General features: G+C 37.9%; 3 protein-coding genes across 8 annotated transcripts; 1 reads left to right on the top strand and 2 right to left on the bottom strand.

Moving 5' to 3' along the window:
- Nucleotides 1-34,737: 34,737 nt before the first annotated feature.
- RASA1 (RAS p21 protein activator 1) lies at nt 34,738-87,923 on the top strand. Of its 6 annotated transcripts, none has more exons than XM_053932448.1 (26): nt 43,731-43,748; nt 45,993-46,049; nt 49,631-49,780; nt 51,141-51,276; nt 52,005-52,075; nt 54,649-54,766; nt 56,247-56,278; nt 58,613-58,665; nt 59,287-59,437; nt 62,340-62,418; nt 65,348-65,468; nt 67,554-67,710; nt 69,334-69,421; nt 71,474-71,551; nt 72,725-72,882; nt 73,170-73,246; nt 77,104-77,276; nt 77,483-77,642; nt 77,827-77,969; nt 78,695-78,810; nt 79,943-80,029; nt 82,377-82,444; nt 84,085-84,173; nt 84,980-85,057; nt 86,255-86,389; nt 87,045-87,923. In XM_053932448.1, the coding sequence occupies exons 4-26, from the start codon at nt 51,151-51,153 to the stop codon at nt 87,126-87,128; spliced, it is 2,442 nt and encodes an 813-aa protein (XP_053788423.1). In that variant the 5' UTR covers nt 43,731-43,748; nt 45,993-46,049; nt 49,631-49,780; nt 51,141-51,150; the 3' UTR covers nt 87,129-87,923. The 6 variants fall into 6 exon arrangements, with proteins under 6 accessions (XP_053788420.1, XP_053788423.1, XP_053788424.1 ...); XM_053932449.1 differs by lacking the exon at nt 43,731-43,748 and adding an exon at nt 46,441-46,541; XM_053932447.1 differs by lacking the exon at nt 43,731-43,748 and adding an exon at nt 46,441-46,541 and having other exon boundaries at nt 45,993-46,077.
- A 1,285-nt stretch (nt 87,924-89,208) lies between these two features.
- On the bottom strand, nt 89,209-98,598 carry CCNH (cyclin H). Its single transcript, XM_053932452.1, has 9 exons — nt 98,434-98,598; nt 98,218-98,340; nt 96,954-97,027; nt 96,475-96,685; nt 95,982-96,145; nt 94,193-94,263; nt 91,626-91,737; nt 91,065-91,125; nt 89,209-89,399 (listed from the first exon to the last, which is right to left on the bottom strand). The coding sequence occupies exons 1-9, from the start codon at nt 98,548-98,550 to the stop codon at nt 89,355-89,357; spliced, it is 978 nt and encodes a 325-aa protein (XP_053788427.1). The 5' UTR covers nt 98,551-98,598; the 3' UTR covers nt 89,209-89,354.
- A 12,770-nt stretch (nt 98,599-111,368) lies between these two features.
- Nucleotides 111,369-142,679, bottom strand: ALDH1A1 (aldehyde dehydrogenase 1 family member A1). Its single transcript, XM_053932451.1, has 13 exons — nt 142,529-142,679; nt 135,189-135,293; nt 131,166-131,306; nt 127,910-128,039; nt 126,765-126,826; nt 124,692-124,820; nt 122,062-122,175; nt 120,354-120,456; nt 119,608-119,792; nt 117,966-118,130; nt 116,004-116,161; nt 114,406-114,480; nt 111,369-111,949 (listed from the first exon to the last, which is right to left on the bottom strand). Exons 1-13 carry the CDS (start codon nt 142,616-142,618, stop codon nt 111,877-111,879), a joined length of 1,530 nt encoding a protein of 509 aa, XP_053788426.1. The 5' UTR covers nt 142,619-142,679; the 3' UTR covers nt 111,369-111,876.
- Between the last annotated feature and the right edge of the window lie 1,500 nt (nt 142,680-144,179).

The raw sequence follows: 144,179 nt of genomic DNA, 5'->3' as shown, positions 1-144,179 counted from the left end.
TGCACACAGACAGCTCCTTGGTGACTAACAGACATGATTTGATTCAGCTTCACCCAGAGGAACATTTCCTCTTTTGCTGGAATATGTCATTCCACTGTTCAAGCAATCTCACAAACCCCAAAACATAAAGTCTCAGAGACAAATGATCTGATGAGAAGAAGCATTCACAAATCTTGTATAGTGAGTGGTAGTACTTGAGTGTCAATACATCTATGCACATGGTGAACTCCCTTGATAAAATCTGAAGACAAGATTCAAAGCCTGCTGAAGTCAATGTACATATTTCCTTTTTCTGCATTTTGTTGCAGTTATAAAATCCTAATTCACACTTTGTTAAAAAAAAACGCTTTTTTTCTTTTCCTAACATCAAAACATCTTGGCAATAGGTGGTTTAGTGCTTCTGAATGAAAACAAATGAAGTTCATATTAGGGCAAGCTAGAAGTTGACTTAGTTTACATTACAGTGTAATGTGCCCCATATTGTCACTAGACAATTTCCAAAGGGTGATTCACCCTCTCTGAAGGGGTCCTTATGCGCCTCTATTGATTTTATAAAGAATTCCCCCAACTGCAATGGACAGGATAACAGTCTTCTCTTTTCTGTCATTCAATTACAATACCATCTGTATAGTTAGATTTTAAATACATGTGTGATTACAATCTATGTTCTCTTTCCTTCAGAGAGCATAAGGATTCAAAAGTCATATATATGTGAAAGTTACACATTCTGGTGTGGCATATGGGATGAACAAAACCATGGATGGACACTGCTTACAAGTAGTTTATGGGAATCTTACTCTGGCCACTCTGATGCAAATAGTTCTGCATGTAATCTTGCAAGTTTTAAACTAAAGATATACTTTTAAGCCTTCCAGCATACACTGCATTTGAACTTTGATGATTTAAAATATGTTAATAGAAAGAGCTGAATGAAAGCCACCAGAGAAACATCAATCATGCGAACTCTGCTGCATAAAAAGGAAGTATATGAAGGGCATAGGTTTTTCTACTATAAATGAAATGTTGCTTTGAACAAATAAAAGTAGGCAAGAGTAATTTCAAAGTAATGAATTAAACAGTGGGTTAAAAGTGAAAGTTACATAGCACTACTGTGCATAACACCTTTATACTGGCTGGAAACTAAGAGCATGATTTCAGTTTTGAAAAAAATCATGAATGGTATAGAGCAGTTGGTTCATTCTCACCATAACGAGAGGTGACATCATGCACATACTGCTTCAATCTTCAGATTTTTTTTTTACCAAAAGAATCTAATAATATATTATTGCACTGCTCTAATACCACCTGATTTACTTATAAGTTCTTCTTTTGAATTCATAAGTGATGTGTGGATCATAGTGAGCTCATGCTTACAACTGCTGTTGTTCACAGACATTCTCTCTGACTGCTAATGCCCTTATGAACAGGAAGAAGCAATAAAAATAAATTAATGCATCTTTTTGCAAAACCCAAAAAGGCATAAATAAAAGGAGACTGCCAGCATATGTGGTCTCCCAGAAATGCCTTGGTAGGCAGATGAGAACAGAGACCATCCTTCAGTTACAACTGTCTGAAATGGCTGCTGTATGAGAAATCAGAAGCTGAATGAGATGCTAGTTTGAAGTTTGAATTAAACTGACAGGGGGTAGGTTTACATTAAATATTAGGAAAAAGTTCTCTGTGAGGGTGGCCCTGGCACAGGTTGCCAAGAAAAGCTGTGTCTGCCCCATCCTTTGAAGTGTTGGAGACCAGGCTGGACAGGGCTTAGAGCAACATGGTCTAGTGGAAGGTGTCCCATGGCAGGTGGATGGAACTGGATGATCTGTAAGGACCCTTCAAAACCCAAATCAGTCCATGTATCCTGGTTTGACAAGGAAGTGAGTTTTATCAGGAAGTTGGGGTCAAACCAATCAGTGGTCAGATTTGAATATTGACACCTGGTGTGACCACTGAAGACATGGGCACGCCACTGAGAACACAGTGGGTTAAAAGCAGAGAACTCCCACGGGAACTCTCTTTTGTGGTTCTGGTCAGTTGAAGAGTGCAGAGCTCCCCTGCCCAGCCACAGGCTGGGTGGGGGGAGGGAAGCCATGCGGCCTAGGCTGAGGTAGGCCCAGGGTGTGAAGGGACTGGAACAGGGCTGGATGGAAGGGTGGAGAAAATATGAGATGTCTTTCTTCCCCCCTCCAGAGGAAAAGAGAGTGACAGAGAGCCTGAAGGCAGCTGGAAATTTGATATCATGTGCCGGCAGTACGCTGGCAGAGGAGAAAGTGAAGTGGGGGGAAGGTGCCCAGCCGTGGGAGTTGGAGTTCTGGGCAGTCAAGATTCCAGCTGTCCTGGGAGCCCGAGACTTTTAACCCCTTCTTGGACAATGAAAGCTTTGTGAAACATTAATCCTCCTTAATCTGAAAGAGAAGAGAGATGGTCTGGGACCTGAGATGTTAGAAGAAGAACTGCTAGGTGGGAGGAGATGATGGAGTGGCTTTCGGCTGGACTTTTCTAGTATAGCCATAGACTGAACCAATTTCTCCTGCAACACAGACTGCATTCTTGGGAGGGATATAGTGGTTTGAGCCAAGGGAGTGACCAGCTGCAGTGACTGCCAGGACTGGAGTGAGAGTGACCTGCTGCAGTGATGCCAGGAGAGTGACAGGAGTGGAGTGAACAGAGAAAGATGAGGAGGGTGTGGTAGTGCCCTCAGTCTTCAGGGAGGAAGAAGATGTCTGTTCTCGAGACCCTCAGCCCCAGGGGAGGAGAAAATGGGGGGGGGACTGTTGTCCCAAAATACAAAACTGTTGTTCTTTGGTCCTTGGCAAAGCATCTTTAAAAGGAACCCCATGAGCAGTCTTGGTCCATGCACAATGGTGAGAGCACTGTACATGGAAGGAGGATGTCACACTGGCAGATTTTCTCCAGGTGGTGCCATGTGTGACATGGAAACACAAGGGATTGTAATTGTGTTTCCTGAGGGGGTCTAGGACAAGAGAGACTCTTGATGGACTAAGTATTGATTATCTGAGGGGTGGTAACTTGACTGGGAATCCAGGGTTTTGTCTCACTGTGTTTTGTTGGAAACTGGGTGGGGGGAGGAGGAATGTTTTGGAATGTTTTCATTCTGTTTTCCCGTGTGTCCCTTTTACCATATTGTACGTTAATAAAATTTTTTTCTCTATTTTTAAGCTTGAGCCTGCTCTGCTCTGCTTCTGGTTGCATCTCACAGCACTCATTTGGGGAAGGTGTATTTTCATGGGGGCACTGGCATTGTGCCAGCGTCAAACCATGACACCATGATTTTATGTATACAAAACACTGAAACAGAAGCTCTGACATGAGTCAGATAAAGAACTGCTGAAAGATGCTAACATAGATTCCAAGATTCAAACAAAAGTACTTTCCTTCAAGGTCTGTTAGATATGGTTGTGCTCAAAGATATATCATGATAGATGTACATATACTTGTATACATACACACAAACCCACGAGGTTGGACTCGTCTTATTTAGTTAGCTATTTACAACAGGGCATGGATGTCTTCCAGTAGACCAGGTTGCTCCAAACCTCATCCAACTGGTCTTGAAGACTTCGGGTATAACTCAATACACCACTGATGCAAAATACTATGTCTATAAAACGGAGAAAATGAAAACATGTTCACAAGTTATTTTTTTCACACAGCCTCTGGACGTATCTAAGGGCTTTAATGTTTTTAACTATGCACTCAAAACACACAAACAATAGCCCAGGATATGCTAATGATTACTGCTGTCATGCATTTATAAAAGCTTAAAGGCTTGTTAGTAACATATTTTTGTTTCCTATGACATAGATGAACTGAAGCTCCAAATGAGCTGAGAGTAATTAGAGCTGAAGGTATCTGATGGAAACTCTGGCAGCTGTCCAGCTCACTAGGATTTGAATAAAAGCAGCAAAACTTTCATCTGGAACAAAGAAAGAAATACCATCACCGAAGTATATAAGAGAAAAAGGGGAAAGAGGTGGCACATACAGCACTGGAATAATGAAATACAAAAAAAAAGAGTGGCACTTCAAGAATATTTAATACAAAGAAAAAGGTTAAACTAACTTCATTTCAACACAAGTGGCAGGAAGAAATTATTTCTTTGTTCTGCCTTATCTTCTTCAGAAACCCTAAATAAACTGAGAAAAAGTTATTCAGGCTTCAAGCTCTAACTCATTAGCTGTAACAAAAAATCTCAGATAATAGATAATTAAAAATAAATATATAAATAGGACTAGGTGCATGTTAGTCTTACAGATCTTGACCGGACAGTGGCAAGAAGGGGAACTAATTTTTTAGTTTGTGTGTTATATTTAGTCCCATTATTAAAGTAGATTCATAGGAAAGCACAAATATGAGTGCCATAACTCACATTTATAAAAAAATATCAGACTTTACAGTGCACCATACACATTGATTTGGTATTTAGTAAAATATAAAAACAATATTCCTTCAGCCCCTCCAGAAAAAGAAAAAAGGGAAAGAAAATAAAAGGAAAAAAAGTAAAAATAAGAAAAAAGAAAAGCACTCTATTCATTTCAGGAAGTTATTACTAAGATTATTTTTATTCAATATAATCAAATTCTACGTAAGCTGGGTTTTTTGTTCTCTCTGAATGCCATTAATAGAGTTTGAAATAAGTTTTCATTGTATAGCAGCTGTATAGCTGTATCAGCTCTTTGTGCTTTTTCTTTTGGTGTACTGTTTCTACATTTGAGGATTGCAAGTAAAAGCACAAATGAAGTAAACAGAGTGCAATGTGTCACATTCTGCTTCACAAAGAAATGAGCTGCTGTATTTAACTCTTTGGGATTGTTCCTGGAATTTATTTTAGGAACATATACCTCTGGAAATTGCTTCCACAGATTTTCAGCAGAGGTACAAGTTTAGCTACTTGTGTTAAGGCATACAGTACTATCTGTGGAGAATCATTTACTTATGGAGATCTAACATGTTTGTTTCACAGGGGAACTACCCTTTCACTCTTTCATGCACTGCACCACCCTCTGTTGCCTTCCGAAGTCTATTACATTTCCAGATATTGATTCAAGTTTCTAGGTTTAGCTACAGTTTACCTGTCCTGAATCTGTCCTAAAATGAGTGCATGGTCATGGGATATGTGCCTCAATGGCAAGAGAGTCTATACTTATAACTTAAGGCTAAAACATTTAAGGTAATATTATCACTATTGGGGAGTTATGCTTTCAAAAATATTCTCTTGCAATGCTATCTTGCACAGAAAATATGGCAATGTAATTATAATTACACAAACTGAAATAACAAAGAAAAGGAAACAACTTTAACACCTGTTGACCGGTAGATGGGCAAATGTTTAAGTAAAACATGAGATAAGGTTCAGATCTTAAGCAGCTGAGTTAGGTTAGAAAGTGCAAAACACTTTCCTAGAAGTTGTTATATGCCTAAATGGAAGGTTGGGCAGGAAGTAATATAGAGAGAGGATTCAAAGGCTGCCCTACTTGTTTGTTTATTGTTTTGGGCCTTTGATATAAAAAAGACAGTGAAGACACTGAACACATGATAAGAGAAGGGAGAGGAAGGTTACTGGAGGAAATTAAAAGTAGTTTGGCAGTACGAAAGCACATGTAATTTTTTGCTTCTATTATTACTGTTGTTATTGTAATTATTGATGCTTTATTTTATAGTTAATAATAATGATGATGAGATGATGATTATGATAGTGATGATGATTACGTTGTCAGTAGTAAAGAAGTTTAACTAGTAGTACTAATTAAATCTATTTAAAATGAAATTATGCTAGCTGATTTGCTCAGTAGGTTTCTTGGATTATTTAAGATTACCTTTACTCTTGCTGTAGAGAACAGCCTCATCCTCACAAATCATTGGTGAAAAAGTCAGATAACAATACCGGGGAGTGGAGGCAATGGGGAAGAAAACAAATATCTACAATTATTCATAATATATTATACTGAGTGTGGTCACATCCTAAATATTATGTTCACTTCTGATCTCCAGAGTACAAGAAAGACAAAGAATTACTGGAGAAGGTTCAGATGAGCCACAAAAGATGATGAAGGGTCTGAAGCATCTCTCATGGAGAGAGACTGTAGGACATGATCTTATTTAGTCTAAAGAAGAGAAGACTGAGAGGGAATCTTGTTAATGCACATAAACATCCTGAAGTCAGGTACCCAGAGGAAGGGGCCAGACCCTTTTCAGTGATGCCCAGCAAGAGGATGTGGAATAATGGCCATAAAATAAAACACAAGAAGTCTCATCTCAACAGAAAGAAGAACTTCTTTACAATAGGGGTGGCAGAGCAGGCTGCCCAACAAAGATGTAGAGTCTCTGTCTGGAGGTAATAAAAATCCACCATTGCCTTGCCTTGGCAGGGGGGGATGCATCTGTAGAGATCCCTTCCAACCCTAACTATTCTGTGATTTTACAGTATTTTGTTTCAAAATACTATCTTCTTTTTCCTCTAGAGATGATAAGGGCAGTATTATGTGTATTTTTGAATAATTCATGCATATGAGAAATAGATGTATGAAATATGTTATATTAGAAATATTCCTGTAAGTTCTCTTAAGCACTCATGCCAGGGAGGGGAAGGTTGCTTCACAGTATTTCGAAACCGCAGCTGGCAGCAGGGAGAAAAAGACCTAATTTGCAAGCAAATAAACATGGCTCGCAAGGAGATGGGTGCTTCTCCAAGGTGATCTGAGGAACACCCAGATGATGAATGCTCGATAAATATCTCCGATTGAGATAGCCAGAGCCATCAGGAAGACTATCTCAATGATGAGTTCCAGTAACTCCATGATTGGCATACATCGCTTCCTGACACGTTTTGTTCAGCTCGATGCAGAGAAAAGAGACTATGTGAATATGTGAACCTTTGAAAAGATGAAAAGAAACCCTGCCTTAGGCAGAATAGACAGTATAAGAACTGCTCGGACCGAACAGTCAGGGTGAACATAGGAGACTCTATGCTGTAGAGGTTGAACCTGTGTCTCACCCAGTGCCGATCCCGGGCTCGGCACTGACCTTTTGATTGTTATCTCGGACCGAATCTTGGTCGCGAAATAAAGATCTATTTTATTAATTATTAAATTTGGCTTGACAATTTTTACCTATAACAGGCATGAATATAAAACTAAAGGAAAGCTAGTGTAGATAACTCACATGTTAGGCAAACCACAAAAAGAGCAACATGGTGGAAATAGCACTCTGAGACAGAGCCTTAATGACTCAGGTATTCTGAATTACTTTCTAAAAGGAAGTGTTTATTTCTGTACTGGGGGAAAATATATCAATTGTTGTATGACACTTCACCATACTTGTACTCAGGGCTCTAATGAAATCACCTAGGGTTGCCAAAATATAAGCACAAAGTACTTAACACATTTCTCAATATTGCCATTACAGAAGTGGGAGAAAAAAAACCACTTAATTTTATCTAATCTTAGGTCTTCTGCAACAAATACATTATATCTTTCCTTGTTTCTTTGGCACTGGCCTGCAAAGTCAAAAAGTTCTGGCTTTAAAGAAGTGCCAAACTTTTCTGATGAGAGATAATTCTTCCCCTAACCATATGTTTAGTGAAAACCAGGATCAATGGATACAGCAATGGGTCAGAGTTTAACTTGTCCAGTTGAATCTCCAGCCTGGTGATTCAAATGTTCCAGCCCGTTTCAAATGTTTAAGCTCACAGCTTCAAATTAGATGGAGGACTTGCTAAATTCTCTTTTGCATATAGACTTGCAGAAGAAAAGTCAGGCTTTCACTCTCTATCATTGGACTGTGAAGGAAGACCACAGTAAGGTAACATTATTATACAATTTTGTACATCAGACATTTATAAAATATTTTACTATTTGTAAAATTTGTACATCAACAATTTTATATATAAATATGTTGTCAAACCAGCCATTTGTTATAATTCTTATATGACTGTATTTTTATGCCTGACCTCTTATAAGAACAGGTAGTAACTCATTAATTCACTGCTTTCCTACCCTCAAATCACATGACACGAGTTAAAATATTTGCAAACTGGTTGGTGGTGGAAAGTGTACCCTCAATTTGCTACTGATATGGCACTGTGACCACAGGGAGATACTAGGAAGAGTGGGTAATATGACAGAGGATTGTGCTGTCATCCAGAGGGATGGAGAAATGGGTTGACATAAAGACTGTGTAGTTCAAGAAATGCAAAGTCCTGAAGCTGGGAACAACAATCCCAGGTACCAGTATATACTGGGACCACCCAGCTGGAAAGCAGTTCTGCTAGAAGTCATGTTGGACTAGGAGGTAATTGTCAGTGAGGTTGATAAAGTAAGCACCTGTGGGAGGGGTCCCTACACTCCCTTGGGAGACAACAACAGTGTAGAAGGACCTATCAATCACTCGCCTCAGTTAGTTGTCAATCAAAGTTAATGTATTCCTTAGTTCCAGAAGGTTCTCTGTTTCTGTTACCCCCATTCGTTCCTATTGTAAAACCACTCCTCCTCTGTACCCCCACTGGTTTACGGTATATCACCCAATCCTGTCTCCTCCCTTGTGCCTTTTCCCCATTGGGTAGTTTCTACCCTAACCACTCCTACTCCCTTTCCCTTATATACCCAGTCCCGCCTTCCCTCGGGGCTCTTGGAGCCTGCTCCCTCCTCGAGTACTTGTCTTCCCGTCTCCCTGCCCGTTCCTCTACCTCCCTCACAATAAAGCCTCGAGGATTATAGCAGCACAGGAGTCCTCTTGTCATTACTGGTGGAGCTATCTGGATACCATTGGCCCCTCCCCGCGGACCAGTCAGCCGAGGATTTCCCCAGACTGACTGGGCACCCGGGCAGCCCCGGGGCCAATTATTACAAGCACCCAAGAGTAATAAAATGATAAAATGGCAGAATTTGGAGTAATGGTCCAAACTTTTAAATTTTTTTTGGCGTGGGAGGGTGTGTGCATGTGTATATATGATATGAGGTTGGTATTATTAAATACATTACACATTTTCTTCCCTACCCCTTCTGGGATTTTATACATGAAAACTACATTGTGGCATTTTGCTCAGATTTGTAAAATCTGCTGGTAACATTTGAAGTAAAGAAAAGTTTTTAATGATTACATATAAATACATAGCTCTAATTACAAGAAACTATAGGATTGGTCATATAAGCAGAACAAATATAACCTCTTAAATGCTACAGCATTTGTGCATTTTTTATTCCCTTGACAGCTCTTTCCTTTTCAGGTTAATCTCCCAAAACAGTCAGACAATTGGGTTCTCCCTGTATTTCACTAGAAGCATTAAGTTTTCCCTTACATTTGTTAAAAGCTGGGTATATTTCACTCAAAATGACTTGATTTATTAATTGTAGGAACTGATATTTCAAAATTGCAAAACAAAACTCAAGGTTGAAACATATACTTAGGAAAGTAAATGTTATTCACATAATAACTTCAAGAGAGAAGAGAGGACCTCCTTTTCTGCTTCCTTTTTTGCTTTTCCTTTAAAAAGTAATGAGATAGATCAAATGAAACCCATGAAACACACAGAATTGAAAGAAAATCACTATATGGTTAGATTAGCAATCAAACAGTTATATTCAATAGTATATGCCTGAACAAATCTCTCCCTTTTCTATAGTACTAGATTTTATTGAACAAACAAAATGCTTAAGTAATGACTCAGTACTATAGTAACTATAAAATATAGAGAAACACATAAAAGCTGTGGTCTTTCATGTGCATATGTTAACCCTTTAAAGCTGGCTTTAGAACTAAATGGGAGAGAAAACTGAATACAAAACCCACTAATTCTCTCATCAGTGAGACACAGTGGCATTTTTCTGGAAGATAAGCATAACAAAAAAAAAAAAGTTACTGAGCTTTTCAGTGAAAAATAGTGCCTTTGTTCAATGGCATAATAGCTGATAAATGACAGTTACGTAGAACATCAAGAATACTTGGTGTTTTTACTGAGAATTACAAAGCTAATTTAAGAGTATTCCCAAATAAGGGAATAAGCTAATACATTAACTTCAGTGATGGTTTCCTCTACCGATAGACAGTGTGGGATATGGTTCTGTCAGACAAATGCCAGAGGGTCAGCAGAAAAAAGTCTTTAACACTTTTCTATCAGTCTATTTTTCAGTCCACTTGCCTTCTATGCAAGAAAACTTCATATGCTTCCCCATTTTAACTTCAATGGAGTAGTTATATTGAAGTATAGACAAGTATAAGTATATATGAAACGATACACGGAATAAATAAATAGACTCCATAACCTGGGGTAGTTATGAAGTGGGTATGCATGTCAGCGCCCGGCACAAGTGAGATAGCTCTCCAAAACTTGTGCCCCGAGCCTCAGTCTGACCCACACCTTTATTCTTAAAGACGTTCCATATGCAATACATTGCATAACTTTTACATGCATATTCAACCCCTTGCCCCGCCTGTCCTCGCTTCTCATGCTAAGTAAGTCCACGCCCTTCTGGGCATGCGTGGTTTGCTGTGGTGGTCGCACGGGGGTCTCTCGGTGGTCCTGAGGCTGAAGATTGTAGTCTTCCTCATGATTGAACTTTTGAACTTTTCCTCTCTGCGCATGCGCTTTTGGTCCTTTGGTGCTTATCTGAGTAGGTCTGTCAGTCTTGATAGGCTTGGAGACAGAGGAGCTTCTTTATCTGGGTTCTTTGCTTCTTCTGGTATTGTTCTTTATGCCAGAAGCTTCAGAAATTTGCATTTTCCTATGCCCTTTGTACTAGGCAGAGGTTTCTTAAGTAAAAGGTTGAAAATTCAACACATAACTCTACAAGTTAAATTATAAATGCTTAATTCATTTTGTTAACCTAACTCTAAAAATCTCTGTTTCATATATATGAACTGTGTATATACGTATAGAGATATAAACATAAAATATGTATAGCCAAGAGCTAATGAGAACAAATACAATCCTTTTTGGTGTAATGAGATTTTGCCTGAGTGAGAATGCTTAAAACACAATTCCACGTATCTGTTATCATCTATATTAACTAATTGCAATAACACATTTTAATTTAAAAAAATATTCCCACCTTTAAGCGATTAAACATGCAGTATTGTTCCTCTTATGCAACTAAAATTAAGTATTAACTGCCAAAAGCAGAAAATTAACTTGATGTTAGTCATTCAAGATATATAATGCTGTTGTTGTTCCTCTTCTAATAGCAGCACATAGATTTAAAGCACTTTATCCAGTCTCTTCTTCGTCCTCCTCAGTTATCTCCTTTTTATGTTCATCTCACAGCTATTCAAATTACCATAGTTTTATGTCGCCCTGTTCTTTTAAAATTTTTAAAGTTGCTTTAAAAGTTTTCTGTGCCTTCTGAAGTTTACATATTTCTACTGGAGTATCTCATGCACTGTCATGTAAATAATGTTTGTTTTGCATTCTTCTTTGTGGGAGAAGAGAACTGATGGACTGTTGGTTTGACCAGTGTGGTTGGAGAGGTGGCAATTTCATCCTCCAATCCACTGCCACTTTTGGAATTCTATATACTGCGAGGCCAGAAATAAAAGCGCCTTCCTTTTGCTCTTTTGATCTTAGAGGCGTGTGTTATTTCATGTCGTAGTGCGACATCTGGTGGCCGCCGTGTGTAGGACAGCCCTGGGTGAGGTCTTAATTCTTGAACCCCTCCTCGCCTTTCTGCCTTCCTGCCTGCAGTGCTTGTGGTCAGGGCAACCCCCTGTGATTTCTCAGGACTTCCTGGTCTTGGATGTCTGGAAAGCTTTTCTGGAGTGAAAGAGGGTTTCTGTTCTTTGGGATGGCTTTAAACAACTGTTTTACTGGGCCAAATATCATGGGTTCTTTTCAGCCCCTGAGGAGGAGTTCTTCAAGGAGGCATGGGGTCTCCTGGGAGAACATTTCATGGGCTCTCTCTCTGCTGGTTCTAGTGCAGGCGTGGTGGCAATGCTGTTGAAATGGAGACAAATTTATAAGCTTTGGCAGGACTCCAGTGCCCCAGTCCCTGAACTGGGTGACGCTGAAGTCTTTTCAGAGGCTGAGTTGGATTTTGAGTCTTTGCGCGGATCGGAGCCTTCCCCTTCCCCGCAGGACGCTGTGCTGAGTGACGGTTCCGGCTCCGATCGCGACTCTTGTTCCTCCAGGGTGGACTGGGCTCCCGGCCGGCGGATGGGCGGAGACCTGCGGGCCTCTGGGGTCCTGCAGAGTCGGCGGTGCCGACCCCCTCCCTTTCCGCGCCCGGGTGGCAGTGGAGCGGAGTGGGAACGCCCTCTCTCCCTGTCTTTCCGGCGCCTGGGGGCTACAGGGAGCCCCTGGCTCAGCCTCCGCCTCTGCTGGAGCCTGATTCGGTGACAACATTTTGTCCAAACTGCGGGGTTTCCACAACGTATCCCTTGCTGGCGGTGGGAGAGGAGTCAGCTGCTCCCCCCCGCCGCTCTCCCATTCGGGGTCGACGTCCTTGATTGATTCTGCGTCTGCACAGCGTGCCGGGCATGCGCAGGCGGAGGAAGCCGCCGGAGGCGGGAGGTTGGTCGACTTTCTGTCGGACCTCGCCCTGGTGGGCGGGCGGCCAGGTCCGCTCCTTCTGCATGAGGCGGAGCCTGCTGTGGGCTTCCGTGTCATAGTGGGACTCTTTTGGGTGCGGTGCCTGATGGCCCCGTCCCCGCGCAGCCTGTGCTGGACCCCGTGGCCGGGGCCGCCTGTCCCTCTTGCGGGTACCGGGGCTGCAGCGAGTGCGGGCACTGCGGCGTTTACCTTTGCCGCGAAAGGTGACGCGTCCGACGGGTGACCCGTGCTTCCCTGGGGCCGTATGTCTTCTTCCTCGGCCTTGTGGACACTTCTGCCGTGTCAGGTGTGACTGTACGTCCGAGGGAACACGAGCGGTTTTGGCGAGAAGTCAAAGCTAAGGTCGAGAATATGCTTGATTGTGCCTCTCTGCGTAGCCTCCTGGGGTGCAGAGATGGCTGCTCTGGCCCTGATGATGCTGCAGGGGATGCAATATCGGGCGGTGTTGAGCCAACTCCCAGTCAGGCATCTGCTTCTGTCCCTGTGGAGTCCATGGGACGGGACTTAGCAGGTACTGCTGCCTTACCAGGGGGTCTCCAGGCTTTTCCTGTGCACAGGGGTGTTGCTCATAACATCCATCATCTGTTAACATTGAAAGCTTTGGTGGAACTCTGTGATAAGGTTGGAAAATGGTCTGGGGTCTGTTAAAGTCCCCAAAAATTGGGGTCTGGGGTCTGTTGAAGTCATGCAGATGCCTTGAATGTTTGCTGCTGATTTACTGACGCCTTATGATATTCGAAGCTTGACTCATGTTCTTTTTCAGCCTGTAGAATATGACCTTTTTGAGTCTAAATGGACTCAGCTGGCAACCAGAGCGGTAGAGCGAAATGCTATGTTGGGCCAACAGGATCCCAGACGTGTGATTGGTACTGATGTGCTGCTAGGCACAGGCAATTATGCTGATCCTCATGGGCAGGCTGGCTTTGCTCCCCTGGTGCTGGATCAGTGCCAGACAACAGGTGTGGCAGCGCTGATTCAGACCATAGAAGTGGCTGCTCCAAAGAAGTAATTTGTGACTGTTGTCCAGGGAGCTGATGATGATGAGCTTTCCTATGATTTGCAGACAGGTTATCTGCCTCTGTGGAGAAGCAGGTGGGAAATCCTGAGGCAAGGAAGATTTGCTTAAACACCTTGCGAGAAGTAACTGCAATGCTGATTGTAGGAGAATCATAGAGGCTCTTCCTGGTGATCCTTCTGTCCCTCAGATGGCAGAGGCCTGTACAAAGGTAGGCACCTCAGGTCATAAGATGGCTGCCTTGGCTACTGCTGTGCAGCTGGTCTGGGCACTGCCGCAGGGCAGGCAGCGACAGCAGGGGAATGCTCAGGCCAGCAAGAAATGGGGAAAGAAAGTACAGCAAATCACAACTTCCTTGTTTTTGTGTGGTCAGTGTGGAAGGCCAAACCATACTGCAAATGTTTGTAAGGTGACTGTTCATGCTAATGGCCAGGTTTTGCTGGGCTCGGGAAACAGGAAGCAGAGCGTGAAGGGGAGATGCCCCCAGACACAAGCTTCTCTCCAAGCCCCAGAGCCGATGGAGGTCTGCTTAGCCGGCTTGCAGCCAGCACCCGCTGCTCAGCAGGTGTTGATGTCTGCACAGCAGCAACAGTTGTCATAGATTCTTGCAAAATACATAAGGTTCCCCTGGATGCCTTTGGTCCCTTGGGTGAAGGCATGAGTGCTCTCCTTATGGAGACATGTAGTGCCACCCTTCAGGGCATCATTGTGCACATGGGACTCATTGATGCAGATTTCACGGGACAGATTTGTGCCGTGGTTTCCACACCCATCCCCCCCGTCACTATCCCGAAAGGGACACAAATTGCTCAACTTATGCCATTTAAGTCTTCTGTTTGCAGGACAGTTGATCGGTTGCGAGGTGACAGCAGCTTTGGATCCACTGGGCTGCCTCAAGTTCACTGGTCTACTGTCCTGAGCAAAAAACGTCCTGAGATGCTGTGTACCCTATCCATCCCTGGCACAACGCTGCCGGAGATCCATCTCCGCAGGCTTCTTGACAGCAGCATGGATGTCACAGTTCTCTCCCTTGGACCAGGGTCATCTGGAGCTTTCTAGCAGTCCCTGGAACACTCCTGTCTCCTGCATCAAGAGAAGTCTGGGAAATGGAGGTTGTTACAAGACCTCCGAAAGCTCAATGCCATGATGGAAAGCATGGGAACGTTGCAGATGGGCATGCTGTCGCCTACCATGCTTCCTGCAGATTGGCCAACCCTCACTATGGATTTGAAGGATTGTTTTTTTACAGTTCCTTTGCATCCTGATGACAGACCAAAATTTGCCTTCTTGGTGCCAGCAATCAACAATGCTGAACCTGCACAGCGCTATCAATGGAAGTTGTTGCCTCAGAATGCACGAGGTTTTCCTGCCATATGCCAATGGTATGTGGCCCGTGCCTTGTCTGGAGTTTGCAAGCAGTTTCCTGATGCCCATCTTTATCGCTATATGGATGATATTTTGGTGGCTGTGTCCACCCAGGATGAGCTGCTGAGGATACAGCCTCAGTTGCTCAGTGCTTTGCATTCCCATGGGCTGCAGGTGGTTCCTGGAAAGGTTAAACAACAACCTCCTTGGAAGTATTTGGGGGTCAAAATTCTGGAACGGACAATCCAACACCAGGATGTGCAATTTGTGCATTCAGTGAAGACACTGAATGATGCCCAGAAATTGATAGGTGTCATCTCTTGGTTACGTCTGTACTTGGGACTGACCAACGCACAACTTCTCCTCTCTTTGATTTGTTAAAGGGAGACTCTGACATCAGGTGCTGGAGGAGGTTCAGCAAGCTGTTCCTGCTTGCCAGGTTTATCACATTGATCCTTCCGTTGATGTCACTGTGTTCATTACCACTCCAGATTCACATCCCACAGGCATCATTGGCCAATGGAGTGACAAATGGTCTGATTTTTTGCACATCTTGGAATGGATTTTCCTGCCCTATCAGTTGCAGAAGATGGCATCCACATTGTTTGAGCTAATTGCTCGCTTGATAATCAAATTCTGGCAATGGTGTTTGCAATTGATGGGTGCATATCCCACAAAGATCATACTCCAGCTACAGGGGGAGGATTTTGACTGGAGCTTTGCACACAGTGTGTCCCTGCAAAGTGCTCTGGAAAACTTTTCAGGGTAGATCGCTTATCATCCGCCCAGTCACAAGCTACTGCAGGTGGCAAAATTCACACAAATCTCTTTGGCCCAAAAATAGTCAGGAGCCAGTGCAAGGACCCACTGTCTTCATTGATGGTTTGGGGAAAACAGGGAAGGCCATTGTTGGAGGGATGGATCTGAGTGGCAGGTCCTGGAAGGTCATGAGGATGGGTCAGCCCAATTGGTTGAATTGAGGGCTGCTGTCATGGCATTTGAGAAATTTTCCAGGAACCTTTCAATTTGGTCACAGATCCTGCCTATGTGGCCCACATTGCACAGTGGTTGGGTTATTCAGTTTTGAAGGAGGTCGGTAATCATGCCTTGTTTCACTTACTGAAGACCTTGTAGTGTGCCATTCAGGCCCGGGTTCATCCGTACTGCGTTCTGCATGTAAGGAGTCACACCAATTTGCCAGGGTTTGTGGCAGAAGGTAACGCAAGGGCTGACAAGTTGGCTAACCCATTGTGGGTAGCATCTCAGCCTGACACTCACAGAGGCCAAGGCATTGCATGGGTTTTTCCATCAGAATGCACACACCTTGCAGAAGCAGTTTCAGTTGATGCCAACTGAGGCGCAAAACATTGTCGAGTCGTGTGACCACTGTCACACGCTTGCTGTGCCTTTGCCAGCAGGAGTAAACCCCAGAGGCCTTAGGGCCTTGGAGCTTTGGCTGATGTCACTCAGACTGCCAAGTTTGGCCAGCTCAAGTATGTGCATGTCACTGTGGACACGTTCTCTGCAATGTGGGCTTCTGCTCACACTGGAGAAAAGGTCTGCGATGTCCTTGCCCACTGGGAGCAGGCCTTTGCCATTCTGTGTGTACCTTCTGCTGTGAAAACCAACAATGGTCCTGCTTACACATCGCAGAAGGTGCAGCAGTTCATGCAGCCATGGGGTGTGTCACAAGTTTAGTATCCCTCATTCTCCAACTGGTCAAGCTATTGTAGAATGTGCTCGTGGTACTCTGAAGCGGGTTCTTCAAAAACAAAAACGGGGAATGCAGGGTGAAACCCCACACAGTTGGTTGGCAAAAGTTGGCAATTGTCTTACTGTGCTGCAGAATTCAAATAACCCTGTCATTTTGAATCATCAGCTTTCGTTGCAGGCTTTGGACGAGACACATGAGCCTCGAGTGAAGGTTCAGGTGTGGAATTTAGTCCCCAAACAGTGGGAAGGTCCCTATGACCTTATCGCTTCGGGACGTGGGTATGTGTGCGTATCCACAGATACTGGGGTACACTGGGTACCTTCCTGACCTGCAGCTGCAGAGACAAAATCCGGCTGACAGGCAAAATAGAAACCGTGACCAAACTCAAAGTCATCAAGTGGATGAATCATTGAGTGATGACTCAGATGCAGACAATGTCAATGATGACTCCGATGAGTCCTCCAAGAGCGGACACTGAACATGGTTCAAATTTTTCCCTTTTAACGTTATATATTTTTCTTTTTTCTTTTTTTTTTAAACAGAAAAAGGGTGAGATGTCGCCCTGTTCTTTTAAAATTTTTAAAGTTCCTTTAGAAGTTTTCTGTGCCTTCTAAAGTTTACATATTTCTACTGGAGTTTCTCCTGCACTGTCATGTAAATAATGTTTGTTTTGCATTCTTTGTGGGAGGAGAGAATTGATGGACTGTTGGTTTGACCAGTGTGGTTGGAGAGGTGGCAATTTCATCCTCCAATCCACTGCTACTTTTGTAATTCTATATACTGCGAGGTCAGAAATAAAAGTTTCTTCCTTTTGCTCTTTTGATCTTAGAGGTGTGCGTGAATTATTTCATGTTGCAGTGTGACAGTTTTACATATTGGTTTTAGGGAATCTAGCCTGCTCTTAGAGGAACATTTCAATAGACTTTAGTGCCATGTTTCACTGCAGAGGATTTGAATGTTTTCACATAAATTAGTTGGGGTTTTTGTTTATTTGTTTGTTTTTTTAAATAGATACTTGCACTCAAATAATTCAGTTTTTTAAAGGAAAGACTGCAATATGGTAGTTCAGATGGAGCATTTGTAAAATTTTTCTTCCAGGCAGTATTTAGGATTATTTCAATATCTGCTCCCACAACTATCTCCTCTTTTGTTTCTATGTAAATACCAGGTGATATGACATGTGGGGAGACATATTCATGGCATACTACCAAGCAGTTTGCATACTCTGAATAAGAGATACACTGATCTTAACAGTGTATGGAAAGAAAATCCAACCAAAAGCAAAAAGCATAATTATACATTCAGAGTGTATTAGAAACACATCCTCTCTGTAAGTCAAATTGCATGTCGTTTTCACTACAGAGAGCCTGTAGTGAATCAGATCCTGTTTGAAAACAAAGTTGTGAAAACAGTGTATATCAGGGTGAGACTATAATGTCATTTTTCTGTGTATTGAATGGAAATCTGAAAAGGTTGAAATGTTTCTTAAAATACTGTCCTAGATTGCAAGGCAAGATGTGTTCTATTTGCCATCTGTTAGACGCGTGGCAGTTACCTTCTGTTAATTGGGCAGTTTTGTTTATCTCTTCCACAAACCAATCCTTCCCCGGGGGAGACATCTGCTGTTAATGGCCTATTGAATGTCACTGCATGACTGATAAAAGTTATAGCATCCCATTGTGAGATGCTCCACCCAGAGGGAGGAGCCAAGCATTCCTAATTAGATGTAATCTGAGTTTTTGGGGCACCAGACTCAGCCTTTCCACTGGATTCCCAGAGGAACAGCTGGGTTTTTCCACTGGCTCTTCAGAGGAAGACTACACCCTTCTACAGGATCACTGCTCCAACAGAACCATATCTGCCACTCCAGGAGAACTGCAGCCACTCCAATTTGGACTGCTACCAACACCCTGACCAAAAGGGTGTCAGGTTGTATTCTGATTCTGTCAGTGGTTTTTCTTTTGTATTATTGCATAGGTTTTTTGTTTTTTTTTTTTTTTTTATTTTTCCTGACTTGGAGTCTCTCACTGGTTTTGCTTTCAAACCAGAACAAATACATAGAGGCATTGGCATACGGCTTTGATCTGTGTTACCCTCTCAAAATATCTGAAAAAGAAAATTCAAGGGACAGGATTAATCTTTTTAATTATGACAACATACTATACTTAATATGCAACATAAAAATCAGAACAGAACTAAACTCTTTCAAATTAACACAAACATTTCTTTCCAAAAGCAAGAGAATCTTAAGCAATCAAAACAAGGGTGAGTTGATATTCCTCCTTTGAGATCTTGAAAATGTGATACTCCCACAAGTTTTTAAAATAGTTCAGTATTGACTTCTTTGCATTACTCTGATGTTTCATTGAAATGACTCTTCTAAATTGAGTGGGTCTGTACAGAAACACTGTTAGCAGGCTTTGTTCCTTATCTTACCTAAATAGGTTTTAAGGAATGACACATCCCATCTGGATTTCTTAGGTCTCTTTCACCCTTCATCCTCCATTTCTATGAGCAGAGGGAATCAGTTCTTGAAAAATGAGATTACTTAGAATAGGTAAAAAAAATTTATTTTCCCCCTTTGCTCTGCTCTGGTGAGACCCTGCCTTATAGTACTGTGTTCAGCTCTAGGGTCCTTATTATAAGAAGGATATGGATCTGTTGGAGCAAGTCCAGAGGGGGCCACAGTGAGGTCTCAATGAGAATCAGAGGGCTAGAGCTCCTCTGCTATGGAAACGGGCTGAGAGAGTTGAGGGTGTTCAGCCTGGAAAAGAGGAGGCTCCGGGGAAACCTTCCAGCATCTAAAGGGGCTCCCAGGAGCTGGAGAGGAACTATTGGCAGGGGCATAGAGTGAAAGGACAAGGGGGAATGGCTTTAAATTTTCAGAAGGCAGGGTTAGATCAAATATTAGGAAAATATTCTTCAGTGCAAGGGTGGTGAGGCCCTGGCACAGGTTGCCCAGGGAAGCTGTGATTGCCCCATCCCTGGCAATGTTCAAGGCCAGGTTGAACAGGCCTTGGAGCAAGCTAGGATAGTGGAAGATGTCCTTGACCATGGCAGAGGGGTGGAATTAGATGATCTTTGAGTTCCCTTTTAACCTAAACCATTTCGTGGTTCTATGATTCCATGAACTGCTGAGTTAACTTTCCATGTTCTTAACAATTTTCAGTATTTCTATTAGCCTTTTCTTTCATGCTGTTGCTTTTTAGAAACAAAATAAAGTAGTGAGCTGCAGTTAACATCAGTGACTTCTGTATTTGGAGAACAGTCTGCAGTATTAAATTTCCATAACACTAAAGATTCTAGAGAACGTTAGTACAACTTCTGTCTTCCCAGAATGCCATTTGTGTTGTTCAGTTTGTTTGTTTTTAAATATTTGAGGTGCATCCCTTTCTATCTCTCTGTGTACTTTAAAACCTCCTGTGGAACCACCCATCTCAGAGATACCTCCAGTGGCAGAGTACAGCATATGTGCCATATTGGATACACTTGATTATAGATGAGTTGTTCTTCATTTAAAATAAGAATACAGAAAGATGGCATACGTCTCTTAGTGCTATCTTTCAATTAAAAAATAATTATAGCATGGTATTGAGTTAAGAGGAGTTTTCCTTTTGAGGCTTGTTTAATTCATAATTATACATGATTCTTAATATCGAAAGATATTTTGCTAATCTGTGTGATAAAATAGCAAAGGAAAATGTAACTCTTCATGAAAGCAGAGGAAGACATGAAAAAAAATACAACAGAAGGTACAAGATATACAAGCAAAGGTACAAAAATAAAACTAAGAGAACAATGTTTCCCACCTCCCTTCTTCCCCCTCCCCTGGAAGAAAGTGTAATAATGGGTTTCATGACACATCTGAGCAACCCTCCTTCCAGGTATGGGCATGTCTTAGCCCTTCATACAAATTGCTAACACCCTGGAAGGTATTTGAGAAAGCAAGACAGAGATAGGCAGTTCCTACTGCTTTAATATAGCAATTTTTACATCTGAAATATGGTATCTTGTACCCTGTGGCTGGATTAAAGTCTATGTTAACAGGATTGCTATTTTTCAATGAGTCTCAGCTATTTAAGATCTTAAGCAGCTGGCAATATGTAAAACTCTTGATGTGACACTGATAATAAAGTTTTCATATTGTTGCTTATGGAATTGTTGGTACAGTACTCTCACTATAGCACTGCAGAGCAATTAATCTGAGACCTTGCTTCTCCACTGACATGGCACTACTCTCAAATATGCCATATTTTCTGTACCTAATAGGTAGGATTTACTTTAATTTCTTCCTAGAGTCTGATATCCATGATCTTAAGTTAGGTGATGAGGCATGGTAAAGCTCTAACAAAAATAGTGTATATTCTTTTTATGCTGGCATCCAAACTGAGGGACAGAAAAAGGCAGAATATGGCCAAACACTGGTATGCACACAAGGAGGTAATGTCAGGCATTCCTGTTGTCCAGGTACTCTATTCCCTGGGAAACAGAGGTGCTGCCAATAGGTAGATTGGCTGATTAGGACAGTAGAGTTGAAGGGTGAAAAATCAAAGGAGGAAGGCAAATGCAGAATTACTAGATAGTTTGGCACAGATGTAACTAAACAAATTTACGTCAATGCAAATTTTCATTCCCACAAGAATACATTATCCAGAAGAAATCTGAGTTACAGATATGTGAGTTCAGTTGTAGACTGGAACAGTATCATGTGCACTGCTGTAAATCACATACACAAGCCGATAACTTTTTCAATTATTATCTGCTTTAATTGAGGCATGGAATGGCCAGGCTTTCAAAGGCAAGCTCAATTAAGATTCGTACCATAGGAGGTGATCTGTCAGTCCTCCACTCTCCTGCTAATACACAAAACCTAAGAAGAACCAGTACTAAGAAGCATCCTTTATGGGTGAGAAGGGACACTGTCTTCTCTTGTGCAGATGTACTATGAGCTAATCTGCTGCTATAGAGAGATCTCTCCCTGCCGTGAAAACCAGATTTAAAAGACAGAGCAGTAGGCTCAAATACCTACATAGTGAAGACCAGTGAAGACCACTGCCAGCTCTAAATACATTAGAAGGGGACTGTAACTTTGTCTGAAATCTGCCAGTCTGGCTTTGTTCCTCTGGGAATTGCTGACCACCATCTGGCATGAATTTAAGCAGAAGTCAGAACCCTTTATTCCCATCACTGTGCCCCTATGCTCGCCTGCTGCAGGGACTAGATGTGCCTGTTCCTTGTGTATGCCAAGGCAGCTCTTTGTTTCCTTTTTACCATTTACACTGCAATTTCTCATTAATTAGAAGGATACTAGTATTTAGCCTTCGCTAATTTTCTATTCACTGTGCTAAAACCTTGCTACTGTTATAAGCACATATACTGCTGTTTACACAATACAAATTCCAAAATACAAAGCCTCGTGTGTTCATATTATATACTCTGTGATTGATATACTTCTCCAAACAGCTCATCTTTCACTGTTTTACAGAAATAAAGTTAGAAAAATCAATGTGTCATTCTCATTATGAGGAAATGGATATCCCTGCAAATTGTGCAACATCAGTGAAGGCTGCAAAGCTATTCACAGGTGCTGAAAAAGCAGCAAATGAACAGCTATATACCAGCACATCTTGGAAAATCTTAGATCAAATTTCATCAGTGTTAATGAGTTACCATTTAAATATCAAATGAAACTGGTATTATTTGTAGCTAACTGTTGCTACAATAATTGCCCCTATATAGCAGATGCTATATATCAGATGCAATGTTTGAACTTCCCCTTTTTCCTAATCATCATGAATGTCATGTTGAAGCATATATATATAAGACTTCTATACCTTTCAAAGTATTATCACCATTAAATCTCTAGGTACCTCTGATTTAAATAGAACAGTGAAATGACAGCCAGTTTAATTGTTTAATACCTTTTAGAATTCAATCCACAGTAAGTTAAAATTGAATAACGTACTGTGTGAGTATGTTTAGGTTATTCTAGAATGAGTTACATCACTCCTCAAATATTACACTACATTGTATTACAGCTACATCTAGAGTTTTGATCTTTAATTGTTCTATTAAGCAGGACATCAATTTCTACCATTGAGGCAGAATAGGATTAATACATGCATTAAAGAATTTTGTTGATTTTTATGCATTAAAAATATAGCTATGCCTGACAGATATATCGTTTATTTAAATACAAAATATAGGTAGACATTTTATATTAAGCCATTGGATCTAATAACCACAAACTGAGAAATTATTTTATTGAAATGAGTGAGAATGATGCATTCCTCAACGGTGTTATTAACTGTTTATTTAAAAAGTTCAGAGTAAACAGCACAAAAAATTAGCCAAATTTGAAACTAAAGACAATGTGGGTTTATCCTGTGCAGGTTACATCATTCAGAGGAAGTTCTGTAGGTATTAAGAGTATGTTATATTTTCCTGTTTGTTCGTTCTTATCATGTTTTTTTCCTTTCCCTAGCTGCTGTAAAAGCACCATCCAAAGGATACTAAGCAGCTGCAAAAATATGAAGATGCTTGTCAACATGTAACTTTTGTCCATTAACAGCCAGAGGTATACTGCAGAAACCTAAGCTCCATCATTACTGAGAACCCTTATGGAAGTTAGATGTAATTAACTAAGCACGGAAATTATTACATGCAAATATTTTAATACTTAAAATTAAAAAAAAAAAAAAAGCTGTCCTTTGCAACTCAGTTTTTCATTTCTTCTCATGGAAAAAAATCAATAACTAACAAATCAGCTTCCAAAGATGAGGATAATTTTAGTGTTGCTTAAAACATAACATAATTTTTCAGTGTATCTATATTTGGAGTCAGTATATACAGGCTCATGGGAGAATGCAAACATGCTTTTAATGAAGGCATAAATTATACATATACGTAAATATAAATAGTAATGTTCAGAAAAAAGTTCCCTCCACCCACCATACCACCAGTACTACATGGAGCAAGTAGATTGCTCTTATCACACAGTGCGCCCAGATTAGAAAACTGAATCGCCCTGAGATTTTAGAGATAATTACAAATTGGCCGAAATGTAAAAACTTTAGTCTTGCTCATAAAAATGAACAAGAAGTGACAGGTGCTGAAAAAGCGCTACCATATAACCAACTGCCAGCAGAAGAAACACGTTACACTCTTTTCACTAATAGTTCTTACCGTATTGTGAGAATGAAATGAAAGTAGAAAGCAGCCATATGAAACCCCAAACAGCATGTTGCAGAAGAAAGAAAGTAGAAAGAAGAAAGAAAGAAAAGAAAGAAAGAAGGAAGAAAGAAAAAAGATCAAATAAACTTACTGAACTCAAAACTGTTCAACTGGCCCTAGACATTACAAAAAGAGAGAAGTGACCAAAGCTCTGCCTCTACACTGATTCATAGATAGTGGTCAATAGCTCTATAGAGATAACTAGAAAAGTAGAACTAATTAACAGTATTTAAAAAAACCCAATTTAAGCTGCTGATAAGTAGAAAAACATTGCTACCAAGGTAGAGAAACTACCTGTAAAAATTCACCATGTAAATGCCCATGTCCCCAAAGCAGAGCCAGTGAGGAGCACCAAAACAATCAGCAGGCAGATCAAGCTGCAAAAATAAGAGTGCCAAAAATAGACTTAAATTAGCAACATAAAAGAGAGTTGTTCCTAACACGATGAGCCCATGATGCCTCAGTCATCAGGGTAGAAATGCCACTTTTAAGTAGGCACGAGACTGAGGAGTAGATTTAACCAAAGACAGTATTTCTCAAGTTATCCATAACTGTGAGACGTGTGCTGCCATCAAACAAGCCAAGCGAGTGAAGCCCCTATAGTATAGGAAGCAGTAGTCCAAATACAGGTATGGGGAGGCCTGGCAGATTGACTACATCACACTGCCCCACACACGCCAAGGCAAGTGCTACGTACTCACAATAGTAAAAGCCACCACAGAATAGTTAAAAACCTACCCTGTACCTCATGCTATGGCACGTAACCATTCTGAGCCTTAAAAAACAAGTCCTTTAGAAGCATAGTACCCCTGAAAAGATTGAGTCAAACAATGAGACTCATTTCAAGAACAGCCTTATCAACACCTAAGCTAGAGAACAAAACATTGAGTAAGTGTACCATATTCCCTACCATGCACCAACTGCCAGCAAAGTAAAGAAGTACAATAGACTGTTAAAAACCACCTTAAAAACATTAAATAGAGGATCTTTCAAAAATTAGGAACAGCATCTAACAAAAGCCACCTAGTTAGTTAACACCCAAGGCTCTACTAATCGAGTAGGCCCTACCCAATCTGAACCTTTACAAATAGTAGATAAAGTCCCAGTAGTACATGTCAAAAGTTTGTTAAAGAAAACAGTGTAGATCAATTCTACCTCAAGTACAGACAAACCCATTCATGGGGTTGTCTTTACTCAAGAACCAGGTTACACATAGTAAATAATGCAGAAAGATAAAAGAACATGATGTGTACCTCAAGGAGATTTAATTGTTAAATGAGAACTATGTGTAAATATCACTGTTTACTAAATGTTACTACCATTATCTTTATATAACTGTATATTAGATGTGTTTGTAGAGTTAAAATAGATATATTGGTTTTAGTAGTAAACTAACAATATAAGGATAAGGGGTGGAATGTCCTAAGTTGACTATATAATACTTTTATCCCAAATCATCTGTTCTGTTTATACAAAATAATACGTTTTGCACCTTTAAGACTTGTTCCAGGAGTGAAGAGCGAGAAAAGAAGCGCAGAGTTTGTTTTCAGAAACTGCACTCACTCCTCCACATTCTTGCTCCTGGACTGTGTTGTCTGCAGACAGACAGACAAGACAGAGCTCTCCTTTGCTTTTTAGTTAGTTTTAACTAGCTGAGGCAAAAAAGTTCCTTGGACTGTGGCTTTTCCTTTTCTTTAGACCTGCTCAAACCTGCTCTAGACTGAACACCAAAAAAAGCACCAGTAGCGCACACCTATGGCCCAGCAGGCTGGGCCTGGGCTGCAGCATTTCCAGCACCAAAAAGACTAATAAGACACTGAGTGAGTCGAGCTGCAGCCTGGGGGGGGGGGGGGGGGATTTTTCTAAGTTCGTCCCTCTTTTACAGCAGCAAAAAGTTTCATTCTTTAATATTGTTTAAGTTTGCTTGTTTAATAAACAATTTTTTCCACTTTTCTCCAAAGAAGTATTTTTTCCCGAGCCAGTTGAAAAGAGGGGCCAATTAAATCCGCCTTATAGAAGAACTCCTTTGGGGGTTCTCTCCCAAATTTGCCCTAAACCAGGACATAAGGTTTCTCTTTCATTTAAACACAGACAATAATATGGAATTTTAATAAAAGGATCACAGACACTAAGAAAGACTGACAGAGCAATCATGTAGCACTTTTTTGTATGCTACTGCAGTTAAAGAGGTGTTGGATTGACAGGGTGTCATGGTTTAAAAGCCCAGCCAGAAGCCAAGGCCCAGAGAGCTGCTTGCTTACTGCCCCACCAGTAGGACTAGGGAGAGGATTGAAATGGTAAAAGTCAGAAAACTCATGGGCTGAGATACAGACAGTTTAAGAGGGAAAGCAAAACCCATGCCCACAAGCAAAACAAAGAATCAATCCACTGCTTCCCAAGGGAACACAGTTGTTCAGCCGTCTCCAGGAGAGAGGGCCCCATCACATGTAGTGGTGACTTGGGAAAAAAAATGTCATCATTCCACATGTTCTCACTCCTCCTCTTTCTTATCTCTATATATTGAGCATGATGTCACATGGTCTGGAATACCCCTTTAGTCAGTTGGGGTCACCTGTCCTAGTTGTGTCTCCTCCCAGCCCCCATGCACCTACAACTTCCTTGATAGCATGGCAAGTGTATGAAAAGCAGAAAAGCAATATATGTAGCATGACAGCTATGCAAGTAGGAAGAAGCAACACTCTCTGTAACTGTTTATTTTCTACCTGTGGGAGTACAAGGGGAAGAACTGGAATAGTTGGAGCATTCCAGGTTCTTCATTACAGGAAAGCTGCTTTCTTAACACTACGTCTTCTGACAGAAAGACTGAAAATTCCTCTGATGCTCTTAATTTCTGAAATGGGATAAAACTTTAGAAAGGTAGAAATAAACTGTACTCAGGCAGAAGAAAGAGTCAGGAAATAAGGAGTGAAAGGGAATGTTTTGTGGTATTTGTATGTACTATAAAAATAATACTTTGCCTTTAAATAACTGAAATACAGTGTCATACTTTATGTGGCTTGTCACCCTAATAATTAGGGTGTTTAGCAGCTTTCAAATTTTTTAAAAAACCCTAATTGATTCTCTGACATATGTGTGAAATAGCTTGTTACTTCACTGATGGAGAAAGAATAACTTTGCTTAAATTACTTGCCCAATGCCATACAAATCAGTGACAAACCCAGCCTGAATACCTGAGCTCGTAATCAGGCATACATCTGCCTGGAACACCTCCCCCCTGCCACTGTTCTCACAATATGTACTGTTATATTAGCTCAAACTAAGGAACATGCAAATGTACTTTTCAAGGAATCTGGCCTGACACCACTCTGACACAGGAGGGATGAAGGAGTGGCTATCCTAGTGTCATTTATATCAGGGATTTCAGAATAAGATGTATTTGCAGAAGCTCAAGTGTTGCATCCTGGGATTGGGTTTAGATTAGGGGTTCTTATTTGTGTTAGCTAGCCGAGTCCTGTGTACCCCCGTGCACCCCTCGTGTTGTCGTCCCCCCCCACGATGTCTGGCCCCATGCTGCCTGCCGTTGGGCTTTCCCCCCGCCACTCCTATGACCACTCCCCAGTCTGGCCCCGGGAACCCCGTGTCTGCCGCCCCATCCCCATGATCCCACTCAGCCCAAGGCTCAGTGTCTGCCCCTGCAGTGTCCCGGTTGGTCGCTGTCCTATGTCATCTCCGCGGCACCCGCACGGATTGGGGGGCGGCGTCTGCCCTCCCTATCACATCCCCTATATCATCCCGCTCCTTCCTGGGTCCTGGCGCCACTTCCCCCATGTGGAGTGGGAAGCGTGGGTCGCTACCCCCCCACTGCAGCTCTCTGTGACAATAAAGCCTTCCTGCTTTCCTTCGTGGGTGATTTGGATATTCCTTCCCTCTTCGCCTCAGACTCTTGCGCAGGTGACAGAACCTGGCAGACCCTGACCGGCATGCCAGCAGCAGCGGCATGCGGGAGAGAAGCGGCAGACCCAGGCGTCTGGGGGGAGGCGGTACCGAAGGGCGCCGGAGCTGCTCCAGACCTGGGAGAAAGAGTGCAAGGCTGCACTCAAGAAGTATCAAGAAAAATATTGTTACACTTGCCCCTTCATCCAAATACATCAATTTATAAAAAAGTCCCATGAAGGCTTGTAGCTTTACTTTTGAGTAGTCTTGAGAGGAGTGAAGCAATATGTGGAATAAACAGACTCCACAACCTGATGTAGTTATGAAGTGGGTATGTATGTCAGCGCCCGGCACAAGTGAGATATCTCTCATAAAAACTTGTGCCCCGAGCCTCAGTCTGACCCACATCTTTATTCACAAAGGTGTTCCATATGCAAGCCATTACACAACTTTTTCATGCATATTCAACCCCTGGCTCCGCCTGTCCTCGCCTCTCATGCTAAATAGGTCCACGCCCTTCTGGGCATGCGTGTTTTGCTGTGGTGGTCACAGTGGTCTCTGAGGCTGAAGATTGTGGTCTTCCTTATGATTGAACTTTTGAACTTTTCTCCTTTGCGCGTGCACTTTTGGTCCTGATTACGTTTGTCAGTCTTGATAGGCTTGGAGACAAAGGAGCCCCTTTATCTGGGCTCTTTGCATCTCCTGGTCTCCTCCGGTATTGTTCTTTATGCCAGAAGCTTCAGAAATTTGCATTTTCCTGGGCCTTTTATACCATGGCAGTGGTTTCTTAAGTAAAAGGTTAAAATTCAACACATAATTCTACAAGCTAAAATTTAAATGCTTAATTCATTTTGTTAACCCAAGTGAACTCCAAAAATCTCTATTTCAGGAGCAGGGAGTTGGACTCAGTGATCCATATAGATCACTTCCAATCTAAGGTATTTCATGATTCTAAAGAGGCAGTCAAATTCCAAGGCTTAAGAAGTGACACAAGTTGATGTGTAGAACCTCCAGCACCAAGTAACGCAGGATGGCAACTTTGCCTGCAAAGTGAACAGAAAAGGCGTGTTGGGTGAACACAGAGGTAACAGCTCAGCTGATGTTACTAGGAGCTCTTTCTCTGCAGAATCCTTTTCAAATTTAAAACTGGTCTCACCAAAATAAACCTCTTGAAAGAGCGTTGTAGACGTATTAGCCGCCGAGTGAAATTCTTAGCACAGCTGTCCTTCTAATCCCTACGCCCCCACACACATGCTCCTGCCCTGGAAGGCACTTAGAAAAGCTTGCCTAATAAAGGGAATCTTTTAAATATTTACACTGCATTTCTATATTTAGGCTTATTGTACTACTACAGTAACAAGGTTAAAATTATTTTGTTCAGAAATATGAAAAATGCATATTTTATGATTGGCTTTTCACAAATAATAAACTGAATACTATATATACTATATTGATCAGAAGTGCTGTATTAACATTTTAATAGTATGGTGAATGTAGATTTGTGTCACAGTGCGCTGTTGTATCGTGCTGGGCAGCAACAGCAGGGGCGCAACCTTCCCCCCATAGCTCTGCTATGCCCAGTTATTGCTTGGTCCGGCGCAGGAACAGATAACGACGACACGGGACATGGGGTAAAACTGGATGGATTTATTAGGTCCACAACCTGGGACCCCAAGACAAAGCCCAGGGCGGTCTGCAGAGGTTTTTATAGAGGGAGTGGTATAGGGCAACTAACCAATGAGGGCATGGCAGGGAGGAATCTAGGGCAGGACTAACATTCTATAAACCTATCAGGGAGAGCAGGGGAGGGGAATAATACAAAGCAACAAATGGGGTATCAAATACTATAAGATAGACAAGGAACACTCTGGAAAAAGGGGTAGGTATAGGGAGGATTGACAACTTGGGAGGGAGGAAGTTAGGGAAGGGCTTCGGGAGATGGGTAACTCGGGAAGGGAAGAAGATTAGGGAGGAGAATAGTGGGCAAACACAAACTTAAAGCAAAAACCACACCACAGCAGCTCCTCCTTTTCTTTTAAAATAAAGAGGGGGAGAGCCCTGGTGTTTAAACAAATTGATGAACGGTATGGGTGTATGACAATACAAGAGTCATATAACAGATACAACAAATTTTACATAACAGATACTATACTTTCACAACATGTAACAATTTAATAAAACAACAGAGGAGATTCAGAAACTATCAGGAAAAGGATAAACTTATCATTGCTATAACATATAGGATAAAAATCTTCTTCACGAAATATAAAATGCACAAAGTCCTCATGAAGTGCAGGTGGATCCGAGGTATGAAGCACAGTGAAATTTGGGGTATTGGAATTTCTGGGGCTTGACAAGTGACTGAAGAAAACTGATTTTAAATTCTGCGTAACACAAAGTACTTCAGGGGGGCTAATCGTTTTGCAAGACACAATCATGGAAGGGTGATGTAATTTTACTAATTTTATTTTTTCTCTGACAGCTGTGTGGAAACGTTGGGCATTAACTTGATTGGGTGGCTCTTCCTTCTATAATATATAACTCAAGAAATAAATTATTTCAAAATTCTCTAGAACATAAAGGACAATTGCATAATACAGAAAACCTGGTTTGAGATGTGGGGAGTTGATTAATAAATCAATATTTAATTTCTACTTTTAATACTAAATGGTAGTAATATGGAAATCAAAAGGAATAACAGGTAGGGTACACTTAGGGAAATGGATAGGGGACTTGAGCAATCACCTCTGCAATTTCAAGAAGTAATTTTATTTTGACTGTTCCTTTTTATTTTCTTTTTGTTTTTTTTTTTACTTGATTGTCTATTTCAACTGCTGCAGCTTCCAAGTCTATGATCCAGAAGGGTTTTTGGAGAGGCCTCGAAGGATCAAGGCCTTTCAGAAGATCCTTCCAAAAACTGAATGCCAATTGAATCCGAATTTGATTTAATTCACAGGAAAAACCATGATTGCATTGGTGACTGCTGCAAGTAGTATGGGGTGAGATGACTGACCTGGGAGCAGCCATCCTTGGGGGGAAACAAAACAGCGACGTCCTGGTCTGGGTTTCTGGCTCCACCTTCCTCCGAAGGAGTCCCCCCAGACAGGGGAGGGACCTCCCAAAGATGGGACCTCCCATCAGAGGAGGAGTTGGAGGAAGGAGTAGGGGGTGGTCCAGCTCCGCCTTCCGACAAAGGGGACTGGCCTCCTACACGCAATTCGTGTAGCGGCCTCTGCGGAAAAGGCAGGGCTGGCGGTAAGTTTGGGGCCGGAGAAGAAGAGCTATGGTGGGAAAGTGGGCTCCAAGTGGTGTGGCCATCGCCGTCTTGGAAAGGGTGGGGCCAGGCATACTGCAGTTCCCTCATATGGCCTGAACAGTGTCCGGCAGGGCACTAGGGATGGCGCAGCCAATGCCATCTCCAAGGGAGGATAGGGAAGGGTATTGGGGAGTCTGAGGGACAGAGGGTACAGGGGGCTTCACAGAAACCACAGGGGAACTTACAGGGGAGGGGCCCACTGCAACAAGATCTCAATGGTGTGTGTGGATGTCGGGGGCCTCTTTAATATTAAATTCTCCCCTATACTTATGAACGTGCTGTCGTTTCATGGGAAATTTCTGCCCCATTCTTGTTTTTTCTACTCTCTCAGCCCTCATGGGATGCCCCAGCTTTTTGGGGGAGAGCCCAGCTTTGAGTAAGAGAGAATAGAACAAACACTCTCCTGATAAGTGAAGGGTACCCTCAGGGAATGTTTCAACCTTTTGGGGGAAGAGCCCCGATGTTGGAGAAAGCGGAGGGTACGTGTGATCTCCACAAGTTTGGCCACCAGATCTTGGAGACTAAAACCCACCCGCCGGGGATATGCCCTGCTTTGGCTCACTTACCCTCGGAGCGCAGGTGGAGGCATGTTTCTGGCCACTCGCCTTGAGGATCCAAGGGAGTGACGGTGGAAATCCCCTCAGATCAGCTTCTTATCAGGCAGCGTCGGCCCTGGAGTCGTTCTCCTTAGCCAGCTCAGGAGCTGGCTTCCGTGGTGGAATTGCGATTAGCTGGGAACATTTTCTTTCTCAGCTTGTTGCCTCCAGGGACTTAGGTGTTCCTGGTGCTTCAAGGCCCGTCCCTGGGGCCTTGGGCGCTGCCACTATCAGCCCCTGGTGTGCTCGTCCCAATGCGAACATCTTGCCCTGCAGAGATTCTGGGATCTTCCCTCTCACTGCTGAGGGCCCTGACTCAGCTTACTGTGAGCTGTCCAACAAGCCTTCTCTCTTCGTCCTTTGGGTAAGTCTGCCCCCTCGAGGCACCTATGGCAAGAAGAAAGTCGGGGCAGAGAGCACGTTGGCAAGGACAAGAGAGTCCCGGAGCCTCAAATTTGCCGCTCAGCTCCTCTTAGAGTCCAAAGCAGAGCTCGCTGATCATCGTCGCTGGTGTTCCTTTCCCTTCTTCTTCTTCAGTGAGGCAGGCGCCCCCACAGATTTGCCCGTTTGTTTTAAAAGACAAAAGAGGGAACCATCCTCTGCTACCATCTGTCACAGTGCGCTGTCGTATCGTGCTGGGCAGCAACAGCAGGGGCGTGACCTTCCCCCCACAGCTCTGCTATGCCCTATTATTGCTTGGTCCAGTGCAGGAGCAGATAGCGACAACACGGGACATGGGGTAAAACTGGATGGATTTATTAGGTCCACAACCTGGGACCCCAAGACAAAGCCTGGGGGTGGTCTACAGAGGTTTTTATAGGGCAGTAGTATAGGGCAACTAACCAATGAGGGCATGGCCGGGGAGGAATCTAGGGCAGGATTAACATTCTATAAACCTATCAGGGAGAGCAGGGGAGGGGAATAATACAAAGCAACAAATGGGGTATCGAATACTACAAGATAGACAAGGAACACTCTGGAAAAAGGGGTAGGGATAGGGAGGATTGACAACTTGGGAGGGAGGAAGTTAGGGAAGGGCTTCAGGAGATGGGTAATTCAGGAGGGGAGGAGATCAGGGAGGAGAATAGTGGGCAAACACAAACTTAAAGCAAAAACCACACCACAGCAGTTTTGTAGTTAAAATAGAAGCTATGTATGTGGGTTTTTTTAAAAAGAGTTATTTGCTTTGAGAGAACAATCCCAAAACACCTAAATCTTCCAGAGAAGAAGAATTTATGGTTCTCTTATCAGAAGAAGCTAATTTCTTCAGGCCTTGCTCAGACTTGAAGACGCCGTGGGGATTAGAAGGAGTTGACATATTCCAGACAGAGTTTCTTATTTTAAATAGAATGTACGCATAACCATGAAGTATGCATGAATATGCAACAGTGTATGGTTTTTAAGGGTTATTCCTTTGTTCACAAAACATGCTTGTCATGGCTTAAGTGCCTGAGAGCATCCGGACATCCGTAATTCTTTGCTTTTTATTGTCATGTAATTGTCCTAACTCTAAATTTTTATTACTCTAATTGTATTACTATTTTTATAACTATTTTATTATTATTAAACTTTTAAAATTTTAAAAACCAAGTGATTGGTATTTTTCACAAGAAATCTCTGAGGGAAGGAAGAAGCAGTAAGGGGAAAGCCACAGACAGAGCAGCCTACAATATTCCTTGAAATTACAATTTCTTAAAGCAGAAGAACAGCAGTATATGGGTATATTACAATGGTATAGACTGTGGGCTAGAGCCAGCTTCTCTTTTCACTGTGACCCTGGGCAAAAAAACCAGCATAATTCCACATGTCTTAGTAGTGTAAGTTGGAAGCAGAGTTTGCCCTCAGAAAGAAAGATATGAAAAAATTTCAGCAGATAAAAAGAGCTTGAGAGCTGTGAAAGTGGGAGCAGTAGTTTGTTTATTGGCCTCAGGAAAAATTCACTTAATACTTTTGGGTAACACAAATCTTTGAAAACTTGAATGTTTAGATGCCTTTTGAGAACCGTAGAGAAGCATGCAAGTGTAAACGTGCTGCTATTTGTCAGCTCTTTAACACTGGGAGGAAAAAACAAACAAACAAACAAAAAAAAAGTAAAGATATCTACATACCTGGTAATGGCAATCACATGATGTCTTCTTGATCCCAGAGGTATTTAGGTGTGAAGTGAAGCTGATGTACCAAATAAACCCACTTTAGGGAGAAAAATGGTTGATGGCGAAGGTAGGTATAGATTTGCATAAGGTGAACTGAGAGCTTGCAAGCTGGAGTAACATGACAAAAATACAGTTTCAGGGAAGAACAGAGTAAAGCAGACACTGAGTTCTTACAAGGTAAACAGTACCACCAAGATGTATTTTTAAAATTTATTGCTAGAACTGAATCAGAATCATTAAGGTTGGAAAATACCACCAAGATCAAGTCTAACCATCAACTTAACACTGACAGGTGTTGCCCAGAAGCCTGTTCCAGTGCTTGTCCATCCTTTCAGTGAAATATTTTTTCCTAATATCCAGTCTAATGCTCCCTTGACAAAACCGTTTCCACTTGTTCTAGCAATACTTGGAAGGGAGGGCATAGTGATGTGGGGACTGGTCTCTTCTACTGTGTCTGCAGTGTCAGGACCAGGGGAAATGGCTTCAAACCGAGACGGAGGAGATTCAGATTATACAGAATCATACAGACTAAACTGAGCTGGAAGACACCAAATGGCTTTTCTTCACTGTTAGGGTGGTCAGGCATTGGAACACGTTGCCTAGGGAGGTAATGAAGTCATCATCCTTGGAGGTGTTCAAAAGGCACCCGGATCTGACGCTGGATCATATGGCTTCAGAGTTACAGTGCTCATGTTGGGTTGAACTAGTGAATCCGACTCTACTCCCGCGCGTTCCCAGCCCCTCGACCGCGGAACGAGCCCTTTGTCTCCCTGGCCTGCACAACAGCAGCCATCCGCGCTCGCCATACCGTACAGCACGGCCGGGGCTGTGCCGCCCGCGCAGGCGCAGAGGTGCCGCGCAAGCGCGGAGCTCCCCGGGCGGGCGGCGCTTCCCTGGGGCGACCGCGGGCCGAGGCAGCCGTGCCGGGCCCTGTGGAGCGGTCCAGCCCCCGCCCAGCCAGGCATTGTTCCCGGCCCGTCTCCGCCGGGAAATTTCAGCCGCGTCCCGGGTCCGCTGCCTGCCGGGTCGGGGCGGGGCACGGTGGGGGCAGGGGCCCAGAGCCCCTTTGTCGCCTCCTCCCCGGCGTGAGGCCGCCGGCGAGGCTCAACATGATGGCGGCCGAGGCCACGGGTGAGGAGGGCGGCTCGGGCGCTGTAGCCGGGACGGCGGGAGCCGCCGCGGCCGGAGAGCTGGGGCACTGCCCCGCCTTGTGCCGTGGCCGGGCGCCGGAGCCGCAAAACCCGTTTTTGGTTGGCGGCGGCCCCCCAGGCGGGCCGGATTTGTGCTCGGTTCTGGGGCTGCTGGAGCTGGGCGCGGGGCCAGCCTCTCCAGCGACCGCTGGGGCTGCCGATCCTGGCTTCCCCCCGCTGCCGCCGCCCCCGCCCCCCCCTGTCTTGACTGGGGGGCTGGGGACAGTGGACGAGGGAGACTCACTGGACGGACCGGAGTACGAGGAAGAGGAGGTGGCCATTCCGCTCAACGCGCCCCCCACCAATCAGTGAGTACCCACCGCCCCGCCTCAATCCTTGTTGGGAGTGGGTACCATGCTGCCGGACCCCCACCGCTAGCCGAGGAGAGCGTGTGTCACGCTCGGCTGGAAGTTTCGCAGAAGTTTTGCGTCCCACCTCTTCACCTTCCCTCCCTCCTCTGGTTCCGTTCCAGCAGGAAGTTTGCTTCACGGGGACACTGCCGGGAGTCTGCGGAGCGCAGCCCACCCGCAAGTCGGGAGAGTGAGCGGCGGCAGCCGGGAGGTCAGACTCCTTCCCCTTCACGGGGAGCTGGTCCTCCGGTACTGAGTGGGATCAGTTTACGGGAAAAAGGCTGAGTTAGTTTTTTGCAAGTTTTCATAGCAGTACTGCAGAGGTTGCCAGGAAGAGTGAGCTATTCTGCTTATGGTTTAAACTACCTGTTGGGGAGACTTTTCCAGTCAAGGTAGCCCCTTCTCAGTAGAGTGAAAAACTTAATTTCTGTTAATAGATCTGAAGAAAAAAACTATCCATGGCATAAAAGACTTTTATTTACCATGTCATCATTTTGTATTGCGTTGCTTTCTGCTAAAAAAAAAAAAAAAAAGATAACTTATCTTTTCGATTTTTATAGAATCAACCAAAGTAATGCCCACATGTTGGATCTTTTTAAAAATTCAGGTAGTCTTGAATAATGGATTTAAAAGGAATTAAAATAATTTCTAATTTTAAAAGCGTTAACGGTGATATTTTTATAAATGTTTTAACTGCCTTGCTGCTCAACCAATTTAGGGTTGTTTTCATATAGGTTATGCTTGGAGAGAGGAGACATCTGGAATAAACTGTAAACTTATATTTAGGTTTTATTGTATTTATCCGTACATCAGGTTAATTTGGATTCCTTTAGTGCTGGTAATAGAAAGAATCTTCCACTAGAGGCAGACTAGTTTTTTGTTGAAGTTGTGTGAAATACAAGATCAGATAATGTTATGGAGAGTCCATGTAATTAGTAAGTACTCTAAACACAGCCTTTGGATTTCACTGTAGAAGATCGACAGGTTTACTCAAACACTTCCAAGGTGTGTATTAGAATAGAAAATAAACCTTTTCTTCCATATCCTTATCATATTCTCCCCAAAATGAAATGGTTCAGAGGCTTACATTTTTTCATTAGTATAATTTCTATAAATATATTGTTCTTGTAGTTCTTGCAAGTATAGTGGATAATTTAGGGAGTAACATACACTTGTATTTAAAGAGATATATATATAGATAGGTCAGAAAGTTAACCTAAAAATCTGTGTGAAATTCTGGGTTCGTTCTTTATATTCTGTCATAACTTGACTGATAGAGTTAAGTTTGGAATTATGTTACATACTCTTAGGATTTCAGGAGCCATTGTCATTTTTAAGTAGGACATAAAATTATAATAGCTTCTGTAACAAGCTTCTCCAAGCTTGTTTTGCGAATTAAAAAACAAGCCCAAAGCAAACAAAAAAGCTCAAACACAAACCAGATACAACATTAATTCCTCGTCTTCCAATTTTTAGGCTATAAAGATGTTACAAATGCTTTTTTAAACATGAGTATGCTTTTAAATAGTGTAAAGTTGGCGTTCTGGCTTTCATAGAGATGGGAAATAAAGCACTTGCAGGTTCTGCACTTCCCATAAGGATGTTGTAATATAGTTTGCTCAGGGAGGTCTGGGGAATATGTCTTCTTGTAGTGTGTATTCTTTAATATTCAAGCAGTGGGAGGATATTAACATATAAGACCTCTTTATTCACAAACTCAGAATCCCCCAGTAGGGTTCATTTTTTAAATCTTTGATCTGGAGTGAAACTAACATGTCTGTTCAGTGTGTGTGTGTGTTTTCATTTTTATGGAGCATAGCAGTGGTGTGTTTGTGTTGCAGCTTAATGCTAGGTGGGACGCACAGGATGCTAGGGAATAGAGTGGGCAACTCTATTTAGGTCATTTTTTCCCTTGCTTTCTGCCTCATTTGCGGAGCTCAGTGACAGAGGCTCAAATGGCATAAGAAAATGCCTTTGGATTTAATGAGTGCTGATGAATGCTGATGATGCTTTAATGAATGCTGATTCTCTTATGTATTTGATTTGAAATCTTAGTTGACAAAATCATTGTCCGTCCTAATGTTGCATTAATGTGGCAGGAGCTGTTCTAGTATTGCAGCAAAACTGGCATTTTCATACAGTGTTTTTGAGCAGTGCTTATCAGTTTGAAATGGAAATCAGTTGAAATCTGAAAGTGATCAACCACACAAAATGAAATAGGCTGTCAAAATACTGTCTGGTTAAAACAAATCTTGCCCAAAGCAGATATATTCTTACAGTCACTCTTGGAGCTTGTTCAGGCAACATAATAAGAAAAAGTACTGAAGATGAAGACAGGGAGAGGAATACTAAATAAGAATGGATTGCATTAAAGTAGACAATTTTTCCACCTGATCATAGAGTGAAGTTCTGGTATCTTCACATGAATGTTCAAGGTGGCAAGCTGAGATAGAATATTATCTTTTTTAGATAATGAATTTCTTCATCAGTTCCTGTTGCGTGTGGAAGACAACACCTTATTTTTCGAAAGTTGGTGGGTAGTGTACTCGGGGCTACTTTCTGGCTGGATGTGTGGTGTTAGAAGCACTGTCTTACATTAGTGGTTAAACACAGCAAAACAACATTGTACCTAACTTGCTACAGGAAATGAAGCAGTAAGTAAACTGAAGGTGTTAGTTCATAGGTAAATGAAAACTTCAGATAAATAAAACCAGAAGTAGGACAGCATTTGGAGCCGGAAGTTTGAGGATGATTTTTCTTTAGGTTAGGCATTGTTTATAGTTAACATTAGATAATGTAGTTTTGTTTAAACAGTTACTAGAGTCTCTTGACCTACTCTTTATTTAGTTTTTATGTTATGTCATTGATTGAGTCCCATAATGCCAGTGTGGGACTTTGGCAGTTCATCTACTAGCCTACTCATTGAAAAGTGTAATACTGTGCAGTGTTTTTTCCAGCTTTTTTGTCTGTATGTTCCGTGATTGTGAAGGGAAGATGAACACAAATTTTCTAGTGAGGGCTTAGGTTTCTTCAGAATAGGACTCCATATTTTGGTTCAAGCATAAATTTGTAAAATTCCCATGCTGGTTTTCCAGTTTCTTTCATATCTTTCTCCCCCCAAAAATAAACGTCTTCCAATATGTCTTGCTGGTAGGCATAGTAGAAGGGAGGAGAAGGCATCTTGTTTTAATACTTTGTGCCACACGTAAGTATTCCAGGGTTGATTCCTCAGTGTCCCTCCAGAGTATGGTCAGTACTAGTAAAATATTACAGTGCTTTACAGAGTTTAAACACTTGACCTGCTTTATTTACTTTCATATGCTATTTAAAGACTGAAGGTGGTCTCTAAGAGTTTTTATATAAAATACCTGCTCTATCAGTCTTGTTAGTAATAGAGCAGAAAAAAGGTTTCTGTTATTAAATTAGTTTAAATCATATTTAGTGCTGAAGGTGGTGAGGAGTAATCAGCATGGATTTATAATGGGAAAATTGTGCTTAACCAGCCTAAGAGCCTTCTGTGATGTAGTCATTGACTTGGGGAAGAAAGGGAGAGAGTTAAACCTAACTTAGGTAAGGCTTTTGACACTGTCTTCCATAGTCTTCTTATGGACAGACTGAAAAAGTATAGGTTAGGTAAAAGGACATGAGGTGCATAGAAAACTGGTTGAATGATTTGGAACAGAGCATGATGATCAGTAGCTCAAAGTCCAGATAGAGCCAAATTACTGGCGGCATTCCCTAGGGTGCCTTCTGGGGCCAATACTGTGTCCTGCTTGGACAGAGTGCACACACCCTTATCAACTTCACAGATAATGCAAAACTGAAAGAGGAGCAGCTGAAACACCAAATAGTTGTGCTGACATCCTGAGTGATGTGGGCAGGCTGGAGAGTTGGGCTGCAGGAGATCTTGCGTAGTTAAACTAAGGAAACACAAAGCTCTGGTACTAGGGAGTAGTAACCCTAAGCAGGTGGTGAGCAGCTGGAAAGCTGCAGAGAAGCATGTGGGTGTGAGGATGTGAACAAAGCCAGCAGTGTGACTGTGTGGCAAAGAAGGCTGATGGTTTCTTGGGTGTCATTGGGAGGACTGTTGTCAGCAGCTTGAGAGGGATGATCCGTTCTGCTCTGCTCAGCACTGGTGAGACACATCCTAGGGTATTCAGTGCTGGGCTCACCAGTACAAGATAGACATGGAGTTAGTCAAGTTATTTCTCACCTGGAGAAGAGGGGGTAGGTCTTAAACATGAGTATAAAAATCATGTGGGAAGGGTTAAGATGAGAGTACCAGACAGGCCTCAGTGGTGTGAGGTGACAGGGCAAGAGGTAATGGAGACAAATGGAAAAACTTGAATTGCCCTTTAAATACAACAGGATGCTTTTCTTTGTTATTTTGTTTGGATTTTTTTTTATGGTGAAGGTGATCAAACAGTGATAAAGATTGCTCAGTGGTCATGAACTCTCCATCATTGAAGATGTTCATGACCCAATGGAAGACAGCCCTGAGCAACCAGATGTAGTTCATGCTACCTGAGCTGGGGTTGTAAGGGGGGGCAGGGTTGAACTAGATGATCCCCAGTGGTCATCTCAACTCAAGTGATTCTATCTATATTTATAAAGATACTGTTTAGAGGTGGAGATCCATGTTATAGGACCTATTTGCTGAAAACTCTTTCTGTAATTAGTCAGGGATAAAGTCAGGACAGTTGCTAATAGGGGAGATCTGTAATGAAAGTACAAGAAATACTTAAGATGGCAAAAATAATATTTCATTACTTTCTGTATAGACACATCTTAATTTCTCTGGTAAAAGCTCAGGAATCTGCCTTTAAAAAGGTTTTTCTAAAGCAGCTAACAGGGCCTCTTAAATATTTAATAATTTTCTTTAAATACATAGCTTTTCTGTATAGGGTATGTTTTTATTATAATTATTCACATGTACAAATTAATGTACCCAGTGATGCTATATTAATTTCAAAGCTCCAGTCATATTTCAGGAATTGAGTATTGAGGTTTCCAGGACACTTGGTGCACACAGTGTGTTATGGCAAGTTACAGTCTGATTCTTATGAAGATCAGACCCAGAAAAATAATTTTTGTGTTCACATTTCAGTATTTTCAGCTACTTTTCAGGCCAACTTCACACCATACCAATTTTTTTTGTTGGTGTTCCGTTTTTTGCTAAACTGAAATAGCAATAGTTGTTCATCTTCAAGTGCTAATAGTTTGTAGGTTTTTTGTGAGTATAAAATTTTATGAGGGTTGGAATGTATAGAATCATAGAACCATGAATCAGTCCAGATTGGGATGGACCTTGAAAGTTCTTACATCCCAACCTTTTGTGGGACAGGGAGTATAACTGAGATTATCTTGCAACCTGTCCGGTCACAGCTTGAAAACTTCCAGTGACGTTTTTCTTCTTACTGAGGGAGATTGTTTCAGTGAGCGATTTTAACTACTGGAATATTCTGATGAGATGCCCCTGAGCCTTTTCTTCTTCAGAGAGATGAGGCCTAGCTCATTCATTCCTCATGGAACTGGTTATCCAGCCCTGTTCATCTTAGTGTCCCTCCTTTGGATAGTCTCCAGCCTGTTCACATCTTCCTTGAATTATGTGGACCAGACCTGGACACAGTACTCCAGCTGGGTGGAGTGGGATGATCGCCATCTAGGTTTAGCTAATTTTTGATAATCAACTCAGGAATTGTATGGTAATTATGTGTAGATTTATGTAGGAAAATTTTTATCTTCTTTTTTATTGTTACTATTTTGAGTCTACCTCCTGCTTTTCATAGAATTATGCATCTGTATGCATCTGTTTAGCCACATAACGGAAATTGTGTTTATGGCTCATGAGGCTATGTATGGTTATTTTATTGATAAATTACATTATATTTTCTATTTATAAAATTTAGGAATGATCAGAATTCAGTTCATTTCTTATCAGTATTGCCATCTGTTAGTAGAGTTAGCACTAGAGATGTTACAAGATTCAAGGTTGAATACTTGCCTAATACTGAACATGAGGGAATTGCTTGTGTTACTTAGTCAAACCACAGTTTTCCCCATAGTTTTTTTTCTTGCATGGATTTTTGTGCTTTCTAAGCGTCTGTGGATTTTTTTGTCATTTCCATACCTTAAAATAAAAAAAAAAGATGCTAGAGAAATGTCTTTGTTCCTCTAAAAGCAGCATGTTACCAAGCCTCTGTAGTAATCATCTCAACCTATATTCCAGTCTAGAAACAGGTGGGTTTTTTCTTTTTCTCATTTTACACAGAAATTTTTTTACGTTACACAGTGAGATTTGTTCGGTAGGGGTTGTACTCTAGATTATATTCCCCTCTGTTGTTCCTAGTGCATGCTGGAAGATTTGAACATGTATTCACAATTCAGGTGGGGGTTTAATTTGTAGTGTAAAAATAACTGTCAGGGTTTTCTCATTGTAGAAGCAGTTAATCCACCTGTGCATTTGACACATCTCTTTCTCAAAACAATCTAGTTTGCAGGAGGAGACGAGAAGGGAGCACAAAACCAAAATCTGTGTTTGATTAAAGAGGGTGAGGGGCAAGGAAGAGGAGGAAGGTGAAAGAGCCTCTGGTACATTTAATGAGGGTAATGGCAGACAAATTGAACAGCATCTTAGAAATTCCTTCATTATTGTCAAGGATATCTGCTCACTTATATAGCTTTATTAACATTGTTTCAGAACTAATGACTCAAAAAAGGTGTATTTTTCACCTGAGGGCACAGATACCTAGCATGTAAAAGTGGAAAGTTTTTTGCTAAGGCCTTTAATGAGTTCCAGAATTAATTTCCTAATCTGATTCTTCAGTAAGAAAAATGCCAGCTATTTCAAGAGCTATTTTTCTTGAAGTTTAGCTGTATTTCACTTGCTTATTGGTGGTTCTTGCAAAAATGAGATAGGCAGTCGGATTTCTTCTCAGTGTTGAACGGTATGCTGTTGTCACACCTCTGTCTCTTCTAAAGTTATGGCATTGTTTGCTTCAGCAGTTGAAACTTTTAGAAGTTTTCTGCCCTTTGTGAAATTATTTAAATAGGATTGTTTATTATTCTCTTTACTGTGTACTTACCTTGCTATTTCATGTTTTCATAGTCTCTTTGTTAAGACATACTGAGGTTTTCACTTGGTCCATTTAGTTCTAGCTCAGAGGTGGCATAAACTCTGCTGAGTTTTAATGGCTTTTTTTGTGTAGGTGTGTGCAAGGCAGAGGTGTGTGTAAGTTGTACAGTTAACAGGTTGACGCAGCTAGTGTGCCAAAGAGTGCCTGTGGTGGTGATTTTCCATGTTAGCTGGCTGGTTCCTAGTCTTATAGCACAGCACAGTTCAGTTTTCTCTGTTCTCTTTTTGAGGGATTTTGGAACAGTCAAATGAGAAAAGCAGAGTGAGACTTTGTTAAGCTTACATGGGTATGCTTAAGTGTCTCTTAGAAAAATGCATAGGAAAGCAAAAGGGATTAAAATCTCTCCCTCATGTTCCTAGAACTGTATGTAACAGTCATGCACATTGGACAAAGAACACTTACTTAGCTAGAAGTTAATTTCAACTGCTTTTCTTAAAGGTGCATGCTTTCTAGTATATTGGCAGATCTTTTTCTTGTCGTAAATTTTGTGACGTGGAGAACTGCAGAGACTTGGTCAAAAGTTGGTAACTACTGAATAATAACTAACAAGATGGAAGAAGGAGATGAATGTAGTAAAATCTAACTGAAATTTAGTCTTATCTCTGCAAATTAGGTGCATAAAGGCATTATCACACCTCACAAATATGACAGAAATGGGAGTAAGGTGGTATAAGGCAGAGTCTGGATAAAAATAGTAGTACTGAGAGTGTGGTGTAGGCTGGGAGAAGCTATAAGACTGAAATCAAGCTTCAGCACTGAATAGGAGTATTGAATCTTATGTTGGTTTAAAATCTGCTAAGGATAGTATCTGCCAGACAATTATTCTGCCAAGGAAGATGCAAACCTTCCTGGAATGGAAAAACAACCCCTCCCTCCAAATTATTGTAACTTCAAAAATTACAAAGCTTCCAGGCAGAAGTAGGGGAAAAGGAGTAAACAGTTGTTTAATAGCAAATAAATAAATAAATAAAAATAGATATACATATATATATCTCAGAACAAACAAAAACTCCCGAAGTTTTCTCATGTTAAGTGCCACTTTTCCCCTTTGGTGTAGTTATGACCATGACCGTCAGGGGGCGGTAGTGACTCTGGTGAGGCCACAGCTGCAGTGACTGCCTTGCAGCCGGCAGAGGGTGCTAGCGGGCTCCAGTGAGGCAGGGAAGGGTGCAGTCGTGGTCTTGTAGCCAGCAGGAGCACTGGGATACAAGAGTGGGACCTTCCCAGGTGATGATGGCCATGGCCTCTGGCAGCACCCAGGTGTTAGCTCTGGGCTCCCTTGCAGCAAGGAATGAGGGAAGCAAGCAGGCAGGTTTTGGTTGCACTGCTGAAAACCAATATCATAGGTCAGCCACACTCCATGTGGCCCCTCTCCTTGGCTGCTGAAGGGAAGTGGCAGTCCTGATTCCACACCCCACAGGATCTCAAGCTGAGTTTACACCTCTTGTGGTATCCCCTGAGCCATGGGGGAACTGAGGGGAAACAGTGACAATTCCTGGCACAAATGACTGTGGGATATCCCCATCACCATGATCCACCCCTCAAGACAATCTCCACATGGAAGGCTTGAGTGGAGGATAGTTGATGTTAACAGAATAAGAAGACAAAAATAATTCAGGATATTTTCTTATGTAATTCTTGTCTGTCTTCATGAAACACCTTGAGATTTTAGTGTATCTTTTGATACTGAGGATTTTCCCAGTTCAAAGTAATCATTGCTCTCTTTTGCTGCTAATTGAAACAGGGCTCATGGTCTGAGGTGGTAACAAGAATCTCTAATGTGTCAAAGGCACTAAGGCAGAGTCTGAAGTCATAGTAGAGGAGCTCTGAGCATGATTCCTACAAGTTCTCCATTGTTACTACAGGTTTTCTTGAAGTACCGTGGTATAGCTGAGAAGAGCCTTGAGTGAAGTGGATGGGGGATTTAAATACTTTTTTCCTGTTCACCATAGCTTTTTCTAGATGGAAATAGAGAACTTTACACCTGTTATCAACATCTATATTTGTACTAAGTTGCTGAAACTCACTTTTACTCCCCTTCAGGATAATCTTGCATTCTCTTTTCCCTTACCTACTGTGTGCCTAAGTAAAAATTGCAGCGTACTGTAAGAGCAGAATCCTTTAGTAGAGCAGCAAAACTTCACACTTGCTTTTCCCACATGTAAAAAGGAAACATGTAAATAAAGATTTGGTTGTACAATGTGACATGCTTCCATATGTAATGGCAGCTGCCTCCTTCCGTATACTAAATTCACCATCTACTGCCTCTTTGTGAATGGCTTGTTCCTTGCATGAGCCTTGTGCTGTTGGGGCTATGTTGGGGGCCAGAAGCTGTATAGCTATACTGTGAACTTGCTAAATGCATCCCTCCTCACAGTAGGAAGGGTTGGCTGGGCCTAATGGGGCTGGTGTGACTACCCAGCATCTTACGTGAAGCATGGGAAAATACAGGGATCTCTTGTTTGTGTGTGCACCAGAGGTCACAGCTCTGACTGCAGTGCAGCTCATTCCATGAAGTTCATGACTTGAAATATGGTTGTCAGCCACTCAGTGTGGTGGTACTATAGGCACCATTCTTCTGCACACCTTGCTTGTGTGGGTACAAAGGCTCATTGTGATGTTGTGTCTTTGTTCTGTCTGCATGCTGTAATTGTGATAGCTAGGATTGGAGTTTTGAACATGCTGCTTTTGAAATAAACTGGCAAACGGGAGTATTTTCATGCATAGTTTTGACAGTTTTCTGAAACTTGGAAGCCTTCTACTGGTATTCTCTTAGAAGCAAAATAAAGAACAACTACACAATTTTCTTAAAGCAGGCAAGTTAAACAGGCAGTCACAGAAAAAAATACCTGAATTGCGATCTATAATTGATAGGACATTTTATAGTTAAATAATTTCATAACATATGCTTGCAAGGCTACTTACTCTCTTTCAATGCATGTTATAACAGCAACTGCATTGTTAGACTACTAGCTCTGATTCAGAATGTCACCGAATTATGTTTATTCAAAGCACAATGAAAGGAGTGGGTTGTCAGCATTTAAAAAAATGCAAAGGTAATGTTAGAAATACAGAAGTGTTCCTAGGTAGGATTAGGCAAACAAGCAGAGGTGACTGATGAGAAATTATAGGGACCTTGTGGCAATGATGGAGGATGTACATCTAAGTAGTAGTGAGTTAGAGTTTTGAGTGTAAGCACTTCTAAGTTACAGTCATTTGGCAAGTTATTTATGAAAAGCTAGGCAGGTTTTTAATGTGATACCTTCCCATTCAAACTTTAATTCCTTTCATGAGACTTAAGGTACACCATGCATAGCAATTCCGTTTGCATCCATTGAGATTCTCTATGGTTGCCATTGCTTTGGACTGAAAACAAACTTGAAACTGTTTTGATTGCAAAATATTTAAGTTGTAAATCTTGATATAGAAAACTCAGAAGGAGAGATGGTTTCTTGTTATTTATATTTGCAGAAATACTCAGACTTCACTCAACTACCTGATTGGAGCTTAAAACCAAAGGATCTGGGGGTAACTTTATTTCATTTCAGAAATGATGGTAATGTGTTTATATCCTTCAGAGTGTTCTGTGCTCTATTCTCTGATGAAATTAGGAGTATGGCTAGCTCTGTAGTTTACTCATTTGTGTTGTACTTTCTTTGGATAGCAATGGCTACTGGATGATCTTCCTTTGTAATATAGCATAAGAGATCTTAAAGTCTTTCATTAGTGCTCATTAGATTAGTCAATATCCTTAAATGAGATTGAATAATGCAGTTTGGTAAAACAGTGTTTACTGTTTGCTGTCAATATCCTTGAAAATTATGATGGGAAGTTGCAGAATGTATCTTTCTATAATACTGAAAACTGGTGATAGCAGTATGGGTTATAAGACATTGATTCTGACCGTGTTGTCTTTCAGTACTCCTAGATTGAATATTACGTGAATAAACTGTATTGCTGAAACTCTGCTCTCTGAAAAAATGCAGTTATTTCTTGACAACCATTTTGCATATTCTAAAGGTATTATGCAAGTTTGCACTTAAGTGTGTATCCTATATTTTTTAAAGATGTGTGAAATCTACAAGAGGTTTCCTGATGATATCACTTGAGCTGTTTTCTCTTACCATTGCTCAATATTGACTGCTGTGCTGTCATTTGTATTAAATTTAGTGTTAATATTTATTTCTGCGGCTAGTACTATGGAGTAATGTGGTACATTACATTAATGCAGAGTGAGCTGTAAAATATAGATTTTTTTGTCATCAGAAGTTAACATTTTATATATGGGCTCAGTGACACTGAATTTAATTGCACTCAGAAGTTAACTTAATATTTTTATTTCAGAAAACAAACCTTTCCTTAAATGCTTTACCAGGTAATAAGTGTCTTCTGGTACACTTGATATAAAAGTGTTGAATGGGACAAAATATAATCTGTTTAGTATTAGAGAATGTAATCTCCAATATGTGGGATATACCAATATATATATTGCCATCACCAGCAAGGAGGGTGTCTTTTTTGTTTGAAGCTCCTGGACTGAGAATTGGGGCTCCTAAATTTGTGCTATTGTTGTTAGAAATCCTGGTCCCTTATAGAAAAATTCTTTTATATGCATATGATCCTGCCTTTCTTATTAAGGTTTATTCTGGTTTTTTTTTTTTTTTTTGTAATTTGCATTCTTATTAAGACTCCCACTTCTTCATTTTGAAATTGTGCCTTTCTTTAAATTTGGCATTTTAATGCAGTATGTCTTTCAATAGAAATAAGATTATTTTCCTCAAGTGCATGATAAATAGGAACAAATAAAAGCTCAGTGAACCTGTTATTAGTCTAAAATAGATTTCATGAAATGGAATGTTGGTTTCTTCATCAGGGAAGTTTCTTAGGTCTCTGAGGAGTTATATACTTCATGAAAGTCAGTCTATCCAGGAAAGCAATGCCCAGTTTTGACGTGTTGGGAACAAACTTGCTCAGGTTTCAGCTGTGCTGTGCACACTGACACACAGAATATTTCATCCTACTTACTTTAAAATGAACTGTCATTTTGCTTCCTTTAGTAAAAGACCCTCCTTGCTGGGAAGGTGTGACCACTTCTTTGTGGACTGTCTTTGAATGACAGTTTCTGTTCATGAAGCTGCTTTGCTCTGGAATGGAATGGCACAGGCTCTTGCTAACAGAACTAGGCCTGCAGCAGTTTCAAGTTTTAAATGTTGTACAGACACAACAGTGCTTCTACTGGTTTAACTTGTTTTGATCAGGGTGAGGAAGAGAAGCAAAGGGGAGCAATACTAGCAAGCACCCAGTTTTAAACAGTTAAACAGTATCTATGCTTGTGCTGCTCCTACTGGTGAAATGGTGTTTTTTGGTTTGGTTTATCAAGGTTTTGTTCTGATAAAAGCTCTCAAAGCTTTTTTTCCCATTTTGTAAGAAAAAAAAAGCTTTTGCTCAGATTTTATCAACAGCTCAGCTTTTTAATTTTTTTTTTTGAAGCTGTAGGCTGTGAAAAATTTGATATTTTTGCATATATTAGTTTAAGAGACCATTTACATGTCTTTGAAATTGCATGTGTGTGAATCTTACAAAACAGTCTGTGAACTGTTAGAACTAAATGGTATATTGTGGGAACCCAGGACATCCCTCTGGCTGACCTGGCTGTCTTGAGACCCTGGCAGGGGGCTCAGAGACCTTGGCACAAAGTCAAAAACACCTGTGGCTTATATTTTAGCCTGTAGAAAAAACTGCCAACTTTGTATGAGGAATTGCAAGCCACAAGGGTTTGAGTAGCGTGGTAGTTGAATTAACACAGGGTGAAAAAGTAGAATTTTTAGAATGGGGTTCAAGGGGACTCCTTTTTGCCCTCCATGTCTTGGTGTGATGGTGACACTTTTCTGTTGGTTTAAGGTAGAGACACACTGTCCAACATAAATAATAGATATTGGCACATTATTGTAAACATAGTGCACGTAGTTTTTAGTATAAAATGTAAACACTGCCCTAGAGGGCACACAGAATGCCATGGCCGACTTGCTAGACAGAGTTTAGCAGGTCAGAGAAAGAATGTTATAGATAAGAGAAAATAAACAACCTTGAGAAGCCAACCCTACGCATTCAGACTTCTTCTTTGGCTGCGCAGGCTGGGAAGCAAGGACTTTTACACTCTTGGGGTCACCTCGCTATCCAGACCTTGAGAGTATATGAGCTGAAATGGTGAAGGATTTTAATTGTCTAAAACACTGGCTATTTTGAAGCTCACAATTTCTGAGTGTAAAAATTAAAGGTTTAATCAAGCAAAATTAGGTGGAGGAGCTAATGAATTATTGCAATATATAGCTCTGGAACATACTGTGGCTTGGTGAAGGTAATGAGAGCAATAGCTGTCTTGAAAACTGCTCTCCATCACTTTTTCTTGGAAAAAAAAGTTATACTTGATCATATGAAGTAGAACAAGTGTTCTGACAAAGGCTGTGTAAATAAACTGAGGTAAGTGATTGAATGCTTGAATGGCAGCAGTAGATTAAAGATTTCCTTTATCATATCTTGCAGTCTGTGATTTTTGCCATGCATCAGCACTCACTTCGATTGACGGAGTGCACATTGTGATTAGGAAAGGTGATTTTGGGGCTGGATGGTGGCCTGGTGACTGCTGTCCAGTTCTTTACTGACTTTGCTGCAGCAGCATTTCTTTCAGCTGAGGAACAGTCTGATAGAATTCACTTCTCTGTTTGTGCTTTTGAAATACCCAGCCTGAACTGACACCTTTGTAGGCTTAAAATACAATAGTATTCCAAGTCAGGTCAGTCACCTCAGTTTTTGTTTTTTTTAAGTAAACAAATTATGAAGGAGATAAAAACTGATGATATGTGTAGAGCCTCTGCCTCTTAGGGTTGTTCCTTGGGAAAAGTAGGTTATCAGAAAAACTCTGCTGTGTTAAAAATACTGTTTATTGGAAATAAATAAACTAGGAGGTTGAACTTTTAACAATGTGATAGACAAAGTTTTGGACTGATATGGGTTTTGACTGAAAGATTTTCTTCCTTTCACGTGTCTATTTTGTGAAAGTAAATGAAGCCCTTAAGTTCTAAGCACACCCATTGTTACTCTTTTTTCAGGTGGTATCATGGAAAACTTGACAGAACAATTGCAGAAGAACGACTTCGACAAGCAGGAAAACCTGGAAGTTACCTTATTCGAGAGAGTGATCGGAGACCAGGTTCATTTGTGCTTTCATTCCTTAGTAAAACAAATGTCAATCATTTTAGGTGAGAATTAAGTGTTTTATTTTGAATACTGTGATCTATCTACTTTTTGTTTCAGAACACAATAAAGTGAACAATAATTGTATTACAGTGCAGTTTTTTTGACTCTTAATGCTTTCATTGTGCAGGTTTTTACTTGTGTTTGATTGTTTTAAATCATGCTACTTTAAAATTGCTTTGTAGGTTGAAGAACCGAAGTGTGAGGAAACCAAAAATATCTGGATAGAGAAGCTTGCCTAAAGTGGTTTGAATAAACTTAAAGCACCATGCAGGTTTCATTCAGTCAGTGAAGGAGATTGTTTTGTGTCTGATTCCATAGTAATCATAGTACTTAGCACAGTTAAAGTGGTAGCACATCTGGTAGCTTCCTTAATTTTGAGGGGAAAAAAACCCCAACCACAACAAACAAACCCCCCCCCCCCCCCAACCAAACAAAAAAACCCCAAACAAACAAAGCCACCAAAAAAATCCCAAAGCAAAAAACACCAATAGATTATATGTATAGTAGTTGAAAGATTTGCTGGAAACAGCTTTCAGCATATGTCCTGAGCATTGTTTTCTGATTCTGGTTGCAGTGCTGTATGCTTATGAACTTGGATTTAATATCTGAAGATTCATCGTTATGTTCATTTTACATTACTTCTTGGGAGAAACAGTTTAATTCAAATTAAGCATCAAAAAATCTAATCTTTAAGAAAATACACAAATGTTAAAGAAAAACATAAACAGTTTTTGTAAGAAGTCTTTGTTTTGTTAAATCGCTGAAAGGGTTGTGTGAGCTTTTTCCCATTAGATATCAAATTTTTAAATTGAGTTTCAGGAGATAACTTTGATTATTCCAAAGTAATTTCTTAACTTTAATATGGATGCTAAACTAATTGTAACAAAATGACTAATTTTCGATGTTGTTTGTTTTCTGCATTGTATAGTCTTGAAGTGTAGTAATTTTTGTTAAAGTACTTTGCTACTTTGTTCAGTTTATGCCTGTTATAAGAGGTGTATGTTATGCATGATACAAGTAATAATGCTGTTGTGTAGTAGTGCATTATTTCAGTTTTCCAGGATGTTCACACTTACAATTTTTTAAAATTTCATTTAGTCCTGACAAATGCCCTGTCTTTTTCTGAGAATCGGCACATTCTTTAGATAAAAAACTGGTGGCTCATAAAATATATGTATTAATATTTTTTATAAAATATTCATTAAGTTTATTTATATGTTTACAGAAAGTCTGTAATACTGCATTTTGCTGAATACAGGCAATATTTTAAAAATTAAACATGATCCTAATCTCCTTTTCTTCAAAAAAAATTGGTAGCAAAATTTTTTCTAATGTCAAGCTTCTGTGTTTTTTTATTAACAGGATTATTGCTATGTGTGGAGACTATTACATTGGTGGGCGTCGCTTTGCTTCACTCTCAGACCTTATTGGTTATTACAGTCATGTGTCCTGTCTGCTGAAAGGGGAAAAGCTCTTATTTCCAGTAGCACCTCCAGAGGCAAGTAAAAATTCCTGAAGACTAACTTACTAAGATGTTTGTAACTTTAATCACGATTTAGAATTTTCTTTGTGAAAGAAATTTGAGAAAGTTTCCTGTTGTTTTGTATAGGCATACGTGGAAATGTAAGGAGAATAAAAATGCATTTTTACTGATACAAAGTAATGATAAAAAATCTGCTATTTAATAAAAATACATAATGAGGAAGATAGAGGTATTGCAGTTATTGCACAATGTAGTAACATCATTTTAAGTAGACAGTGAAAAAGAAGACAATATTGAGTTCTTGTAATAAAGAACCTTCATTGTTCTGTCACATTTTGGATATCTAACAATAGTTTCAAATATACATCCTGAAGATAACCAAGGTTTCTTTCAAATGCCCATCCTTAAAACAACAGAAGTAATTAAAATGAAAAAAAAAAACACTGCAAAATATCCCGTGTAACAAAACTCAAAACCTGAATAAAGATGTTTCTGAATGTTGAAATTATGGACATTACTTCTGCTCTAAGTGAAAAAAAAAATAAAGTAAGTGCTCTTAGTCAACAAATTACACGTTTCTAGCTGACAGTGGTTTTGAGCTTTGGAAATATAAAACTGGCAAGGTGGATATAAGTGGTGTTCTTTGCCTCAGAATAGCATAAGGCTGGGGAGAAAGATTCTACAATATAGAACATACAGTACAGAGTATAGAGAAAAAAACATTGCTCTTTTTTAAACTGTAGCCTGTGGAAGACAGAAGGAGAGTTCGAGCAATTCTACCTTACACCAAAGTGCCAGAAACTGATGAAATAAGGTATGTTTGAGTAGCAGTAGTAGTTGTGAAATTCTCAAGAGTATTTATTAATAGTAATAATTTAGGTAGGTGTTCATATGCAATTATTTTCCAGTTGCATCTTAAACTTGACACAGTTAGAGTAACAGATGATATCTCTCTGTTCTTTGGTTGGAAATAAGAATAAGACATTGTGTTCTTATTATATTTGTTTGTATTAATTGAATGGAAGGTATACATAGAATTAAAATTAGTAATGTTATAATTTTGAAATATGTTTTATAAAGCCCTAGATTTTTACCAAAAGGATACATCTTTTTGTCAAAGAATTCTGTATGGAAATGCCTTACCTGAGTATGTGAAAGAAATGAGCTAGGCCTTTTTCTGAACTGCCATGGAACTATTCGATGTGTAGCTGAGGGAAACAATGCAGATCACTAGAAAGAGAAAGTGGGCCTTGACTATTTACAAATTTAAGGATGGAAGATGTGAGTTGGTCAATAGAAGACCATTTGTATCTGTTTTACTAAGGTGATAGGACTTGGAAGGGGGTCTCTAATGGCACATTGGAACTAAGGCTTCCTACTATGTGTGAGAACAACAACAAAAAAAGAATCCTTTACGTGCCTTATTGCACCTGTCAGCTTAAGAGGAAATCTCATTTTATTGTTTGCTATCATAACAAGAATTATAGGCAATTAAACCTTTTCTTCCTCTTTTAGGATAGAGCTGAAAAGCAAAGTTGGTATTTGGGTTTTGAGGTCTGTATGGCTAAAATAGTTCCGTTTGTGGCATAGCTGAGACCAGAATTCTCATTTTGTTCTAGATTGAATTAATATGCTCCTAAAGAAATTATGTATTTCAAAGAATATTGACTTAAAATTTTAATATCATAGTAAATATTTCTTATATTTGAAGTATTACTGAGTTAATTTCAACATGTCTTTCATGCAGTATCTGTACAGTGATGGAGGGTGCTCTTGTTGTTTGTCACCTGTTAAAGCTGAATAGCAGTTGAATTTATTCTTTGTTTTCGATAGTGATTTGTTGCGGTTTCTTTTTACTGTTAGACTACTTCAAATGAGAGCCACACCATAGACATTTGGTATGAAATTTTGAATTGAAGTGGTAGTTAATGAGCTTCACTCTTTATTATTTATCTTCATTATTTCATGATGCATCTGTACCTTGATGCATCATGAAACATGATTAAAAATTCTGTACTGCAGTGAAAAAATTTTCATGTGACCTGAGTTTGTGTTCTTAACATTTAAGGAGTAACTTACACTAGTCTTCCAGAAATGTAAACTCCTTTGGGCCAGGTTCTGGGTCCTGCATTTTGGCCACAATAAACTCTCTGCAGAGCTAGAAAGCTGCCCAATGGAAATGGACCTGGTGGTGCTGGTCAGCAGCTGGCTGAAGATGAGCCAGCTGTGCCCAGGTGGCCAAGAGAGTCAATGGCATCCTGACTTGGATCAGCAGTGGTGTAGCCAGTAGGACTAAGAAAGTGATTCTTTCCCTGTGCTCAACACTGGTGAGGCCACACCTTGAGTACTGTGTCCAGTTCTGGGCCATTCAATTCAGGAAAGACATTGAGGTCCTGGAGTGTGTCCAGAGAAGGATAATGGAACTGGTAAAGTGTCTGAAGTACAAGTCCTATTAGGAGCAGCTGCAGGGCTTCAGCCTGGAGAAAAGGAGTCTCAAGGGCCAAACATCTCATTGCTCTCTACAACTCCAGAAAAGAAGCATGTAGCCAGGTAGGGTTCAGTCTCTTCTGCCAGGCAGCCAGTGACAGGATGAGAGGACATAATCTTAAATTCCTCTTTAGTCTACAGGGCAGCTTTAGGTTGGTCCTTAGGGGAAAATTTTTCACAGAAAGGGTGATTAGATATTGAAATGCTGTCCATGGAGGTGGTGGAATCACTGTCTCGGAAGGTGTTTACGGAAAGACTGGATGTTGCACTTAATGCCATTGTCTGGTTGACATGTGGTATTTGGTAGCAGGTTGGACTCAATAATCTGAGAGGTAATTTCCAACCTATTTGATTCTGTGGTTCTCTGATCCCGAAAGTTAATGCTTCTTACACTTGTAGCTAATTCCATGGCATCTCTGGCAGCTGCTTTGTATTCTTTTTGCATCACTTGTCTTCATATGTGAGAATATAATGAATAGGTATTCCACAACTTACATTATGCAAGGTAATTTTTCAATGAAAGAAATATAATTTTCATATAGACTACTAAGGGTTATTTTACTGGTGTTGCATATTTGATCTCTCTTGATAAAAGAACAATATTACTGTATTTTAATATTGCTGTGTTATTTTTGTTTTCTACATTAGCACAGTTTGAAGTTCACAGCACTGAAGTATATATTAGATATTAAAAATAAATCAAAAATATGGAAACTAGTATATAGTAGCCACTTAACTGTGAGCAACAATACACATGTGCTTGGAATATCAGTTCCTACATTTTTTACAAATAGGTTTTCCCAAATATTTTATTTGGGAAATTATACTCAAGAATTCATTGTGTTCATTAAACTTTATATTATGATTGTATCTCTGATTTAAATCTGTAACCCTCTTCAGTTTCCTTAAAGGAGACATGTTTATTGTCCATAATGAATTGGAAGATGGCTGGATGTGGGTTACAAACCTACGGACAGATGAACAAGGTCTTATTGTGGAAGACTTGGTAGAAGAAGTGGTAAGTAATTTTTGTATTCAGGTTTCTTAAATGAATGGGATTTTTTTATAAAATAATATTGAGCAAAAACTAGTGACATTTAATTGTTTCCTATTATGTACTTTTCTGAACCTAGTAAATTCATCTAGTAGTACTAAAAAAACTAAAACAAACCTTTAAGCCTAGTTTGCTATCAAAAAATGTTTATTCATGTGTTGTCTAAAGATAAGTGCAAATGAATGGTACTGTAAATTTACTAGGCATTTCCCTAAAATCTACTGTCCTGGCGAAGAATCATTTGTTGGGGTCGGGTTGGCAAGACCCCCAACAGTGTGAAAATCCTTTTCCCTAGCCTGGCAGCCAAAGGAAAGGTCTGGAAGGCGTGAAGCTGAGTTTTCAAGGTTTATTTCTTCTTATCTAAAATAGTTTCTCTCTGACCTGCTGAGGTCCACCTAGTACAGAAGCCATGGCAGTCTGCCCTGAGCCCCGGGCATCTCCCACGTTATATACTCAAAATTATGTGTACCATGTTTACAGTTCCCATATCAATACCTAAAATCTATGTTGGACAGTGTGTCCCTATCCTAGACCAATAGAAAAGTGTCACTATCACACTGAGACATGGAGGACAAGAAGAAGGAAGAAAAGGCTAGGGCACACCCAGATTCTTCCATTTTGTATCCCTGAATTACATTCTAAAAACCCCCAAAATTCTACTTTTTCACCCTGTGTCAATTCCTTTGTTACACTACTCGAATCCTTCTGGCTTGTAATTCCTCATATAAGGTTGGCAACCTCTCCCATGGGCTAAAATTGAAGTCACTGGTGTTTTTGACTTGTTGCCAAGGTCCCTGAGCCCCCTGCCAGGGTCTCGAGATATCCAGAGCAGCCAAAGGGATGTTCTGGACTCAGACAATCATTACATTGCATTTCTTTCTTGCAGTTGCCATGAAATGTTCACTAACTCAACAGAATGTAATTTTGCATTATGGTAGATCTTTCTCTTTATTCTAGGATGGAATTTGGGTTAAAAATTTATTGGTGAGAAGAAAAAAATAGATTTTTTTATAATATCTTCTTACACACTATGTATGTTTTGCTAATAGCAATGTTACTTGAGATGCTTCTCATAGATGACCTGTGTCAGGATGTGAATAGCTAAACTGAAGTGGCAGTAGTAGACTGTTGATCTGTAGACTGATAGGTCAGTGGTAATTTAATGTTAGGAAGGCTGAGAAGGTTGAAACTTTCTAAAAAGGTATTACCTCTAAAGGATTTGGATTATTAATGAAGTAATCATCAGAAAGAAAATTTTGGTGAATTTTCACCTAATGAATGAAGAGGAATGCTTTTCATAGAGCTGCAGTAAGCCCTTTAGTTAAAAAATGCTTCAGATATCGAAATGTCATTTTTTTTTCTACAGAAGGTCTTAACTTATGACATTTTTTTAAAAATTGAGTTGTACTGTTGTCACTCACTTAATATGCTAATTTTCTCATAGGGAAGAGAAGAAGATCCCCATGAAGGCAAAATGTAAGGATTTTTGTTTTGTTGTACGAAAGCATTCATAACTGTTTGTCAAGTTCCACTGTGAGATTTCTAAGTTCTTGAGAAAGTGACCAAAACTATTTATTTTTAATCTCAAGACTTCTTTATATACTAGCTGCTGCAGTTGCAGGGATAATTAATGTGAAAAAGTACTATAACTAGTTAGAACTAGTAATAGGTGTGTCTGTTGCTAATGGGTATTGCAGTGCTGAAATCTTAGATGAGGCCGTGTATGATCACTTTCAGCCAAAATATGCACAACGGAGTATTTCTTGAACACAGTTGCCTTGGAGATAACAACTCTAAATACTGTACCAAAGTACTGTTAGAACACTGTCTCTGTTTGATTCATGGGCGAGAACATAGATCTTCTGCAGGGTAGGAGTGCTCTGGAGAGGAATCTGGAGAAGCTGGATCAGTAAGGTCAATGGTATGAGATCTCACAAGGCCAAGTGATGGTTTCTGCCTGTGGTTCACAACAACCCCTGCAGTGCTGCAGGCTGAGGCAGTGGCTGGAAAAAGCTGCTCAGCAGAAAGGACCTGAGGTGCTGGTCAACAGTGGCTGAATATTAGCCAGTGTGGGCCCAGGAGACCAAGAAAGCCAGTGGCATTCTGGCTTTGGTCAGCAATAATGTGGCCACCAGGTAGAGGGCAGTAACTGTTCCCCTGTACTCAGAGATTTTTGATGCCACACCTTGATTTCTAGGTTCAGTTTTGGGCTCTCACGGCAAGAAAGATACTGAGGTGCTGTATTGAGTCCAGAGAAGAGAAACAGAGCAGGGGAAGGATCTGGAGCACAAGTCTGATGAGGGAGGTGGTGGGGCTCAACTTGAAGAAAAGTTAATCTCATTGCTCTCTACAGATGCCAGAAAGGAGGTTGTAGCCAGAAGAGGTCTCTTCTCCCAGGTAACAAGTTATAGGACAAGAGGAAGCTCGCTCAAGTTGCACCAAGGGAGGATTAGATTGGATATTAGGGAAGATGCCTTCACTGAAAGAGTTGTCAAGCCCTGAAACAGGCTGCCCAGGGCAGTGGTAGAATTACCATCTCTGGAGGGATTTAGAAGGTGTGTAGATGTGGCACTTGGGAACATTGGTTTAGTGATGGCCTTGGCGGTGCTGTGTTGAGGATTGGACGTGATGATCTTAAAGGTATTTTCCAATGCAAAGTATTCTGTGTTCTTACTATTCTGTGATTCTTATAACACTTAAAGTTTGAAGAAAAAGTCACAGGACTATTTCCTTCTATTTGCTTAAATACTTAAAAATTTTTTAAAAATTGAATACAGCTTATAATCAGCAGTGTGTTGATATATCAGTCTGTTAATAGATTATATTCACAAGTGAAGATGAGTGGCAGATAGTTGTGAAAAATGTCAAGTGCCTTGATGACTTACCTGGCGTCCTCATTTGTTTGTCATATTTGTGCTTGCTAATTTTTTGCCGTTACCCACTTTCCAAGAGGCTGGTGGCAGAAGGAGGCATTTCAGTGGTTTATTTGGTTTACTGTGTTCTGCTAGTCAGTTTGGCAGTATGGATGTCTTCAAATGTGGAAATTTCACATTCGGAAAGTAGCTTGTAGGAGATGTGTGGAGCTTTGATTCTGTCTTTCAGCTGTTGTTTACCTTTCAGAGGAATCCATATTAATATCTGAAGGCAGTATAGAAAGAAAGCCAGAAAACAGGGTCTTTTCTTACAAAAGCATTGTTATCTTTAGCTTTCCTTTAAATGCAGATTATTAAGCTGTAGCATGTCAAGCTTTTCTGAACAAGAAATAAATACGGTAAATATCATGCCAAAACTAGGTAGAGGTTGTGAACTTTTGTGGGGTACTACTCTGACACAAGACTCTGGGAAAGTATAAGGTGTAAGATCAAAGCAGTTTATATTCATTAATCTAACAAAGCTAGGTTTTGTTTCCATAGCTCTGGGAAATCTGAGTTTGAGGTTTTCTGTGTATAACTTCTTGTTTTAGCTTCTGATTTCATGATTCTAGTACATTGCTAGTGCATCAAATAATGCCTATCAAATTATCTACTTTTTGGAATATTAATATCAATCTCTGAACTTGCTTGTATTTGAACATCAGCTCCAAGTGTTTTATTGAAAGTAATTTATTTATATACCTATTAGTATTAGTCTTTTCGTGTTGTTGGGAGGCGAGAATCATTAAGTAGCATAGACATTGTTTGTCTCGTCTGTATATATTGTGTCTTTTTAAATAAAGATTAATTCATAGGTGCCAGAGCCTTAGGTGTTAGCACAACCAAAAAAGAGAGCTGGTAGTCTTGCTTTCTAATTTTTCTCTTCGTCTTTGTTAAGATGGTTCCATGGGAAGATCTCCAAACAAGAAGCTTATAATTTGCTGATGACAGGTATGTGTATTTCTGGTGTGAAATACAGTGATACTGAAATGGCACAAAGTGATCCTGTTAATATTAAACTGTGGCAAAACTTCCTTTTATGTCTAAACATAAATGAGTGTTTTAGATTCCCCAATCTCTCTGTGTGCTACCTCAGTAGAATACTACATTGGAAGAAAACTTTCATGGCTATCAGTACTGAGTATGTTCTCAAGTAAAGTTAATCTAATAATTTTTGATTTAATTAATTTTTAAATTGTTATATGTGGAATCAGTTATTTCACTTTCTTAAAGCAAGTATTTTTTTAAATGAAAACAGTACTTCTGACCCATATTTTTAATACCCTACTTTAAATACTGGAACAGAGATTTGAAAATGTTATCAAACTTTTTTTGTATGCTGTTTTAAAGAGATGGCAAAGATGTGGCAAGGTTGCAGGCTACAGCTGAACCATTTTTCATTAATTTTCGTGGTTTAGTACTAATTCTTCTAGTTTGAGATCACTATTGGAATTTACCTTTATGGGGTTTGTATTTCTTGAAGTGTGCAGTTCTTTTTAGTTTATGTAGAAATAGATTTCTAAGGGTTTATATATCACTAAGAAAAATAACACTGTTATGATGTCTTCTCAGTTGGTCAGGTGTGCAGTTTCCTTGTGAGGCCTTCAGATAATACCCCTGGTGATTATTCACTTTATTTCCGGACCATTGAAAATATTCAGCGTTTTAAAATATGTCCAACATCAAACAATCAGTTTATGATGGGAGGCAGATACTATAATAGGTGAGTTCTTGTGGCAAAAGGAATTATGCATATTTTGTGCTTGTATAACTTGCTCCTGATAGTTATTTACTACTATAATTTTAAGACTGTAGTTTCCTTTGTACTAAATATTTTCCCTAATTTCCATAGTAGTTACTTCTAACTCAGCAGATTCTTACAGCTTAAATAACCTAAGTGTAACTTGTTTCTCTTGAAGTTTTTGTGCTTATTCTGCCAACCAGTTGCTTCACTCTGTAAATTGTGGTTTGAATGGATAATGTGGATGAAGGTTCTTGGAAGCTTCTACATGCGTTCTTGTCTGTTTGAAAAGGGAAAAATAAAAATGCTGATTTTATCTGAGACAATCAATAGAGTTTTCAAATAATAGAAATGGGTATTTACAAGAAAGGGGAAAAATGCTTTTGTTGTTGGAAAAAGTTACTAAATTACATTGAAATATGTGCATGATTCTTGGAGCAAAAATACTGATCAGTTCATTTAGAGTGAACAAACAAAAGATGTATTTCTTTTGCCATTGGTGCAAAAAAATAGTAACTTGTACAAAACAGAAAGAGAAATAATGAGGTGTTTCCCCTTTTATGGGGAAACTATCAGTACACCTCCATCTTTGATAGTATTTTTTTAGAGTTGTTGTATCTGGAAGATTTTTCAGTAGTGAAAATTCACTTTTCCTCCTTAAACAGAGGTCATTGCCTGCCTTTAAAAAATCAGCATTCTTCCAGTCCTGCTCACCTAGAACCAGGGCATTCTTACCCCAGTAGAGAATTTCTGTCACTTCTGAGTGGATAGAGATTCAGCAGCTGGTGTGTCTGAGAAAATGTCAAGGTCTCCTCACTAAGTTCAGTGGACTTTTTCATATGACATGATGCTGTGAGGCTAAATAATTGGGTCCTTATGAACCTATGCCCATTTCACACCCAGGCTGCTTGAATACCTTCTTCATTAATCAGTCTGGCCTCCAGCCATCCTTACGGAAAACTAGGCTAGCTGCAGGGTCAACCTTTCATGAAGGTAAATGCCGATTTCTAGTTGCATGGCTTAGGAGGAGGATGATAGGCCAGGAGCCCCACCACGCTTGGTGATGTCAAATTAATCATCAAGTTAGCAGAACTCTTATTAGTCTCAAATGAGCTTGTAGCATTAAATAGTACACTTTCAGAAAGATACTACATTGTTATTGCTTAAGATTACTTTATAATATAGTGCTGGATTCACTTGGTGTGTAGATTATTCTATACATTCTATACAGCTGAACAGAAAACAAGATTTTAAAGTTAAGCAACAATAAATTATGACAAAGTGCTTTAAGAATTTCTTTTAGTATTTTGGTACACAGTTTCCAGAGATCTTCCTTAGTCTCAAAGATAATCTTTATTTTTGTTGTATGTTTGAGAGAATTATCACTATAGTCTTAAAATGATATTCAGTTCAAATCTCTTGAGTGTATGAGGTTGGTAAATTTGCTGGAAGTTCAAACATATAATGAAGAAGGCAGCTGTTAGGTGCTCTATCAAGGCTTGGAATCCTAGTCTATGTTACTCTAATTGTAGAAGGAGTTTTTAAATACAACTGAGTTTATTCCTCAGCCCGTTTTACAAAATTGCAGAAATTTTGCAGGCACCTGCTCCTTACATTGAGGAACTCGTAATGACATTTTTATCAAGGAAGGAGATAGTGCATTGAAGGTCAAGGTATTCCTGATTTGATGAGTGAGAAAATCTGTATAATGCTGTTTGATTGATTAGAAAATGTTGGTAGTAGCTCTTCAACCTGTGAAATATAATGACTGAGTCATTGTTTTTTGTAGCGTGACACAGTTGAAATTCTTACATAGAAAACAGCATATGCAGACAGCATCTCAGCAAAAATTGAAATTAATTACTTGATTTCATTAAAACTGAAAGAAACATTAATCTCATTTTACGTATCTGAAAAATAAAAGTACACATGGGAAGGTAATTTTATCAAATTTGCCTAGATCATAGCTTCAGAATGAAATAGAAAAGCCAACCAAGATACCTTGATACAGCTTTATTTAGAAGTTTTTGAGATTTTTTTACAGTATCAGCTATTGTTCCTGTGTTGCACACATGCCTTATTTGTATCTTTGTACACACAGCTGAGTATGCATGAACAGAGAAATCACAGAGTATATTTTTATCTATTTAATTACTTAGCTCTTTTTCTAGATGGATATTTTGCATATAAATGATTAATTTCTGTTGATGGCACTGTTACTACAGTTTAAATTTCCGTAGTGCGGAAATAAATTACAGCAACTTAAATGCCTTGAATTTCAGCTTGTATGTGTCACTAATTCTCTCCTGAGCCTTCCAGGTGCAATTGCAGTCTGAATCTTATGACTAGAATGAATGCTTCCCTGTAGAGGAGTGCTACTGATATGAGTATTTAAAAGGATAGCTCAGTGATGTCCAGACATAATCTGTATAAACTCTGCTACAGACCTTTTCTGTTTTCTATTCCTGTCCTCCTAGAAAGAGATTGCACTTCACTCAGAGTATGCCCCATTCCACTTAGCTAATTACTCTAGAACTTGGAAAATCATTGCCAATGAAACAGCAATTTTTCAGCCTGCTTGGAAAGCGGGTAATGCACATGTACTACCTGAATGTGGAAAGGGTCACGTCCTCATTTGACATTTTAAGCAAGTCATTAAAATATTTTGTAGAGTTTAGGATTAATACATTCTGAATACAGTTTTGTGAACTTTCTTGACTTCAGTTTATTAGTAAATCCTCATTCCTTTCAAATAAGATTAACACTTGATTTTAATAAAAACTTTGTGGGAATGTTTTCTGTGGTTTTATGGAAAAGCAGATTCTCAAACAGTGGAAAAATTAACGTGTTTAACTTTTCAATATTCTTTTTTTTATTGGAACAGTATTGCTGACATCATTGAGCACTACAGAAAAGAACAGATTGTTGAAGGATATTACTTAAAAGATCCTGTTCCAATGCAGGTAGGATTTAATCTCTGAGCCTTTGATGTTGAAGTCACAGACTGAATCACTGTCAAATCAATTTATGAACTAAATTACAGCAGAGATACGAGTGGTAGTTAAACAGCATCATCTCCAGTAGACAGTCATCAACAGTTTCAATGTTTTCAGCTCATCTGTTTCTTTTGTTTTATCTTCAAATACATACACTTACTGAAGACTGGGCTTGTAGTCTACAGAAAGTATGGTAAGTTCTGTCTATGCTATGAGGTGTTCGACTTCCACCCTCTGCCCCTGGCTCTTTTCCTGGGCTCATGCTTTGATTTAGTCGCATATTAAAGGGAACCAGTCTGCTCTTCTCTCTGCTGTGTCTGGGGTTTTTCTCCTGTCACAGGAAACCTATACACACCGAAAAGCTTCAGGAGTGATTGCAGGGCTGGGACTGCAGCACTTGTTCTGAAGCACACTTGCCCCATAGTAGAAGTTGATTCTAAGAGATCACCAGTAATAAGTATACCACAACATTTAGCTTCTCATGAGCTTATAGCTAGTTACAAAATTTACGTACCTGTTCTTTTCTTTTTCTGTTCCCAAGCTTTTCTGTTTCAGTGGAAATCAGAAATTTGCTCTTCCTGTCCTCCCTAAAGAGAGTTGCAGTCAATTCATACCCCTTTGTGGGATCTTTTTTATTAGTATGAAAGCATTTCCTCTGTTCACCAATCTAAGCACACAGAAGCTGATCCTGTCTCTCTGTAATGTTTTCATAGTTGCCTTGCTGCTACCAGTTTTGGTGTGAGCTCACCTTTCTTGAACATGTACCAGAACAACTTAGAGTAGTACCATGTTATGCATAATTTGCTTTCCCTCTGGAAAGCACTTAACGAATATACATGTAATTTTCTGTGGTGGGTTGACCCTGGTGAGTTGCTAAGGACCTGCACCTTTGTTTGCTCATTCCCTCTTCCTGTGGAATGAGGCAAAAGCAAAAAAAAACTCCTGGATTGAGATGAATACTGTTTTATAAGCAAAGAAAGGGGTAATATAAAGGCAAACACTCAGCACCTCTCACAAGTATACTTATGCCTCTGAGACCTCCCTGTGCACACATGCTTATTGCTGATGATGACGTTACATGAGAGGGAATATGCCTCTGATCAGTTGTCATCATCTGTCCTGGCTATCTCTGCTCCCAGCATATTGTCCAGCAGGCCACCTTGCTGAGGAAGGGGGCATAGTGGGAAATGGAGAAAGTCTTGAGGCTACACAGGTACTAATCAACAAGAGCCAGAACACTGGTATGTTACCAATACCGTTTCAGTCACAAAACCAAAACACGCCATGACAGAAGTTAAGTCCATCTTTGTGACACCAGTATGTTAGCACAGCCAACAGTATCACAGCCCAGTCCTCCAATGAGTGACTCAGCTGTTCACGTCTCATTTTCTGTAAGTATTGACAGGTGTAACTGCTATGTTGCACTAAGAGATATATTTCTCGTTATTGCAGTCTTTCCTATACTGCTAATTGGGTTGTGTCCTTGGTGCTTCCTCATTGTTTCCTGCTGTTAACTTGTGCTCAGTAATGTGAATGGGTCAGAAATCAAATAGGAATTCTGAGACTGCTTCTTGGAAAACTTAATTACTAACTTTCTTCATTATTCCTCTTTAATAATGGCAGTAAGTCTTCATTTTAACTTTTCACATACACGAAACTTACAGTTTCTGTATTAATAAACTCTGCATTGACTCATTTTTCATGTGAGAGTACTTCAGATTCTTTTAACCTAGCCGATGCACTTGTGACTTTATTTGAAAATTTAGTGCTCAGTGGTGCAGTTAATGTTCAGCTTTACCTCCCTTGCATGTAGCATCATACTCTGTTTTTGAGGAGGAAAAAGAATTCAGTTTTGCATCATTTTAGAGTCAATCTGATGGAATTCATGTGTATAGCATGATATTTGCTTAAAAGTATTTTTCACTAGATGTCTTGTTTTGTGCACTACTCCTTGTGCACTTACGTTAGAGACATTTTCTTGACAGATAATCATGTTATGTGACATATGTTACATTATATGTTATCATTTCATAACATACGGATATAGCTTCCATTGTAGGTTCTGTAATTCCTGTTAGTATTACCAAATTATTTTTCATGTTACTATTGTTGTTTTGATCAAAAACATAATTCTTGTAGATATATGCACAGGAGGAAAAGTAGAATATTATGTAAGAACCAATTCATATGTCTCTTCTAATCTCAGTGATGTCCTTACTTACTTTTAGTCTTGCTTTTCTTCTTTTTTTACAGCTAAAGAGCTTTTGTTCATCATCTTACTTAGTAAGGTCAGACCTGGCTTGGGTTTTGGTCATATTTATTACTTGCGTTTCTAGATACTACCTTTTTTTGTGGGAATTTATCTTTTTTCTGTTTCTTATTTCTTCCTTTCTTCTCTTGTTCTGAATTTTGCTCAGTTACAACATGTGAGTTTTAATAAGATTAATGAGAGACTCTGCCACTTTAAGTCAGTTTTAATTATGATGTGCACCATTTTTGTTGCTTCAGAGTTTATCCATGGTATCTCAGGCCTATGAGCTTTGGTAGAAGACAGTAGAAGCTAGATAAATCTTCAAAGAAGCTAGATAAATCTTCAAAAAAATTAACACAGTGAAATCACAGTGAAAGGTCATGTTTTTTGTTTTTACATGAAAAATATTTACTTTGTAGAAGTTGGTCTGTATTGAAAACCCTTGTTTTCTTTCAGTTTGGGAAGTATGGAAAGAGTTATAGTACATTTCTAGCATGTGTATTGTATGAAAAATGAATGCTTTACTAAAATGCATGAGAGAATAGTAGTGAGTTGGTAGCATTCAGTGAGATCACAGCTTCATAGGGTACATTTTTTAATGGCAATTTCTGAGCTTAAAGTATGTTTTTCTGACATGTTTTGTAGCACCAAGAACAAGTGCTTAATGATACAGTGGATGGAAAAGAAATCTACAATACAATTCGTCGGAAAACAAAGGATGCTTTTTATAAAAATATTGTCAAAAAAGGTTATCTTCTGAAAAAAAGTGAGTTATGTTTGCCTCTTTTATTTTTTTAAAGGAAGAGGAAAAGCAGATAAGGATCATAGAATCATATAGTATCTTAAATTGGAAGGGAGTCATAAAGATCATGCTCCTTGCAGCTCCACTGAAAACTAAACCACCTGACTCAGAGCATTATCTAGATGCTCCTTAAACCCTGACAGGCTGTGAGCATTTCCTGTGTACCCTGTTCCAAGGACCAGCCACCTCCTTAGTGAAGAACTTTTTCCTAAGGTCTAATATGAAATTTCCCTGCATCAACTTTGTTCCATTTCCTCATGCCCTATTGTTGGTCACTAGGGAGTGGAGATCAGCACTTTTTAGCTGAATTTTGTGAATTTAGTGGTACTAGAGAGAGCAAAATTGAAGTGGGCAAAAGGTTCTAGAAAGTGTGTAAGGAGTGTGAAAGATCTTTTTCCTTAAGTAGTAGATGAATAGAACAATGTGATACATGAAATTATGTGTGGCATGAAAATTTTGGTTGGCAGTTCTGAAAAAATCAGCACAGCACAAAAAGTAGGCATCCTTGTCAAAGGTAGCATTCAAAATCATGAAATGAAATAAATTTTCATAAAGTGCTTGTACTTAATATTGAACTCACTAAGTTCTAGCTGATAGAGGTTTGAGAGAGCTAGAATAGTGTACATCTGTACATTCACTGCAGAGAACAGTTGGTTAATTTTGTTATTCCAAGTCAGGTTGTATGTTTTCAGTCTTAAATTTAAAATGCACAGTCTGCCATATAAAGGATATAGTGATTTTTCAAGGTTCTAATGCTGACACAGCATAACATATAATAAGCACATTAAAAGCTGACAGCTTGACTTATTTCAGTGTAACCTTCAGTATTACCCTGAAGAATTTCCATTGAACAAGTCTTTGAAGTTTTGAGGAAGCTGGTCTCTTGCCGAGTGTTATATTTCTACTTTTTGGAAAAATCAGCATTAATGGACACAGAAAAATGGTATCAATAACAAGATTTCTGCAAATGACAAGAAGGATAAGTTACAGGTGGTAATCTGGATAGTGACCAAATGCAAGAAAGAAGGTATGAGTTTACATATAGCCTAATACAAGAGACATTAAAAAAAACCCAAACCATCCCAAACTATACCTTCTGAACAGAATAAGGGAAGAATTTTTTGAGAAGGCTTGTTCTGAGAGGTGTAGAGAGATGCCGTGGAGTAAGGAAGAATGAAATGGGAATGACTTGGAAAAATCAGGCTAAAAGAGGCAAATTGGAGTACTCTTTTGTAGAGAGATGCACATAGTGTATATGGACTAAATGCAATAAAATCACTCTTCCATCTAGAAGTCATAGTATAATAAATTAGTGTTACATTTGTGTTTTTGAAAACAATGCTGCTACTAGTTTCTTGAGGCCACAGTGAATTTATGATGATTTGTGTAAAATAAAGGCTGAAAAGTTTTTTTCTAAATGGTACTCTGATTTAAGCATTAATTTGTTGCAGAATGCTCCTAATCTGTTGTAATTCAAAGAACTTTTCTCTGCAGCAAGTGGAACCAGCCAAATTCTTATATGTGGTTGTGCTTGCAGGTTGATTCTGATTTAAGTTTGCATATAAAATATTTCCATTTCTGTTCTTCAGCTGTATCTTTTAAAGTATTGTAACGCAATCAATGGTCAGAGTTTAGGAGTAACTTTCTAATGCCAAGAGTACATTTCTTAAAAAAAATCTAGTGAATGGGGTCCACACTGTCACTATTTGCAATCTGTATAGATACAGGCATAACACTGAGAGGAGCTCACTATTGGGGCAGCTCACATGCACTTGCTTAATGCTGTTGAAAGCACTGAGGATATTTGAAGAATCTTTTGCAACTCTGCCTGCACCTGTGAAGAGGATCTGGTTTTAGTCAGATGTTGTGTAAAATTGAATGTGTACACTGATTTTATAACTCAAGCATGATTATCTGTACATTGTTCTTCTCTTTGGAATTTGACAGAAGCTTTACTGTCCTCTTCTGTTTCCTTAATTTACAAAATTTACTTGTTGTTTTAGACAGTACTTAGACAGTAGTGTAACCATTTGCTTGATTCTTGTACAGGTAAAGGAAAGAGATGGAAAAACTTGTACTTTATATTAGAGGGAAATGATGCCCAGCTTATTTATTTTGAAAGTGAAAAACGAGCCACAAAACCCAAAGGACTAATAGACCTTAGTGTGTGTTCTGTCTATGGAGTACATGACAGTTTATTTGGCAGGTAGGACATCGAGTTTTTTTAATCCTATTGCACCAAGAGTTAATAAGATAAAGGATTTTTTAAATTCTAGAAGTTCTATATTATTTTGGTAGGTATTTGAAAGCTAACTTGGTTAGAAGTCTGTAGGAGTTTTTCTATTTAAAAACAAGTATTTTGTTTGTAGTATACTAATTCATATAAGTAAATGTCCTCAGAGATTGTTTTTGCACAATTGCTATACTCAGAGTTACTTACACATCAACTCTCACTTACTGTAATATTTGATATTCAAAATATGCTGACCACAAGGGACAATTATCAGCAAGAAAGTTGAGAATCAGAAGTCTTTTAGATATTACTAGAAATTAAGAAGAGCATTTATGTATTTTTTCATTGGTAGTTACAAAAACAACTCCACTGGCCTATATTACAGAACTTTATAGAAGAAATAACTATATTTACTTATATAATAAGTGATAGAAGTTAGAAATTCTGGCTATCCTACAGATCTTAATATTTATTGAAAAACTACATATAGTCAACTTCTAGTTACTTTGTGAAAAAACTAGAGACAGATGTTTAACCTTAGTGGCATTTCTTGATCTACAAAGACTGATGCTTTGCTTTGTCTGTTTGTGGGTTTTTAAAATCTGTATAATAATTTTGAAAAAAACTCCAACATCTAACTACTGGAATGAGAAGCACAGATAGAGATAAAGATTATTTTAAAAAAATACTAAAAAGTTCCCTATGTAGTTGACAACTAGGCAGGAAGCTTTAGTATATATTGTAATCAATAAACATTCTGTTTCTTTCTCCTAAATAGCTTTTTAGAAACCCTGTGTTGTGGGTTGGAGTAAAGTTGGGTGCTGGGTGGTACTTACAGGTGTGTAGGAGGACATGTGTGGTTGCAGCAGCTTAGGAAGCTTGTTAGTGAGGAACTGAAGTTGAGACAGAGTTCCTCCTGCACTTCAAGTAGCTGATAAAAAACTGTCTCTGCCCTTTCTTCAGAAGTACAGTGAAGTCTGTACTTCTGCAGCATTTAAGGTTGTAGAGGTTTGTGTCACATACGCTCAAATGTTTGTGTATGATCCAGTACACATTTTACTGGTCATGAGAGCTGTGGGACACATTCCTATAGGGGATTCCTTAGGTTAATACTGTTTCCTGAAAGAAAAATCCTTCATGTATGATTAACTGATTGTGAAATAATGCTGAACTTACACTGCTTTTAAACTCTCTAGGAATAATCCTTGTTGACAAGTGTTTTGAGATGCCTAGTTTTTTGCCTTAGCTATAAGCCAGCATACATCCCTGTTCAGTACACACCATTCTAAAAATGTGTCAATATCTGAAGCAGGCTGCATGTACTGTACTTTTCTTAAAATGACACAATACATTCAAAACCAAAATGCAGTTTTTGAAGATCTGATAAATCTTGTTGGAAGTCTTCCTCTTTCCATTTGTGATGGTAACATGTAGGTGAACAAAAATTGATGCAATTATTCAATGCACCTTACAGACAAACAGGAGAAATCTGTTAGTTCAGTGTAAACTTTGTTTTGGCACAGATCAAGTGAAGGTGTCTGTTAATATGTGAAGATGAATTAAACTTAATTTTTGTTGGTTTTTTTTATTTTTAAGGCCAAACTGTTTTCAGATAGTAGTTCAGCACTTTAGTGAAGAGCATTACATCTTTTACTTTGCAGGCGAAACTCCAGAACAAGCACAGGTGAGAGCTTTTATATGCTAAGTGTAAAAAAAGTAACTTTTAATATTGTGTCTTTCAGTGATGTTGCCCTTCTGAAACAGGAAGCAAATGTATCACAAATATTTAGTGATTATAAAGCAGGTGTTAAAATGAACTGGTAGCAAATCTCTGAGGGGGAAGGTTGGTGCTGAAAATCTAGCACCTCTATTACCTGTTCTTCAGGGTTTCAGTTTTGACAAATTCCAGTCAGGTCCCATGCGCAGAACTTCCATTATTTTCTGTTACCTGTTTCTGGAGAGCATAGATGTTTTTTGATATAGTTCAATTCAGAAGAAAAAACTTACTCTCCAGGTCTTTTCCATGTTATAAAACACAGCACAGTAAGTGAGAGTTTTACTTCAGAGTGAAATAAATAAAATGCCAATGCACGTATGTGTGCCCAGCGACCAAAGTGCATTGAACTGCCTTTTCCAGTTATTTGCCATGTATATAAACTGGTAGTCATGCATAGTTTTTGGCCCTGATGTGGCACAGTGTAAGGTTTTCTGGGTTTATATGGTATCTTTAGTTACTAGCTCTCTTAACAGTTATGCTCACTGATTAAGAATTGTGGGATAGAAGCCTACTTCTGAGAAATTATTTTACCAGTAGATTGTATCTAAAATGATACAATGTTCTTGTTTAAGTTTTAAGCTCTGCAAGTTCACAGCTCTGATGTATGCGTTGCATTAGAAGTCAAGCTTTGCATTTGATGTTATTATGAAAGCTTTTTAGAGCACTCATAACAGACTGTATTCACCAGAGCATGAAGTCTATATAAATATAGTATTTTTTGTGTGCTGTATATAAAGGAAAGCACAGATTTTCTTTTTAAATTAATGCCAATTGTTAAGTTTGCAGAGATGACATAAGAATTATGTAGTGGAATTTATCATACAACTGTCAGTGTACTGTATTTGAGAAGCAGTATGCTGTGTCATAATTGAGAATATATAAATTAAATTCCATGCTCCTTAATTTTTGTTACATCTGTAAAATCTTTCATTTTCTAGACGACAGAATATCCTGTTTTGTTTTCTGAACATTTGGTTTAATTTGGTTTTCAAAGTGCTTTACAAGCTGTTCACTGTGTTTACACAGAACACAGTTGTTTCAGGTTTCTTTATAATATGGCTTTGGCCCAGAAAAGTTTACAAATATCTATCTTTTGAGAAAGCTCAGCTTTCTTTACTTTCTAACATTTTACAGAAAAATAGAAACTTGGTAGGATGTAGCGGAAAGCTTTTCCTTGGAAGGATTTGAAAGCTGAAGCCTAACTCACAAAGCTCAGAATAGATGCAGTACATATTCTTGTATTTTTAAGATATGGAAGATGCTGTGAAGAATGATTGAAGCAGTTTTGTGGGGGTTTTAATGACATTGTAAAATTGTACTTTGAGAGTAGATAGCAGATCTTTGAGATACTGACTGAAGAGAAGACTGTTGTCAAAACCTAAATTTTGTGCTTTGCAAGAATTGTACAGGATTTAATGGTTGGGAGACAGTAACTAGTGAATGAGGCTATAATATATCTTCCACCTTCCAAAGACAAACTGGAGAATGTTGGATAAATGCTTTATGTTTATCTGTTAATTGTTCAGTTTTTGTTTGAAGTATACAGTGTTGTGACTGCCATATGGGAGCACTGGAGAGAATAATCAGACCAGTTTGGCTTGTTAAATGTAATTTTCTCAGAAGCAAACAACTTTTTCTTAATTTTATATACAATTTGCAATTTCTTGTAGTATCACTACTCTGGAAAATTGGCAAAGGTCACACTGTATATCCATTAGTAATGCTCGATAATTCTAAAAAAAAGAGGTTCAGATTTGCAAATTCTTTATGAGGTTTTGCTTAGTAATGATAATAAATTTGCTTTAATATTCAGACTTTTGTATTGTGGAATTACAGAAAACTTAGGTTTTGCCAAGCTAAAGTGAAAATTCAGGTACTTTTTGCAGATATGTCTGTTCCACTGCAAGAAGCTGTATCTGACTTGGTGTCATTACATTCTTCTGCATCTTTCTCTCTTAGGACTGGATGAAAGCTCTGCAGGTGTTTTGCAGTTTAAGAAAAACCAGTCCAGGATCATCAAATAAACGTCTGCGTCAGGTGAAGCTGATATTGTGGCGTTGGAGGTGCATGTGGAGGAGTATTTTGCCTCCTCTGTGCAAAATTATATTAATGAGTCTCAGAATTCTTCCTTTCAACAGTAGCAAATCCTGAAAAAAAATCTAAAAAGTCAGCAGCTCTTCGAATATACCTCATATGGGAAATTTTTAAAATTCATATGACATGTAAACAAAAAAATTTAAAAAAAATTATATGACACATACATAAAACACCTATTATTTACATTTTATTTACATAAAATGTAATTATTTAACTAATGATATTAATTTTATGTAACAAATACATGCTGAGCCAAGCTTGTGTTAATTTCTGTTTGCCTCTTGAAAATGCCATATATGCCAAAATTTCTTCAGAGAGAGAGGGCAATCAGTCTTAATTAGCTATGTCTGTAATGATTGGAGAATAACAGGGAAATATTTTAAGGATTCCTGATATGATTTAATCTTAGGAACATTGAATATAGTAATTTGTTACAGGCAGTAGAGAATGGAAAAAAATTGGTGAATAAAAAGTAATAAACCACATCTGTTCGGTTGTGAACTTTCAAGAAGTTTGGATACTTCTGAATCAGTGAACTAAATTAGGTGAATTTACTGACAGGTGCAGTTGGGAGCTTCAATGTGCAAAATCCAAACAAAAAGGGAATTAATTTTTTCAAAAAGCAAAAACAGTGTTTATCTGCATAAAGGAATACAATGTAATGTGTTGCACAACAGAATTTTTACATAATCTGTTAGGAAAGCACCAAATAATAAACGACTGTATTTGGAATTGTCCATGGCTCTTACTCAAAGTGCCAGTCTTCCATTTCAGTAAAATTTTCTATGTCTGCAAAAGTTGCTATTTGCAAATCCGATTGCCTCAAAAATGATTTTAAAATAAAAATCCAAGCTGCCTTAAAAACATGGGTCTGGATATTTGTTTTCAGCATTTTTTTTAGTTACTCTTACTTTGTTCCTTATGCTTCTTAAATATTCCAATGCCTTTTGTCTTTACTCTTCTAATAAGGAGTTTGGTATTCAGTATTCACATATTAACATTAATCCTCTGCATAGAGGATTAATAATAATATAAAATAATAATAATAAAATAATTCATTCATGTGCTTTGTATTTTAGCAACAAAAAATAAATAGTTTATTTTTTTTTTCAGGTCAGCAGTCTCATTTTGCATGTAGAAGAAGCTCATACACTCCCAGTAAAGCATTTTACAAATCCATATTGTAACATCTACCTGAACAGTGTCCAGGTAGCAAAAACACACATCAGGGAAGGACAGAACCCTGTGTGGTCTGAAGAATTTGTCTTTGAGTAAGTTTTAATTATCTTGAATTAGTGAATTTCACTTTTAATTTGTATTGGATTTAAGATTCTTAACACTTGTTTATAGTTCTACAGTCTTTTAAAAAATACTGTGTATGTGCTTATACAGCAGCAACCTTTCAGACAAATTCTGTATGGGCAGAATTTTCTGTAGGCACCTGTCTTTGCTAATATAAGTGGCTGATAATGAGAACTCGGGATTGAAATGAAATTAGGAAAAGCTTAAATGCCAGCCATGTATAGTATTAATTGAGGTTCTTTGTCTTTTCTCCTAGTGATCTTTCATCTGATATTAATAGATTTGAGATAAGTCTTAGTAACAAAACAAAGAAAAGTAAAGATCCAGATATATGTAAGTATTTTTCTATAAAAGATGCTTATACATTACAGCAGTGAATACTTGGTGTGGTTATCATTGCTTTTGTCAAGGGTTGTCACAAGAGAATTAAGTAGATTTTTAGGTTCACCATACTGCCTGTGTATGTTTTTGATGTCTGGTACTGGCTTTCCATTAATGTTTTTATAATGAGAACTTCCAATGATTTTAGTCATAAAATGCACTATACTCTAGTCCAGTATGTCGGACATAGCTCTGCTCTATGGTAACTACTGCTTGATAATGACTGTGCTTATCAAAAAGCAAGAGCAAAGAGAATTTTTCTATATTAGTCTATTTCATAAAAGGTTAAGTTCCACGGAGTCTGTCTACATGGAATTTCTTTTCCAGGCTTTTGGTTGCTTCCAGTGAGACAGGGAAAGGTGCAATTTTTTATTAAAGAAAACAATCTTGGCAGTCTCTGAAGAAACCTTCCCTTTTTTCCTTTCCATTTTACCTCATCTGTCTTCTTCCCTTATTACCACTCTTCGGCTTAAATCTGAAGTTATCTCAATATCACTTTGAATGGGAAAGGATCTGTATTTTCTTCTCCTTGAGTTAGCCAGACAGGTGCTTCTTTAATGTGGTTTTCTGTTCCAGCAAATCAACAGCAAGGTGGTAGAATCTGTCAGCTTCCTAGAAAAGAAAGAGTTGGAAGAATTTGAATTTGATACTATTAGGTACAAATTTTTTTTTTTTTTAAGGTCAGGTCTCTTCCCACACCATACTTTCAGTTTTCTTTTTCTTTGTGGTGTTTTTTTTTGTTTGTTTGTTTTTGTGGTTTTTTTTTGTGTTTTTTGTTTTTTTTTTTTTTTTTTTTTTTTTCCATTTTGTTCCGAGCTCTCTGTTCAAAGGCAGTCAGAGTATATATAATCTAGTGCAATTGTTTTCAGTTTGCATATATTTTGTTACTGGTCTGTAACTTAGGCCAGTGCTAATTTATTGATTTTTAGTTTTTTGGGGTTTATTAAGATCTGTAGGGAAACCTTAGCCAAAGTAGGTATTTACAACTCATTTTGCATGGTCTTGTAGAAACTGATTTAATTTCAGATCTCTTTCTTCTTCTCTCACTAGAAAGTTTCTGCATAGCAGGAGGAAAAAAGATACATTCTCTCTGACAGACTGAGGGACTATAATTGCAGTTGTTAACTTGATCTTGAATTCATTTGAGCTGGAAAACTGATTACCTATCTACACCAAAGCCTTGGTTAGGAAAAGAATCTTAAAAGGGTAATACTTGAGAGGGATACTTAAGTAGTTTCTTTGAATGTATTTTTGTAGTTTCCTGATCTCTGCCCAGATTAAGGAGATGCTGTTAGTTCTATGCATTCAGGTGATGGAAGGCTCCCTGTTCTAGGTCAGGGGCAGGATTGGCTGAATTTTTTTACTGCAGTTATCTACACTCTTAAAGCATAAGTATAATCCAGCATAACTCTTTCATTTTGAGATAAAGAGTACACTAAGTCAAATTGAATGAACATACACCTCTACTTACATCCCAAGCCCTATTGAAGTATGTGAAGTTCACTGGGGTAAAATGAGTTAAACCACATTTTCTCTGACATACGTTGTGTTACACCGCCAGAATAAACCTGTAACTCTTCAAAAGCAAGACAACTGGTTCCTTTCCTTAACCAACCATCTTTCCTTTCCTTTTCAGCCACAGATGTTACCTGTGGAATGCTATGAAGTGGCAGTCCTGTACAGCTGATGCTATTCATCTTGCCAGTTATTAATTGGGTTAACTCACCTTTTCTGCTTGCTTTTCCTTCCATGTAATGCAGATTAAAGGTCCAAAAATTAATTGTTGGAGTCACTGCTTTGTTCTTTCATTGTAACACACAAAACCTAAATACCAAAGTAATACATGAATGAAGGCTACCTTTTCAGTATTTTGAAATACTTCCTGAGTTTTCAGGTCTTTACACAGAAGTTTGTCTATTACAAATATTCCACAGTTACTTTAGAGTTTAAGCATTCTAGATAGTCAGAAATTATACTAAACGATTCAGCATCAATTGCATCAATTATATTCACTTTTACTTGTTTCTCTAACTGTAAATTGCTTAAGGACTTACTCAAATAAATATATAATATGGCTTGAAAAATCCAAAGGCCTAGAATTTATTAGTAGACTTCCATCTGCTACTATTGACAGTTGAATTAGTAGGTCTCGAAAGACACCACCATAAAGTGTTGAACTGGAGTGGAGATTCTGGTTTGATTTTGCACTACGGTGGTTAATTTCAAATTAACTCATGTTGAGTAGAAGTCTGTTACTGAAAGGAGCCTACCAATTCAATGTAACATTATAAACAGGAAAAAAGTCTTACTACTTTAAAGTAATTTAATATAAATTATGATAACTCTTCTGCAGTCCTCGTATAGATATTTGGTATGATTTTTTTTTTTTTAAATCAAAGTCAAGTCATTTATATTATAGTTATGAAGTGCAACAATAACCACAGGGGAAAACTAAATCATCAGTTCATTCACCATTCCTTTCACTGTGGTACATGTGCCTTATATGTGCAAGCAAATAAGAAGAAAAGCACATTTCTTAGTTGTGGATACTGAGCTTTGATGCCAGGGAGAAGTATGCTAAGAAAGTAAATTTATTACATAGTCTAATGACATTCCGTCCACACTGGTGATAAGTAGCAGGTGGTGATGTGTTGTTTTTCATGCTATTTGACTGATATAAATGCATTAACTTTTATCAGTTCATCAGCTCCAAAGAATATGAAGTAAGCAGCAGGATTGTCCTGAAAGAGACATTGTAAATCTGATCTTCTGTTCCAGTATTAAGTTATATCCTTCTATGTATTGCAACACTGAGGCACTGAGAAATCTGCTGGAACTGTTGACAATTTCTGCAAGGCATATTGGTGTATTGGCTTTGCAGAAATGTAAAAAAAATAAGCTCTTGGTTTTATGGACTTTTTTGTTTTTTCACATGAGGAAAGTAAAAGCAAATATCTGTGTCATGGAAAGAGAGGGTGTTTGACTGAGATGTGCAGACTGATAGGCTAAATGTAAAATTAATTGCAGACTCCTTTTGGAGCATGGTGGGTGTTTCACAGGCACAATGTTGCCTCTGAAAGTGCCTGGGCCTTTCTTTGTGGAAAAAACAGTTTACCACTCAGGAGTACATGTTCCTGCTCTGGATGGGCCTGTGTTCCTTCCCAGCTTCTGTAGCTGGCTAGCCAGCTGCAGCATCGGATTTCAGCTGCAGTGCAAGTCATTGCTTTGCAATTTCAGTGTACCATCGTCACCGGTTAATGATTTGGCTATTCTTGAGCTGACTTTCATTATCTAGTCAGCAAGTGCTTGGAAACACTTTTTAACCTAATACGCATAAACTGTTACTTAGATTGGAGTTATTATAAAAGTAATACATATGTCAGTGTTTGGGAATACTGTAGGAGCACTCTTAATAAATAGGAGCAGACTCTGATGGTGGTGTCAGTGCAAGGCTGGAAAGGGAGTAGTGAACTCTAAAGATTTAACCTGTATTTTAGTTTCTGACTGCTACCTGGACTTGCAGGTTCCAAGGAAAGCTATGTTAATACTCGTGTGGCATTTTTGAATTTATATGTAGACATTCTTTACAGATTGCCATATATTTCTTCTTCCGTTTACAGGACACTGTTAAACCATTGAAGAGAGAATGAATCCATTCATATATTGATAAAAAACTTTTTGTTTACTCTTGCTAGTATTTTTTTCCTAAAATAAGATGATGTGTTGAAAATAAAACTATTTTTTTATTTAATAGTAGCATTGTTTTGGTGGAGATAACGTTACCTGAACAACGCTTTTTTTCCTTTAAGTGTTCATGCGTTGCCAATTAAGCCGATTACAAAAAGGACATGCAACAGATGAGTGGTTTCAACTCAGTTCCTATGTACCATTAAAGGGTATTGAGCCAGGATCTTTGCGTGTTCGAGCACGATATTCCATGGAGAAGATCATGCCAGAAGAAGAGTACAGTGAGTTTAAAGAGGTATGACTTAAGCTTACCATCCATGGTTTAGCTGTCAAAACGAACTCTTCATTGGTTGAGAGGGATCTCAGTAACACTGGTTGATATAATCAAATAATGTTTTTAAGTTACAGTTGTATATATAGAGATATGTAATATAATATTTTTCCAAAGCTGTTATATGTAAGGAGAAGCTTCTGAATATTTTAAAATTGTTTTTCTTTCAGCTTATACTCCAGAAAGAACTTCATGTAGTCTATGCCTTATCACATGTTTGTGGACAGGATAGAACACTGTTGGCTGGCATTTTACTGAAGATTTTTCTTCATGAAAAGCTTGAGTCCCTGTTGTTACGAACACTAAATGACAGGGAGATAAGCATGGAAGGTACTGCACTAAATCCTCCTACAAATTTACTGGAATTCTGGACAGCTGGGGAGGAAAGGGTTCTGGTGCTGTCTTGTTTTTTCTCCTCCTTCAGTTGCAGCTTATGTCAAAGAGTAACTGTGTTCTTCCTCTCTTTCTGATGTCTCCTTTTTTCAGTTTTTCTCTTTCCAATTTCTTTTTTCAGATGAAGCTACTACCTTGTTCCGTGCCACCACTTTAGCAAGCACACTTATGGAGCAGTATATGAAAGCCACAGCAACAAGTTTTGTTCATCATGCACTGAAAGATTCCATATTAAAGATCATGGAGAGCAAGCAGTCCTGTGAGGTGATACCTTAAACTGTGTTTTAAACATTTTGGTTTGTTGACACAATCATGCATTGGTTATTAACTGTTGTGTTTACATTAAATATTAGTTGTAGAGACATTTAATAATTTTTTAGAACTAGACATTTTTACATCAGAAATACAGGAACTGAATTAATTAAGAGATATTTTTATATTTTTTCCTCGATTTTGGCTTCAAACATTATTCATAGTAGGACTAAGTTTTATAATCAAAATTTCTTTTAATTATTTAGCAGGCATTCTGCAGCAGCTACTGAATGTCCTAATCTAGGTAAACTCTTGTTGAACTCAAGATATTGTAGAAGTTAGGATCTAAACTTAGTTTTAATTGTAAAATTCCATATTAAATGATTATTACTGATCCTGAAACTTTTTTAAATTACCTTCCTAACTTCTGTGTTTTACTTTCACTTCATTGTGGAAAAGATGGGAGTCATCAGAAATTTGGATTGAAAGATAAAGTCACTCAGATGAAAAAATGGTGAATATCCAAGCTGATAAAAGCCAGATATGTATATTAGAACTTAAAACTGAATGCCTTGCATTCCCTGACAAGTTACTGAAAGATGATTGAGTTCTGTAAGAGACTTGTATAGCAGCAGAATATTTCATTTACTTTGAAACAGTACTCAGTGTGTAATATTCAGAAACGATATATATGTGGTTCTAGATACAAGAATAAACATATTCTTTTTCTGTTTTAGTTAAATCCCTCAAAGTTAGAAAAAAATGAAGACGTAAACACTAATTTGGCACATCTACTTAGTATACTTTCAGAATTGGTGGAGAAGATATTCATGGCTGCAGAGATACTGCCCCCGTAAGTTTGCACTTTTCAGATTTATATTTGAAAATTTGTGTTTCCATGAGCAACATTCTACATTAAAATTAAGTTCTTGATGATTTATCTTAGTATTGATGTATAGACATAGAAAAATAGATGGGGGAAAATAACATTTCTGGCAATTAATAGTGTTTTACAAAAGCCCCCAGCTGGCACATTTGGTTTTCTTTTAAAGGAGAAGCTACTAGACTCAAGAGATCAGGGACAAAATAGTAATAAAATAATTAATCTCATATTTTTACAAAAAGGTAGAAGACAGTGGTAGTTAGCAGACAATGACATGTATTTGTCAGTCTTTCTCCTCTGAGAAAGAGATGGAATTATTAACAGCATATAAAAAATACAGGTAGGTAGTAACAGTGATACCATTCTATGCCTATTTTTGTCTGCTAGGGAAGTGCGGAGGCCATTTTTCCCCGCTTCTTTTAATTCATAAAGTAACTTGTTTTCATACCTCAGATTTGAATAATCTAATAAAAAGTGGATGGTATAGTTTCCTTTCATAGTGTCACTAGCTTTTAAAGTATATGAAACCCTCAATTTTGAGTCATTGGAGTAGCATGGAATTTTCTTTTGTGTTAGTGCTGGCAAGGTTAGCACTGAAAATTGTATTCCTTTTAAGTATATGATGCGGTGATCAACATTTTCTGAAATACATCACAAATGTTCTTTTATTTTTCTTTTAATGGGAGAGAACTATTGCTGTGGTGCTTAACTTTCTTTTTTCACTCTGTGTCATGTATGGAAAGAATAGCTTTTGTTTAGTTAAGAGAGAAATAAAAAGAAAAATCAACCATCAAAGTGGTCTTTTTTCAGAAAGGGAATACTACTTAAGTAAACAGTTATAAAACATTTAATGCACATCTGAATAATCACAGAATTGCACAGAATAGTTTTTCTTTTTATTAGAAGTTTACTTTTTAAAACAACATTTAAAATAGAATTCTTATAAATTTGTTAACTTTAACTAAGAATTTATAATTTAAAGGTTTGTCTCAGCTATTAATATAAAGTTGATAATAGTTCTGCATCAGTAGGAGGTCGGTCTGACCATCTTTTCTGATTCTGTAAGTTTAATGGAATGAGTAATTGGCTACTGTTTCTGCAGGACATTGAGGTATATTTATGGATGCCTACAGAAATCTGTTCAAAACAAATGGCCAGCTAATACTACCATGAGAACCAGGGTTGTTAGGTAAGTTATTTGTCAACCTTATTCTGGAAATACTGCTTTCAAGCCTTGTTGGAGACATACTTCAGTGTCCTTATCTATGTTTCTTCAGTGACAAAACTGTATGAACTTACACAGGTTACTGCAGTGTTTAAGATATTTATGATGATGAAGCACAATGTCCCAGTTAAAGATTGAGCTTGCTGGATTCTTGGTCTTGTTCTTAGAGCCTTGCCAGAATAAAATGATGTAGTATAGAGGTATAGAGGTCAGTATAGCTTTACTTAATGGTTTTAACTTTGAATTTACAGTACTACAGCCCAATCATGTTGAAATATTCTGGAGCTCCTCTGAAAATGCTGTTGGAGGTTACAGAACTTTGTTCTTCTGAACTCACACCAGCCACCAAAACTCCTATCTGCATTATTAAACCAGCACAATACAAAACTAACTCTTAACTCTGTTCATTGCCAGGACAGGTCAAACAAAAACCTTTGACAAAGCTGTGGTCTTGACACTTTCTCTAAATGTGGTAGGGATTTTAAAGGTATCAGAGCCTCAGCTTTCCTTTTTGTGGTGCCATGCAGTTGTATGGTTAGCAGAGGTTAATCTCCCATGGAGGGATCTTTCAGAGTATTTGTCTTTGGCTTGTATTTATCATTTTGACACTGGAAGCCTTATGTGTTTCATACTGTGAAGCGGCCTTGCCTTCAAATGGAGACTGCTCCTACTTGAGAGCTCCTTTTACTCTGAGGGGCTAAGCTGCTGGAAGGCTGTAAAGGTCAGTAGTGAATTCTGTATCTCTGGCTGTTCATCCCCAGCTCCAAAGAGGACCATGTGGCTTTCCTTAGTGAACACACAGCTCACTTTCAGAGTTTTCCCAGTGGTCTCCACTGGATGCTAAATTTTATCACTCGCTTTTGTGGTGTTCCATTTCACAAGTGGATACTAAAGATTTCTCTTTGGAGTGCAGTTTCACAGCCTTCAGTAATGTTTATTACCTTTCATTGCGCTATTTTTGGTTTAAGAATAATTCAGTATTCAGAGCCAGATGGACAGTTTTTGATATCTGGGTATCTTCTCTATTGTATCAGTCAAAATGTGCTACCATTTCACTCTGGTTTAAAACTCCCATATAGATATTTGCTCATTCCTAATTTAGGCAGGATGATGAAGGTAAGGAATAACAGATCTTCCCTATCAGCAGGGTCTCTGCTAGATGTGTACCTTGTTGGCCTTCAAATTTGGGCACTTTAAAAGACTGACTGGTGTATGTGCCAAGACTTCAAAATTAATTACTGACTTGTAGCTTTGAATTCTCACCACAGAAAGTATTTTAGCTTAACCTCTAGCCAAGAACTGTTTTCTTACCAGCCCATAACTTGTGTTTCTTAGAGATAAGGTAGATCTATAACAGAACATACTAGATATCTTGGACTTGGAGAAGGTGCATCAACCTTTCTACTATTTTTCACTTTAAAGAAATATGGACATTTCCGTAACTGTGTACTTTACAACAGGCAACCTTCCCTTCTTCCTTTCATTACAAGTCAGGCTCTGGTATTGCTTTGGTGAAATCCAGCCTGCTGGTGGTGTCCAAGGACACAATTACAGATGTTTTAGATTGATTTAATTGGTCTAGATGTCACTTCATTGTACAGCAATCAGCTGGAGCTGAGGTTAACCTGAATGATGATTTTTACCTCTGGTATTAACAGGAAAATAGATTTTTCTCATTATGCTGAAGCTGATTCTGGGTTCATGTTGAATGAATTCCTAGTTCTGCAGTTAGAACAGAGCACTTTTTTTCCAGCTTTTAAAATGGCAGCAATTCTCTCATGGTGGAAAGTAGCAGATCCCTCATTTTTCTACTGAAGTGTACTATCATCAGGATAATGGATCAGCTGAAGCTGACCTAAAGGTGTGTTCCGCCAAGGGAGATCTTTTTGCCCATCCAGTCCTGCGCTCCAGCTTATGGTGGCTTGGGGAAGTGGCTGGCTGTGAGATGGGTATCTTGCAGTATCAGACAGTGGAGAGTTTTTGGGAGGTCAGACACAAAGGATGGCTCCTTTTTGAGGCAAGCATGGTCTGGGATTGGCTTCATTATTACTTGGCAATTAATTTCTTCCTACATGATTTCAACAGTTTGTTCACCTTTATTGGGAAATCAATGTGCCTCTTCTTTCAGATGTCATTGCAGTTGATAGAATTGTAGCATGATGACTTTGATTTATGTTTTTACACAGCACAGGCTAATTTCTTGGGGTTTGTCTCAACAAGATCCCACATTAACTTTATTCCTGAAAGACTACACAATTTTACTTTCATTTTCTAATGGTTTTGAACAAAATACAATTTTATTTCATTTCAGTGGCTTTGTTTTTCTTCGACTGATTTGTCCTGCTATCCTGAACCCAAGGATGTTTAATATCATCTCAGGTGACTATGTGCTTCAGATCGAATCTATACTTTATGCAGCAGGATACATGAAATCACTGTATTATCTGATGTAGCAAAATAGGAAGTTTTTTTTGAATGCTATGTTTCAAGTCAAGTTATCCATGTCATTTGGCTAACTTCTTCTTAGGGCATATGCTTTCCACTCTCAAAGGCTGTGGATATCCCCAGTATAATTCCAAAGTAAAAAAAAGAAATCCATTGTGATATTTAATAATGAAATTTTGAGTCAAGTCTAGCATTGTTTAATGTATTTTAGCACTGTGAAAAATGTAATTACAGGAACTTCTGATGTCACTTTCAATGTCACAGTGCAATGCCAGAGTTAACAGCTGAATGCAGTGGTATTTCTGAAATGTACAATATTTATAAAATTGGTATGTGTGTCTGCAGAGCTTGGAATACATTTGTGCACCTAGAAAATTTTTCTTGAACAATTTGTTTAAATGTCCTGCTTAGATGGCTTCCAGCCATTAGAGTGGTGTTTTGACTCATGAAATACAGTTGGTTTTGGATATAGAATCTTAAAGATGAGAGAGGGATGGTCTTCAAAAAGGCTGAAAAATAGGCAGAAATATTGGAGAAAATAAAAAAATCTGGTTCAGAAGAGCTTTTTTCTTTATTCAAAGACAGTTTTTAAGACAATGTGGCTTGTTTTTCTATCATCAGTCTTTAAACTACTAAATGAGGACTGTGTCAAACGAAGTTCCTTTCTCTCACACAGTAATTATTTCTGAAACTGCTTTGGAGAAAGCATTTGAGAAACATGGCCTGGAACAAGTGATAATTTTTTTGGCATTTTATTATCTTTGGGTAGTTTGCAAGTTAGGTACCTCCTAACTTGGGTTGCACTGTGACTCAGGACTGGAGGTGTAAAGAACTAAAAAAATTGAGTGATGCCTTTTGTGCTTGACCATTACAGTCCTGCTGAGTTACCACCAGCCAGTAGATACCATTCTCGACTACTGCTAAGGGAAACTTACAGACCTTATAACCCTAAAACCCTGGTCAGGGGAATGTTTTCAACCAGGCCATTTACCTTAACTGGAGAGAAACATCACTTGCTGGAAAAGGAAGTGCTAACTGACTTCAGTGGTTAATGTGAAGTGTTTATAGTCACAGTCATTATAGACTGGAGTTTCATGGAAATACAGGCTACAATTGCATGTAACATTCACTTTGTTTTCCTGCTGCCAGTAACTTACATAAGTGGGCACTGACAAGTTATTTGAGTATAAGCAGATAAGGAAAATGTAAACTTTCTTCTTTGTTTTTTAAATTTCAAAGGTAAATGTTTTAATAAGTAATCTTCCTTTCAACAAAATTCCTCAAGTTTTGAGCAAATGGTTATCATTTCACTTAACTCTTAGTAACACTTACTTATTTTGCCTTCTTTTTCTGTGTGCTACTATTAAGGAAAATAAGATGATCAGATTAACACGGCTTTTGGACATTACAAAAGCAATATATTTTACTTTACGAAGTGACATCTTTCACACGCACTTGTTTTATATTTAAAAAAAATTAATAAAAATATGAATGGGAAAAGAATTTATTTTCATGCGACTGCTGTTAATTTTAAATGTAATGGCCAGTGACTCTCTACTTCGCACTCCTGCCAGATTCTCCTTCCCCCACTGCTGCAAGAACACTGACGCTGGTCGCCAAGTCTGTGCAGAATTTAGCAAATCTGGTTGAATTTGGAGCTAAGGTGAATATAATTTTACATAGAGAACAACCTACAGAGAACTGTGCTTCCTGTACACCTTTCATATGTTCCTGTTCAATGCATGCAACAAATTTGTTGCTATTTTCTTATGCAGAACCTATGACTTTTTCTTTCTCTTTCACCCTGCATTTATCACTTGCTAGATTGGTGTTTTCTGTGGTAGAGCACTTCAAACCTCTCCTGTTTATACTACTGTACTGCTAGACATAATGAAAGCTGTAAGTCAAGTGTACTTATTGCACTAATAAGCCCAAGCTTTCCATAAAGTTTCTATTAAAACACTAAGAGAATGCCAGCAGTGACTGGTCTCAATTTCCAGGCTGAAACATTGCTAAAAATACATCTGTTGACTTAAGCATAATTAACATGACTTCAGGCTGGCGTGAGAAGGTTGTTTCTCTGAAACACAGAGCTTGGAATGTAAGAGTTAATGACAAAACAGGAAAGAAGGCATTTGTTCCTGATGATACCTCTGAACAGGGAATACCTGTTCTCTGCAAGCAGGTATTTAGAGACACTCACCTTGATGCAAATGTGTATCTGTATGCATGTGTAAGAAAAATTCTGAATCACTTTGTTATCTATCTTCTGAATACAAGAAAACCAAATTCTGTAGTCTTTTGACTGGCTGCAGACCAGACATTAGAAATACACTTGAAAAAAAGATATATTATTCCCATTTACATACTTGTTTTGCAGTGTCATTTGCCTGACTGCACTGTGTTCACCTCAGATGTGACAATTATCTTGGCACTGATTTGTTAATGAATACTTTTTAAAATTACTAGGAGCCATATATGGAAGGTGTAAATCCATTCATCAAGAGCAACAAACATCGCATGATCATGTTCTTGGATGAGCTTGGGGTAAGTGGTTAAAAAAGTATTTGCTGAAGTTACATAGCAGAATTGTAAATTAAAATTTTTTACACCTCTTATTAACTAGCTCAGCAGTGCATCAGCTGCCACATAATTTTGAATGCTTTTGTCTGAGTACTTTTTTTAACACTTATTTAAAAATTGCTGGTCTGTCATATGGAATTAAAGCCATCAAGTATCTTCTTAAGACTTTATTAATTTAGTGCCTCTATAAATGTGAGAAGATGAAATAGGTTCTATAGCTATGAGATTAGAAATATTTGGCAAAAATACAAACTTTTCACAAACATATTTTTAAAGCAGAAGTTTTTATATGTAACTTGTCACAAGGTTTTGACCACAGATTGAAAGTAATTTTTCTTTAAGAAATATTAGGTTGAATTTCAGTTAGCACTGGCAAAAGCTTCACTGCATGCATTCTACATACTGTAGTTTGAAAGTGAAATGCTGTCACTGTGTCCTTATAAAGCATGACTATTTTGTGTGTATGTGATTGTTGTAACAGGAGTTAGGTCATCATCTTTTATATGTATCTATTTTAAATGCAATAATTCATTTTAAAAAGTGAGATGAAAAAAATATGCTAAGCATCCTAAATTAATCCTTTAGAAGTGTCCTAAAAGCCATCTCAGAATATTTGAAAAGTGTGGCATTTGGGTAGTGGGCATTTGCCTTGTCCCTATTCCAGATGTCATCCTTTTCTGATTAAATTGCAACTTCTGCATATTATGATACATCAGTTTTCTTTAAATTATAAATTTTACATGAGGTCTCTGATAACTGTTGCTTTGAAAACACCTGTTGGATTATTCTGCTGTTTTAATTGCAGCATTATTTGTTTATCATCAGTTTAATGACTTACTTGATAGGTAACAGCAGATTTTGCTGATTTGTTGCTTTTCTCTCATTTAGATTAACAAAAAGCTTCTAATGGATGGATTTCCCCTTCATTTAGAGGGTTTGAGTCTCGAAATGCTGTAGGTTTCTGGTCAGCTCAAAGGTAGAGCAATACCAGATCTTGTAGTAAGAATCCTAGCACTACAAATTGCAGTATACTCACAAAACACATGCCTGTGAAGAGGAGAAAATAAACAGATAATTAATAATAGAAAGGTGGACTGGAAGTTTAGTAAGACCAAAGTTGGTCTTGGCACCCTAAATCTGCTGTCTTCTACTTTGTTGAAGAATGTTCCTGAGCTTCCAGACACGGCAGAGCACTCTCGAACTGACCTATCCCGTGACCTGGCAGCTCTGCATGAGATCTGTGTGGCACACTCGGATGAGCTCCGGACGCTCAGCAACGAGCGAGGGGTGATGCAGGTAAGTTAACAGAAATCACAGGTAGAGGGTGCTGTGTCCTGAATTACTCCTTAATACTGGGATTCTATTGTGGTATTTCTGTAGTAGTATGACTGATGTTGTATTTCACCAGGGGGTTATTAGCTGTGAAGGAAATACTTAATCCATAGTTTCGTTCCCCCATGCAACAAAACCAACTAAGTTCGGGTGTTTAATTTTAAAGTTTCTAGAGGAAGCCTTAAACCCACAAAATTACTGCCTCCTGACTGACTCTCTGGGTCTTAGTTTTCAGATCTGGATTTTTATTCAGTTGAGAACCAAATTCACTTTCTTAGCTTTCTATTAATATCTCTTTTCTGCTTTCTGGTTTGCCAGTACACTTGTATGCTTAGAAAACTCTGCTGGCAAATTTTAACAGTGTGTTAGCTGTACACTTCCTCTGCCTTCCTGTTAACCACAAAGAAGCAAGAAGATCCATAGGAGGACAGGCAAAGTCTATAACATTGTTTTAAGACTACCCTTATTGGCTAAGGAATCAGACATTTTCTCTTTTTAGTAATATATTTAAAATTCAAGTCGCAGGTCTGATAGGCTGATGCTGAAAATGCTGCTCAGGAAGGCATTTTCTGTTTCCAGTAGCTAACATGTAGTTTTACTGACTCACTCTCTTTTGCAGCACGTTCTTAAGAAGCTTTTGGCCATTACTGAACTGCTACAACAAAAACAAAATCAGTATTCGGTGTCTAACAACATCAGGTAGCAGCTCTCTACCTGAATTCTGCATGGATCCAGCATGCCCAACATGGCAACTCTCACCAGTAACACATCCTTCTTGCTCTTGCCAAAAATAGCACACCCTGTCACATTCCCAGTGATGTGTGAACTATGCAAAAAGAAAACAAACATCCTGTTGGTGAATGATTGTACCAGCAGCTTTTGTTAAGCTATCTGTGCAGGACATTTGCACTTTTTTTTTTTCCACTTGGAAACAATGAAATTTCACAACCTCTGAGCCTTGGTGTACAGTTCACCTTTTGAAGAGAAAATGCTGTGACTGTGTCTAGGACTTTGAAATTTTCAGCACATCTGACTGCCAAAGTTTTTGCTGTCTGATTGGAAAAGAATTATCAACTGACATGAGAAGAAAGGCGTTGTTCTGACAACCACCTATAACTAACTGGATAACATTTCTTACTGTAATTTCTGACTGGTTACAATAATTATGACTTCTGACTGTTTCAACCACTTTTAACTTATATTTACAGTTTCCAGAATTTGATGTTATGGTAGGAACAACCTTCACTGTACATGTTTTATACCATGCTGTTTCTCTTGCTGGAATGATGTTGAAAGAGAATATGCAGAATGGGTCTTGTCAGCTTTATTTTCCTGATGTGTCACTGATTCAGTCTGAATAGTTCTTCCATCAAGAACTGTATATCCAGATAAATCACAATGCTTTTGTAAAACGTTTACAATAGTAAATAATTTGAATTCAGTAAATTTATTGATTATATCAGACATGCATGCATTCATTAAACCATTTTATAAAATAGGTATTGTTTGGTCTTTTTTGTACTGTAAATCTAGCATAAATATTTTTATAAGTGAAAAGTTTTTAAAATAAATCAAGCGGCATACTTCTAACTCTGTGGAAACTGGCTGAGTGGCTGCTGTGGAAATTTTTTAGTGTCTGCACTGGTGGCATACTTCGCAGTGTTTACAATGTGTTGCTTTCTAAGCATGAGTCCTCAGACAGCATTACCTTGTCCCTATGCCTTAATTTGTACATCACTGGGTGAGGAAACAGATGTTAAAACTCCTTGCGTAGGTTGAGATTTAATAAAAATAAATTCTTCCCTGTGAGTGGGGTGAGGCACTGGCAGAGTACCAGAGAAGCCAGAGATGCCCCAATCCCAGGAAGTGTTGAAGGTGACATTGGATGAGACTTGGAGCAACCTTGTCTAGTGTAAAGTGTTCCTGCCCACTGCACTGCCATAAACTGTTAAAAAAATTGAGAAGTAAAATGTGCTGTTGATTTGAAGGGTATTTCATCATCACTGTGTGTTACGTTCTAGGCAGTGATATAACAGGGAATGAAAGGATACACTGACAAGACTAATGAGATAACCACTTAAATAATTTTATCACACAAACACTGTTGTAAACCTTTACAGCACCTAGAGTGTTTTTCCTGTTTATGAGAACTGCTCAATCACATAAAATCAGAGACTTTGCTTTTACACCTTTGCTGTTAAATTCAAGTGGTCTCCAGCTGGAACAGCTTTTTGAAGGTGAAAGCTCCCAAATACGCAAGTATGGCACTGGGCAGACGTGTATGATGCTCCTCCATAGTGACAATACATGTGTTTGCAACACCTTGTTATTAGAGAAGTCTTTTCTTAGATTGTCCAATAACCATGTCAAGTCTATGTTGAACTGCATCTCAGAGGATTAAGTAATTAACCTTTTAGTGTGTCCTAATTAGATCTTTAACAGAGTGTGTAAAAGGGATTATTTTGTAGATTTGATTGCTTTGGTACAGGCAATATAACATGGTAAAAATACAAACTGGAAGACAGAACTGCCTATTTAATTTACACACAAAATGCAGCAAAGAGAATGAAACTGGGCAACACCCAAAGCTGCATGTAGGTGTGTGTGTATTGTAGAACTCTTAACTGGGTGTATGAAAAGGGAATAAATCAGCTGGTGCTCATAACACTACATTGCAGCCACAGCAAACTGTTTCTGAACCAAAAACAAGGGCCAGATTTCTTGAACCAAATCTTGCTCGTCTCCCATGTATTGGATGAGGGTTTAATGGAACCACAACTTAATCTTTTAGGAAAGTAAAGGCTTTATTGCCAAGTTAAGAAGTAACAGCACAAAGACCTTAGGACACATAATAAGGAACCTGTGGCAGGTAGTCACACCTGACACCAGAGAGTAGTTCCTGCAGTGAGTGATAGTAGTCCATCTTCCTTCAAAGTGACGCTGAATCCACAAGATCATCATCAGTCCACTCTTCCTAACAGAAGGAGAAAATACAGCACCTTGAGTGACATCTGTGTGTGGTGATGTGCTCCTTATGCTCTGGATTAAAGAACTTAGACAGAAATTCCATGAACTGAAGACTAAAAAAATATTTTAACTTGGGGCAAGTCAGGCCTTTAAAGCTAGTTATCCATACCTATGCTTACAGTCATGCACACAGAGTCATGTTAGCAGCCCCTTTCAGCACCTGAGATAAAGAAGCATGAGCTTTATGTTGGATAACTATGCAGAGATTTCCAAAACAGCTCATACTGCACCTTCTACTAATGTCTTGTGCTTTTCATGGCTTTGTAGACTACAGTCTAATACCAGCTAACTACAGGATTAATGAAGCCATTAATAAGGTATGAGCAGTTTGCACACTCTGTAAGCTTTCAAAAAGTTAAGCACACTTTCTCCTTAATGTCCTGGCCAGCTGAGATCTGCTCTATCATGTGGTTATTACTCAGAAGTGAAATTACACAAGTAGAAACCCAGTTCAGATACACCAGTAATGAAAAATCATGAGTTTCAGGACCTTTGGAACTGTACAAAAGTTGATCATGAAGTGCTGTAGGCTATGTAAATATCCTATCAGATTACTCATTTGGAAAATAATTACAGATATGAATTTAAAAGAAGCTCAAAACTGCCTCAGACCATAGTAGAGTAACTAATACAAATTAAACTGGGGCAGGGAAGAAGTGAAACCTCCAAAGCTCACATGGACCTGTTAGTTCTAAGTCATTTTGTCATAAAGTGATTCCAAGTGCCTGTTTTATGGAGTTGCCAGTTTTAGTATACTTTTGAAGACTGGCATTTGCAATGAAAACTTATTAAAAGTTTTTGCAGCAATAAAATTATAAAAGAAGTTCAAGGTCCAACATTTTGTTAGACTTTACTTTCAATGCCAATTTTATTATAATCTTGTTTAAATAATGTTTTAGAATCTGATACTATAGCATCAACCTACTATGATAATCTCTAACAGCAAGACACAAATCTTGTCTTTTATCTTCAGATTTTGATAGGTGACCCTCTATAGATGTTAGCATGTTTTTCTAGATGCTACACTTAGTGTGTCTTTGACTATTTAGTATTAAAGTGAGTCCAGTTAAAAAGGGTTCTACACCTCTGCCAGCATGGACTCTCTCCAATTTCCTGTCTATTGTCCAAACAAAAGCTCTGGAAAGTGTTCATCTCGGATGTGAAGGACAATCTTAATACTGTTTGTATTTGTTGAGTCACCCTCATCAGTTTATCTCCACCTTATTTATACTTGGTCTTATAACACAAAGTACTAGCAACACATCTGTAATTCACACAGCCTTGTTAACAAATTGTCTGACATAAATTTAGTCCAACACTCTACACTGCTTTGAGCAAGAAACCAAATAAAAACTTTGAAAGCACAAAAAACAACAGGAAGCATGGTCTGCATATTCATTCCCCTTTCCACAAATACAGGGATGTTCAAGAACATCTGGCTCATTTAAAGTGAAAAAAAAAGGTTGAAAAAGGTTCAGTCACAATTTTACTTGTGAGCAACAAGTAAACTTACATTACAGATGCATAAGTTTATCTCAGTAGCTGTGTCACTTTTGTCTTGGCATTAAGAATGGAAAAAAACAGGAAAAACTTGTACAATAGGTTTACTAACCTCATCCATTTTACATTTCTTTGTGACATATTCATCATCTTCATAACCTTTCCTCTTCTTCCTAACCCAGAGGAAAAGTGAAATGCTTAGGGTATTTTTATAACTTAAGACTCTATTTGACCCCAGGACATACCTGTTCCATAAAAAAACTACCAAAGCCTTGGCATGCAGCTTGCTGGAAGTTCAGGGTGCAGTCCTTTGCCATCCACATAATTCTTAAGAAAACATTAAGCCTTTAAAACCTTCTTGTTTTAATCTCCTGATTTTAAAGTTCTTATCACATACAACATCAAGTGGTCACACCTTAGAAGTCACCCAGTATTCCAGTTTTACAAAATAATCAGCTTGCCTTGCAGATCAGCACAAAAGAACCTGTTTATCTATTAGTGAAAGCACTACTTTGAGTCTTCGATCTCAGCTTCCAGTAGCTATAGCAAGCAGGCAAACACTATGTGAATGTTTAAGGGTTTTAATTTTCCATCACTCAGACAGGTAAGAAAATATTAATGTTCCTATGCCAATAAAAAAGGCCAAAGTTTAACACATGCAAGATATACTTACGGGTTTATATTAAATGACAGGTCCAAGCTGTGACACTTCTCTAACTTCTGTTTTAGAGCAGCAACCTCTTCAGGCCTCGGCAGTTCATATTTTTTAATGAGATTTTTCATGCCTAAAATGACAACAAAACAGCTGTAAGCACACAGATAATTTCTGCTCTGCCTTGTGTTGGGTCTACATGGCAAGATGTTGGTAGTGGGGGGCCTATAGAGGTGGCTTCTCTGAGACGCTGCTAGGGGCTCCCCCCTTGCACAACAGAGGTAATGCCAAGATGTATCCACCACTGGCCAAGGCCAAGCGTATTAAGTGACAGTGGATGTACATCTGTGATAACAGATTTAAAGGACAAAATCCAAATGCTGGTGCAACACTCATGGCTGCTGGAAAGAAGGATGAGAATATATGAGGACATCTACACCCTACATCTACCAGGGTCAGGGAGAAACATTAAGAAGGTAGTGCTCCAGGCACTTGAACAGATTCCCCTGCAGCTCCTGGTCCATACCATGGTGAAGCAGCTCTGCCCCTACATGGAGGTCAGCAGGAGTGTGGAGTATGCAGATGCACCTGCAACCTGTAGAGGAGGTGACTTTGGAGCAGATAGGTGTGCCTGAAGGACGTTGCGACCCATTGGGAATACCATGCTATATACCATACCATATACAGAAGAGAAACCTACACTACAGAAGGTTTGCTGGCAAGATTTGTGACCCCATTACATGGGAGACCAGCACTGAAACAGCCTATTCCTGAAGGGCTGCATCCCGTGTAATGGACCCACATTACAGCAGTTAATGAAGAACTGCAGCATGTGGGAAGGACTCATGTTGTAAAAATTGGTAGAAGATTGTCTCTGTGGGAGGGACTCCACACTGCAGTGAGGGAAGAATGTGAGGAGGAAGGAGCAACAGAAACATATGGTAAGCTGACTACAGTCTCCCTGCACTGGAGGGAGAGAATTCAGGAGTGAAATTGAATCCAGGAAGAAGGGAGGGGTGGGAGAAAGGTCTTTTTAAGATTTGGTTTTCACTTCTCATTACCCTACTCTTATTTGCTTGGTGATTAATTGCCCCTAGTTGTGTCTGTTTTGCCCATGACAGTGACTGGTGAGTGACCTCTCCCTGCCCTTATCTTAGCCCATGAACTTGTACTTTTCTCTCCCCTGCCCAACTAGGGAGGTCAGTGATAAGGTGACTTTAGTGGTCACTTGGCATTGAGCTGAGGTCAACCCATCAGACTCGTGAATCACATAAGCCTATCCAGTCTCCAGCGTGGCTCAGTATTGCTTATGTCATAGTCAGGCTTGAGCCAACAGTTCATCCTTCCTTTCCTCATTTTAACTACACTGAAACAAGTCTCCAGCATCACTCACTCTGGATTTCCTTAAGGCAGAGTTTGCATTACTCTGCTAACAAGCTTCAAAATACACAGGTATTTTTTGCAATCAACATTATACCTGCTGTCCTAAAAAAATACCAGTTCCAGTCTTTCTAATAATGCAAATTAAATTTACAAGTTTTTTTCTCTACCACCAGTACTCAGTAGAAGTAATTTACAAATGTTTGAAAAAATTCCTTCCAACCGTCTTACGTTTATGGAAGAGCTGCCTTTGTGCTAAAGCTACCATCCACAATAACTGGAGTGAAGAGTAAGTGATCCCAGCATTCCCTTCCACCTCAGCAATCGAAGTCTGAAGACCTGATTTGTTAGGAGACCATAAACTGAAGGACATCTTAAATTTTATGAATTAAAGGTAAATTGAATTTGTAGACCCTGGTTACTTGTATAGTGCATTCACTGCTCATATCAGCCAGCCTAGTTTCACTGCCACCACTCCCATTTGAAGTGCATGCATTAGCTTAATGCATTCAGTAACTGATTACTTACTGGGAATTTCATATCACAACCTTTTCATTTAAATACAAAAAGGTAGTAATCAGTGCACTACATTCCCTTTTAGCTTAGCTAAACCATGGTAGTATTCTTAATATTTGTAAAATATACACACAGATATTTCTCACACTAGTGAAGCTAAGCATCTTCTGAAACATAGCTGCAAAACAGATGTGCAGTATAAATACTGGCATATCACATTAGTCATTTAGCTTACAAACCATACCTTCTGGTGGTGTTATTACATGCAGGCTTTGCCTGAAGCTGTAATGTTTAAGATATGGTGACTTAAAAAGCAATGTAGTTCTGTCCTACAGATACTGTTATCTAGTTCTCAAAATAGATGTCTCACTTTTGAATCAGCTGCTACCACTTAACTGACTCTAGCGCTTACATTCTGAAAGCATCAGGCAGGTCCTCTGCCTGTTAATTTATTTATTTTTGTTCATGTTAATTTGTTTAATTTATTTGTTCATTTTGTCTCAGTCTTTTTTCCCCTTCCATCCACATGCTGGGTAGTTCATTCTACTGTCTGCAGATTACTTATGCATGCCTTAAGGTGAAGAGAACCATTTGAAGGAAAACTTTCTAGCTAAAGCTTTTGTAATTTGGAAAAAGATGGTTCTTCCTAGTTTTGAGATATTCTTTAATATACTTTTCCAATGTTTACTTACATTTCATGTCATCTAGTAATCTAGATAAGGTTGATCTGTCTTCTTTCAGCATAAGACTTTCTGATAAATAGCTGCAAAGAGACATTGAAGAGTAAATTTTTAAAGTGTCATAATAATTTATGGCAATCATTTGTGAGTTAGTAAAAGTGTATTATTTATAATTAACATCTCCTAGAGCTTTATAATTAGGTAAGTAAGAATGCTTTGTTTACTTAAGTGCTATAAAGTGATAAAAAAGCTAATCTGTCATTGTAAGAAGGTGACATAAATATTCCCCCAGTCACGTAGAAATAACACTGCCAAATTAGGTATTTCTAAGCCTCATGGAGCTATGTCAAATTACATTTATGACTTTATGACAACATCACACTATTGTACAATACGCCTACAGGACAAGCAAGCAGTGGTTTTCAGACTGACCAACAGCAGAGCTTGCAAGACAGGCCTGCTTCTTTTGGCAGCTGAAAGCTATTACTAAACACTAAAGGCTTATGTCTTGCATAAGCCTATGGGTCCCTTCCTCTTCCCAACAAGATCAAACTTCTTTTTAGTAAAAACACTAATGCACACTGCCTGGATAAAACAAACATGAGCAATCCTCCTCACCAACACCCACAAAAACCAAGGAGTTCTATCCCTTCCCCCATGACAGCAGGTTTTCCAATTCTCACGTGTTCTGTACCACCTCTGCAGCTGCACCTGATCACAGGTCCACAGACCATCAGCTCCTCTCATGTCTGCAGCAAAAACTCACATCAAACAGTAAATTACAAGGTACATACAATTGTATGGTGCAGACAGGTAGCAAAAACTTGAATTTTTCCTGAACGTGCCAACAAAGTTCAGACACCTTGAATCACACATTATCTACAAATTATTTTTATTCTTTTTGCAAGGATGGTTTTCTGAATTTTGGCACAAGCAGTACAGAATACAGATCTAAGAATGAGATGAAGTTTCAAACAAAAGTAAGCACCTGAATGTTTTTATACAATTCTCAGAAGACAGTGAATCCTGTAAAGAATACTCCCAACACTCCTTATTTTAGAACTAGAAAGATTTGACATACACTTAGAATAGATGGAAGATTAAAAGAACTTTTTGGATTTAGAGCAGGTGTTACACTCCAGATGCAAAATGCTCACATGCAGTGGCATGATATTAAAACATGCCAGGTACAGCTCCTTACAGCAATCACCTCAGCTGTTCACCTGAACAAAAGCATAAGTTTTGTCCATAAGAAAACTAAACCAAAAAAACTGCACATTTCAGCAAAAGTATCAAAGTGTTTGACAGTACCTCTGCAAACACCAGTGGCAAGGACACAGAAGGGAAAGAGAAGAGTGATTTAAAGCAACACCTTAGCCCTGGTGCATATCCATGGAAACTGAATAGTTGCAGCAACCAAACACAGCCTGTTACAGCATACCCATAAGCTGTCAGTTCAGTGTCACTTCCGTTGACTCTCAGTTTCTACCACATTTCCACTTTCTTCCCTGTGCAACCCTGAAACTGAGTCTGAAAATCCTGTGCTGTTCTAGTTAAGGCAAAGTCATTGGGGTTTTTTTTAAACTTCTTCTAAAGGAATATAAAAACCAGACAGCAACTAACTGCTTTCATCACCTATTTGTGAAAATGAAAAGTACCACTGCCATTCTAAACCATAAAGAAAGACAAGTGCTAGCAATCAGTAAATACACAATTCTAGTAGTTAAGAATGTCTAGAGCAAAATAATTTTATACAAGAAGCAGATTGTTTAAATCACACATATAAGAAAGAAAATACTACCTTTCCATATTAATTCCTGCTCTTGAGCCACTAGATAATATGGCAGTGAGAGCAATCTGTGAGGGAGTAAAGAGCAGATATGCGTCTGTCAGAGCCACTCGATTAAGGAAGTCATCAGCTGTTTTCCTCAAAACTTCAGGATTTTCCAGCACTGGATAGCGAGTCTAAAAAGCAATGATTTAGAAAAAAAGGCAGCTGTTTGTCATTCCTGTTCATGAGCTCAGAATACAAAATTCGACAGTATTTTATAACGCTAAAAAGCAGCAGACCATATTTTTATTCCAAAAATATACTAAATAACTTAAAGACCACAAGCAAAACAACCATCTTTCAGGTATTTGTCTATCACTATAGAAATTAGATCTTTTAAATCACTTAATTTCAAAAGGAAATTAAGTTTTTTAAGTCAATGCATGTAAGTTTTTTAAGTCAATGCATGACAGACTTGTATTATTTTACCAAACAGAGCATATAGCATATCAGAGAGTATTACCTTAATATCAATTAGAAATCCCTCAAATGGCCTGTATGGATTGTGGATGATCAGGTGGAAGTTCAGTTGCTGAATAAGTAGCAGTTCATATTCCAGTATTTGTTCAAGAGCTTTTTCCTGTCCAAGAGGACTTTCTCGAAGGTTACCAACAAACTGTGCACTGGATACATTAAATTCATCTACTTTACAGGCCAAAAATGTGCATGTTAGCCTTGAGGAGGGAAAAAAAACAAAAAAGCAAACAATTAACATATGCAGCATCCATTCTCCTATCGAAAGTTCTGCTCAGAAAATGTGTATTTTTAAATATATTCTGAATAGAGCAAAAAGATAGTGAAACTAATCATATTTTGTCTTTACTTTTACTTAAGCTCTCAGATTTTCTTTCTTGGTTTTTTTTTTCACATTTTTACAAATATAAAGATCATACCTCTAATATTCCACTTGATAGAGTAACTCAAGAAGTATTGATAACTCACATTATTATCCGAGGATGATGCTCCATCACTGAGTTATTGAGGTAAAAACGTTTGAAATACATGCAAGCTGTACCCTAAATTGAAAACAAAAAGGTAGGTAAAAATTAAAAATGGATTAAGGAAAAAATATATAAATACATAAAAAAAAAGAAAAACACAAAACCAGCAAGTTTGGATATATACTACAGGCACACACACTGAGGCACTAAAACACATACAGCCAGAAATTAAGTATTTCACGCACATAGAAATTACATATTTCAAAGTCTTTATTTTGCCTGCAAGAACCTTACACTACAACCGCAATACAAAATAATTTTCTTTGTTTTTAGACATGTTTTAGAAGACAATGCTTAAAAAAGCCAACAGTACCTTTATGAAAAGAATTTGGTATTAAAACGAAATTTAAAAATCAAAGGCTGAAAAAAATCATCCTGAAAGTTGCAAGCAATTCAAACAATTTGATTTTTTACATTGGTAAATTTTGCAGCATGTTTATCAGCATGAAAGCCAATGCTTTCCAGAATTAAGACTCTGCAAGAACTACTTCTCAAACATAAGTCTGGCTTCACATGCCACGGCAGTGACTGCCATCTTTCAAAGGCACCCTCAAACACAGTACTCTTCAACACACCTGCTTGGAAAAGGGAGGTCTAACATGGGACAATGTAAATCATACATCTTAATGTCTTAATGAGAGAGAGGCACAATTTCACTCTGTTCTTCAGCTCTACGTCCCCACTTCTCCCTTCTGAAATACGGTCTTCTGCATTCAAGACACATAAGTTCAAGATAATTTTGTTTTTCCTTTGTAGGATATTATTTTGCCAGTACACGATCCAGCTTATTTTATGGCCAGAGAAGCACTAATGCTGGAGAAACATCTGAACGGCAGCCCAAATTTGGGACTGCGTCCTTCAGCGACTGGGAGATTGTTTCATTGTATCATCAAACATTTCCATCAACCATCTACGACTATTCTGTTTCTACTCTTTGCTAAGGGGAAACAAAACAGTTCAGTCACCCAAGCAAGTTTAAGAGCCACAAGCAAAAGATCACATTGAAAAACATCAGGTTTTGAAATGGCTTCACGTGTCAGAAAACGAAACAAAAAAGACAAAAAGCTGCAACAGACTGTAGTGCTAGAAGAGAGAAAAGAGATAAAGAGATTTAAAGATATCCGCGCTCTCAAGAACAAAACAAGTAGGCAGCAAGCGAAGGAATAAGGAGGGCCGAGGCTGCGGCTCGTCCTCGCCTCGCTTACCACAACAGACCGCGGCATCGCGGGCTTGAATGCGGCGCAGAAGTCCAGCAGCCTCTTCTCGTAGTACTTGCATAGCGCCAGCTCCTCGTGCGGCTCCAGCAGCACCGGGTCGCCCTGCGGCACCTTGGGAGAAGCAAAGCCGCGCCTGAGTCCGCCGCAGTCTCACCCTGCCGCCCCGCTCCGCCACGCGCCCGCAACCCCTGGGTCCTTGCGCACCTTCCCGCTGGCCGCCGCCCTGGCCCGGGCCCGGCGGTTCCCCTCAGCGCGGCGCCGCGCTAGCTCCTCCTCGCCATGGAAGGTCCAGTGCCGGCGCTGCGTGCTGCTATGGAACATTGCCCCGCAACATGGCCGCACCCGCGCGCGGCACGCCGGGAGCCGCCTTAGCGTGTGGGGCGCGGAGGGGCGGGCCCTGGACGCTCCCTCGTGGGAGAGGGATGTTTCCGTTTCCTTTTCCAAACTTTTCAAGGAAGAGCTGTGGCGAAACAGTATGTCGTAGATTTTTGCAGAATAGCAGCATGCTTGTGTTTCTTTTCCGGTTTTATTAATGTATACTTGCAAATTTACATTGCACTTGTGCAGCCTCATGTCGAGTGCTGGGGACAGTTTTGGGCAACGCAATGTAAAACAGACGTTAAGCTGTTATAGAGCATCCAAAAGAGGGCTACAAGGATGATGAAGGGTCTAGCAAGGAAGCCAAATGAAGAGTAGCTGAGGTCACTTTGTCTGTTCAGCCTGGAGAAGAGGAGACTGAAGGGAGACCTCATTGCAGCTTACAACTTCCTTGTGAGGGAAGAGGAGGGGCAGACACTGATCTCTTCTCTGTGGTGACCAGTGACAGGGACTCGAGTAAATAGCATGAAGTTAAATCAGTGGAGGTTTTGGTTGGATATCAGGAAAAAAATTTTGACCGACAGGGTAATTGGGCACTGGAACAGACTCCCAAGGGAAGTGGTCACATCAGCAAGTCTTAATGGATTCAAGAAGTGTTTGGACAATGCTCTCAGGCCCATGGTGTGATTCTTGGCATGTCCTGTGCAGGCCCAGGAACTGGACTTTATGATCGTGGTCAGTCTCTGCCAAGTCAGAATATTCTGTGATTCTGCTCCCTTAAGTTCCTTCCGTAGTCTCCTGCTCTCCCCAGATAACCACTATATATAAAATCCAATTATGCTTTTAAGGAAGCAGCATTTCATAGCCTCCATGCTTCAGCTAGAAATTTTAGATGTTACTGTGTAGTATCTAATATTGGTTTTGAAGTATGTGAGGAAAGTATGTAAAACATACTTTTGTGGACAGTCACAGGACTTGTAGTTAAAAGTGTTACCCAACAAGTTATGTTATTTTAAAAGGAGTTTATGCAGCAGTGGGGAAAAATTCTTTTAACCTTAGCACAATAGTGTTTGTGTTTTGTATCATACAGTGCTTACTACAAACAGTAGGGATAAATGTGGCTTTGTTTTAACTCTCTGCATCTGTGACTAATAAGCCTTGTGCCACAACTAGTATGGGAAATTGTATAACTTTACTCATAAATTTTCTAATTAATTATTTTAATTATCTCTTCTAATTAATTGTTTAAATTATTTTGAAGCAATGTCATTTTATGCTCTGTCATATGCCACTGTAGCTGGCATTTAGCAATATTGTCATAAGCTGGTATTGCGGGAACATGGTTTGGGAAAATTACTGAAACTTTTAAGTTTCACTGAAACAAGTGTAATCAACACTTCGATATGTTTCAATGATCTCAGACCAAGACGGATGTTAACAAAGCCTTGCAGAGACATCTATTGTTGAAACTAGACACAAGTAATGGAAAATTCATGAACCATAAGGACATTTTGCAGAAACTCAAGATAAAGAAAAAAACCAACCAAGTCAGTTCAGCAATTGTAGTGGATGTACTATTTGGGAAAAAGATAATAAAAAAACTGGAAAACGGGGCTAATTAGCATGAGAAGTGAGAAAACAAATAGGAGATAAAATACTTATTAATGAAGAGAATTATGGAACTTATAGCTAATGAACATTAATTTCTTTATTTGCTACAGTGCATATATAGTGAAAAGTTTTGAAAGTGAATATGCATATTAGGTGAAACTATCCCCATGCACTCAATATATTAAAAAAATACCAGCTTTCTAACATAAAAAACTGGTTAGAGAGTTTGTTTCCTGTGTTTTAGTGACAAAGTGGTTCCTTGTGAGCTGACATGACAAAGGTCCTTTCCCTAAACTACACAAGAAATAACTCTATTATCTATATGGTCTGAATCCATCAATACTTTGCCCTAAATTACCATAATCAGCACATCCAACATATAAACAGTTTGAAATCTGACCAAATCTGAGTTCCAAGAGCCACATGTACAAAAAATACCAAAAGGGTGCATCTGATTGTGACAGTTCCATCACAAATCAGACACTCACAAATATTGCATGTTATTCTAATACTCAGTTTACTGAGTATTATTGTTAATATGTTATTTTACATCATCCCTCTAAGAGTAAAATGTAAGATTAGGAATGAAAATTTCTAAAGAGAGCAGTACAGAGGATAAAGCAGATTTTTTTTCATTTTTTAAGACTCCGTTTCTTTTATGCCTTTCACTTCTCAGAATCTTTACTTCAAAGGTATATGGATTTAAGGATACCAAACAAATACAGACTTCAGTGATTGTAGTTTTTCCTTTAACTGGTATGATGAATTATTAGTGATTCTAAAATTCAGTCTGACAGTGGAAAAATGCAGATTTAGATAACGTATCTGGAAAAGTAATCATAAAATACCTTTGTGTGCTTGGTCCGAGACCAAGCTATGAACAGAACCCAAAATTTACTTTTCTGGTTCTGTGTTGTTTTTTTTTTCACAGTAGTGCTTTTCACAACCTCTTTACCCACAACACAATTTTAGTATCTTATCTTGTAGCCAAAGAGATTAATAAAAAGGAGAAATACTGCAATGTGGTTTTTGTGCAAGTAATAAGGACTACAAAGAATGGTATAGAATGCACTAATAAAGTGCAGAGTGAGTATAAAATTTTTTACTACATTCAAAAAGATAATTACAAGAACTGAAGAGTTTTTTGGAAAGCAAAGCTGTATGAGTTATTAATCAGTTGCTCAACTCAGTAATAGGAGTGACTCTTTATGTGTTATTTGGTCTGGACATTTAGAGAAGCTCTTATTCTCTTGAAGTTGAGAAGCTGAGGAATGAGAAGTTCACAGAATTCCTATCTGTGCTGGAGGCTGGGTGGAACACAAGAGGCTTTGCCCTCACAGACATCATTTCTGAGGTGGGCCAGCAGAAGAGAACACCAGGCAGGTCAGTATTGTTGGAGAGCCAGGCTTTGGAATGTCACGGTCTGCCACTCTGTGCTGCCAGCCTCCACAGTTCAGTGATGCACAAGGGATGTCTGTCCCAATGTTCCATTGCACCACGGCTTTTTACTTCTCTTCTTCTCACATGTCTTCTGCTCATCATAGGTATTTCATGCCACTCACCAGAAGCTCTGTGTTTTCTTCCCCTCCTCAGATGCCCTTGCACTTTACTTTCTCCAGTCCTGCCTCTATTGACATAAACAACTCCACCCCAATGACCCTTTTCCCCATTGCTTCCAACATGAATTGATCTGGTCCCAGACTTGGAATTTGGGACAGCATTATTTAGGCAATGTCAAACTTACGTGATGTTGCAGATATAGCTGCACTGATGCTTTTCTCTTGCAAGGCTCCCCTTCCCAACATGTCTCTAGTTCTCCTGTGCAGGTTATCTGTGCATTTTGGCCATCTCTCGGGAAACACTCCTTCATGGATTGTGAAATTCAGCCATTCCTCATAGTGCCATCTGAAACTCTTCCTGGTTTCCTGAACCCCCTGTGCTGGTTTTTTGATGATCTGTGATAGACCAAACATTAACCTTGCTGTTTCTCCACAGCCATGGATCCAGTAATTCAGATCTCATTGTTTGGTGATACCCTCCTTTCTGGGGAGCACCAGAGGGCAGAGGGCAGCCTCCAACTAGCAGTGTGTTTCTAAGAGCCACAGGGGCAGACATCACATTGTAACATTATTGGGAGGTGGATGTGATAGTAATCCTAATAATAATCCTAGGAATAAGCATAATTGCTGGAATCCTGGATGCTGAGAATTTTAAACTTTCTCTGCTGAAAGGCACAGACTTGCAAGAGAGCACTGCATTTGTCTTGAGGCTGTGGAGAAGACTTCCAAAACTGATTAATAGCACTGGGATTCTGGGCGTGTAGTTGGTTAAAAGTGTGTAATATCACAGGGTGGAAAATTTAAGAGTGTGGGGTTTTAATATATAGAAATAAATATGAAGCAAAATGGAGATTTTAGGGTGGAGGCAGTTTGTTCTTCTTCGCTGTCTTCTTCCTCCTTCTTCATGGGTTTGAGTGATGTTTTGTAATAGGACAGAAAAGTCTGTGCTGTGGGCTTTGAGGGATCAGTTATTGGGTTAAGAGGGAAAATAGTCTAGGTGTCATTTCTTAATTGGATAGTTTAGTTTTAAAACACCTTGTAACAAGAGATATTTAGCCATTTTGTGCCTTGCTAATGAAAGGCTGCAGAACTCACGGCTGTGAGGCTGTTTCACTGATAACAAATAATATTCGGTGAGTCCAAATATGAAACACCATCTCAAGTGCCTTCAATCCCAACCTCGATAGAGGTAGAACAAACAAGCAGAGAACCCACAGATAATCCTGGTGGTAGATTATGACTGTGACCTCACCTCCGTTGCTCTGTAAATTCAGGTGCTGTCAGAGCCTGGGCCAACCTGTAGGAACAAGTACACATGGCCACAGGGAAGGAGTGGAGCTGCCCCATCTGCTGCAGTGCAGTCTCTGAAGGGCTGCACAGCATTTGGTTGTCAGCCACTCCTCCCAGCTCAGAATCATCAGTGAACATGCTGAGGAGGCATCTGCCCCTTCATTGAAGACACTGATACTGGGCCCAATATTGGACTGTGACTAAGACCTACAATCACAGGCCTCCAACTCTTCCCTGTGCCACTGATTACCAGCCTTTGACATCTACCATTCAGCCATTTTCATCATCAGGATAATTTGTTTTCACAGCATCCTTGCTATAAATATTTTACTACTTATTTAGTATTATGTCTCTGTGCACTTTTATGGTGTGCCAAAGATACATACCTGTGATGAGCTTTGGATAAATTCCATCAAGGCAACTTGAATCTGCTCTTTTAGTTTGGCTTCTTTTGCTAAGGTTAGTCTACAAATACATGGCCATCCAGAGCAACTCAGCTGAGACCTCTCTGTTAGATGGTCAAAGAATTGGTAGATACTTTTTCTGTCAGCTCCAGAGAGATACAACTGAAGGTCAATACCCAATTCCACAAAACAGGCATATAACTTCTACTTTCATAGCTTCCATTCAGATTAACAGAGTAAAATTTTTCCTCTTCCGGCTACCTTGTCTAAAATTGATGGAAGTTTCAGTGAACATATCTTTCCACTAGCAAAATTGCTCTGACATATGGGTATATGTCTGCTAGAGTATTCCTAGATGTGCTTAAAACTTGATTGTTTCAAGTGCCAAAAGCTAGGCTACTTAATACATGCCTAAACTGCACAAGAAGTAATGAACTCAGTCTCAGGCTGAAATCCTGTGAGCTACAAGCATTGCAGACCGCAGTCAGATTAGGACTCCCATTTTTCTGTCCTAGGATCCTGCTGGCAAATAGATTTTGTTGTGCAGAACTCTAGTGTCAAACCTCTGACCCTAGATTTTTTCCATTGTCTTTTGCCTTTCCAGAAAACGTCACTACAGCAACCTGCTCTGCAGATGGCACTTTCTGCTTTTCTCCTGTTTCTTTAGAAGCAAAGCTCCTGTGCCAGAGATAGACTCCAGAGCCCAGTGATGATAGGGGTTGTTCCCTGAAAATACAGGAAACTTGCTGCTTACCTGTGTGCTGTGTTTAGTTGCCAATTGGATAGTTCCAGCAATCAGTTTTGCAATTGTTATCTTGGTGCTTAGCACACAAGATTTTTAGATTTCTTTTCAACGTTCTTAAAATGCTCACTTGGATATTGAGAGCTCAGGGTACCCCCTGGAAATATATGCAGACAGCAAGGATATGTTACAGGTAACATTTATGCTATTTTGTCAATCTTCTAGGTGTGTTCTAGGAGAGATTGCCATGAAGAATAAAAAAAAAATTAAAAAATAACCAATTTTTACTGTAGTTCTGCATATAATTTATATGGGATTGTGACATAAAATGTATTATTTTCTCGCAGGCAGATTATGAAATAAAAAATATTTCAATCCTAGGTTAAAATGGAATCCTTTCTTGTTCTGCAGTACTTATTTCAATACATGTGTTTCTTATTGCACTGACAGACAAGGCAAGTTAAAGTATTGTTGTGCCAGCATGTCCTTGAGGCAAGGAATATTCCCTTTATAAAAATCCTTCTGTAGGTACTCTTTTGACAGATTATTTTTCATCTATATATTTTTTTGTTGCTGTTGTTGAGGAAGTGTTTGCATTACATTATGGCAAAAGACTAATGTATTTACCACAAAGATGAAATAAGACCTGTCACAAATGTCATAGGAGCAGAAACAGGTTTCACAGATGTTAAAAAAATTCTTGAAATCCACATTAATAGCTGCATCAAAGATTGAGCTGAACAACATCCTACATATTAGTAGGTTATCTGTGGATGATTCTGCTCTTTTTGCATCTATTTAATTAGTATTGTCAAGAAAGGAGAAAGTATAATAAAATAACACATAAGTTAAATAAACTATTTGCTCTACTTTTCTGCATAGCTTCACAAGCATCTTCTCCTTTGCTTGCTGTGGAGTGTCACTGTCAATATTACTGATGTCTGCAGGCATTTCAGCCTTTTGGACTTGCATTTCTTTTAAGTTTAATATTAGCTATGAATTCTCTGAATCTATTCATTATGGCTAGTGTAAATTTTTTTTTCTCAAATCTAAATTTTTCATATGTATATGCTGACCTCTAGTCTTCCTGGCATTGTACTTCTTTAGAAATATATAAGGAAAAGCCATAAATCTTAGGACCTCGACTTTTTAGGTGATAGTTTAAAAATATCATGGGGGTGGAATGTTTAATTTACTTTTGCTTTCAAATTTTATAACTAAAAATGCATTCTTACAAATGCTAAAACTTCATAATTGACCATATTTTGTTGTCTGTTAAATAATACAAGACATTTTATTTCTACCTCTGTGAAAGGTGGTTTTCTGTATCAAATCCATATTGACAGCACAACTTTTCTCTTGACATAAAAATATATCCTCCCTCCTCAGTAGGATTCTTGATTTATTATATGTCCTTTTTTCTTCTGATTTCTTTTTCAAGCTTTTTTTTTTTTAAGTTTTGGACTTGTAAAGCTTTTAGGAGACAAAATCTTGTCCACCTTCTTCCCTGGTGTACCTCTACCTTCATCTGATTATTGTGAATGAGATTTGACCTTGCAATTGTGCATTGTAGTTCATTGTCACACACATTCACAGATTTGTGCACCAGTAATTTAAAGAAGCAAGATTTCCTGCAGAGAGACAAAAAAGTAAGCAGATTATTTTTGTTTAATTATGTAATGTCTTATTTATACATAGTTCTTATATTTTAAGAATTTTAGATTTAAATATTTAACTTATTTCTGGATTCTTTAAACTGATGTGCTCTTTTTTCTATTCTCACATTTCTTTTACATTTTCCTGACTAAATATGACTGTTACTAGTCTCAACTTCAAAATAATTTATTCCATGAATAAATTCCACAAAGATTAAAGATGTGCATTTTCTTTCAGTATAAAGAGTTAGTGTGTCCTTCAGACCATGTTTTTGGAAGTTAAAGTAGTAACGCCATGCAAGCAGTCCTGAGGGAATAAAGCACCAGATTCCAATGAAGAACTTCTGCACAGAGCATATCAATGTTCATAGGAGATATTTGTCTGAATGACAAGGTTATCTGAAGCCATCAAAATTAATGCTAGTGACAGCTGACATTCCTCAAAAATACTCTGTTTAAAAAATATTAGTAGATGGGACTGAAAATTTTGTGAAGGCTATAGAGTGTTCAGAAGTGGTCTCTGTTACTGACAAAGCAGTGCCAGCTTGGACAATTCTGAGTACTGAGTTTAACAGTGAAAAATAACAGACTTTGCTAGATTTGGTGGTGATGGAAAGTTTTGGACTTGAGGAGTCAATCATTTTAATACACAACTGGCTTCTCCCATACAGGTCTTCAAATGACATGAAGGAACTCCTAATGAGCTGTGAATCTCTTCTTTTTCTTGTGAGAGCTGGCTACTTCTATTCAGCTTCTTTCAAGGACAGCCTTACGGTATTTTGGTTAATACTTCTGCCAAATCTGTTTGCTTTGCCTGCTAGTGATGTGTAAAACCAGCTATGGTCTCCTCCTCTTGCATGGGCAGTTTATAGTACTGTGCTGTTGCAGCATGTGTCCAACTGCTGGTGATCTCTCTGACATGCTATTTATTGTATTAAACAAATAAAGGGGCATAAGCAAAGGCATAAAATGAAACATAAAGAGGCTGCTTCAAAAGACCCCAAAGTGGTGCTGACACGCATAGATATAGATATAGATATAGATATATAGATATAGGTGCTCATAGAATGTTCTAGAAGCCTTCTGGCCAATCATGAACTGTTGATCTGCATGGCCACTCCCAATTGGTCCCAGAATCCTTTGCGAGACCTTTGCTTCTCACCATAAGCTGCCTGGATATCATGAGTTGTGGCTTCTTATTTCTTGAGGCCCAGTGGTTTTTGTCTGTGGTGTGGCTGTGTGGCCACTCTCTAGCCTGTTCTCTCCAGGACAAACTCACACACTGTGCAGGTGTCATCTTTGTTGCTGCTCTTTGAGGATTGTTTCACAAGCTGGACTTTTAACAGTCAAATCACCTCATACACAGTTCTGTTTATTGGATCATTTTCCTGCCCTATTTTTCATGCAACACTAAACTGACTGACTTGGTTTATGTTGTGCTTCCAGATTTTCCACTTTTGTTTGCAGAGGACTATATTCACCACTGTTTTTCTTTCAGCATAACAGAAGTTATAATGCAGTCCTTCAAACCTCCTACTAAGTTCTCAGGGAACTATTATTTCCAAATTTTCAGAGACCTCTTTTTGCTGCTTTATTTTATAGTGGACTTTCCATAATAAGGACTTATCTAAATCTCAGTTTTCAGTGGGGGAATATGTGGAAAACAGCACTAATATCAAGAGAACTGTACCATGACTTGAATGAAGAGACGGGGAGCAGAAGGATCGGGTGGTTCAAAAATAGTCTGACAGCAAACATGGTGATCGAGGGGCTGGAGAAGAACACTTCATCTATTAAAGTTCATGTTAAATATTTCAAAATTATAATGAGATCTTACAGTGAGATCTTTCAGAATCTCATGGGGATGCTTTGCTTTTGTTCCTCATTGGACTCCTTATACTTCTGTTACTGCTCCCTTCCTTTTCTCCTCTTTTTCTTGCACTTGTCTTTTCTGCACTTATCCTTTGTGTCCCAGATGGCCTACTCTTCTCCCCAAAAAAACTTTTGGCTGCCAAGTCCACATCTTTCAAATTCTTCTCTAAAACCTATCTCATCAGGGAATTTTCATTTTTTATCCAAGCCAGATGCCTTTCTTGCTCTGAATATTTTTCCATATCTTCTCTGTCTTAAGGCCAGCATATCTGGTAGTCTGGGATTATCAGTAATTTTCTTTCTTGAAACAGAATGAGAATTCCTTAAAAATTCACTATTTTGACTGAAATAGCCTAAGGGTACCTCTGTCCTTCTGTTGCCATTCAAAAGCTTCCTCTCTCTTAAAAAAATTAGTGTGTTGGAGGCAGGGAACGGGGCAGGGATCACCTCACTGTTGGCAAGAAAATAACCCTAAGGAGTCCAGGTTTCTAGAGTTTTCTTTTCTATGTGGTATAAATTTCCTTGAAACAAATAACTTTCCAATAAAACTGCAAAATCATGTCCTAGGTCATACTTCCATGAATATTAAAGGTATGCCTTTATTAGTGTTAAGGGATTAGAAAAAGAGCCTACTAGGAAAAGAAATAGTCCCACTTAAATCTGCTGGAATGTTGCTCTACATTATTTACCTAGACAGCCATTGCCTTCAAGAACTATTGGAAAAATATCATGGTTTCAAAAATAAAATAAAAATGTAATAACTGATGCTGACACTAGCAGTCAGTTTTCAGGGGCCTTGAAAGGACATGCTGATTTCTCTTGTTAAATTTCATCCTCTGTGAAATACTCACAGCTAGTGAATACAGCTTCACTAACATTACAAGGAATATTTACATAGAGATCAACTAATGCTCTTCTCGTGTTTCATTGCAGTAAATTTCAATGGTGCTGCTTTGGCACATAATGAGAGTAACATGATAATGATTCAGTCCCAGAATGAAAGGGTTTCCTTAATCACCTGTGTAATATTTGCAGAGCTTAAGTCCTCATTTATTCCTGTTCAGATCACATGTCATCATACCCATGTATAGATTTAATTCAAAGACATAGCAAAGATATTTCATCATCTGATGGAGACTCTAATACTATGAACATAGTTGCAAACACGCCTAATTTTGAAAGGACATTTCTTTTATTAACAGAGTGATTAGTACTAGCAGTACTACAGTTCTGAGAGAAATCCACCCCTGACCTTTGAGTCAGTAAACTGGCAGTTGAGGAACAAATGGGACCATAGTCTTATTTTTTTTTTGACTTGGGCATCATTCTACAGTGTGAACAAACGTGCTTATGTAAGTCAGACTGGACTATGAAATTTAGTGAACCCTTGTTTACCTCCTTCAAACACATTTCAATTCTTTAAGGGAATGACATACATTGAATTCCTTAAGCTTACATCCAAAAAGTGTATCTCTTTACATAGGCATCTCTTGGGAACAACTTCAGTGTGTCATCAGATCAATCCAAATCTCTATTTGATTCTGATGAAAACTTTGGGTGTTAAACCTCAGCTGAATGTCTTTGCCTCTCTCCCTTTCTCCCTCTCTCTTTCTCCTCCCTTGCCCCCACCACACATAATATGCACATGAAAGCACTTCTCTGACTCAAAGCATTTGAAATAAGGCAATTTCAAGTCGCTACTAGATGTCACATTTTGATTGCATTGAAAAAATAAAATTGACAGAACAAGACCATTGCCAGCTTTCCTTTACCCATCAAGACTGTCTAACAGGAACCAAGTACATATTTACAATATTGTTGGGAACACTAATAAAATATTTTAGACATTCTAAGGAGAAAATATATATGTATACATGCTACAAGGATCCAGTTGGTCCTTCTCCTATAGCCCTGTATTATGCTGTGTTTTCCCTTGTGTTATATTCCAAAATCATTCTTTGCTTTGGCTTGCAGTCACAGGCACCATGGGTAGGACTGGATTTGCAGGCCTGTGCTGCCAAAGGACACTGACTAGCCCTAGTCTGCTTCTAAGACTTGAATGGTTACAGTGGTTGGACCATACCAGAAACCATGGGTGAGCCTGCTGGCTTAATGTCACCAAAAATGAATCTCATTCTGCTCCCTGTATCCTTCTTCCAGGTAAAGAAGTTAAGTTGGGAAGATCAGGAATATAGTTTCAGAATTGTCCTCCTGATCCATGAGAAAATGCAGAGGTAAGCTTAATGTAATTTGACTTATTTATCCTTCTTTGAGATTTCTACTTTTGAATGCAAAAGCAGAATTTGAATGGTAAAGATTTTTGAAGACCCACCAACTCTACAAATGGCTTTTAATTTCTTTTAAAATATGAAATCCTTCACTGTATCTATGTTTTCAGTAATACTGTATTCATTGCCACTTTTCAAGACTTTCAGATAATTTTGCCATTCTTTTCTTATCTGCAGCTTATTTTTAAAGATTTTTTTGGGGGGTTTTTTTTACTTAATTTGTCATTTGTTTTTATTTCTGTGCTTTCTTCTGTCTGCTATCCTCTGCAGAAAAATCTCTGCTAATTATTTCACAGTACACTTTTACTTTTGATTCACTCTTCCTTCTTTTCCTTTATTAGTCTTTTACTTGTTTCTTATATGGGACCAGAATTCAATTTGTTTGAAAACTATGTCTTATGAACTTACTTTAGATGCATGAATATGGGATTTTGAATGGATACCTTCCAAAAATAGATAATGTAGACACTGTGGAGGGAAATAACACAAATTTTATGTCCGGTTCTTAATGGAAAAAGGCAGTCTAAGAAGAGTCATAGGGTGAAAGTCTCATCTGTGTTTTAAGTATCTTATTAGAAAGAAAAATAATTAAAAAGTGACCAGTGTATCCATATGAACAGAACCCTCTTTCCTTTTAATACTGTGCAAATTCTCCATACTTGCAGCTTAAAAACTTTTGTTGTGCTGTGTTCTTATTAACGGGCAGAGCCTGTACTACAAGGTTATTTGTAAGGCTGAACTTGTCTAGCAAGAGTTGACTTGTGGCTCTGGATTCAGTCCTGAGAAAATATGAGCCTGTCAGTAGCAGGCTGTGTACTGGCTGTCTGCAGGCCACCGTCACAGAGGTTATCTGGTGGCTGCTGGTGCTGAGAGACCATCAGAGGGTGCTGGCAGCTGAGCTGCTAGAGAGCTGTGAAGTGCCAGAGCTGGGCTTGGGACAGAGGTGTTCGAAGAGGGCCTTTATGAGAATAAGCAGCTATCAGGAACAGATGAGGAAAAAGGATGAAAAGAGACAATGGATTAGAGGAGGAAAGAAGAGGGAAGAGAGCAGGCAAGTTACATGAAAGTATGTGAGTACTGGAGAAATGTAGCAGGTATAAATCACAAAGGGGATTGCCTTCCCTCCCCTCCTTTTCTTTCTCTTCACTGTTTCTTGCTCATATGTCTATTAAAATTTGTTATGCACTTACCACAGCCAAGTGCTGGCTCTTTGCAAATTGTCTACTTTCCAGTTATAATACTGGCAAAATATTGGGGTCTTTAGCCTCCATATAGCAGATGTAGTTTATTTCTGATGACCTGAACATGCCACTGGTGCCTTTGTGATACATTTTACATAGGTAAACTGGTGTAATAGAAAAGACTAATGAAGGGAGAAGTACTAGGTTTTGTAGGTGAATTTTAATATTTTTTAACATTATGCAGATTACATTCATGTAGCATGATGAAAAACTTTAATAGTCTGAGAAATTTATCTAGAGAAACATAGAAACATCTGGTAACTACTCTTTAGTGTTTTTGTTAAGGCCACAAAGCAAATGCAAGGAGAACTTGACATCTAACACGTACAAAAGCACATAAATTCAAACTGTACTTGTAAAATATACTGAAAAAGGAAAATTTTCATAACACTACAGAGAACTACAACTGCAAACAAAAGTAGATCTTTCTGTTTTTGAATTTTAAAATGAGTTAGCTAGCTGTGAACCAGACATTAAAGATATTTTTCATAATTAATCACATTAAGTTTTTCTATACTACTCCTTATATTGTTAATGTAAGAAGGTACCTCTTATACAGTCAGAAAGGAGAAAAGTTAATACATCAATTGGACTACAAAACAATTAAGAATTCAGATAGCCTTTTCAGATTAATTTGAAGATATTAATTTCTGCACCTCAAACAACATTACGAGTTCTTTTGAGGGATTTTGATGGTGACAGTCTTAACTTCTGTGTATTCATGAAGTCCATATTCTCCCCTAGATAAAAGAGAACCAAGAGCAGCATTTATGTATGGGTATTCTCAGTTCAGTCAGAGAGAAACAGAGAGGTTTCTAACCAGGCTGGGCCTGGGAAAGTTTCAAAGAAATGTAAATAATTCACTATCTCTCTTGTTGTTTACATTGTTTATAGATATGTTCTGCCACCATGCATCATTCACAGAGCACCAATGGTGTCAAATGTTTTTACTTTAAGACCAATGAAATTGGTCTGCACGATGTTCTCTATAAATAGAGCAGTGAATTTGAAATAAAGTAGAGTTTTCCTTGTCGCCTTCTGAACTGGAGTTCATTGTTCTCATCCTACCTCAACAGCGACATTTATGCTAATGCTTTTTATATGAGTTTTCTTCTGGATGGGATTTTCAGTGGTAGTGTGCAATTGGCTGGATATATAACAAGTACACTGGACATATTTGGAAGAGAGCTGTGCAGCTAGACTGCTGCTGGAAACCTTTTGAAAAGCTACAGCAATGGTCTCCTGAGAAAAATGGCAGAGAGAGTAGTTTTATTTCTGTGAGTGGTGTTTAATTTAGAGTGTTTCTAAACTGGATTTCTGTACAGCAGATCAATAGCATGTTAGATCTTCACAAGTATGTTCAGCAAGTTATTTGTAAAGCTCTTCTGATGTCAAGAGCTTTCTCCAGAGTCAAAGAATAGGAACTTCATCTCAAGCAGATGGGGACAAAATTATTCCATGATGAAAACTGAGACAGTGAAAGAGTTGAAATCTTTGGCATGTTATGAGCATGTTTCACCTTTATGTTTTCAGTGATGAGATGAAGCTTGTTTGTATTCCTAACTATTTGACATCTGATGTACTCAAACTATTTAGATATGACTGATTGCTCTGTGGAACAAGGGTTTGCTACACTGTAATGTTACACAGATCTCAATGCTGTCTTATTAGATAGATATATAAGCAAAACAGGAATCTCTGCTCAGGACACTTGTGCTGGATGAAAATGTTTACTAATTCCCTTCATTTTCTGGAGAGGAATTTTGTTAGTATATGACATTCAGTAGTTTAATTCATAATGGCATTATCACTCCAAGAATTATATGGATAATTTTATTCTAGTATCAAGGAAGTCAGTGGCTTAACTCAACCACATCCTATTTTTTTCAGTGTAGGTTTTGCACACATATTTCCACTTCTCCTAGAAATGGTTGTCACATATTTACAAATTTTCTCATGACAGATATCTATCTGGTGATGATTTTTTCCTTGTCCTATAATGGGAATATTTTTATTGGTCTGATAATTGTGACTTTGAACCTGAAAACTTTGTTAGCATGAAAGATTCATTTCTTTAAAATGTACTGTTATAGAGAACATTTTTGATAGTCTGTAATATCCAGCAAATAAATCAAAAAAATATTTCTGAAAAAGACTGTAATTCAGAATTGATTATCTCCCAATTATTGGCACCCGCACCCAACAAAGGCAAAGCTGTATTTGATAAAAATGGCCTAAATTATTTAAGAGTTTCAATTTCCAGGTTTCTAAAGCTCGCAACATTGGCTTGACTGTTTCCTTTGAAGTCAGTGGAAGCTCTGCCATCAGAAGCAGATTGTGCCCAGTGATGAGCAAGTATGAAAACACTACCCTTTATCTCTGAAGAAACTACATAAAGAGAAGCTCTGAAGGGCCTCACCTATATATATCTTTTTTAGTCAATTCTGTGGTTCATTAGAAGTGTTATGTATTTATTTTAATAAAAAAAAGAAGGCTTACATATGCTAATTTTTACTCATTGCTTTAAAAATAGTTTGTTCTTGTACATATGGCATTTTTTTACAAAAAATGCAAGTAAGACTGGATATGATGCAAGTTGAAACAGGATTAAAACTCAGGGGTTTGAAAAAATTTGATTAGTTTATAATATATATGTGCTACTGTGCTTCTATTCTGGGAAAAACAAAGGTCCAAAGACTACAGAGGATTATTTTCATCAAAACTTTTGACCTGACTGGCACATACTGTAAAAATATTAGTTTCAAAAGCTTTTAACTGAAAAATCTTGCTTAAATCAAGGATTTTGGAAAGTCTTGTGTTTTCAAAACCTAGCATTTAAAGAGGATTGCACAAACTACCCACAGATTAATCTTAATGAAAATGAGAATTTCTCTATATATGCAAAAACTGTAAACCATAAACACAATGGTCAGTTTTGCTTACCAGTATACTGCGACCATGATAGACTGCAAATTAGTCATATTGAAAAAGTGTGCCTCTAAGAAATTTTCTTATTTATTTTGTAAAGGAATTGCTGTTTGGCATTGCCTCTGACAACATGATGCTTCTAAGCACTCTAGAGACTTATTTGCCAAAATCTCAAATGGGACATCCTAGTTATGCATATTTTAAGTCAGGCTTTGGAATTTCATTTTGAATTTCCTGTGAATCTACAGCTTTAAAAGTATTTACTTACATTTCTCGTCCATTTCCTGACATCTTAAAACCTCCAAAGGGACACTGAGCAGACAATGCACTATAGCAATTAACCCTGGAAGAACACAAAAATTACTTTTGACAGTGCGAAACAATTTCTTTTCACTTCCGAAAAATCAGGGGTTTTCTATCACCTCCAAAAGCCTATGGTCATAGTCACAAACAACATCTAAGTATATTTGCAAAAATATATGTAGTTTGAATTTGAGATAAATGAAGCATCAAAAGCAACTACAGTTATAAGAGTACTTAAACTCAGCAAGGGTCTTCAAGCCGAGAGACAGTCATATCTTTCTCTGATCATTGCAATCAAATTTCTAATTTGTACATAAGGTCTCTTACAAAAGGTTATCCACAGATAAGTGTTCAGCAGAAGAGTTTATCTACTCTTCCAATAGATAAACTCAGGATAGCTTCACTATATATTTAGGAAGTTCTGTTTGATTCTCATTTAAACCTTACTCAGTCTTGTGGTTGAGAGCAAGGACACAATAATAACTAAGAAAGGAATTTCACAGGCAAATTTTTAGGTATGAAGAATTTTGGTAAAATATGCATCCCATTTCGCTGCAGAGTAGCTCTTTTTGTCTTACAACCTTGTCAAATCAAATATTTTCTGTTTTCATATCTTATATTCTATCCTCCTTGCCACTCTACTGGTTTCAGCAAAAGAGATTCTGTTCATAGCCAAGGATTCCTAGAGCACCAATCATGTAAGAGCAAATCCCAAATATTCCACTTCTATTCTAAACTTTCTTCCATATAAAGAATACCAAATCTGAAGGTGAGACTGTTAACTTATTTTTGGAAAGCATATGTTCTTAGATCACAGGCTTTAGGCAGGAATTTGTGCTGGTTGCAGGTGCTTTCAAATAAAATGTAAATTGGACACAGGTTTTGCATTCAAGTAAAATTGGTTGTTCTCCTTCTGATGCATTGAAATAACTGTAGGGAAGTGCAGGTCTTTGTCAGTGATTGTCATTAGACCCTGCTATGCCTCCAAGCTTTCATTCTTTCATTTCTTAGCTTTTTATTTTCCAGCTCCAATTAGGATGCCTCTTCATTTCTATTGCTGGAAATAGTTGGCCTTGTAGTAATTCTCCCAGCTTGTATATCCTTTCTTTGTTCAATCACATTTTATCAATCTGTCCCTTTACAGAAATGGGAAAGGCTCTGCCCAGGCTAATGGCCACTGAACTTCAGATAATTAACTTCTTTACACAATACCAAAAATGATCTCATTAATTATCTATTGGGCTACCCCCAGATCCTGAAGTAAAGGGCACTCTCACAGCATTTTCTTTTGCTTCTTTCTCTTTTTAGGAAGTAAATTTTCGGGTTTTTTTTGACTAAGTTTATCGGAAAATGGCATGATGACTAGTAAGAAGTAATTATTTAGTAACACATTAAATAGGGAAACATGTGGGAAAGATAAACAGAAGAGACAATGATCTACCTCTATAAAGATGACAAGGAATAAATATTAAAAAGACCACCCAAAATACTGTGAATATGTCTTACAATTAGTGCCATTGACACCTAAAGATCTAAAGTAAGAATTTAAAAAACTTTACTTACCATACTGTTCCAGCCTGAAGGGCAGCTGCAAATGTCAATGCTTTGTCAATGTCTTTGGTAAAAACTGCTGCTGCTAAGCCATAGGTGGTATTATTTGCCCTCCTGATAACTTCATCTATGGTTTTAAACTTCATGATTTGTTGAACAGGTCCAAATATCTGTATCAAACACATGTAAACATATGAAGTGAACTAGAATAACTTACTATTTGAAGTAATTGATTTTTTTAAGTTTACTTCTGTCAGATGACCTTATTCCTGAATTCATTCAGTCAAGAGTGAATAAAGTTCTAAAAATTACTATAAATTTGCATAAAGATTTTTGCAATATGAAGGAAGTCAAGATTACCTATTAAAACAATAAATGAACAATGGAAACAAAGAAACAATGATCAAAAGGCACCCATTATAAAGATAGTTAATATGGTGTCACAGTGTGCTACTGATTACCAACAAACTCATGTTTTCTGGACAAGCTGCATTTTTAAAGTCAAGAAAGACATTCAATTTTTCATTCACCTAAATTTGCAATTAGAATTCTATTCCTGCAGGTAGCTGCACAACTGAGAATGTACTCCAAGTTAAACAACTAATTCTGCTTTCCATGTGAGTGTCAAGTAAGAGAATAGTCTTTCAGGTTCAGCTTTCCTGCTACCATTGTTCAGAGTTCTCAGCCAGAGGTACCCATGCCTACCACAGAACACCAAGACTATGTAGGCTGAGGGAGTATTACAACATCTAACTAATCATATTTCCATAGACTGTGAGCTTTCTACTTGACTGAGTTTTTAGTGCTGGTTTCTAGCTAGAGTTCTAAGGATTGATTTCCGTAGGTCAGAAAACCACTGAACAGTCCTCCAGTATTGAAGTTGTGAGCTTCAAAACTCAGACAATCTTTAAAGTTTAATATTATTTAAACTGTCTTGGCTACTCATAGCTTCTTTGTTCATTACACTTAAAATAATGTGAGGAGCAATTCTGGTACTGCTGGCCAAAGGGTAACTAACAGAACTGTGAAAAAATTGTAACTGTGCTGTTTCCTACTTGACTCATAGTATGGTGGAAACAATCCAAATTCTGTCTCATACAGGTCTATCATGTTTTACAGCCCTCTTCCTGTCACAATTATTTCTAAATGCTGTGGTGTTCATTTTAACTCAGGCTGTTGGCTCTTGCCGGATGTAGTAAGTATGTTTAGGAGACTGCATCAGCTTTCTAATAAGAAGTAATATAATGGACACCAATTGCAGCCCAATTGCAGGAGTTATTAATTAAGGTAAACATTAAAAAAAAAAAAACACAGCGAAGAGGTCATGACTTGACTTTGAGTCTTTATGTAGACAACTAGCTCAGATGGCAGCTCAGCATTCCCAAATGTCTCTGGTTCCTTCCAGACAGTCACTGGTGCTCTAGCATTGTCATCTTATTTGGGACAGTAGCAGATACTTCAATGAAGTGTAGACACATCTGCAAACTGATCTAAGTTAAGTAATCCCACAGGGGCAAAATGAAATGCCACAAACAAAATGTCTCTGGGAAGCACAGACCAACTAGTTTCTAACATTGCAAAGTAGCCACCTGGTGCATACAAGCACCAAGTTAAGTGGCTTCTTAGGCAGTGTAGAACATTCATAAATTGTGCCTCCAAGGTTTACAGGTCACTGTGACTTTGATATGTGAGACATGGACAGTATGGAGCAATGCAAATAATCTAAACCCCAGCATTTATCTACTGCAGGAGCCTTTGCTGGCAGGGCAGCCTCATACTCCTCTCCCTCCTTGAGCAATCTGGTGAAATGGGCACCAGAAAATAACAAAAGCACTTTAAACACCACCAGGATGGAACAGCAGGTTTAATGAGAGAATTTTCATGTAGTCACTTGATCTTCTAAATGAATATTTTGTACAGATATTTAAATAGACGACTTCCGGAGAGAGGAGAGACTACTGAAAATTTATTTACCTCTTCTTTGGCGATGCGCATATCATCCGTAACATTAGAAAAAACTGTGGGCTGGATGAAGTAACCCTTGTCTCCCCATGGACCTCCTCCACATTCCAGTTTGGCTCCTTCTTTTTTCCCACTCTCAATTAGCTCCAGGATTTTTTTATACTGCTCCTTATCAATCTAAATTAAATTTCAGGAATGAAAACAACACACACTGATAACAGTTGGTCTTCTAGCTTATTAACCTAAAACTGTGTCCCTATGAGCTCGAGAAAAATATGGCTTTTTCTCTGTGACAATACACCACAGTGAATAGACCTGATACAGGCTATAATTTTTTGTTTCTAGAAATAATTACTCTAGAAAGCATAACAAGGATCTGATGACAAAGAGGGATATTTAACATAACTACCATAAAAGAAATGCAGCTATACCCATAATTACAATTTTCCATTAAATGGGATCATACCAGTTCTAAAAGGAGTAATTTTTTCTAATCTGTAAAATAGTTAAGCTTCAGCTAAAGGTTGCTAAGGATAAAAAGAAGTCCAAAAAGGCTTTGACAAATTATGAGACTGGAGGAGAAAAGAGTCTTTATGCTCATTCAAGTATTTTCATTATTGCTTTTTTCACATTTAACTTAATTTTTTAGTAAGAGTGTATTTACATCTCTCATTTAAATTGTTAGCATGAAATTCAAACTCAGTAAAGTCACAATAATATGAGAGAGCATTTCTGTTATATTAGCTGTACACTAGACAAATTGAGTTTACTTTTTTGAATCTTCCTGCCCTTTGACTTTTAAATTTATGCTGCTGAATTTATTTTCTTGTATCAAAACATAATCCAGGATATCAAAATAATATTTTTAAATTTCTCAAATGTTTTGTGGCTTGGAGTGCATTTTTTCCAATTTACCGGGTGTCTTTTATTACTCAAAATGACTGTGATAACCAATAAAGAATATGTTACTCTATCAAATGCATGGGAGTGGTTTTGTCTCCTACTTTTTTTTTCTCTCTACTACTGCACTTTTTCCCATGCTTTTATTCCGTGTCCTGCAGTATAAGCTGATGTGGAAATAAGACTAGATGAGAACTATTGTAACGGTGTTGAGTTCACAGCATTGTGATAGCAATGGATTTTAATGCTGCATTTTAACATTCATTTGATGGGAAAGCTGTTGGTATGATCTTTTAACAAAAGGAGAAAAAAAAAAACCTCTTGCATTTTAATTGTGCAATATTCTAAAACTGAGAGCAGCATAATAAAAGTCTAGGGCTGTGAAAAAGGAAAAGATGTTGAAAGTCTTATTTCTTCAAGCTAGTCACAGTGGCACTATCCGAATGAAAAGTTAGCAAACTCTAACATGACATAGGTGATTGTACTTGCACTTTTACAGATCTTGCATTGGAGCTTTCTCAAAGCATTTCATTTTTTAAATAATTTTCACTCTTCGATAATAAAAAGAGAAAGAGACCTTAAGCCTATGATATTGGCACAAACAACAATCCCTCTGATTTCTTCCTCTTTGTATTCCAGACTAACCTCTACAAAACTGTACTTAGCCTTGAAATTACTGCAACAGTAGGTTTAGAAAGACATTAAATTGTGGTGTCATGACAGAATTAGGCTGAAAACATGTAATATCACTCACTTGAGGGCCTTGCTGTACACCAGGCTTCAGAGGATCCCCAAGAGTATACTTCTTTGCTCTTTCAATGCTCCTGCGAACAAACTCATCATAAATAGGCTCTTCCACAAAAATCCTAGATCCTGCTATACAGCATTGTCCCTGATGATAGAACAGACCAATATGGGCAAATTCCACAGCAGCATCCACTGCAAAGAAATGCAGAGTTCGTCAGATCATAAACCTGAATCGTCACACCATAAATTCATTACTAACCTTTGTCATCTATCTAATTTTCCTTTCTAGCATTTTTATTTTTATGGCTCTTTAAAACACAGATATACAACCATTTATTTATGTCCACACTACCCTTCTCAAGAGCATCATGGTACACCTAGCTGAACATACATTCAGATATTCTGTGGGAAATGTGGATTTAATATTATTTGCCCTGTCAGGAGTATCAAGAAAAGTATTCAGACAGAAAGTTAATAAACTTGTTTAAGATCCTTCTATCTTATTTTCATTATTCCTTCATGCTTCATTAGGATGATCATTAATTACATTAGGAGTGAACAGTCTTTCAGAGCTCTACATCTATTCAGGAGCAATCGATTTTGGTGGCAATCTAACTTAAAATTATGGCATGACCAGAATACATTAAAAATTACTTCTTTTTTGAAAAGGTTAAAATAATTTACTGACAAAGAAAGGAAAAATTGCATTGGATTTGCAATAATACTAGTTCATATAATAAAATTGCTACTAACAATCTGCATCTGCAAATATAATGTTAGGACTTTTTCCTCCAAGTTCCAAGGTAACTCTCTTCAGATTGCTCTTTCCTGCTGCTTCTTTAATCAGTTTGCCAACCTAAAACGTAGGAAGAGGACAGCTTCATGTCAAAAAGTTCATAATGACCTCTATAATACTTTTATAATTTCCTCAAAAGTGAAAATCAGTTAAGAGATTTCTACTATCCCAGTAATGAAATGAAAAATAAGTTAAAATAAAACAACTGAAAAGAGTCAGGGTACAGGGGACTTGTACCCTATGAACTGGAAATGTTTTCTAGAAGTTTCCCCCTGTAATGTTAACTGCCAAAGATATATGGTGTTTTTTTTGGTTACTACCACTTTACTTGCACGTATCTCTAATCTAAAGCAGGCACAGGTTGCTGCTTCACCTGTTACTCCCATTAGGTTAAAATTCCTTTGTTTTATGCATGAGAAGGCTCTTTAATGTACAAAGTTTATGAGAAAACCTACACTGGCTGCAAGAACACTCTTCCTCTTTTCAATTTCTCTCTTGGTGAATGAAGAGGAGAAAATGAACACTGCAAGCTAGAATCCATACCCTGCTTTTTTCTACTGATTACATGGCTGAAGGAACTACTTACTGTGAATTGCCCTGGAAAAGCTGTGAAGGAAAAATCTGCTTGTAGCTCTTGTGTCTGTGATATCTAACTGCCTGTGAGTAGCAACCATTAGGCAAACTTCCTCCCTCTGTCAGCCTTCCTGCCATCATTTCTCATTGCTAAATTGCACTGCTGGAAGAGAACAGTCACCAAACTCTAGAAAAGACCCTCTGGTCCATCTGCCTTTGGAGGTTCACTGGGCACTGGGAACTGTAGTTGTCACTGTCTATTGGGAACATCTGTGGGATATTTCTCAGATGTCAGGGTTTTGGGTTGTTTTCATTTCCCATTACTGTAGAGCTGAAGGTTTCTGAAAGTAAACATAGCTCTTGCACTCAGTGTGTACTGATCTCTGACATGAAGCAATGATATTTATTCTGGAGTCTCTATCCAAGAAGTTGAGACCAGATAGCAGCTTTTCCATTTAGCATGCATTTAGACAGACAATATAATGAACTGTATCAAAGAAATAGCTAATCCTTAATCCTATATATAACCTGTAATGAGAAATATTCAATTATAGCACTCACAGTTTTTCAGAGTGAAGGTTAGGGAAAACTAAGAGTGACCTTCCTTTTAAAAAGCTACATATTCAAACACTATTCTAAGACCACCCAGACGATACTAAGTATCACTGAAATACCAAAAAGTCTGTCGGCTCACATAATGTGTGCAGACTGAAGAATGAGATTTCCTAGGTACCTTCCTGTCATCCCATTGTTATTAAACTCAAAGATAACAGAACTTCTTAAAAAAAGAATGTTATGAAAAAGTTTTGGTTTAAAGGAGTAAGACTTAAAATATGCTTGGTATACTAGGACCTACTGTATCTCATGGACTGCCTTTGTTTAAAGGGCTTTCCAGCAATAGAAACATTGTTTAGATATGTTTAAAGTTAATAGTAACCAATAAATCATTAAACAGACTTTGTTTAACAAACTAGCAGCCTTAAGAAAGAAGACAGTTAAAATAATTACACAGAATAAGTTAGACATTAAATCATTGCTGGGAATCAGAGGGGCACATTTCCTGCTTATATTTTCTTGCATTCATTATAGTACCTCTGTAGAGCCTGTGAAAGCTACTTTATCTATATCCATGTGGTGAGAAATTGCTGCTCCAGCGGTGGGTCCAAAGCCTGGCACAATATTCACTACTCCAGGTGGAAATCCTGCCTGAATTGGAAGAAAGACTCCTGTAAATCTTTAGAAGGGTAATAACTATAAGAGCATGTGTTGCATGGTCTTCCCTTTTCAGTTCTCCAGCCACCTTTTCTTAGCCCTTTATTTCTTAGAATAAATATATTTATTCTCATCCCTAGAGGCCAATAAGGTTTAATTCTCACGTTATTTACACCCTCTTTCTTTCACCTATCTTTTATGTTATTGAACTATCTCTTTATTTTTCCCCCAAAGAATATATTACTTTAGTTCTTTTTTCAGTGCCATTTCTGAAGAAATATTTTTAAAAATTTTCTCATTCATATCTATAAAGAAATATTGCTTACTTTCACATCTGCTTCATTAAAGCTGTTGAATCAACATATGTGCCTGCTGACTTCTGTACGTTGATCTCCATGCTAGATGGAATTTAATTAATGATCTGCTACTGAAATTCTGTTAAGAAAAATGATGGAACTCTGGATGTAGGTTGGAAGTACAGTGGGCAACATGAGAGTTTACATCAAAAAAGAGGCAGATCAGCTACCAAGCGTGAACAAGTCGATTGATACTTTCAATATCTATTGAAAGTTGATCTATTGATAGTTTCAATAACTTTTGATAGTTTCAATATCTTGCACATTTTTTATGAAAATAAGCTTTTCCTATGGTTCAAAACAAATGCATTGTTTTCCATAGATCCTGTATTAGATATGTTCCATTCACAGCAAAATAAGCTATTTTCTTCCAGCAGCTTTTCAGGAAACTCCAAGGACGTTCGAAGAGTAGATGGAATTTTGTTGTTTCATGAAGCAGCTGCACAATCTCAATGACACTTGTGGAACACAGAATTAAAATATCAAATAGATTCATATCCTACATTATCACTTCAATAAGTCTCTTTATAGCCCTAAATAAGACTTTGCAATTACATGCAGCAGCTGCATATTTTTTGGAAAATAGTGAATTTCAGGTAGTGACTTGGAGCTCCTAAAACTCATGTCCTGCATTTTGGATACCAGGTTGTTACTCTTGTTCAAGCAACTTCTATTCTATTCTATATAGTTTCATGCTCAGATACAGTCTGTTAATGCTTGCTATGCTAATTTAATTTCCCAGATAAATATTTACCCTGAAATTGATGAGACAATGAAGTTCTTTCCATTTGCTTAGCATTGACTTTCTTACTTAATTTGTGTAGAGAAATATCTCTTTGAGCATTTAATTTCCATGTTTGTTTTAGAAGCTCTTCTCTATATATTAGTAAGGGAGCCTTGTGAGTGCTATTGAGCAAGATAGCAAAGGTTACCAGAAGTGACTATATATATTTTTTTTTTTTTTAAAGTGGGCACTTGGGAACTAGAAAGTTAAATTAGATATTCAGATATTTTCACAAGTCTAAAGCAGATATTGAAGTGATCACTGGCAGGGATTTGGCCTCCAATGTACTTTTGATATTCTGGATACTTATCACATTCCCACTTCTGAGCTTTCCTTTCAAGAAATCAGAATATCACAATAGATATTTCATTAGATCATAACAGAATTTAGTTACTTTCCCTGTAAAGTTACTTTTTTTCAGAGAAATACACTTTCAGACACTTATTGTTAAAAATTAATAGAGAAGATTTCTCTGATATTTTTAAATGTTATTCCTCCTCCCCAGTATTATCTAATAGCATTTAGTTTGTGATGCAATAGCAGGACATGGCTCCATTTAGATAATCATTTAGTTTCTGTGTAATATTAACACACAACCAGTCAGTATGCTCTGCTGAATCATTGTTTTAAAGAAGAATTATAAAATGTGCCAAGTCATTTCCACTAAAACTCTGCAAGGTTACTGCACTGGTGATTATTGACATCTGTGCCAACCTTTGAACATCTTAGATTGTATTTGTTGATTCTATTGGGAAGAAAGCTAAACTGTTTTACTGTTCTCTTTGGGTGTTTGCTGCACTGGGCACAATTGTTAGTTTTAGAGATACTAGCTTACTGAAGAAACTGGCCCACCCCTTGTTCAGGAGCACAAAGTGTCTTCTCACAGTTTCTGTGTGAAGAGAATTCACAGGTTTGGCAGCAGTCATCAGCTTGATTTTACAGTTCCATGTTAATAATAAACTTAGGTGGATGAAAACTTTGTTCAGTTAAAAAAAAAACAACTGTACAAACAGGTTCTTTTCTGTGATAACTGTGCTAATAAAGTCATTACTACCCACCTCCAAATACTCTGCACTTGCAGAGTGCTTGCTTTTGATTCTGAAAAGTACTGTGCTTTTGTAATACAAAAATATTTGCTAAAGAATGGAGTTTACTAAATTGCTGTTGTGGGATTTTTTGTGGGTGTACTAGGCTGAAAGATGTGCATGCTTTTGCCCTGGTTTGGCTTCACTGGTTTGCAGCAAGGTAAGTTCCACAGTGCAAGGCTAGGCATGCAATGAGCCTGTCTTATATTACCTTTGTGGCATTTCAGCTGCAGTATACTCTTACATTTCTGAGAGGGGCAATTAGCTCTGTTGTTGGTGACTTACCTCTTTAATTAAGGATCCCATGTAAAGGGCACTGAGTGGAGTTTGTTCTGCTGGTTTGACAACCACCGTGTTTCCACAACAAAGGGCAGGGGCAATCTTCCAGATGAACATAACCACTGGGAAGTTCCACTGAAAGACAGATGAGAAAGTGTATCCTATTTCTAATACATCACCAAAATACCTAAGCCTTTTCTATTATAATAGTGCAAATTTTCAGCTGGGTGGTTGAACTTTTTGTTGAACTCCTTTCAGAAAGAAGATGTTTAGAAAAAAAAAATACCAATTGGCAAGCCATGTAATACAAAGACTGGAGATTTTTTGGTATGTATAGGTCTGGAGGATCCAAGGTTTTAGTTAAAAGCTCAAGAGACAATGAGTGTACTCCTTTAATAAAATATTACAGGTGGTTGTTGGATTAGAGGTGCAGTTGGGAGTTTTGCCATCTTGAATGGTCACATCCATCATCAATTCAGTTTTCTAAGGGAGAAAAGGTAATAACACATAATGCTAGCACTGCCCTCTCCCCTGGAGGTTTCACTGGCATCTGTCTGTTGTGGGCAGTTCAGGCAGACTGAAGAGCAGCTGAATGTTTTGGATCCCATGTTCTGCAGTGTGAGGGACAACATAACCAGGGAAAACATGTTTGCCCCTTGAGAATATTTGCTATAGTTCGGGTTGCATTGAGGCCATGAGCCTCAGCTCAACAGATACCTTTTTGAAATGAGGAAAAAGGCAGTTAAGAGTTACCTATTTGATCTGAAAGGCTAGGAGGAATATACATATACATACACTTTTTTTTTCCTCTCCTTGTCTCCTTCCAGACTCACCACAGCCCCAAAAATAATGGAGCATAAATAATATAAAGTGAAGGATTACAGGGTTTTCTGCATATTCATTGTTAAAGTGGAACTGCATAAGTTAAAGGAAGTGGAAATGGTGAGCTATCAAAAGTGATTTGCAACATACATATAGTCTTCACAGTTTTGGTTTGTATAGAAAACTCCAGTTTGTTGGTTCGTATTTCGATGGAGGGAAAATGAAGATATACTCAGAAATACTTAACATTTTATAAGGGAAGTCAGTGTTTGTACTAACTGCTACTTGTACTTCCAGGAGATAATTATATTTTAAATGGCCACATCTAGTGTTTCTAGCTCTTTAGCATAGCTTGACTGAGTGTTTCACTTGAAATGTCTTGTGTCTGACCTACAAGAGGATCTAAACTAGCAGTTTCATATGGCAAATTTTCAAGATCAACTTAAAGATGTCAGGAACATGAGCAGGACCCACATGTCTGAGCAGACCTTATAGACAAGATGGCTTTTTCAGAATCTGTTGAGTTGTCAAGCAGGTCAGGTAAGGCTGCTCATAACTACCGTATGCAAGGTGGTGGGTGGATTAGGAGAGCCGACTGCATACAACTATTTTCACAGACACCCACCAAAAATACGTAGACTTCACAAATAAATTTAGAACTTGAGCTCCTCAAGTGTTTTGAATGATCAGACTGAGGTAGGTCTTTTGAAACTTCAGTTGAAAAGAGGAAATTCAAACCTGGGAAATCAGCTGTGCCAAACAGGAGCTTTATTGGACACTTTCTTTGAGCTATAACTTGTACCACCATCATGGTAAATGAGTCTTAGCCATAAACAAAGATCCATCTGTCTGCTCCACAGAGCATAACACATATTCTAGGTCTTAAAGAGCTTATTGTTTATAGGCTTATAGGCTTAAACATAATAGACTTTAAATATTACACTCTCCTACATGTTTATTTCTAATTCTTTCAGTTTCAACAAAACACAATTTCATCTTTCAAATTATTTCGTAAGTCAAACTTCTGAGATTTATTTTCTCTCCTTGTACAGGGAGGAGAGGGACAAAGTTGGACCAAAGTGACTCATCACACACTGATGAATCAGAATTACAGAACTCAGGATAGCCTCTATCTTTCAGGACCTGAAAATTTCTGGTTAGTAATGTTTCACAAATGCACTTGCATAGACAAAATTTCAAATGCATTTCCATTTGTAACAAGGAGCATTTGTGTTTACATAAATGGTTCCAACTTACAGGAATGATTTGGCCACATACCCCAATAGGCTCATGTCTAGTAAATGTAAAAAAGTTTCCATCTATGGGAAAAAGAAACAAATTAGGCATTCAGACAAAGCATTGGTGAGAAACAGTTAAATCACAAAGATTATAAAGTAGGGTACAAAACTTAGCTGGATATAATTTTACTTATAAATGATATTTTTAAAATCTTAACTATGCAAAAAGCCATAAAGTACATCTGGATTCAATGTCTACTTTCTTCATAGCTCCAAGGTTTGATTTTTCCAGTCTGTCTGTCTTTTTGCAGTGACAACCCTGCTTCTCAATTTGGTATGCACAGCACACCAATAAGCATTCCTCATTTCTTTTTTCTTTTATCACCTTTTTTTTTTTTCTATTAAAAACTTCTCTCTTAAATCCTAGGTACATATCAGACATTTTTTCATATTAGATCTTAGCTTAAATCAAATCCAATAAATATAAAATTCTCTTTGATTCATATAAATATGTGTTCCATTAAACCAAGTATAGAGGTCTACAGGAGGCAAAAAAGTTGGAAGTATTTATCACTCTAGTTTTCCTTAATTCCTTCTTTATTACCTTTTCCTTAATTCCTTCTTTATTGCCATTCTTTTCTTTGTCTTGCTGAGAGAAGGTAGCTAGAGAGAAAATGTTTTCATAGAGCTGCTAAATGGGAAAGGGAATGGAATGAAATTTTAGCAAATGCTGTTTCCTCATTCCTATCTTGTAGTACTTTTCCTAATACATTATTCAATCACTGAAATAAATATTACTGCTTTGTGCTAATCTTTGCTTAAATATGTAGACACCCAGGTCTCACTACTGTAGCCTTGTATAAACTATACATTGCTATGCAAAAGTAGCCTACCGGATTTCTTAGATGTACATACAGGTTAAATTTTTTTGGTTCATAAACAATACTTATTAGTAGTGTATAGAACAAGAAAGAAATGTGAAGACCTACACTAAATATTTAAACCAAGAACTATGACAACCCTTTAATAACCTATCTTAAAAACTTTTGAAAATATTTTCCATTGGAGATATTTTCTGTGTTGCACAACTTTTAGATAAAAGTCAGTTATTTACAGCTTGTGTTGGCCTCAGTTCTGTAGTTTTGTTATCTTGGAGCTACTCACCCATTGGAACAGTACGCCCATGGATTTTATCAGCCCAGCCTGCACAGTAGCGTAAAGTTTTGATACAGGCACCCAAATCCATTAGATAGGCCGTGGAAAAGAGCTTCCCACCATCAATGGTTTCCATTGTCTGCAGACAACAGCAATTAAAATGTTAATATCAAATACTGATAATGGCTCTTTTGCTTGTGCTTTGTAATTTAGCTTTTGGAAGTTCACTTTAAGGATTTCAGCTTTAAAATAACTATTTAGATAACTCCCCTATGAAGAACACATTTTGAAAAACTGAATGAAGCAATTTCAAAGTGAGAAAATTTCATGATGGTTTATTTGTATTGAGCTATGCAGATAGCATGATCACAATGCATTTGTAGTGGTAAGATTTACTCAAAAAACATTCCTCCCATGTGAATCAGCTACACAGTTCTACTTTATGTTAAATATTCTGCAAGCACAGATCAAGAGATTAGGAAGGAGACAGTGCAAATAGCTGATGCAAATAAAATATCATCAAGATTCAAGTCTTGTAAAAATATCCTAAATACACCTTGAGTGTTTGATGTGCAAAGGAAAGAGCTGAGCCATCTAGAACTCTTAAGTGAGAAAAAATTGTTATGAAAAATAAATAGTTGTATGGAAAAGAGTCTCTAAATAGGGTTGTTTTCCAGCCATATCTAAGGAATGTGGTTTGGATTAATTTCCATGCCCCTTACTATTGGGACATGAAGATCATGAGCAGTTCTTAAGTAGTGTCAACATATTTTTAACACTTCAAGAATATTTTTCTCAAGATTTCCAAAACAGAAAGATTGAAGACCTTCAGCTCTATGAACAATCTTGTTACAATATTTAGCAGGAAAAGCCCAAACTATAGATATAAGATCTAAACTATAATTTCAAGATGTAATCAGATTGGCATTCTTTAGCATTTCAGGTTGGATCAACAGACTGATCCTCCAAGAACAGTTTTTCACCAAAAACTCCCCTGTGAAGTCCATATTTTTAGTTAACTAGACATGTTTCAGATACCGTACTGGGGAGGAGAACAGAACAAACAGAGCAATACTTGATGGCTCTTAGCAACAAAGAACTCATTAAATGAGATATACCCTTGCCATTCCAGGCAATATATGTGGCACTGTTTTCCTTCTGTTTGGGCATGGGAGAAAATTCTTCCCTGGCCTCAAACTTATGAAATCTCTAGTTTTCAACATCACAAGAGATTGAATTCTAAGTAACACAGTTCTCAGTGGCTCTTCCAGTACTTTGCTTTGACTTTTTTATGGCTATCTACAGGTCTGCTGAGACTCTGAAGCATCTTATCAACAAATAAAAGCACTGAAAGGGAATAATTTTAATCCTAGTCAAATGTATGAACACAGGAACATGACTTTGCAATTAGCTTTGGACATCTATTTTGATCTCTAATCTGCAGGAGTATGTGTTACTCTATTGTACTAATTTTGCAGGTTGGATAAACTGTGAATGGAGAAAATCTCTCTCTCAAAATCTGGAAAGCACTTTACTCATACATACCTTTTCTGAAAAGGGAAATAATTAATAAGATGATTAGGTTGTAGGATATATAAATAAAGTCAGTAAAACAGAGATTTGGAAGAGGCCCCAGAGAAAAGCAATTCTTTTATATTATGAAAATGGCAAATGTAAACAAAAAATAATTCAATGTTCCGCCTTTGGGAAAAAAAAATTGTATCTTCATCCTCTTTGCATTTGTAATGCCTTAGACTGTACAATGAAGAAAGAAATACCAGCTCATCCAATTATTTAATGGACAAGATGGGCATACTGCTCTATTTAGAATATAGCTCTCTTTAAATTTTGTCTCTCTCAACTCAAATCTAGCATTTTAAAGGGCATAAGTTCCACCCATATGAGGTTTCTCCTGAAAAACTCTACTATATAATGGGCAACAGATGCTTTGCAGATGTTGCATAGTTGAAGGTTTAAATTTTATGAGCTTATCTACAGTGTGTTTTGTGGCTAATGGCTAAATACTTCAAGCTGTAACTGGATCAGTCTGAGTGATGATCCTGAATGTTGGATGCTCCTCCTTCTCTAAATTTTTATGCTGTTTGCAGAAAACCAGGATTCATCTTCAGCACAAGCAATTATCCCACCTAAATTTTAATTCCAGAATGTGCTTGAAATAGCAGAGAAGTCACCTTAATAATAGTATCATAAGTGGAGTTTAAAACAAGGAGGAGGATACTAGGTTTTATCAAATTGGTGGTGTATTTCTATTTTATATGTAATTTCTTGCCTTAATGCACAATCTGTAGGTGAGAGCATTACAAGTTATGCGTCTTCTGTTAAGTGTGGTAAAATAGCCAATACACAGTCATTTGTAGAGAGAGGGCGTGTGGATGCCAGCCTGGTCAGGGAGACAGAAACAGCAATCATTTCTCACAGTGGCTTGTGAGAATTTTTAGGGAGTTGTAGGAATGTGATAACTTCTTAGTATAAACAATCTGCAGGTGGTGTTTTTCCACTTTGTTTTTCTGTTCCTCTCAAGGACAGTGTGCAAGAAAGATGTCTTTATTAATTAGCCAATCAAGTAGAATGTATCGTATCAGTCTATATAACCTGGAGAATCCTTTGTATTAAAGCTTCTTTTTCTCCTCTTGCAATTTGGTCTCTTGTCTGTTCTTGTGTCATACTTGGAGCAAGAGTGACAAGGGCATCATTCCCCAGCACTCATGTTATTGTTCTTTCTAAAATAATCAATTGCTGCCTTTGGTTCTGGTTAAGCTTTATAATTTGTTACAAATTGCGCTCTGGAGTTAATGAAGGACTGGCGATAAGAAAATATAGAGTCATGAAATTCAGAATTTCTCCCAGTTCTGACTTGTACCATCTATAAGCATGGAGCTAAGCTTTGAGTTTAGGCCTTGATTCAGGCTATGATTTGAGTTTAGGCCTTGATTCAGACTTTAGTTTAGACAAGCATTAACCATGGGATCAATGTTAGTGTGCCCTTAAGAATCAGTGATTCAAATTACTCTGGTTGTAGGCAGTTTAAGTATCACTTTAAAGCTAATCAAATACTCAAGTACTTTGTGGATATAGGGTGTTAATAGACCAGAGTGCAAGCCAGCTTAGAGAAGTCCATTTGCTACAAAGAAGAAAACCAAGTATTGAGACAGCCTAGCTTTCCAAAGAGTAGTCATGTCTCTTGTATCTTTCTGTAAAAATCAGGACTTTTCTCCTTGTCCTTTTGTTCACGTATCATACTCACAGCTAAAATCAGACGATCTCTTTCGACTAAGTCAGCTAGTTTATTCAAGAGCCTTCCTCGCTCTGAAGCATCCATTGTACGCCAGGTTGACCCGAGCTCAAAAGCCTTTCTTGCTGCTTTAACTGCCTTGTCTACATCTGCCTGTGGGGAAAACAAAAACACTTACATGATCAAAAATTGGTTCTGTCATAAGCCTTTTTCCTTTTTTTGCTGTTCAGTGTGTAAAGTTTAGCATAAGTTTGACATAAAGTTGAAATAAGAGAGAAAAACCCAATCTAATCAAAATTAGTACCAGTAATGTTAAATACACGGGCTATTTTCTTTCAAACACTTCTGTTGATATTTCAGGAATGTAAAATTCTATGAGAAACAGACAGGTTCTCAAAGTTTCCAAAATGAAAAAATATAAAAGAACTCTATTTTTAAAATTTTGATTTTTAAGCCCTTCCTACACACCAAGCACTTGCATTAATGATATAATTTATTCTCTTTTATTTATAAAGAGATGCCTGAGTGTGTTAGGTAAATGCTTAATTTATCATCTGAAAGTATCTTATAGGGCAATGAAGACCAGGATAGAAAAGCCTGTTCCTTAGGATGTTTCATAAAATGAACACAAATTTATTATTAAGGAAGACAAATCTATGAATTTATTTTTGAAATTTTTAAAAAATATTTATGTATAAAATTACTTTAAAAATTAAAAATATGCCATGTTTAAAAAGCTAAGCCTAGACACTTTGAAGTCTAAGCACTGTCATTAGGTTAGACAGCTAATTGGTCTGTTGATGTTTTTTATCGCATATTTTGTTATTTATAATTTGGTTTCCACTATAGAAGAAAAATCTACAATGAAACTATTTTGTGTGAAGCAAAAAAAAAACAATTACAATTTCTTGAAAAAAAAGGCTTTTAGTACTTGGAATTCTTCTGTATTTCAAAGTTCTTGTAAAATTTACCAATGAAAACAGTGACATAGAAAAGAGGTTTATTTTAGGTTTTTTTGGTCAGAAATGAAAAATTTCATGAAAAAAAAAGAATAAAAAGGAGTTTCTTTATAGGCCACATTTCCCAGAGAAATTTGCATACAATGTTTGATGGTTATCTTTCATTTTTTGCTGTTTGCTAATATCTCCTCCAGGGAAATCACTATCAAGGTTGACTCAGTCAGCAAATTCAACTAAGTCAACACTATAGTCAATTGTTTTAAACACGAACTAGATCTTGAATCTTTAACTGATATTGGTAGTCATCAACCAATATTAAGAAGGTGTGAGTGGGGTGTGTTAGTGACTTGGAAAACCCAGCACAGAACCGTGAGGCAGAAGGCCACAGAACTTCCAAACGGTTTTCCAGGAAATTTTGGAAAAGAAGGAAGGAACTATATGAATAGCATAGCCATTACTATAGAGTAATACTGACCAGTCACCTATACCAGGTAGCTGAAATCTACCAAATTAAGAATTTATTTTCTTCAGAATCTGTCAACATGTTTTCAAACACCTCATCACTATCTCTGAACGCTATCATAAGTTTTCTACATCTTTGCAATAGGACTCAAGGTTTGTGGCTTGGCCTTAACTTGATAGGGCTCACCCGCTTTCCTTGGAAAAGGAGAAGGGGAAAAAATATCATATGAATATGAAGGACATAAATTAGAGCTACGTTATCTGATGTTCTTTCTACTAGAAGTGCAGAAATAATTAAAACTGAGAAAAATAATATAAGAGTAATATAGGCCTGTGAATGAAAAGTAATAAGAAAAGATTGTTCTTCAACTGTATGAAATTTAATTTCATTGCATAAATCTACACTATGAGTATAAAAACTCCTTTCTGAGCCAGTTTAGTTTTTTTACAGAAGTACATTTATTTTACATAAACTAACCTGACCATTTGGTGAGCTGCTTTATTACTAGGGGCCTTTAGGATTAGGAATGTAGCTTGGAAGAGCCATCAAACTGGAAGAAAAGAGTTCCCACCCACATATATGTCTGTTCTTTGTAATCTCCTCTTGTTTTTTAAAATACCACTGCAAGGCAGTGGCCAGCCCTTTGTCAACCTTATTGTATGCACAAATTAAATTCTTAAAATCTCTTGGTTCATTATCTGAAGTCTAGCCTCTTGCATATTAGGTTCATAATGACTGTGTAATTTACTAGATCTGCACAATTCACTAGGCAATTTAGTTAATAGCAGTTGTCATTACACATTAGTTTGCAAAATTACTGAAGAGAAAGCAAACCTGTGTTTTGAATAGTATTATCTCTTCATTTAATGAATTGGTTGAGAGCTTGTAAGGAAAGAAAGCTACAGAAATTTTGAATGGTAAGTGAACAGTTGCAGGTTATAAGTAATTTAATTTGGGAATGATAAATTATCACTGTCTCAGCACTACTTACAGATAGCTGGTATTAAAGAAAAGAAAAACCTTTGAAAATCTTCAGGTGTTTAGATTTTTAAAAACAATTTCATTCCACGGGAAAAAATTAAAAGTCAGACTTTCTCAGCCATGTTTCTCTGAGAAAATGTTTTAAATGTGACATCATTATGACCTTCTTAGTGATTTGTAGTCACTATTGCTCAAGTACTAAACGACATTAGAGACAAAGATTATTATATGAGATTACAGACCAGAGTAAAAAAAGATTTAATGAGAAGATGATTCTGAGTGTATTTCTCAAAAGAGAATTTTATTTCAGTGTGAATTTCTGTACAGTAAATTAAAAGGTTCTAAAAAAGCACGTGCTTATTATATTGGCAATAGTTTTTGGTGAACTTATAACACAGACAAACTTACAAGTTTTACATTAGTTCTACTGGATAAAAAGGTGTTTAACATTTTGATGCTAAGCTTAAAAAATGCTTGTTATACAAAACATTCTAGAGATGCATATTTTTTGACTAAAATGAATATATAATTTTGTGAGAAATGTGAAAAAAAATTCACTTTTGGATGCAAGATTAACTTTGAAGTGGAAATACAGAAAATTAAATACATATGTGCAAGAACCAAACCAGTAATTATAAAACCAGCTTTATTTCCAGTGACTTGTGAACTTGGAAATTAAACCTTCATTTCTTGTATTTACTTTCTCAGAATACATAAAAAACCCTTTCTTTGGTCAGCATTTTTAATACTGTTAAGCAAATTGTCTATCCTATTTAAGAAAAAACAACCACTTTTCTTACATTTAAGCTATATAGTAACACCAGTCAAATCCTGTTTGTAAGAAAAACACAAATATTACAAAAATATAGAGATTATGGCTCAGGTTTTCATTATATCTTTGAGTACATGGCATCTATCTGAAACTTTCCACAAAAGCATCTCATAAAAATGCAAAAAAAAAAAAAGTTTCTTTACAGTTTTGAATAATATTTTTAATCACCTGCATGATTCAACACGCTTTAAGGAGGTCAGTCTTGGTGGAATTAGTGACTATTTGATAGGCTACCTTCAGCTTGAAAGTAATTTTTAGGACTATGTTCCAATATATTTTTCACAAAACAAAATATTTGTAGGAGGCAGTACGGAGACTACAAATAGTTAAAAATATTTATGGTAGTGATCATCTTCACAAAATTTGTGTGAAATGATAGGTATTTGTCTTTTTTATATTTTCTATAAGAAAAAGCCTTATATAAATGTGTAAATGAGCAAGGTTATATTAATTTGTAATGAAGAAAACATAAAAGAAAAATAAAATAAAATCCCAACTAAATTTTTAGATGTCAGTGATCACAGATAAGAAAAAGGATCAATAATATTAGTAAAACAAATCAGAAAAAAATGTTTCTTCAGAACTTTTCTCATATGAGCCTAAGGTAAAGCAGTTTTTCAGCGTCTCTTTACAAAAAAATGTTATGCCTTATTAAAAAAGGGTTTGTAAAAGAATGTATACAGGGTGAAGCAGGTCCACTTGAAGTAATGTTTTACATTACACAAGTTGCTGCTTGCCTTCCTACTTTTAAGATGCACTGAAATGAAATTTATAGTTAAGGGCAAGAAAGAAAACCCTACCTTGTCACCTTCTTCAACCTCACAGATTTTCTCTTCAGTTGCGGGATTAAAGACTGCAAATTTTTTACCACTGACTGAATCGTGCCATTCATTGTTTATAAATATCTGCAGGGGAAGAAGGAGTGCAATAATATTAGTAACACATATATAGCTGTTGTCTGTTCTATGTTTTGGTGCATAAACCTACCTTCCATAGCTGAGAGCTGCCAGATTGATAGATGTCTGAACTAAAACTGGATAGCTGTTATTAGATTATTCTGAAGAGATGAGTAATCACATACACACTTAACCAGGATCAGTTTTTTAAAATTCACTTCTTTTCGAGAGGAAAACTTTCTCTACATTGCATTTTTACTTGTTTCATGTCATAAAAATATGCTGTTGTAAATTGGTCCTTCCTCTCTGTGAAGTAGAAGGGAGCTTCAGTCCTAAATGACCTAAGGAAACCTACCTGAATTTCCCATGCTCACAGGGTTGGTAACAATGCAGGCACTTTCTGTTACATGGCCTGACAGGAGAAAAACCCAGTCCTTGGATTTAGTAAGTATAGTATACTGAATTAAGAATATCTTGGAGATCACTGTTTTAATTAGCTTTGCTTTGATTTATCTTCACTCTCTCCTGCCAAAAAAATAAAATCCCAACCAAAACCAAACCAAACCAAACCATACCCCCAAACAAACAAAAGCAATAGCAGTTTTTTTTTAAATTGAAACTGAGACTGAAAAAAAACCCTGTCATAGTCAATTGAATGAGTTAAAGAATCATGGAATGGATAAGGCTGGAAGGAATCACAGTGGGGTCCTATGGTCTAATCTCCCTGCTCAAGTAGGGTTATATTAGAGCACATTGCACAGAGTTGCACCCAAATGGTTCTGTGTGCTTAGGACATACAAAAGGACCTCTGGCTGAAATTTGAAGTACTTACTCCTGTTCACAAATGCAAAACAGAGCCTGGGCCTTACCTGTGGGTGCACTCTAGAGCTACTCTAGAGCCTGTCATCTCTGGGGCATTGTTGGTAAAGTGATCAAAGTGGTTTAATTTCTTTTTTAACTGTAGGTTAACCTTGAAGCAGAAAGGAATGTGCCTTAAAAAGACCCGATAAATGCACAGCTGTTGAAAAGAGGAGGATAAGTTGCTAATAAGTGTTTTGTACACTTCTTGGAGTGGGCATGATAAAGTATACAGTCCAAAGTTAACAGCACCTCTTCTCTGCTTGACCCTCTGTGATCTCTGGGTTCAAGTCAGTGCTGAAACGGGTATGCCATGCTAATTTGTCCTACCAGTACTTTGAGCCCACCCTCCTGATGCTGGTGGGCTGATGCTGCCCTTCAAAGTGGCTTCCAGTGCCATTGCATTCTAGGAATGCATATGAGATCTCAATTGTGCTCACCTACAGGGTGTCAGACTCTGACTCACTCTACCAGGTATTTTGAACTCAAATTGTGCTTCTCTCTAGAGGCAAGGCGTCTTTCCCCACAGTTAGTTACTGGAGTCTAGCAGTGAGATCAGCTAGCACTCTCCATTAGGACAAAGAACCTAGTGTTGCTGCTTAGAGAAACAGGAACTTTGAAATAGAAAACCAGAAAATACTTTGGTGTAGGCAAAGTAGATGATGGTTGACTCAAGACATGGCAAGACACTATCAAGATGTCAGAACTGCAGGATAAATGCTTTTTGTCACAGAAACTTGAGGAATAAATCTTTCCAGCACATGTTATTAAAATGTGACAAATTTCAGGGAATAAATATTCTGCATAGTATTAAAACTGGTTGAGTAGTTGCTAATTATTGATGAATAGTTTATTAATAACCATCAAGAATGATAAAATTAATATCTCTAAGTGGATATGGCAACAATCTGTTAATATATTAATATCTTCCTGTATTATATTAATACAGTTCTGTATTTTTCTGCTTGTCATTATGTGGGCATCTTATACAATGTCATTGCCACCTCTGACCATCAGGACTGACCAGCAGACTGATCAAACTCCTAATCTAACAAAAGTTGTCTGTGAAATAAATATCTAAGTCCATGGAAATTTTTGAAAGGTTATGAAGCCAGTTATAAGAATATCCACACAAAATTCCAATTGTGGTGAAAGGACAGAGACAGCAGTTAAATGATTACTATGACAAAAGCCATTGCCAAGAAAAGAGACAAAGTAAACGGTAAATATTAACATAACACTGCTATGATGTTACAGTATGCCAAATTCATATCTGTCTGTGAAAGATATATGTATGTGAAAGATATATGTATGTATGAAAAACATACAATTTTTGGAAATATTTAAAGTGCTTGTTTAAATACTACATTTATTGCACCAATCAATATCACCCATAATATTAGTTTAGAATATATTTTTTATTAATGTCTCTAATACCATTCCTGTTTAAAATATAACTTCATTATATATATATATATATATATATATATATATACACACACAATATTGTATCAGAGTTGTATAAATCAAATAACCCATATGTCTTTCATAAGTTAGATAGCGGCCTTGCAAAATGGGGGCAAGAAAGATGGGAAAGGAAAAAAAAATCAAAACTCTCATATAAACTGTATTAGCACATTTCAGGCAGCTGTACTCATTAACGTGCATGCAGCCATGCTCATAAAATGTTGTGGAATACTTTCTATAAATAGGATGTGGATCTCTAAATCCAGGCAATACTGAAGTACCGCTAACAGCAGCCTCTAGCAACAACCTTGACCTGCTGAGGAAAACAATGCTTGGGATCATCTTGCAGTAGGCTAGAGTGTTCTGTCAGTGAGTCAGAACTCCACTGACAGCTCTTCAGACATAAATGCAAAGGACCTACCCATCTGTGACAAGTGCTATGCACTGGATTGTCTGTGGTGACTGTCTACGGCTCACCAGGTTTAGGGATACAAATTTATTTTGCAAAGATTTAGAAATATTGTTACAGATGTTTGTAATTGTTACTTCACTGGAATTTTAGGAGTGAAGATTTTTTTTTTAATTATTATTTCAACAACCCAAAGAGTTGAAGTAGACTATATATAGTCTATTTCAATAGACTGAATAGAGCCAAATACTATTCAGATTTCTTTGCAGTAGAATTGGAAATACAGATTTCCAGTAGATGAGACTGTACACTGTTGGAGCTTAGTATTTTAAATAAAGCACAGGCAACATCAGCCAAAAACCCTCTGATGTCTTTATTCCTCAATGTCATAGGGCAATAACACCTTGCATTTCTGAAATTATTTATTTTAGTTCAAATGATCTAATGCCATCCATTTGGTGTTGAAGTTACTTGCAAGGCTGCAGTATTTCTCTCCTTGTTTACACAGTTGATTTCATCACTCAGATGACCTGAGCAGAGAATGGAAACACAAGACCTGAACTTTGCCCTTTTTTTTTGCCACCTCTACAGTTTCTTTTCCTTCAGTTCTGGAGTATTTTGAAAGAATTGTGAATTAATTCTGAAGTATCTGCTAGATGGGAAGTGCCATATTTGTGTCTAAGCTGCATGAGGGAAGAAAGCATTTTACTCTGTACAGCTTTGCCTCTGACAAACAACACCATAGCTCTGCTGAAAGAAATTTTAGGGTCTTTACATTAGCTGTCATCATCTTATGAATCATAACTTTTTGCTATGAAGTCTGTACAGGGTTTCAGGCTACAGTACCTCTGCAAAATAACTTAGAAGTACAGCTTAAAAAGAAAATTTCTGCTGTCACACTGATCCTATATTCAGCATCTTTCTATAAACTCACTGTTTGTTCAGGAGGAATTTTTATATAATTCACTAATATTGATTTACATTATAATTCATACAGAGATGTAGTCAAGAAAAGTAATGTAGGCATTCCCTAACTTAGCTATTAAGGATAGCTTTTTAAATATGGAAATTCTGTTTAGATATCAGAAACTCTTCCAAACTTACAGTGTAAGAAAAAGCGAAGCCTCTTGCTACATTAAATCTGCCCCTGGCTAAAACAAAACTTTTCTTGACAATCTTCTTCAAATGAGCCCAGTTTCCTGTTTTACAAAGATAAAAGTGATCACCAGATTTGAGCCCTTGCTTATCTGACTGGTCTCAAGCTTTCTCGTGTGGACTGTAAAGCAGAGAATTTCACAAAGAGCAAGTTTTTACAGGCCAGGAACAATGAGGAGACACCAGGGCTGAGGCTGGACACATGGTGGAGGCAGTTCAGCATCACTTGTGTGAGGTGGTGCACAGTGCTGAATAGCTGTTGTATCTGTTCAGTCCTGCTTATATAGATTGTGACAGCCATTCAGGTATTCTTGAGTACAATAACTCACTAAAAATTTACTTGTCAGTAAATTTTACAGATACATCTAAGCCTTAAAGTTATGTGGCCCAAAACAAGGCTCATTTAAGTGCTATATGTTCTAATTTACTAGTCTCAAAATATGTTAGGGAATCTCACTATATTCTTTGAGCAATAAAATTAAAATATGTGGCATTTCTTAAGGTATTACCAAAAAATGAAAATTTAAGCTTTAAAGAAATATGTCAATATAGATGCTGCTGTGAAATCTCTTTTTTTTCTCCCACTTAGGTTTTTCCTTACAAGTTTATATTTGGCTAATAGTCCATGTAGCTTTCTTTCTCTCCCTTGCAATATGCTATTATTGATGCAGGAATTACATTTTGCTGCTGCAATGGACCAATAATCAGAGAATATACTCTTTCTATTAAATATTACGTAATTTTTTTTTATTTTCCACTTAGTGACTCTGTTTACACAAAGTGATCTGATATTAGAAAGAGTAAGTTTCTATCGTACCTTTCTAGCTCATTACCTTTCCCCAGATATTCCAATTATGTTTTTGAGCTTTTGTCTGATCTTTGTTTTTGAAGCTAGTGGCTGCAGCATTTTAATGTTCAGCTATAATTTTTCTTTACTCAGAGTGTCTTACCCTTCCACACTTCCTGATATTCCATATGTGGCTGAGCAAGGGAATGTTCAGCCCTTTTCTTCCCCTCGTGCAATTTGACAACCTAATAATTAACTAATCTGAGCTTCTCTGATTAAAGGAGTACTACAGGGTTTAGTGTATGTGAAAGCATCATGACAGAAAGCATTTATAAAGCAATCATTGTCTAATTCCTCCATGTTAACTAAGTAAAATATTTACTAACACATTTTTATGTAGCTACCAAAATTTATTGGGTTAATGGAAATATATTTAAAGGAGGTTCATATATGAAACCAATTCAAGATTACTTTATGGTTCAAAATCCATTTTGAACATTTATGGTTCAAAAGCCAATTTCAGTGTTTAAAATACATTTGATTTGATGTCTGAAAGTCAAATTTCTTGAAGTATGTTAAGTGTTATACCATATGTAAAAGGCTTACTCTGAAATATAGCTATACCAATCTATAGATCATTTAGTTAAGTGAACCATGTGAAAAGCCACAAATGATTCCAAACACAGAAAATAAAATGGACTGTTAGGTAAAGATGGTACTTGGAACATTCTCCTGCAGATCTTTCTTCAGATCCTTTTGTGATGACTGTTGGTTTTATGCAATGGTAGAAAAAGATAAATTGGAGGTTGCGAAGATGAAGGATCTGGTTCTAGCTGATTTAAACAGAAAGGTTAATACATCAGCAGTAATTAGTGCTTCCCTCATCTTGATTCTTCCAGTGTTACTAGTCACTCACATCCCATGTTCCAGCTTGTATGGGACAGGAGAGGAATGGGATGGGTACACAAGAGTGCAGAGGCCTTATTAAATTGTGGAATGAGTGTTGTGTATGCGGTGACGTTTCTGTTTTCCCAACTCCCTGTCCCTTAGTACACTGCTGGGGCTTTCAGAAAATCCTATGTGATATTTGAAGAGAGGAGGAAAGCATTGCAAAAATCAAGCCTTCACAGACATGTGCTAGATTTTATAAACAAGTGCATTGCTTTTCTGCACAGTTAGAATTTATATGCAGCTTTTAAGGAAATAGTACTTATTGTCGAAGCGAAATAAATATTTATTATGTGACACTCTCCTTGATTTCACACTACAAACTAGACCTTTCAACAATGCTGGCTGTCTTTTGGTTGCTTTTTTGTACTAACAGAATAGATTCTTAATAATGAAATATTTTAAAGGATGGAAATATTTACAGGAATTTGTGTATTGCATATTATTCAGTTGCTTCACTTGGTGTTTTTCACATATGAGTTGTTTTCCTTTAGAAAACTAAAAAAACCAAAGAATAAAATAATTTTTTTGAGACAGGAAGAGCAGTAGCAGGCTACTACATAGCAGAACTACATATCTTTCCTGTTAAATATTTACAAAGTAAGAGCCTGTGTGATTTATTCAAGAAAGACATGTAATGGAACATGGTGAAGTTTTTTCCATTAGAAAAAAAGGATAGAATAGAATAGAATAGGATGGAGAGGATGGAATTTAAAAGAACTAATTTAGATGAATACCTACTTTAGGAAAAGAAAGTAAACAGTGGTTCTAGAAAATTAAATTATTTCCCTTGCAATGGTATCAAGAAAAATAAAATAACAATAACCAAGAATCTCCATAGTTAAGAGGTCCTTTCTGATCCATTCAAACCTGAATGTTTCAGAGGGCAAAGTTTCTGTGTGCTACGATACAATATTGTGATATAAAACCACCACAGAGTCCTTTAAAGCTGGAAACAAAAGTCTGGATCCAGACCTTCTTTATCTGTATATTTCTAACTCTATATGGAAAGAATTTTCTATTTCAAGGAGTTTATGGTAAAATTGCATAGTTAGATTGGTAGACTATATCTAGTTTATTGGCTACTTGTTTACCTGAAAAACAAATTCAAAACCAGGTTCATTTTCTCTAATGTAAACATGTGACCAGAATTAATTTTATTTTAGTTTTGTTTTCACACATCCCTTTCCATGTTAGCTTATCTAGTATAATTATTTGAATCTGGTATAACACAATGCAATATGCTAACATATTTTTAATTTGCTGTTTTAATTCACTGTTCTGAAAAATAATATAGTCAAAACATTTCCTTCTTTTCTCCATTTATACTTTCTGGTAAACTTATCACTGATGAAAATTTGTTTCAGGAGAAAAACAACACCCACACCAAGTGAAATATGGAACGATTCTATCATGCATACGCATATAGGTGCTTTAAATTAGGTTAAAAGGATCACTGAACATCACTTGCTAATATGTGTAAAATCAGAATTCAGCCAGAATAAACATTTTAAGCACTGATTTACAGTGTCTTCCATAGTTCATATAAGGTTAAAATAGCATATCCTACTGTCTGAAGTGAATGCATAAGAAAGATTAGGAAAAGCAAGTGCTACTAACCTTGGTGTACTTAATTTTCAGATCTTTTAATGGTTCTGGCAGCGCTGCCATAACTGGAGCAGGATTGCTGTCTGAGCTGTGTTTCTTCATGATTTCAGTTGAGAAGTTTGAGGATGTTCCTGAAAAACAGGTGAAATAAGGTGTAAAGGGAATACAGTGGTTTTTGCCCTGACTGAGCTCTTGGCTTTATTTGTGCTTTTTATCTGAACCAGCCACGGTATATTTGCATACAGGAATATGATTGGATGAAAGAATTCATCGCAAAGAGAAAATGACACTACTTATTTTTATGACCAAAAGCAACAGCCTTTTCAGTGAGCTGAGACCTTGATGAAGCACATGCTGCTGAAACAATTTGCCTAGGCAGGCACTACGAATTCCTTACTGGAGAACAGAGCTTAAGACCTCCTCATCTTACCTGTAAAATTGCTTTCTCTCAGCAGGCAGGTATCCAGATTCTAAGGGAACTCCTTCATGTACTTGAAGGCAGGTCTGAAGGTAAAGACAGACTTGCTAGATCTGAAAATAAACCAAGCCCTTCTTACTAGAAGGTTGAGAATAATTACCAGAGCTAGAAAGCATTCATTAAAAATAAGCAATCTTAGGTTACATTTTAATATGTTCAGAGTACATTAGAAGTAACGTCATTAATGTTTGTTTTGTAGATCACAGAGTTAAGGGAAGACTAGGGTGATAAAAAATCCTTCATGTGTTTTTCAAAAATGTGAAGGTGGAAAAAATTATCAATCCAGAAAAATATTCTCTCTGGGTAGAACTAAACAAAAACTTGTTGTTATTTTCTTCTGGACAACATCACAAATTTAAGGACAAAGTTTTTAACACAGTGCCCTTTGGAATATCTGAGTACAAAACAAATTGTTCAATAAACTAGACTTTTCTACTCTGTATAGAACACACTTTTCTGTTCTGATTATTCAAAGAAAAACATATACCTTTCACAGGCAAATCATTTTATAAGGTACAAGAAACTCCTTTTTCATCAAGTCCTGCCTTTTCTGATTAGTGGTCTCACAGAACCTGTTTTTATATTCCAGGCTTCTGATTAATGCACAGTGGATCCACACCATAGAATTAGAATGAAATTATCTTATTGCTTTCATTGAGATTACATAAATGCTTGGATAATTCACAGCTCACAGTAATTTAATGTAGTTCATATTTTTGAGCAGCATTTTCAGACTTTAACATTTTGAGTTACAGTGTTTGCCTGTCTTAGAGAATGTCTTTGAGTCTCATATCTCATGCAGAAAACAGAATGTCTAAATAGGGTTTGTTTATTTTTATTTGGAATATAACTTGGCAGTCCTATTCTTGTGTAGAATTTTTTTCCCAGACTTACACACTTAAGTCTACTTAAGTCTACTTAAGTGTGTAAGACTACAGTCTTCCCGCCACTAATTTCTCCATTAATCACAAACACCTTGTCCCTAGTTAATACCCCTGCAAATTGCTCAGATTTGCCTAGCTGGAGATGCAAAACAGAGATCAGTGGATTTCTCTGGTTTCAGGTAAAGCAAAGGTCTTTCTCACAGATGAGAATGTTTTAAATGCATTTTCATTTAGGTACCATTGTATTCCAAATTTTTAAAGAAAAACATTTAAACTAGAAGTTAATTATTATAACTCTTTA

The sequence above is a fragment of the Vidua chalybeata genome, chromosome Z (genome assembly GCF_026979565.1).
Source record: "Vidua chalybeata isolate OUT-0048 chromosome Z, bVidCha1 merged haplotype, whole genome shotgun sequence".
Lineage (NCBI taxonomy): Eukaryota > Metazoa > Chordata > Aves > Passeriformes > Viduidae > Vidua > Vidua chalybeata.
The sequence above is the reverse complement of the archived record's forward strand: the minus strand, read 5'-3'. Positions and strand labels throughout refer to the sequence as shown.

What these genes read in the sequence shown, in the direction of transcription:
- RASA1 (XM_053932445.1), top strand. Translation starts at nt 34,955, where the DNA reads ATGATGGCGGCCGAGGCCACGGGTGAGGAGGGCGGCTCGGGCGCTGTA. An exon ending in AACGCGCCCCCCACCAATCA is followed by an intron (nt 35,344 to 49,630) that starts GTGAGTACCCAC and finishes CTCTTTTTTCAG; the next exon opens with GTGGTATCATGGAAAACTTG. An exon ending in AGGTTATCTTCTGAAAAAAA is followed by an intron (nt 65,469 to 67,553) that starts GTGAGTTATGTT and finishes ATTCTTGTACAG; the next exon opens with GTAAAGGAAAGAGATGGAAA.
- CCNH (XM_053932452.1), bottom strand. Translation starts at nt 98,550, where the DNA reads ATGTTCCATAGCAGCACGCAGCGCCGGCACTGGACCTTCCATGGCGAG. An exon ending in CTGTCATTTAATATAAACCC is followed by an intron (nt 91,126 to 91,625) that starts GTAAGTATATCT and finishes CCTCTGGGTTAG; the next exon opens with GAAGAAGAGGAAAGGTTATG. An exon ending in AGAAATGTAAAATGGATGAG is followed by an intron (nt 89,400 to 91,064) that starts GTTAGTAAACCT and finishes TCCTTCTGTTAG; the next exon opens with GAAGAGTGGACTGATGATGA.
- ALDH1A1 (XM_053932451.1), bottom strand. Translation starts at nt 142,618, where the DNA reads ATGAAGAAACACAGCTCAGACAGCAATCCTGCTCCAGTTATGGCAGCG. An exon ending in TGGGATCCTTAATTAAAGAG is followed by an intron (nt 122,176 to 124,691) that starts GTAAGTCACCAA and finishes CTTCCAATTCAG; the next exon opens with GCAGGATTTCCACCTGGAGT. An exon ending in GTGTACAGCAAGGCCCTCAA is followed by an intron (nt 118,131 to 119,607) that starts GTGAGTGATATT and finishes AATTTAATTTAG; the next exon opens with ATTGATAAGGAGCAGTATAA.